The sequence below is a fragment of the Quercus robur genome, chromosome 10 (genome assembly GCF_932294415.1).
Source record: "Quercus robur chromosome 10, dhQueRobu3.1, whole genome shotgun sequence".
NCBI classification, from domain to species: domain Eukaryota; kingdom Viridiplantae; phylum Streptophyta; class Magnoliopsida; order Fagales; family Fagaceae; genus Quercus; species Quercus robur.
This window is the reverse complement of record NC_065543.1, coordinates 36,567,711-36,711,889: the sequence shown is the minus strand read 5'-3', so window position 1 is coordinate 36,711,889 and position 144,179 is coordinate 36,567,711. Positions and strand designations below refer to the sequence as shown.

At 34.1% G+C, this 144,179-nt stretch overlaps 5 protein-coding genes and 2 long non-coding RNA genes across 22 annotated transcripts; 3 read left to right on the top strand and 4 right to left on the bottom strand.

Annotated features, from left to right (window-relative positions):
- Positions 1–7,658: 7,658 nt before the first annotated feature.
- Positions 7,659–20,638, bottom strand: LOC126701648 (serine protease SPPA, chloroplastic). Its single transcript, XM_050399939.1, has 13 exons — positions 20,104–20,638; positions 19,230–19,413; positions 18,196–18,333; positions 17,065–17,235; positions 16,888–16,991; positions 16,326–16,393; positions 15,135–15,301; positions 14,500–14,569; positions 11,347–11,501; positions 10,058–10,163; positions 8,992–9,079; positions 8,717–8,860; positions 7,659–8,460 (listed from the first exon to the last, which is right to left on the bottom strand). The coding sequence occupies exons 1-13, from the start codon at positions 20,557–20,559 to the stop codon at positions 8,230–8,232; spliced, it is 2,082 nt and encodes a 693-aa protein (XP_050255896.1). The 5' UTR covers positions 20,560–20,638; the 3' UTR covers positions 7,659–8,229.
- LOC126701651 (uncharacterized) lies at positions 10,554–10,983 on the top strand. The gene is made up of 2 exons (XR_007647446.1): positions 10,554–10,690; positions 10,800–10,983. It is a non-coding gene; the product is annotated as an uncharacterized LOC126701651 (long non-coding RNA).
- A 3,829-nt stretch (positions 20,639–24,467) lies between the features above and the next one.
- LOC126703142 (uncharacterized) lies at positions 24,468–25,010 on the bottom strand. Its single transcript, XR_007647947.1, has 2 exons — positions 24,765–25,010; positions 24,468–24,665 (listed from the first exon to the last, which is right to left on the bottom strand). It is a non-coding gene; the product is annotated as an uncharacterized LOC126703142 (long non-coding RNA).
- A 650-nt stretch (positions 25,011–25,660) lies between these two features.
- On the bottom strand, positions 25,661–27,973 carry LOC126704103 (uncharacterized). The gene is made up of 4 exons (XM_050403136.1): positions 27,194–27,973; positions 26,540–27,040; positions 26,193–26,391; positions 25,661–26,079 (listed from the first exon to the last, which is right to left on the bottom strand). Exons 1-4 carry the CDS (start codon positions 27,971–27,973, stop codon positions 25,661–25,663), a joined length of 1,899 nt encoding a protein of 632 aa, XP_050259093.1.
- Positions 27,974–35,923: 7,950 nt separating this feature from the next.
- On the bottom strand, positions 35,924–37,107 carry LOC126703279 (protein SOB FIVE-LIKE 1-like). The gene is made up of 2 exons (XM_050402242.1): positions 36,657–37,107; positions 35,924–36,545 (listed from the first exon to the last, which is right to left on the bottom strand). The coding sequence occupies exons 1-2, from the start codon at positions 36,730–36,732 to the stop codon at positions 36,106–36,108; spliced, it is 516 nt and encodes a 171-aa protein (XP_050258199.1). The 5' UTR covers positions 36,733–37,107; the 3' UTR covers positions 35,924–36,105.
- Positions 37,108–83,455: 46,348 nt separating this feature from the next.
- On the top strand, positions 83,456–84,726 carry LOC126703403 (protein CYSTEINE-RICH TRANSMEMBRANE MODULE 4-like). Of its 3 annotated transcripts, none has more exons than XR_007648046.1 (3): positions 83,456–83,570; positions 84,219–84,385; positions 84,479–84,726. XR_007648046.1 is itself a non-coding variant. In XM_050402369.1 (3 exons), the coding sequence occupies exons 1-3, from the start codon at positions 83,540–83,542 to the stop codon at positions 84,525–84,527; spliced, it is 231 nt and encodes a 76-aa protein (XP_050258326.1). In that variant the 5' UTR covers positions 83,456–83,539; the 3' UTR covers positions 84,528–84,726. The 3 variants fall into 3 exon arrangements, 2 of the variants coding, with proteins under 2 accessions (XP_050258326.1, XP_050258325.1); XM_050402369.1 differs by having other exon boundaries at positions 84,235–84,385; XM_050402368.1 differs by having other exon boundaries at positions 84,232–84,385.
- Positions 84,727–91,702: 6,976 nt separating this feature from the next.
- Positions 91,703–143,920, top strand: LOC126703400 (ceramide synthase 1 LOH3-like). Of its 14 annotated transcripts, XR_007648045.1 has the most exons (7): positions 91,784–92,035; positions 93,300–93,529; positions 93,700–93,855; positions 94,123–94,308; positions 94,984–95,168; positions 96,121–96,451; positions 106,451–106,656. XR_007648045.1 is itself a non-coding variant. In XM_050402360.1 (6 exons), exons 1-6 carry the CDS (start codon positions 91,898–91,900, stop codon positions 143,718–143,720), a joined length of 927 nt encoding a protein of 308 aa, XP_050258317.1. In that variant the 5' UTR covers positions 91,711–91,897; the 3' UTR covers positions 143,721–143,920. The 14 variants fall into 14 exon arrangements, 13 of the variants coding, with proteins under 13 accessions (XP_050258322.1, XP_050258317.1, XP_050258321.1 ...); XM_050402360.1 differs by lacking the exons at positions 93,300–93,529; positions 93,700–93,855; positions 94,123–94,308; ... (1 more) ...; positions 96,121–96,451; positions 106,451–106,656 and adding exons at positions 140,823–141,052; positions 141,223–141,378; positions 141,639–141,824; positions 142,544–142,728; positions 143,689–143,920 and having other exon boundaries at positions 91,711–92,035; XM_050402359.1 differs by lacking the exons at positions 93,300–93,529; positions 93,700–93,855; positions 94,123–94,308; positions 94,984–95,168; positions 96,121–96,451 and adding exons at positions 103,373–103,602; positions 103,768–103,923; positions 104,192–104,377; positions 105,047–105,231 and having other exon boundaries at positions 91,737–92,035; positions 106,125–106,656.
- The last annotated feature ends 259 nt before the right edge of the window (positions 143,921–144,179 follow it).

Below are 144,179 nucleotides of genomic sequence, written 5' to 3'. Positions count from 1 at the left end.
TATTCACTTCAATTCCATTTATGCCCAAGAAGTGTGGTCTCTCAATCAGTTTATATGTTTGTGTTCAAGGGAGAATTAGAGTGTCCAACACTCACATACAAACCATTTTATTCACTTACAAAATTCTCTATATTTCTTTCCTTATAACTAGTTATCTAATTGTGTTAGCCTTTTGGGCCTTTCCAATTAGGCTTTAGTATGTGGCTTGGAGTGGGGCCAAAAGGGAACGAATAAGACACTAGCTCCAATGGGTCTTAGGCTTTTCTGTCAACTCTTGACAAGTTCAAAGTTACCATTAATTATATTTAATACCACTATATAAATATAATTGCACTCTAGATCTTATTAATAAATTATATCCCAAGACTTTATTCTACATACAACTCCTTCACAAAATATTCGTAGTAATACAAAGTCATGAATGTAGACTGCCACTTTGAAGATTACTACATCTTAATCCTTGAGTACCCGGTTTAATCCTTTAAGTTATTCATCATATATTTATGAAATCCAATTTCATAAATATATACTTTAGTAATTCTTTACTAAAATAGTTAGGCCTAACATTCTAAATAACCAAACTTATTAAACTTATCTCAAGGAAATATTTTATATCTTCATTAAGAGATTATGAATTCCATCTTAAGACTATATGTTCCATCAACACTAAATGTGGCTACCCAACATATTAAGGTTTTGATCGTGACTTTAAATCTCACTCCTGATATATCAAAGCAACCTACACTTCATGATCAGGTCCATTATTCTCTCAGGATTAAGACTTCATGTAAATAAAAGTCATGAGATTTATTATTCATTTGACAGTTGTTAGGAGAATAATAAATCTCACAGCGGTCCAGTTTAATATGTCTTAACTCTTAAAACATATTAACATATCAACTAGAAGTCTCCACTTCCATGATTAAGACAAATCATTTTAGTTGATATGTTATAGTCTTTACAGATGAAATGCCCAATTTCATCACCGACTACAAACTAAAATTCTGAGTTTACAAAGAACTTGTGACTTATATCTTCTGTGACTAAATCATATAAATCACATACTATGCATCTCATGGACTATATGATAATGTCAAAATATTTATGTTACCATCATTTTAGATAATAATAAAACAACTTTATTAATCACAACATTAAGTCATACATAATGTCATACATAATATCATACATAACATCATACAATAGGATTTAAGGGCACTAATCCTAACAATCTCCCACTTGCCCTAAAGACTATTGTGCACTAATCTAACTCCCATTCCCTCCAAATATGACTCAAAAGTCCTTTGAAACAATGCTTCGGTAAAGGGATCTGCTAGATTATTTGCACTATCAATCTTTGCTACTACTACATCTCCATGAGCAACAATGTCTCGAATGATGTGGTACTTTCTTTCAATGTGCTTTCCTTTCTTGTGATTCCTTGGATTTTTGGATTGTGAAACCGCTCCACTATTGTCGCAAAACAATGTGATAGGAACTTGCTCCATTCTCATAACACCAAGATCAAAAAGGAATTTCTTGAGCCAAACAGCTTCCTTTGCCGCTTCATAAGCAGCAACATATTCAACCTCTATGGTGGAGCCAGCAATACAAGATTGGTTAACACTCCTCCAACTTATGGCTCCACCTCCTAAGGTGAACACACAATCTAAAGTGGACTTTCTGAAATCAAGATCTGATTGAAAATCTGAATTTGTATAGCCAATAGGTATCAAATCCTCACACCGGTAAACAAGCATATAATTTCTCGTTCTCCGTAGATACTTGCGAATATGCTTTACAGCTTGCCAATGTTTTGGTCTTAGATTTGATTGATATCGGCTGACCATGCCAACTGAATAATAAATATCTGGTCTAGTACAAAGCATGACATACATGAGACTTCCCACTGCAGAAGTATAAGGAACTTGTCTCATCATATTTTCTTCCTCAAGAGTCTTAGGCTTTTGTTCATTAGATAGAGGAACTCCATGTCTAAAAGGAAATAATCATTTTTTAGAGTTTTGCATGCTAAACCGTTCTAGAACCTTATCTATATACCCAGCTTGTGACAAGCCTAACATCTTATTCTTGCGATCTTGCCAAAACTTAATCGTTAGAATAAAGTTAGCCGCACCCAAGTCCTTCATATCAAATTAGCTTGACAACCAAACCTTTACTGATGACATTACCCCTACATCATTTTCAATGAGTAGAATATCGTCAACATAAAACACTAGGAACATTACTACATTGTCTCGATGTCTTTTGTACACACATGGTTCATTAAGATTTTGTTCAAAACCAAATGACTTGATTGCTTGATCAAAGTTGATGTTCTATGACCTAGATGCTTACTTAAGTTCATAAATGGATCTTTTCAACTTGCATACCATATGCTCTTGGTTCTTTGCTATGAAACTTTTCGGTTGCATCATATAGATTTCTTCTTCAAGATTGCCATTAAGAAATGCAGTCTTGACATCCATTTGCCAAATCTCATAATCATAATGAGTAGTAATGGATAAGAGAATTCTGATAGATTTAAGCATTGCTACTAGTGAAAAGGTTTCTTCATAATGAATACCTTCTTTTTGTATATACCCTTGCTTTAAAGGTTTCAACCTTTCCATCTATCCCTCTCTTCCTCTTGTAAACCCATTTGCAACCAATATGTTTAATGTTGTTAGGCGCCTTTACAAGATCCCAAACTTGATTGGAATATATTGAATGTAATTCAGATTTCATAGCTTTGACCCAATGATGTGCATCTATATCATTCATTGTCTCTTCATAAGTGTAAGGATTAGTGTCGGCCTCTTCTGAGATAGCTTTATAAGTTTTTCCCAAACCTATAAATCTTATAAGTAACCTAACAATCCTCCCACTACGACGAGGCACCTGTGTACTAGTCATCTCATGAGTAATATCTTGTGGTGTATTCGATACAACCACATCATCCCTAGTTTCATCCATTGGTTGTTCAATTACAGGTTCATTCATTTCAACCAAAACAAGTCTACTTCTAGAAGTATAATCATTCATATAGTCATTTTCCAAAAATTTGGCATATGTACAAACAAATACTTTATTATTGTTATGACTATAGAACAAACCTCCAATAGTTCCTTTTGGATATCCTACAAAGAAAACCACTTCTGTTTTAGACTGTAACTTGTCAAACTTTCCTTTTAACACATGTGTTGGACAACCCCAAATACGAAGATGTCTCATACTAGGCTTACGCCCAATCCACAACTCTATAGGTGTTTTAGGAACAGACTTCAAAGGCACTAAATTTAGAAGATACATTGCAGTATTTAAGGCATATCCCCAAAAAGAAATTGGTAGAGTCGAATAACTCATCATGGATCTAACCATATCTAAAAGAGTCCTATTCTTTCTTTCTGCTACACCGTTTTGTTGTGGAATTCCAGGTGCAGTCAATTGGGATATAATCCCATTTTTAGTTAAGTAATCCTTAAAATCCCCAAGAAGGTATTCGCCACCTCGATCAAATCGAATGGCCTTTATGCGTTTACCTAATTGATTCTTAACTTCAACTTTAAACTCTTTGAACTTTTCAAAGGCTTTGGACTTCTGTTTCATTAGGTGCACATAACCAAATCTAGAGTAATCATCAGTGAAAGTAATGAAATACTCATAGCCACCTCTTGCTTGGGTTGACATAGGACCACATACATCTGAATGTACTAGTTCTAGCAAATCTTGGGCTCTCCTACCTATTGCATTAAAAGGTCATTTGGTCATTTTACCTTTCAAACAAGATTCATAAACTGGAAATCTATCAAAGTCCAATGGCTCTAAGAGACCATCTTTGATTAGTCTTTGAATCCTGTTTGAATTAATATGACCCAAACATAAATGCCAAAGATATGCATCACTAGTAGAAGGAACTTTCTCTTTAATGATTTCACATTTGAATTATTATTTAATTCAGAATTATATAATTCATGCTTATCAGGAGTTAAAATATAAAGACCATTAACAATATTGCTAGAACAAATAAACATTTTACCCTTCTTTATTACAACATTGTCTTTCAAGATAACATAATATCTATGTTTACCTAAATAAGTTGTAGAAATTAAATTCCTACGAACATTAGGTACATATAGATAGTCTTCCAATATTAAAACCCTTGAATCAAAGCATAAATTAAACACTCCAACAACTACAACTGGAATCCTGCTCCCATCAGCCAAAGTAAGAAACAATTCCCCTTCATTAAGCTTTCTAGTCTCTTTGAACCCTTGCAAAGAATTGCAGATATGATTAGTACAACCTGAATTCACACACCAGGAATCCGTGGGATTTTGTACTAAACATATTTCAAGGAGGAATGAACTTTTCATATCCTAATTATTGACAGCTCCAAATTTTGGACAATTCCTCTTCCAATGTCCTTTCTCACCACAATGGAGATGCTTTCCTTTGATTTTCTTTCATTTGTTGGCAACTCCTAAAGTAATTTGTTTACCATCTTGCTTGGTGAAGTCCTTCTTCTTCTTCTTCTTCTTCTTCTTACCCTTGCTTTTCGATTTAGGTTGAGAAGTAGAAGCTTCAACCATATTTGCATCAACACTGGATGTACCAAGAATGTCTTCCGCCGCTACCAATTCATTAATTAATTCAGACAATGAATAAATCTTTTTGTTCATATTATAATTAAGTCTGAATTCCTTGAAGAATTCTGGTAGTGACTGGAGTATCATATCCACTTGGGATTCTCTATCCATATCGGCACCTAAAACTTCCAGTGTATTTAGATTAGAGATCATCCGAAGACAATGCTCCCTCACTGAAGTGCCATCAGTCATTTTGGTATTATAAATTTACCTCATAGTTTTTTGCCTTGCAGAATGGCCTTGCTCACCAAACATCTCATTCAGACATAGCATTATGTTTGAAGCTAGTTCTACATCCTGCATTTGATGCTGTTAAATATTTGAGATAGATGCTAGGATATAGCACTTGGCCATCTCATTAGATTTCTGCCAACGATCATATCGCTATTTTTCCTTAGGAGGAGCATCTAATAATGGAAAGCTAGGACATGGTTGGATAAGCATATATTTGTGCTCTTCACCAGTAAGAATAATGTCCAAATTTCTTTTCCAGTCAACATAGTTGGATCCAATCAATTTATTTTGATTAAGAATAGTAACAAATGGGCTAAATGATGCCATGATCAAATCTGAAAACAATAAACATGAATATAATAAGTAAACTGGACACTATCAATTTAGCATATAAACATATAGTATGGAACCTTAATAAAACAATAATATAATATATGCAATGACAATCCAATCCCATATTTAATATTCTTCAGCATAGAGTGAACATTAAATACTATGATTGATTGAGAACTATTCTCATTATTAGTGCTATCATGATAACTCTTATCAAACACTAATAATATGCCATTATACATTTAGCCTCTAAATAATAATAGTTAGAACTCAACATAGAGGATACTATAATATTTAGTCTAGTGTATACCATTGTCTAGAATCATGTGTAGCCACATTTCATCTCCCTTAATAGATTTATCTTGTAGTACCATGATACAAAACACCCTCTGCATGGAATGCAAAGCTCAAGGCTAAGACAAGGTGTTTGATCAAACCACTATAAACCAGGAAATTCAATCTTGTAGGACCATGAAATAAATACTCACCGCATGGAATGCTAAGTTCAAAACAAAGACAAAGTATATATTTCATACTACTATGAACCGGCAATGGAGGCCGTGAGATGCAACCCTCGTATCTCTCTCCCACTAGATGTTTTAAAAGAAAGGTTTTTAGTTATAAAACATGCGTAATCTAATTACACACAGCCTTGCACTTTATCCATGTGAAAACACTTAGAAATATTCAAAATTCTCAGTTTTCGATCGATTGAATGTATGTCTCGATCGGTCGAAAAAATTAAAAAATTGTCACAAAACAATCTGCCTAGCTCGATTGGTACTCGATCGCTTCTCAATCAATCGAAAAAGAACATTCGATCGATCGACTAGCAATCAAATCTCAATTGAATCAAACAGATTGGTCACTGTTTCACTCGATCAATTGAAAGCAATTTTCGATCGATCGAATCTTGTGAAACTTGAATTTTCCAAAATTTTTCTTAAGTAGTTGTCAACGGTTTTTCATGATCAAACAACCATCATATGAATATGATAGACATAGATTGATATCAAAACTGAATTCCATTGATGTTATAGCCTTAAAGCTCAATTTAACATACTTAAACTTGAACTTAAACAACATCATAACATCAATATCAGTTTTCATCAAACAAAAAAACAACATCATAACATCAATATCAGTTTTCATCAAACAAAAATTTCAACAACCATGCAGAAAATTAAATATATAATCTTCTAACAACATGAAATTATTAGCTCTACTTCCAAAACTCACAAAGCATGTTATACAGATTCAAAATTGAAGATCGCTCTAATACCAATTGATGGAAAAACATATGTTTGTATCGCATACAAAACATACGCGGCGGAAAATTAACGAATCTACTTTATTTGCAATTGATAACATGTATTATGTAAATTTCAGAATATAAGAACAAGATAGTATACCTTGGTGCGGTGAAATTCAAAACAAAAGATTAAAAGTACTCAGGAACACTTTTAATCTTCACTCCAATTCCATTTATGCCCAAGAAGTGTGATTTCTCAATCAATTTATATGTTGTGTTCAAGGGAGAATTAGAGAGTGTCCAACACTCACATACATACCATTTCATTCACTTATAAAATTTTGTATGTTTCTCTCCTTATAACTGATTATCTAATTGGGCTAACCTTTTGGGCCTTTCCAATTGGGCTTTAGTATGTGGCTTGGAATGGGACCAAAAGGGAACGAATAAGACAATAGCTCCAATGGGCCTTAGGCTTTTTTGTCAACTCTTGACAAGTTCAAAGTTACCATTAATTATATTTTCAACTCTTGACAAATCTAAAGTTACCATTAATTATATTTAATAACACCATATAAATATAATTGCACTCTAGGCCTTATTAATAAATCATATCCCAAGACTTTATTCTACATGCAACCCCTTCATAAAATATTCATAGTAATACAAAATCATGAATGTAGACTGCCACTTTGAAAATCACTACATCTTAATTATTGAGTACCCGATTTAATCCTTTAAATTATTCATCATATATTTATGAAATTCAATTTCATAAATATATACTTTAGTAACTCTACTAAAATAGTTGGGCCTAACATTCTGAATAACCAAATCCAATAAATTTATATCAAGAGAATATTTTATATCTGCATTAAGAGATTATGATTTCCATTTTGAGAATATATGTTCCATCAATACTAAATGTGACCGCCCAACATATTGTGATTTTGATCTTGACTTTAGATCTCACTACCTCATAAATAAATATTTGAATTGCCTATTTTCAATTAGTAACATATCAATTTATAAGCTTAATGTAGTGAAATTTGTAATACCACTAGCACTACTAAAAAGAAAAGAGTCCGCCCCAAAGGATTTATTTTTTGCCATTTTAAATTAGCCGAAGTCTGAGACTGACACGTTATTAGGAGTTTGTAACTGCAAAACTCATTTAAAGCAATTGGAGATCAAAACAAAGCCAAACAATACATAAAATTGAATGTAGAGTGGCATTCATAGTTTGTTTACAACTTACAACTATTCTTTGTTAATTGTTAGATAAAAAAACTCCGTGCCTTTCTACTTCCTGGCATTAGGAAAATCCCCAAAACACTAATCAGCATTAGAAATTGACAATTTCGGGTGGGACAATGCATGTTATCCAAAAGATAAAGAGAAAAACAATGAATAATTACAACACAATATTTCTCTCTTCCTTTTTTGGTATTGCTCGAATAATTCTGTATATTTATATACAAAAGCACAGAGAAAACAGATGCAAACCAACAGGGAAATTGAAAAAAAAAAAAAAAAAAAAAACACCCTCAAGGTGGCTCTGTTTGCTTTCACCAGTTTTCCAAACGAAGCATATACCCCAAACTAACCGCTCCTCCATTGTACCAAATTTTAGAACACATATATGTCCAACCAAAACCAGATTTTGGAGAAGCAGTGAGACTCTGCATAACCAATACAGGTTAGAGGGATTAAGATGATTTTTTATCAAAATGATGTGATACACAGGATAACCAATAAAGGTTAGAGGGAACTCATGTAATCTTTTATCAAAGCGAAAATGGGATTGGCATAAGAATATCCCTCCAGTCTCTGGAACATGATTCCATCCATCCTGGCTTGAACTCCCTCAGAATTTGTCAACTCTTGCAGTAGTTCTTTCAGTGTGTTGTCAACTCCAACTAGAGTATTCCCTATGCCACTTAATACCTCTGGTAGTGTTGGGGATGGTCTTGAAAGCTCCACAAGAGTAACCTATATCCGTCCAACCAAATGCATTATAACACATTCTGTAAAGATAGTGAAAGACACAACCACACACTGTTTCTCACTTATAATATGTATGACGACGTGATTACAGATCCAAAACCAATGTATGTGCTATAATTATAAGCTGGAGTAGACTAATGAATTTTAGAGAATTAATAATCAGCAGTAGTATTCATCCAAAGCAAATTCAAGACACAAAAGATAAAGAGAGAAGAAAGAAGAAAAATAGTAAACAAAAAACCTGTGTATCTTGAGGTATATTAGCCTTCAGTTTTGCTATAGCAACAGCCCGAGAAAGTCCACCAATAGCATCAACCAAACCTCTTGAAGCTGCATCTTTACCAGTCCAAACCCTCCCTTGTGCAACCTCCTCCATCTTATCTACCTAGCAACAATATAATAGGGACATTGGAGACCGTTCAGATTTTAGGGGGGGGGGGGGGGGGGGGGGGAGGTAAAAAAAAAAAAAACGAAAGCGATTGAAATTATTATTGAAAATTAAAATGACCAACATACAGGCATTGATCTGGAAAAAGCTGCCTTGTCCCGAAATTGCATATATGCATTCTGTGCAGACTTAGCAAAAAGTTCTGCTTCATCTGGTCTGTATATAGAAATTGTAACTAGTCAATTGTAAAATCATAGAGGGGTAAACTAATTTTGCATTTAATGCACACCTTAAATTACAAAATTCTGCAATCAACACCCTTATTAGAGGTACATTGGCAATGTTCACTCCACCATCCAAATTGGCATTTAAATTAATAATTTAATGAGCAGATTAATCTCAGATTAGTGAGTTGATTGTGGAAATATTTTGGTTTGGGATGCACATTGCAAATGCTCTCATGATTAGGGTGGATATTTCCCATTCTACAATTCTCTTATATCTGGAAACAAGATAAACACTGTTAAGTGTATGGAATGGTAATTTCAGCACCCCAGAGTAAAAGATCACACTCAATTTCTTATTTCAAAGCCTTGTTCGCTATGAGAGAGAGAGAGAGAGAGAGAGCTACATATATAAAAATACAGTTCCTCTTTTGATATAGAAATAGACAAAAATTTTGGGATCTCACTATACCCTTCTTGAACTTTGTTATTGATTTGGCATCCTGGATAATGATATATTAAGAAAACCCAATTATTGAAGGACATCTAGTATTTGTGTCATTATAACTATGGGTCATCATAATACTTAGATATATATATATATTTTTTATAAGTAATATAACTTAATTGAAAAAAGAAACCAATGCAAAAAACCAAAGCACATAGGCAGTATGAATACTTGGAAATATGAATTCTATATATAGTTGATATATTAAGGATCATGGATTTGTTTGGGCATTTCTAATGTCCATTTCATCCATAACTTCTCACATTTAAACCAATATTAATGATTGGGCATAACTGCATAATCAAGGAAACAAAATGATCTACACAAAATAGGCTTACATGGTTGGTGGAAGACTCATTCAGGTTTCAATTTGAACATGAGATTTATATGGACAAAAGAATACTTTCCGTTCCTGTTTCACAAAGGAAATGTAAAGCTAGCAATTGAACAAGGCCTATTTACCTTAAAGGTCTTTGATCCGCTGCAAGGAGCTCAGCATATTTTCCCCTCGATAAGATTTCTTTGTTGAAACCAATCTTTTCATACAGCTTCCCCAGGTTAAACCTCCCTACAAGCAAAATCACTAACTCATTAACAACTTCTTGCACAAGCCAAATACATTGTATTTAAGAGCCCAGGGAAGGTTTAAATAGAGAGAAAGAGATTGTGTGTGGGTGTCGTTTCAAGGCAACCAAAAGAAGAGAGGGAGAGAGCAAATCAACTTCCAAATGAAAAGCACTTTCTAACCCAGGAGTGATGCACAAACATGAGAAACAGTGTATTGTTGAAAACTTACTCATATGACTTCTTTAGCTATCAGAAAGAAAACAAAACAAAACCAAAAAAAAAAAAAAAAACTCTAGTTACAGATCTTCAAGGCCATTTCTGATTAAGATGTTGATAAGGATCAAAACATTCAATCTTGATCAGCCAAAGTTCAATCATGACTGAGAAAAGGGTAGAAGTAGCCATTTGGAGTGTGACCTTGCAGCTTTTATGGCGCAAGGAGACAACAATATGAGCTTACTTTCAGTCACAATCTTTCATGAGCAAATATTATTTAATTAGAAAAATTATTTGAGATCATTACAAAAGGTAAACAAATATATTCTCTTTGTAGAATTCAATATTTTTTAAATATATGGTATGCTCAGTATTGTGTCTACTATTTAATTAGAAAAATTATTTGAGATCATTACAAAAGGTAAACAAATATATTCTCTTTGTAGAATTCAATATTTTTTAAATATATGGTATGCTCAGTATTGTGTCTACTAATAAGTTTTCATTATGATCGTATTCTTTAGAAAAGGATAGACTCACAACTCTCATATGTGATTTTCCTGTTTTCTTTTGGAATAAAATTTATTTACTTAAAAAAAAAAAAACTAAGGTTCTTCCTTTAGTAATATCTGGAGAATCTACATAAAGAAATTAATCAGAAGGTGTTTTTATTGTAAGAAAGGTTTGACAGAGAAGTCCATATATTTGACTAAACTAACTTAAGCTTCTTGCATATGTCCTCAGTTATATTTCATAAGATGTAATCAAGAATATAAAATAGGTAAAAAGAAAAAATGAATGAGAACCTTTTTCTTTTTAACCAATACCTTCTGCACACATATGTAGGTTTCTTACTGCTATTAGTCTATAACCAACAAAAATTTCTTCTATTTAATATTCTGACCAACATTATATCTCTGAAGTTCACTTTTTTTTTTCTCCTTTCCGTGAAGCATTCTTAGGTTCACCTGTTACAACTCCAATGGAACCAGTCAAGGTTAGATTTTCTGCAACAATGGTCCCTGCTGCCATTGCCATATAGTATCCTCCACTTGCTGCCACATCAGACATTGATGCAATGACAGGTTTTGATGCAGCCAAAAGTCGGATTTCCCTCCACATTCTGCACAACAAAAACACCAGGGGTTATTAAGCCATAGGATAATTTCTTTAAATAATTCAATAAAAGCAACCAATGCCCCTTTGCCAATCTTCATATCTTATTCCTCAACTCTCCTTTTGTCTTCTTGTTCAAATTTTTTTATCAGTTGGCATTGCTTGGAAGGTTGGTTCTTTGATTTAAAATACCAATTGCATACAAACTAGGTTTGAAACTTTTGACAGACTCCAGAAGTGTAATGGACTGGATAAGTTTTTAACAATGGCAGATGACTACATAAGTGCTGCTACCAGAAGCAACACAGAAACTAAATTTAAAGAGTAAGCGGGAAGGCCTGTAAACAGTCGCCATGGTCAGCACCACAAAAACAGCTTTTATTCAGAGAAATGTGTATTTTTTGTCCTATGCCTACCTCCACTTTGCCTTATTAAATCTAACAGTAGGGTTCCACAGTCCATACTTTTGATTGACATCAAACAAGTAGACACAGAATGTTTACCGCCACTGTGCCTCAATATTATACAATAGCCATAGTCCACACAGGGTATGTTTGGAACGGAGGGGGATGGAGGAAGAGAAGTTCCCTTCTCCTCTCCCTACATCTCCCTCCATCCATAGGGACAAGTTTCAGAGTCACAAAAGCTTAGTGGGAGGACAATAAATTCTCGACTGTTTTGGTGCCTAATGAGAAACTACTGCAGGTTTTGAGAGTAGGACATCTCTTGGTCTTAGTTTGCAAGCTAGATGTTGAAAAGGCAATCATGTTAATTGGGGTGTATTAGTTTTGGGGCAATGCATCAAAGATGAAACACTTTTGGATTTCCACTATCAAGATTTAATTTCTTGTGAACAGAACTACCACTCTTCAACCTTCTCATTAGCCACAGTCCACACTTGTTTCAGAGTCACAGAACACCTAGTGGGAGGACCATAAATTCTAGACTCTATTTTGGTGCCTAATGAGAGACTAATGCGAGTTTTGAGAGCAGGAGTCTTGGCCTTAGTTTGCAAGCTATGCAGAAAAAGAGATCATGTTAAATTGGAGTGAATTAAATTTGGGGAGATACAACAGAGATTAAACACTTTTGGATTTCCATGATCGAAAGATTTAGGATTAATTACAGTTTACCCACGTGGTTAGGCCCATTTTAATAGTGCCTACCCGTAGTTTGGATTTTGTCACTTTACTCACTTGAGGTGGCCTCGTTAGGTCTCTATAACCCACCTTTCACTTCACCAACCAGAAAAAAAAAATAATAATAAAATAAATAAAAAACAAATAAATGAAGATCTAAAAGTTAGGGTTTTGTAAAAAGAACTGACAGGCAACAACAACAACCCACAAACCGAAGAAGCAACAACAACCTCCATCCACACCAAACCCAAACCAAAAGAACCCCCAATCTCAATTACCAACCTACATCCACAACACCAGTCAAATACTACAACCTACAAATTCAGGGGGGATTTTGGCTAGGAAGCTTCAGAGAAGAGATCAAGATGAAAAAAAGGAACGAACTGCCACCCGTGGAGAACTGAACTTGAATTTGGCCATGGCAGATTGGTGGAGAGAGAACTGAACTTGTGGGTCTTTTGTTATGAAAAATAGAGAAAGTTGGAACCGGTTTAAGCAGCACCGCCAACACTTAAGATGGAGCACAGCCCAATTTCCCACTTTTTAAGCAAAACTCATATTGAAATTTCACATATTAAGCTTCTCTGATTTGGTGGAGAGAGATGCCTTTGTCAAGTATAGAGAGAACAGATTGACAGTGGTTTACTTTACACACGGAAGAAATAGTGGAAGAGACAGATTGTTAGGGCTCCGTTAGCAACCAAAAAAAGTGTTTTAGTTTGGAGTAGAAATAAATTTAAAACTTGAAACTACCGAATCCACCAATAAAAAAAGCCATACAGAGAAACCAAAACCCCAACTGCCACTTTTCTCCTTTCTCATATTAACACCAATATGATTCAATGAGGTCAAGGACTTACTCTCATTCTTGAAACTCAACACAGTTTGTGAGGAAGCCCAATGTCCTAACATTGAAGAGCGTTGGAATGGAGGTGGAGATGGAGATGGTATTGCAACTGCAACTATTATGCTTCTTGGGTACACTTGTACACATGGATGTTGATTCGGTGCTGTCAAAAATGGTAGAACCTGCTGCTCCTAATCCTATGAACCTCAGAACACTGCTGAGGCTTTACTGAATTAGGGATATTAATTTTTACCAAACCCTATATTTAGATCCTTTTAAAAGGTGAAGTGATGAGGTGGGTTATAGAAACCTAACGGAGGCCATTTCAAGGGGGTAAAGTGACACAGTCCAAACCATGGGTGGGCACTATTAAAATGGGCCTAACCATAGGTGGGTCAACTGTAATTAACCAGAAGATTTAATTTCTTGCAAACAGAACTACTGTCACTCTTCAACAGTTTGATAGGACTAAGGCAAGGTAATCCACATTCGCAGCTTTTCTCTATTCTTGTTAGGGAATTTTTCAGCATACGTTGGCTAGAGAAGCAGAGGACAGTTTATATCAAGCTTTACCTTTGGTAATAATAATACAAATCGAGTGCTGGTGACTTCAAATTCTACGTGCAGATGACACTACTATTATTTCGGGGCTGATATAAACTTTCTAAGATGTCTACTCATACATTTTTAAGTAGTTACAAATATGAGGATTATTTTTGAGAAAAAAGAATTAGTTTCAGCGGGTGCTCCAGAGGAGGAGGTCTTGCAGAGGTTTTAAGATTTGGGGCAGGCTTCCTTCTCACATATTGACTCCCATTGGGAGCGTTGTGGGATCTTTTATTACCCAATATGAGGTTTAGTGTGTAAAAAAATTGACAGAGAATAATGAATCACCAAAGAGTAGATTATAAAGAAAACAAAACATAATAGGCAACTTGTCTACAAAATAGCCACTATCTTAGTTCAGGTATCAATGGATTCATAACACATATAGAGAGGTAAAATATTCCAGAACTTACAAATCAGAAGCAAGAGCATCACCTCCAGGGCTGTCAATTCGGATTATTGCTGCCTTGTATCTTTTAGACTCTGAAGGTGAGGCAAAGGGGGGAAAAAACAGATGACTGGAAAAATAATTTATGACTATGCAAATATTGGGTAACTAAAAACAGAAAGCAAGAATACAGACATTAAATTCAAACTAAGCAACCCCAAGTAGATGAGACATGATCCTTGTAGACTTCATGCTTTGCTCTTAGACCTCCAAAAGCAAAAATTATAGATGAATGTTGTGGATGCATATGGACATTACCATTTATTCAAATGAATAGCACTAACTCACTTTGTTCTTTTCTTTTACATTAGCAGTTTTTTAGATACCTAACCAGAGGTCTTCTCAAAGTCAAGTTGCACATTATGTGTTTTTCTTTCATTGTATCTTCGAATGGTTCCCCATGTTTTCACAACGTATAGCATGGAATAAGTGTATACTGTCACATAGTTTCTATTTAACATGTGATGACTGTTAACATGAACATAATTGGTATGCCACCATCTCAAAAGGCAAGGTCACATCTTAAGATCAAGTTGATCATCCAAAGAAAGAAAAAGAGCATTAGATCAAGAAAAGTGGAATTATAAGATAATGTATTACCTCTCACTGTACGAATCTTCTCAATGAACTGCTCCCCAACAATACCTGAACCAGAGACACTTAATGGACTTCGTACACGACTAATGCTCCCTGAGGCTCTGATTACAGCTATTTGGTCTTTACCACCAGATAAACCGAGAGTCCATTTTCTAACTCTAGAGTATTTTCTGTAAGGTTAATATTCACATCTTTAAACATCCAAGTGATTGAACCAATGGAAGTCTTAGATTGGTCACAAGTCACACACAGAAAAATGAAGATGTTCATATATCACTAATACAAAATAGATAAGACAACAATGATTGCACACGTGTCAGTGTGTGTGAGGCAAAGAAAGTTAGCTCTTAGAGTGCTATGAATTTCTGTAAAAAAACCTTAATGCACCTTGCAGTGTAAATCTAAACCATTAATAATGCTTACATATCAAACAAAAACAAAAAAGTCGCATGGATATGTTAGGATAATGGTTAAGTGATTAATATACAATTTTCTAATAGTTTAAGTTTTTGGAACAATTAGTAATTTAACATGGTATTAGAGCAAAAGATCCTAAGTTTGATTCCTATCTCTACTCTATCTCCCATTTCAAATGTTAAAAATCTTACCTGTTGGCCCTGCTTATTAAGGAGGAGTTTAGGCCCACATGTGAGGGTAAGTATTAGGATAATGGTTAAGTGATTAAATTCACCATTACCTATAGTTTAAGATTTTGGGACAATTAGTAATGGAGTGTTAGGATAATGGTTAAGTGATTAAATTTATCATTTCCTAATAGTTTAATCTTTTGGGACAATCAATAATTTAACAATATATATGGAAATACAAAACATGAGAATTATTCCTCAGACAACTTGTTGAGAAATTTAAATCGTAAAAGAATTAAAAATTCAAATAAGAGGTAAGTGAAGCCCCATGACTAGTATTCACCCAAAATATTTAAAAGCTAAAACAGCAGGATGTTGAAATCATTTTTTATATGACAGATTATGATACAGCAATCAAATACAGTTGGATGAACAATCTAAAGATTAGATGTCTAAACAACAGAAAGTAACAGGCATTTTTTTTTTAATTAAAGAAAATGACAGCTTTAATTGGGAGGAAGGGGTTGTCAATTTGCCAAAAATGACTCCGGGAAACAATACACTCCATTAAAACACACTTGTAGGCCTCCAATAATAAGTTGACTACCTGTAATCAATCATAGGGACCTGTTTATCCTTAGGTAATCCTAGTTTCTCCCTCAACATTGAAATAACCTGCAAGGACTAAATGTTACTAAAAACCACCTGAAATCATCATATCAATCAAGTGGGAAAAAAAAGCATTACTGTTTTATGGACACAAACCATTCCCAATACCAATGGCTGTCACACTGATACTATTTAACAGAAACTATTGAACAGGTATTAATGGACAACATATGATCAAATTTAACAAAAATATGATATATACATGTCTGAAAATTTGTAGGTTCCATTTAGACTTGATAATTACTATGCATTAGAAGCTCTACCTATAACTTATCTGAAGGAGCATGGAGGGGCACCAAGTTTTAGAAAACCTTCTCAAGTGGCTGTTAGTATAATGTCATTAAAATCTTGTAGACCAAACACTAAATGAAAATGCTACCCGAGTAACTTCACTCTCCAGATATTTTTAAAAATTCTTAATAAGTGCAGTTGCAGATATTGATTCTTCCACATAAACTTCAAGCCCAGGCTTCTAAGCCAAAAGGAGTAGAATTCTATACCTCGTCATCATAATGTATGTTTGTTATCCAGCCCTCTTCTTTCAGCCTTTCTACTTGGTAAACACCATCATTAATGAAGTTCTCAAGATCTTCCCTTGTCTTTCCTGCAGAATTTGCTGAAGCCTGTGAGTTTATTTAATACTTGAAGATTGAGAAAAGCATCAGATGCAAAGCTACCTTTTGTTGAAGAAACTTTATCCAGCCAATTCCCATAGATATTTTCGAGCAATGCAGTCAGCATCTCACAATTTTCCTTAGACATTGTTTTGCGTATAAGTTGATCCCCTGCACTTTTGTATTTGCCAAACCTTTGCACTTCTGGCCCAATTCCTACATTGTCAAAGACACCTACAAAACAAAAATTTTGAAACCTCTATCAAATAATACAATTGGAGCCATAAGTTAGCTCAGACTACATTTTTTAATTAGTGGAAAATTAGGACTGGACTTTTGTATATGTTCCATTAAAAAAATTATGCAAGAGCATAAGACTCTAAATACTTATCTTACAAGCCTCCATAAGATGCACATGTGAGCACTTGGGATTAAACAACTACTATAAAATGAAATTTCTTTTCTATTTAAAATTGAGTGACAATAAAAGAGCCAAGGCCACGCTGTCCATATTTCAATGATCAATTTATGTAATTAACAAAACTTCACAACACTAATTACTGGAGAGGATTACATCCTAGTGCTCCTAAGTATTTTCCCATTTTATTTTGACATTCATGTGAAAACATAGAAAGTGGTAAATCTCAGCTGTAAAGAACCCAAATGATGTTACAGAATATGGAGATAAAATTAGAACCGATGAATACTGTCCAAATAATCTGACCATGTTATTTAAAAAATATTTATAACTAGTTCCATGACACCCAAGGCTACAATAAAGAGCAACATAGCTAACAAGGAAAACTGATTTGTGATGGCAGCAGAATCAGCCTGTTCTCCATTTTAGACATTAGTTGCAAGTTCAGGCAAGCGAAACAAAGATAGAATACCTGCAAGGATACATATTTGTACATGCAAGCTTTTGGAAATGATGAATTTAATTGTTTTAACCAGCATTCTAACACTCTCCTCATGTTTGGACCCAAACTGCCCTTGATAAATGGGGTCCGACATGTGGGTTTTTTAATTTTCAAATGAGTCATATTGTAGAGATGGGGTTCGAACTCAGAAGCACATATGATATCATGATAAATTACTACTTGTCCAAAATCTTAAGTTATTAAGAAATAATGAATATAATCATTAACCATTATTCTAACAAAAACTATACAAGAACTAGCAAAATCAACTTACCTCTAAGGAATGATGCTTGAACCGTTAAACCGAACAAAGAAAAATAAGCACTTGAAGGGGCATATATCTCTTCACATGCACAGGCAAGGTAATATTCTTTCTCACGACATGCAGGGACATATGCCACAATGAATTTGCCTGCATTTGAAGTATAAATAAAGATCAACGTTACTGGTTGTAGTAATAGATAATTTGCTGGCTGATCACGATAGAAACTTGAAGTTTCAAAGACATAACTCAGCTATCTAGTTAACGAGGTATCTAGTACTTTGGACATAACAAACAAAATCATGACCTTGTGATGAAAAGAAGATAGAAGAACTAAAAAGGTATAAAATGCTTCTTACTTTAAGATGATACAAACACAACTCCAATTAAAAAGAAGCGGTGCACCTGAACGACCAAAGAAGAGAAATGCCCGTCATTTAGGTGCATACATACCACAATAAGCTCTAACTCATATGGCACTTCTTTCTCCCATAAAAATAGGTGGATGATGAGGTTGTGGGTTCAAAACCCACTAGGTGCATGTGTAATTGACCATTTAAAAAAAAAAAAATATATATATATATATATATATGTGCACACAAACACTAAGTTAATCTCTTTTCTAATGAGTTCTAGCTCAAATGGCATCCCCGCTCCTTGTAAGAGTAAGGCTAAGGGTAAGGTTGAGGGTCAAGGTGAGGTCATGGATTCAAGACTGTGCACGTATAACTTACAAATTAAAAACAAATAGCGAAGCTCTTCAGGTGCATGCATACACATGAACCAAGCCTCTTCAAGCACATGCAAACCATGTCTAATCAAATAGTTCACTGCTGTCCCATAAAAAAAAAAAAAGTTCACTGCTGCTGTATGCTGCATGTGTGTGTGTTAGTGTACTCGGGAGCCAGCACTTCTTTTTTACAACTACAATAACCATACATACTCCATCAAAATTCCAAAGACAAAGAATTGATGGAGGGTTAGGTCATGCGTTCAGAAGGATTATCCAAGTATTATGAGAAAAATAAATAGCAAGATGGTACTACCTGATTTCTTGAAATCGAAAATATGCCTTCGGATTTCTTCAACTTTGCCCCAGCCACAACTCAAGGTTTCAATATGAAGATAGATACCAGAAATGCGTGGATCATATGCTGCTTTTACAATGTTCTCACAAATTTGAGGTAGAGATAGTCCTGAAGAGAAACGGCTCTTTAGCTGATCAGATATCTGAACATAAGAAAGAGCAACACAATTTCAACTTCTAAAATAAAACATATATTCGGCATCTATTAGCCTAAGATAGATTGTATCATAGTATCAGAGTCGACACTACACAGTCCAAACAAAAAATGGCGGTAGATTATCATATAGATGCCGCTTCATTTGTTTCCATGGAAAGCATTTTCTGATTTTTGGTATAGTGAAAACACAAGTCAATGGAAAATGTTTTCTATGATCGATAGAAAACAAGCTCAATAGAGTGGGATTTTTTTTTTCTTTCTAAAATGTCACATACTCAACAAAACACCACAAATGTTTTCTAGCTCATTTTCAAGGTCTCAACAAAATGAGTCATTTTCAATGTAATGTTCAACCATTGTTGAAATTGAACCTAGTGTAAATTATCACAAGTATAACCAGAGATAATCGAAGACCAAATACACCTAGCCTTCACTTAGAGCAGACTGAGCTGTAAATTTTCTTGTTTAAACTTTTCATAATAAATATATTAACACAACTGGCAAAAAAATCAAAACAAAACAAACAAAATTGTTGAGCAATTCAATCGTGACGAAATGATTATCATCTAATATGCTCAAATTACAGTAATCTAATCACAGCCTGTTTCGCTCTGCTCTTTTAAGCTAATTTTTTTTTTTTCAAATTATAAAAATGGAGAAAGAAAAGCAAAGCAACCTGGCCGCGAATGTTCATGGTCAAGACGGTGCCTTTGCGAACTCGCTCCCAAGGCAAAGCAGTGAGCATCTTGAGCTTGACAGTGAACTTCTTCCACCAGTTAAACTCTTCAAACTGAAATTCACCGCTTGGATACTCTGAATCTTTAACACTACTACTCTCGCTACTATTAATCTTCTTCGTCTTCCCTTCCTCATTTCCTGATTTCTCTGCTTCTTCTTCTTCTTCTTTGCTTTTGGTTTCGGAGGAGTCGAATGCGCGGGCGGAAAAGGTTCGGAGGGGAAGGGAAGGAGAAGGAGAGGGAGGAGAGACGAAGAGGGAAAGAGAGAAGCGGTGATGATGGAATTGGGGAGAAGAGAGAGAGGGGAGAGGCTTGGAGTTGGAGAGGAAAGAAGTGAGGGTTTGGCGATGGAAATAGGTGATATGGGGAGTGTGGAGAAGAAGGAGCCTCGACATTTTTGCGAAACAGATTTTCAAATTTGTGTGCGTGTCTCCTTGGAGGAAGGAAGAGCAAGAAGGAAGAGTGGAAGAGAGCAGAAGATGGAAAAGAAAGAATAAAAAAAAGGGTGAAATTTCGTCCACGTCGTCGGGGTTTTGGACTGTCACGTGTCACTTCCTTGTGCTTACACTCGTTTTAGCACGTACACTACTAAACTACTAGGATTTATCCTTTTTTTTTTTTTTTTTAATAAAAATATTTCTCCAATATAAAACTTTATTGAAGCCACAAGCTCAAAATATTTTTCTTACTTAAGTTTTCAACAGATACATTTAGACTTCAAATTATTTTGCTCTCTCAATTATCAAATTATAAAATAAATATTTATAATATATCACTTTTTGTAAGAATATATATAATCCGTTAAAAAAATGTATAAATTTATTAGTTGAGAAGAGAGAATTTGAGCTTTTGATGTCTCTCTTAAGAACACCAAAAGGTATTAAGTAAATTACAAAATATTTAGTGAAATAAAAGGTTTTTATTTAATAACTATGACAATTTTATATCAATATCGATGTAGGAGATAATCTACTATTTAATTTTTTTAATTTATTAATTTAGGCATTTTTTATGTAATTTTTGTTATTTTAGATCTAGGGCATTTATTTCCTTGATTTTAGGGACTTGTTTAGTCAAGTTTTGTAGGTTTTTCTAGCCGCTTTAGGTTTTTTAACCACTTAGGTTTTCTTTTTACTATTTAAACGCATTGTAGTCTCCAAAGGCAATTCAGTTTTCAAATTATATTTATTAAGACTTTTGTCTATTGTTTTTTCTAGTGGATTCCAGATTTATTATCTTGTGGATTCAAAGAACCTCCCATGGATGTAAGGTATATTACCAGAAATGAACAATTTAGTTTCTATTCCATCAAAGAAGATATTGTGTGTGTGTGTGTGTGTGTGTGCTTTTTTTTTTTTTTTTTTTTTTTTTTTTTCAGATTTTCACAACTTAAAATACGATATCCAATATTCAAATTGCATGTTCTAATCTAAGGGCTTTGCTTCTCCTTCTTCTTCTTCACACTCTTAACAGTTTCAGAAAGAGGGTTCAAATTGTGAATGGTTGGGTGGTTGCCCCTCTCTGAACCCAATGATTTCATCAACTTAGCCCTTCAAATCAACCACCCATGACCCTTCTCTTCTAAACCCTACACCCAAAGATCAATATCAAAAAAAAAAAAAAAAAAATATTGCATGTTCTAAATCAATGCAATCATTCTATAAAATATACCTTTTTGAGTAACCAATATATGATTGCAAATTTGATGTGATCATTAGTGTTGTCAAATATAATATTGCAACATAACATTTTTTACAATTTTTATTTTTATTTTTTTAATGTATGTTACAAATTTACAGTGATTGTTGTAATTAGAATATAATAAAAGTGGTATATATTAGTGATGGGCCAAGATAAATTTTATGTTGCTCTAATAACAATATATCATGTTAATAGTTGTAAAAAATATTATATTCCTACCATTTCTTAGTTGAAAATGAATAATGGTAGAGATAAGAGTTTATGAGTGTTGAGGTACATTTTTTTCACTCATGCCACATGCTCCAATCCTATTTAATCCTATTTATTTATTCACCAAAATATCACTCATAAATTATTTTGGGCCTCCATGAATATTTTTCATCTCATTGGCCTACAAATATTTTCTATCTCATTATTTAAATTGGGCCACGATATAAACCATCACAAAAAGCCTAAAAACTCATATATTATCCAATTTTATTATCATTATTTAACTAAGTCCAATTTACGTTGACATTATTAAAAGCTTAAGCTAGCTACTTGGCACTATTTAGTAAAAAGCCCAAGGATATCATATTTGGCAAAATACTATATCACAAGTATTTCACTTAAAGTCCAATGATGAACAATGCTTTAAGTTCTTAAACTCATTATTATAATATTACAAGCCCATTGAATCTATCTTACAAAACTCATGGTGACTATTTATATTACGTAACACTATTCATTTTTCCAAAACTCATGGTAAATATATATCAAACCCATGAAGAACTATGAATTTTTGTTACTAATATAAAAGCTCATGGAAAGTTATGATTATTTATCTTAAGCCCATGAGATTTATTTATGGGAAAATTACAATTTACCCACCTGTGGTTTGGCCTGTTTTAACAATGCCCACCCGTGGTTTAAAAGTTGTCACTTAACCCATCTGAGGTGGGCTCCGTTAGACCCCCGTTACTCATCTCTGCCCTTTCCGTTAGAAAATCTCATTTACTATATAAGCCAAAATTAGAACACAATTAGAACTCTAAAAAAGGACTGAGCTCTCTCCCTCTCTCTACCTTCGAACCCTCAAAAAATCCCCAAACCCATTTCCGCTATATCAAGATCCCTAAAAAACCCCAAACCCATTTCCCTCTGTACTCCGATTGCCTAAGCTTAATCCCCGAACATGTCTTCTTTAAGTTATTACTCGGGTTCCAGTTACCATTCATGCTCTGCTGATAATTGCCGGCTACAGACTGCTCTGACCTTGAACAATTTTGGGAGAAGGTTTTATGGGTGCAGCTACTATGATGTGGTGAGTAATAGTTGGTTTTCATATTTTTTTTCCTTTTTTAGTTTTTTTTTTTAATTTTTTTATTTTATTTTTATTTTTTTATTTTTTGGTTTTGTTGGCTTTATGAATAACCCTAATTTGATTTTGTTTGTAGGATGATGAACCTACTTGTAAATACTTTAGGTGGTTGGATGGCAAAACATGTAAGCATGGATCCAAAGTTGCACCCATTGTCCTTGCAAGATTCAGCATGTACAAGAATCAAGCAAGAGTTGCAGAGGAAAAGGAAAAGGAAAATGAGGCTATTGATAGGGAAACAGCAGCTATTGAGAGGGAAAACAAAGCCAAGTGAAGGGAAGAAAAAGCTAGGGTGAGAGAGAGGATAGCTAAAGAGAAGTTACAAAAGTACAAATTTGCACTTGTTGTGTCATGGGAGTTTTTGCTATTTTTTATGTATTTTCTGGTAGAATGGGAGAATTTGGAACAAAGGCATTGTGTCTGCCTTGAAGGCAAGTTGTTGTAGTTATTGTATAGTTTTAGATACCCCCACTTTTGACAAGTGTATTCCATGTATTTGGCACTATGTAATGTTGTTAATTTGAATAGAGTATGCAATTTGTTCTTTATGTGATGTGTTCTTTTTTATGTGATGTGTTCTTTATGTAATTTGTTCTTATTTATGTAATGCTACCTTATTTGTGTAATGTGTTCTTTATGTAATATGATCTTGTAATTTGAATAGAGCATGCTACCTTGTTCATGTAATGTATAATGTTGCCTTGTTTGTGTAATGTATTCTTTATGTAATGTAATCTCGTAATTTGAATAGAGCATGCTGCCTTGTAATGTGTTATTTATGTAATGTGTTCTTGTAATTTGAATAGGATATGCAACCTGTTCTTTATAAAGATTGTGTATGTTGTACATCAATTGGGTAGGAAAGGACATGCACCCCACAAGATTCTGCTTACATTAATTGAAAAAGCATAAAGAAGTATGTTTTCAAGTAAGACCATTCCATACATATATATTAATAAGCATTGTTCAAAAATTGCCAAATTTCATCTAACATTAATGGCTAAACACTATCAAATTTCATCTAACCAAGAGTACCATTTAATACTATATATAATAAGCATTGTTCAAAAACAAGTGGACTCCACCTAACATTAATGGCTAAACACTGGCAAATTACATCTACATAATAGGTGGTTCTGTCCCCACTAAGACAATAACAAAATAACTTTATAGTATAAAGTTCTACATAATAACAAAAAAAACAAAAAAATGTTGACATGCCACTATCAGACAAGCACAATAACAAAAAAAAGTAAAGTAAAGTAAAATTTCTGCTTCCACATTCTCCAATCTTCATTTCCCAAATACCTTGTCCTTGCCTTTGCCCCTGCCTGTTGAGAACATTGCACCAGATGCCTCAGCTCTTATTCCACCTCCTCTCCCATATGAGAACAGATGACTGCTCCCAACTACCCTTGGTGGTACCAACCCCCTTCGAGACTGCAAAATACATAGAAACTCCATATCAAGATCTAATCCAGTATTTTATGTAAGTATAAAGGGTGGTGTTTGTGTTTGTGTTTGTGTTTGTGTATATACCTGAGATAGAGGTTTTCTTGTGTCCCATGTTTCCTTAGGAGTACAAGAGATGGGCTGGAACCATTGAGTTGTGGGTGCTTTACTTGCTGGATCTGCTACAGATGATGGTGGTCTGCTTGAAGCTGAAGTAGATGTTTCAGTTGGCTACCTTAGTGGCTGCTTTTATGGCTGGTTGACTTGCTTGATGGGTGGTTGGCTTTCTTGTTGAATGGCTAGCTAACCCACTTGTTGGTTGACTGGTTGTCTGCTTGGCCTTCTTGTTTACTAGTCCAGGTGGGTGCCTTGCTTGCTGATTGGCTGTATTGTTTGCAGATCTGGGTGGCTGCCTTGCTTGAATGGTGGTTGCCTGGTTGGCCTTCTTGTTTGCTAATCTTGCTGACTGCCTTGCTTGCTCATTGGTTGTCTGGTTAGCTACTTAAGTGGTTGGCTACCTTGCAAACCTCATTGGTGGTTGCCTAGGTGGCTGGCTGGCTGCATGCCTGCCTACCTGCCTGGTTGGCAAACTAGGGTGGTTGCCTTGCAAACCTCCTTGGTGGTTGCCTAGGTGGTTGATTGGCTGGCTGGCTGCTTGTTCCTTGTCCCTACAAACAGAATTGCCTTGCATCAGAAATAGATTTGTAATATAATTGTCATAGTGAACACATTCTTACTTTACTTACAAATTTTTTTTGCCTCTCGAGTCTTTGCCTCCTTTGTCATAGTGTCTCACCAGTTATTCCAGTCTTACACCTCCTTGCATTATGCCTCTCCTGATGGCAAAACCCACATTTTATAGGTCTATATGACCTAGAAACTTTGTATGGGTTGTTTGGCTCATCTGCATCTTTCTTCATTTTCATTGGTGGTCTGCCTGCAGGCTTGTACACAATTGGAGCAACAGGGGTAGGAAGGTTGGTTTAAACCCATTCATCTTGGCCAGGCAATGGGGTAATCATCTCCTTATATGCACCCACATAGGCATCCTTTCTAAAGCATGCATGCACATAATCTTCAGGCCTCTCCAAGTTCTTATAGATTGCTGCAACACCATGCTTACATGAGATTCTTGTCAAATCCCAAACTCTACAAGTATAACACTTTCTTGTAAGGTTAACCACATGCCTCTCATACTCATTATCAACATCATATATATAGCATCCCGATGGAATAGCGAAAAATGACTTAGAATTAACTTTCAACTGCTCAAGCTTCTGCACTATGTTTGGACATATGTTACTAGTGAATTTTTCAATCCCAGACCTCTTACTGTACATTCTAGTCATCAACCTAACCCTAATCCACCCTAGCATGGAAATGATAGGCTTATCCCTAGCTTCTAGTATCATAGAATTAAATGACTTACTAAGATTATTCACATAACAATTAGAGATGACCCTTGGAGTGAAATGTGACTTGGTCCATTGGGTTGGTTAGATGTCTGCTAGATACTCCATGCTTCTTTGTCCAATTCCTTCATATCTTGCATTCTCTTCTCAAACTCTCTAACTGTTGTTGTTGCAGCACACCTCCATAATGCAGCCTTCAATTCTAAACCCTTGAAGTTTAACTTAAAGTTGTTGTAAATATGCTTCACACAAAATCTATGTTCAACTGTTGGAAACAACATCTCCATGGCAGGTATCAATCCCTGGTTATCATAAATACAATAAAAAAAAATCCAAAGAACAAAAATGAACACCATCTGCCTAAGAAAAAAAACAAAACTTTCAAAAAGCATAAATGTAATGATTAAGAACAAACAGCAGTATCAAAAAACAAGTGAATTGTTGTATTACCTTCTGCCTATCTGAAATGAACACCAGATTCAGCTCATCTGGCCTCCCAATATCATCTGCAAATGTCTGTAAAAACCACACCCAAGAATCCTTGTTTTCTTGCTCAACTACACCTAATGTAACAGGGAAAATATTGTCATTCCCATCCCTTGTAGTTGCTAATAATAAATGTCCATCAAACTTGCCCTTCAAGTGGTAACCATCTAATCCTACAAGTGGCCTGCACCCCCCCAAGAATCCAACTTTCTGTGCATTGTATCTCATATACATCCTCTTGAACTTGGGTTGTGTGTTAGGCTCAGTAATCTCAGTTTGCAAAATCACCTTACTCCCCACATCAGTTACTCTTATCATCTCTGCATAGTCCCTAAGCTTCCCATACTGCAACCTCTCATCACTTAGTATGAACTCTCTAACTTTCCTCTTAGCTCTGTACACTTGATTTATGCTCAAGTCCACATACACATCCTGCATAACTCGATACTTCACACCAGAAACTGCCTAATCAGGGTTTTTGTTGAAATCATCCAAGTATTTCCTAGCCACATATGTAGAAGTGACCTGGCTATGCTTGAATGTCCTCCCACATGTACAAGTTGGAACCATGGTCTTTATCTAGAAGGTTAACTCCCCTGCAATCTGTGATGCATATACCCTCCAACTACATTCATACTTGTAATGGACAGAAACTTTGGTCTTCTCATTAAGCTTGAACTTAATGTCCACAGGCTTCCTCACTGCATATTCCCTCAGGGCAGCCCTAAACACCTTCCCATTTGGGAACTTCATACCCTTGCATAACTCTGGGTTATTCATGCTAGTCTTCTCATTAAACTCTGGACATCTCGCCCTTTCATCCTCATCCTTTGAACTATTTATGCTCCTAGTGTCATCATCATCAAGAGCTTTTTTAGCCCAATCATTATTATCACCGGCTTGATCACTGGCAGCAGCTTCTGGTCTCTCCCCATTATCTGTAACTGTCTCTCTCACACCATCTCCATCATTTACATTTTCAGTATCATTTTCATGCTCTCTCATATTGGGCACAGGAGCACCAAATATGTCATCAGGATAATCTGGTCCTTCATACCCTTCATCTAGCCAATCAGGTTCATCCACATGAACAGCTTGATCACTACCAACAGTTTGTCCATGGGTAGCATGGTCATCCACATGCACAGCTCCATCACAACTGCCATCCCTTAAACCCTCTACAAGTTCTGCACTAACATCATTTTGGTCAACCACAGATGATCTAACAGTATTGGTCACCTCCTCACAATCAGTATCATCATCTTCATCATTCATTTCCCATGACTGGTCTACTGCAACTGGTTCAACCATAGGTTCTTCAATAGCAATTGGTTCAACTTCAGGTTCTACATAAAGTGTGATTTCATTTTTTGGCCATTCAGTATGTAGTTCACACATGTAGGTCACATCTTCATCTGAATTAATTAACCTTAATCTTACTCTAAGTCACCACCAAGTATAAAATAATAAATCCTACTGTTAATGGGTCCCTTAGCCTCAGCACAAATGTCTTATATCTCAAAATGACTTAGTAGATCTGGATCAACATTGGCCATTGTAGATACCTCACCACCTACATACTCTAAACTAGGGTTCCACTCAAAATTCCCACTATGGTGAATGATAAAATTAAAATGAATTTCAGCAGCCATATGCAGGAGTTAAAACACATGCACAAACAAAAGTAATTAAATACATAACCAACACACGCATAGAGAACAACAATGACAAAAGCAAAATAATTTCAGTTGCACAACAAACACCAAGTAACGTGGGGTCAGAGATAAGAAACACAACCAACTAAACAATTTGTCTCCATGGGACCATAGACAACCTAAAGATGCATCTAACCGGGACCACAGACAACCTAAAGATGCATCTAACCAAAATATTCCTAGGGACCACAGTCATTAATGTCAACTATAAAAGAACAAAACCCAACAATGGTAAACCACTAATTTTATGACAGAAAAACTTTAATTTGAATCACCTTCATCAATCGTTACACATTGAAAAAGAATAAACACAACAATGGAAACTCATTTCATACCTGATATAGAGGAAAACCCAAGCTTCTACTTCAGCACACCTCCTTCTTGTATGCAAGTGTTCGAGGATTAAGCTTTGGCAATCAAAGTAAAGAGAGAAAAGGATTATGGGATTGGGGATTATGGGATTGGGGATTTTTGAGGGTTCGAAGGTAGAGAGAGGGAAAGGGCAGAGGGTTCTTTTTTAGGGTTCTAATTGTGTTCTAATTTTGGCTTATATAGTAAATGAGATTTTCTAACGGAAAGGGAAGAGGTGGGTAACGGGGGTCTAATGGAGCCCACCTCAGGTGGGTTAAGTGACAACTTTTAAACTACGGGTGGACATTGTTAAAATGGGACAAACCACAGGTTGGTAAATTGCAATTTCTCCTTTATTTATTATATACTCATGGTAACTATTTATGTTACTTACCACTTTTCATTTTTCCAAAACCCATGGCAAATATATATCAAGCCCATGAAGAATTATGAATTTGTGTTACTAATATAAAAGCCCATAGAAAGTTATGATTATTTATTTTAGACTTTTGACATTTATTTATTTCATACTATATTATAAACCCATGGAATTTACATAATTAGAACCCATGGTCACTATTTATATCACAACATTCATAATATTTATTTCTAAAACTCATGGTAATTATTCACCTTACAAGCCCATTATGATTATCTATAGAAAAACTGATGAGAATATCACATTATTCCATTATAGTGGTTGTTACCAAATTTTATTTGAAACCTATGGATATTGTCTCTATTAAAACTCATGGAAAATATTATTCACAAGAAACATTGGAGATTATTTTTAAAAGCCCCAAAGAAAATATCATTTACAAAATAATCCATGGCAAAAATTATGAGAAACCATACATATTGTTATTTAAAACCCATGGAAATTAATATCCAAAACCTATCATAAATATTTATTAAAGCTCATGAATACATTTAATTTTTACTAACAACTAAACCCATGTGGAATAAAAAATCATGTCAATATATGATAGCTTTGTCCATTTTTTAGGACTCACAATTAGAAGGCAAAAGGATATGCCTAAGTGGAGAGAACCACCAAATCAGAGGCCCATCAAAATACTCAGCTCTCATGGCCAAGCCCAACATGAAATTCAGTTAAATCAACTCGTGTGCAAACTGACCTAGCTGGGGAGCTCTCTTTAGTTCTACCTTCTGCTGGAGAGCACCTTAAGAAGCAACCAAGCTCTCAAACCAAATTAGGAGCTGACCACCTATCCTATCAATCTCTCTGCCATTGTAATTTTTGACGTGAACAGTACTAAGAGGCTGGGCTGACACCAAAAAGTTGAAATGCAATAAATGTCATTCTTCCTCCCTAACTTTCAGTTACTGCTGGAGGAAGTCATGACCAAATCATCCAAATTTTAGCAAATTAGCTTCGAAGTACTAAAAATATCTAAAAACTAATGCATGAACCAAGCCCATGAATTCCTAAAGGGGAAATTTAGGGAAATGTGGTTTGGAGGGCATAAAAAGATCTCTAGCGGAGCTCCCTGAAGTAGGCTAAAAGCTTGACACCTAACTTGGGGTGATAGCTCCTACTCTTTGAAGCTCAAATCTTAATTGCAACAACCAAGTTCTAGCCCTATGTTTGTCTTGATCTTATTGGTTGAGATCAATCTCTAAATCTCAACACTTAAGAACATTACCCAAAGAAGATAAACTACCCATAAGCAAATCACACCATTTTTGGCCAAACCCTAGGTTAGATGCTTTGAATTTCAGCTTCATCTGACATTGCCCAAATGAGACAAACATTCAAAAATGAGCTCACACCATTTTTGGCCAAATTGGATATTTTGGAAATTCTCTTGCTGATCAGACCCAATGTTTTTGGTTTTTACCAATTGCTCCCTAAGCTTCACTATAAAAGGAAAGAACCATTTACCCATCAGGAGGGATGAAATCCTCTCAAAATCTCCATCAATCTTACTATTTTCACCCCTTGATTCAGAAATAAGTTCCTTTTTTAGTTCATAAATGCCCATACCCATCAAATCACAAATATTCATTCCCTTTTCTTACAAAACCCAGCACCATAAAAGTCCCATTATTAGCTACAATTAGTCTCTCTCCACCATGGCCAAAAATAGCCAAGTACCTTTACCATTTTATTCCCACATCACCGCATATTTGTTCACCCACTCATATAAGAGTAGTTTCCATCATTTACCATACATCTTTCCATATATTCCATCATGGGCATAAGAACCTAACCTTGGTTAATATTTGCTGCACTAAGCTGGGGTCTTTCTCTCCCTTCATTTCATCCTAATTTTCCCTCTTTTACTTGTAATTATAAAGCCTTTAATCCTTTTTTATTGCTATTATAATGAAGTTCATAATGTCTTGGATACTATGGAAGTGTTCTTTCATGTTGACTTAATAATAATGAGGAAAATATATGATGTGCATGAAATATATACAATAAAGTACTCACATATCTACATATTTAGCCTTACTTTTATGTTATGTTGTGACTGATTATATAATATCTTTGTGTTGTAGGTAACAAGGGCTTTACATGCAAAGTGGGGCTAGGCCAATTGAATCAAGCCAACTTACATCCAGCCAGGCATGAATTCAAGAAAAGACCAACAAAATTAAATTTAAGTCCAATTGGAGTAACGAATCAAAGGAAATTTGCACCAAATCCAAGTCCAATTCGGATTAGGATTCCAGACTGCACATCAATTAGTATTTTTGGCATAACTTTCGACTCAGATGTCCAATCGAGATGATTCAAGTTGGGCTGGAACGTTAACTTAAAGGGCTACAACTTTATAGTTTACCAAAAGTCCAAATTCTGACGTTAAATGGGCCAAAACCGTCAGTTAAGCGAAACCTAAAAATCTGTGATTTTCTCCCAACGGGAATTCAACTTGTAATAGGATTCCTTGACCTATTTAAAAACTCTTTAGGGCAAAATTCAGGGGGGCTGAGAGGCTAGTGCTAGGGCTGGGGGCTGTACATAGAGAGTGCGGCTACTTCTTTGGTTTTCTTCTATGACAGTTAGTTTTATTTTATTTGTCTAATTTAATGTTTGGTATTTTATTTTTGTATTTTCTTTCAATTACTATGAGTAGCTAAATTTATAATTAGAATTGAGGATGAAATCTTGTTAACGATTATCAATAATATTTATGTGATTTGATTTTTCCCACAATAGTTGTTCTTTAATGATTTAAATTGTTCTTGCTTCATATCAATTGACTAAGATGGAATTCTAGATATGAGTTCAATCATGTTTTTCTCATGATATAGGATTTGTCTTAATTAATTGAATGCTTGGTTTATTAATTTTTGATTATAAAATTGGATATCACTTGCGATTTGTCTGTCAATGGATACAATTATGATTTGATTTTTAGAATTGGATATATCTTGTGATTTGTTTGGCTATGGATACAATTGATGATTTGATTTTATACTTAAGAAGCAAAGAAGAACATGCTTTTGATTTTTAAAATAAGGATTTTAATGATGATATTTTCCATGATAGCAAGATTGATTTCTAAATTATCATGCAGTGGTTGGGAAAAATTAATGATCATAAATATATGCTGATATGATTTACAAGGCGGATTCCAAAACCTTAATTCCTTTCTCTTGATTGTTTACATTTTTTTATTGCTTTATATCTTTTGCTTAGTTTAACTATTTGCTTAATTTTATTATTTGTTTAGTATATTTAATTGCAAAAAAAACCAGTTTTTATTAAACTAGATTAGGATTAGTTTGGTTAAGGTTTAATCAATTTTCCTACGTTTATTCAAGTCCCTATGGGTTCGACCTCGTTCTTGTCTAACTATACTTCGGTATAGTTCGTACACTTGCGAGTACTTTAAAATTTCACAACAATCATATAAACACATTTATTGACTAATCAAACGTTACTATTGGAGGTCTGTCATACTCACTATAACGGGCCCACTTTTATATTAATCGACTACGGAGACAATGCATAATTTTTACTATACAAATACATTTATTAATTTTCCAGACATCTACCTCTGAACGTTTCTCTTGTTTACCGCTGGACTATTATTTAAACACTTATTATGGTGGGCCATCCTTTGTGCTAACTTATTTTTGCAGGAGTGCAGGAGTTATTTTTGGAGCCTTATTATGATTTTTGTTAAATACAACCCAGACCTTGAGCAAAAATTGGTCTTTCACACTTCACCAATAGCCTTTGGGCTATATTCCAAGCCCAAAGTATAGTCTCAATCTTGGCTTCCTAAATACCATATTGTCAAAGAAAAAACTGCCACCCACAATGAGAAAATACTTCTAAAAATAGATAAGATTTCATTAATTTCTAGAATCTACGCATCAATATGCATGGATGAATCCTACAACATGCAATTTAGGGTTGTTCAAATTCACCAACCACCCAAATTGAGAAGACCCAATTGCCCACCACATAAAAACTCATGTAAAATGTTTTATTTATTTATTTTTTCAAAATTTTTTCCAAGAGATTACTGACCAACCAAGCTGACGGAAAAAGTGTCACACCACCAACCTCAGCTTTCCATACATAGGTAAGTATTCTTTATTTTCATGATTATAAAACGTGATGGCGTGGGTTAGTTGACGACGTTGCATTAGATTATAATGTCACCTCACCTCACCTCCCCTCACTTTGTATTTTATAGACTATTTACCTGCTACTCCGAATAAACTTTCATTACCTATTGACCTCTTGCATAATTTATTTCATTTTAAAATCTTGCATAATTTATTTCATTTTACTTTTTTCTCTATTTTTCTTCCCTCCAGCATTCACTGTAGCGTTCTCCAAAATTTTAAACTGATCATTGTGTACTCTTCTCTTTTTTAATTTTTTATTGGATTGATAACGAGAAGGTGACTCAAAACAGCAGTTTAGGGTGGCAGAAGATCCTAAAACTTAGAGAAAGTCTAGCTAGAGACAAAAAAAAAAAAAAATTGACAACAAATTTGAACAAATTTGACACTAGTTGATGTAGCAAATTGTTAGTTGTACTGGTAGGTAAAAAAATGATCTCAATAATGAATTCAGATGAGAAACAATAAAAGGTTACAAACTTTGGTGAAAAATGTTAATTTTTTTGTGTGCCGTATAGCTTTACTCTAAAGGTTTTATAATTTTCAAGACCTTTTGTACGATACGAAGTGTCGGATGGAAAGAGTATATTCTATGAAATGATTGTTGGCATCGATGGGAATAATGAATAATCTACAGCAGCTTTGGCTATAGATATGGAGTTGTGTATGATGCTGCCGACAATATGCTTATATGGATGTATGCTCCAGGGAAAGAGTTAAGAGTTGTATTCGAAACCTACAAGGGTACAAATGGAAAAATGATAATAAATAATAAATTTTACTGGTGCACTACTAAACGAAGGAATTTGCCCAAAAAACAGCGTTTGTCATGGCTGAGAGAGGTGAGTTTTGATCTCACTGTGATTTGCTTCAGGTTACAAATTAAATATCGTGTGATTCCTTCACTAGCTTGATGGTTTTTTACAGTTCTCTGTTCAAGAAAAGTGTGTGGGGTCATTCAACTGTCATATGATTTGGTTACTTTTGAAGTGATGATCAATACGCCAAAATAAAATTTTCATTGTGGTGATGTTATCATATACACCACGTTGTATGCGACTCTAACTGCTGCTAGCAGTTTTGGAGTTGGTTTGTTGTTGTATGTTTGTGTGTTACAAAAAAAGAAAAAAAAAAAAAAAATACACCACCTTGTATATTTAAAACTTTAGTCAAATTTCAATTACAAGTGAAGAACTAAAATGTGGCATGAGAAAATAGTCATAATAAATAAATCAATGGCTTTGGTACAGGAAACTTTAAACTATTTTGTGTATTTTATTTAGCATAGCATAAAAAATTTAGTCTAAAGTACACCTTTTCCTTTTAAAAGTTTAAGATTGTTTTTATTCTAGTTATTTATGTTTCAAAATTTCATTTTGGCTCCTGCTATCAATTTCTGTTCTTACCATCAATTTCATCTAGTAACCTGATCACTAATATTTCATGAAATAGTTAAACATGAAAACGCTTAACGATGATTACTAACGAAGGCGAATAATAAAGCCAATATATGAAAACGTAATCAAATGCAGCTAAAATAAAAAATTTGAAACTAAATGTGCCAAAATGAAAACGACCTTAAAGTTTAATAAATACCATAACTAAAAACAACATATCTATGAAACGGTATATGATGAGACGTTTTGTAGGACCTTTCTCTCATAATATGTTTGATCCTACATGTATAAATCTCATGTGATGTGAGAAGCTAGTCTCATAAGATACGCATTATTGTGAGTACGAACCCGCAAAATTGTCCATGCCCCGTGGGTCGTGGCACGGACCTGCATGTGATAGTGGTACACTGTTTATGGAGGCATAAGAAACCTTCCCCATTGAGTGGCCCCGGCAGTGAGGAATTGTCAAAATCCAGGCCAGATTAGTGAAATTCTCTTTTTCCCATAAGGAGGGCAATGTGTCCCACAGATTCAGTGAGTATCTGTGTGTCGCTTTGTATGTTAGAAATCTAGGTGTTATATATTTATATGGTCCATTCGTTCACGGATGAACTTGTAGTACATAGATTTTGTTCAAATATATGGAGCTCACAGTCACAGTTATCTGCCCAGCTATTTTTTTCAAATATAGCATATAGGTACTAACAATGGCATGTCTTTTAATCATGAACTCCGTGATCCTAAAAATATTTGCTTAAATGAATTTTTTTTGGTCTTTTGATTTTAAGTACATGAATTTCCAGTTGATTACTTTTATAGATTGTCAACAAAGAATTTTAAGTTCAACAAAAGTACAGTATCAATATTTCTCATTGTTCGGAGGATTTGACATATATCCTTCTCTCTTTTCCATAGAACAATATAGCCACTATATTTTTCTCTCCTTTCACTTCATATGGTACATTTGGTCAGTTCAGACAGAAAGAACTAGCCTTACTTAGGCTCATGTACTTGGAATTGAACTTCCTGTGAACCCATATATACTTCAAGATCTTCACAGTTGGGACTTGTGAGAATTATGAATAGGCATGTGGACAGATTGAAGCTCTTGTATAATAATTAAGAACGAGTGCATGGTGTTTTCGCATATAAATATACAAGCAGAATGTATGAAAGCATTCACTCTCATATGGTGTTACTGTTATCAGTTATATTTAACCATATTTGGTTCTGTGAGTGTATGTGCGCGTGATATTAAACAAAACATGAAGGCATATCCACAAACTACAAGCATTATGCTTCTCCATTAATATTAGTTCTTGATTCAAACTCTCACATAAAGAAGTTCTAAAACATAATACATGGTCATTACTTGTAGCCTATTCTTCTTATATGAGAATTTTCAGCTACATAGCTACTAACCTAAAAAAACAACTTGGAGAACTCTAAAAAACATTTATTTCCTTTTGCCCATCCAGATGTTTTTTCTGACCTTGGCACTACTCTGAGATGGAGCCTCAGCTTTTTTTGCCCTGAACATCTTCTGGTCTTTTTCTTCCTTCATCTTTTGAGCTTTCTGCTTTTCCTGTTGTTGTTTGTTGTCAAAGCAATTCTTCTCTTCCTTCTTGTTTGCACTCCCATATGCATGACTTGGGCGAGAAGAAGCATCGGAAGCCATGGAATCATCACTATCATCATCTTGATCAGCATCAGTTTTTCCATCATCATCATCACCATCATCATCATCACTTCTATCATCACTATGTCCTTCATCACCACCATCATCATCATCATCATCATCACCACCATAGATAGGAGAGCCAATATACATAGTCCACCCAGATTCACTGCTTTGGCATTCTTCAGTGCCTCCAAACATTTGGGAAGAGTCCATTGCTAGAAGAAGCAAGAAGAACAAGGGAGTAGAGAATAATACCCAGGTGTCAAGTATAAGAGAATTTATAATTGACTAAATGGCAAACTAAGGAGTGAGCTGTGTTCAGATACCTGAGAAAACCACTAATGCACGTTTCTCTCTCTCTGACCAGAACAGCTTTCCACACAAAGGAACAGATATACCCATCTCACACACTATGAAAGCTACACAAAATCACAATCTATTTAAATTAATTACTCTCACCACACCACCTGGAAGTCTAAACAACCATAAATTCTCATATTTCACTGAGTAGAAGACAGCTAGAAGCTGTCAATGAAAGTGAAATCCACCTTACAAAAGGCATAAATACCAAAGTTCCTTGAATTTGAAAGGACATGAGGTTGTTCACTTGGTCATTGGGTTTTATAAGAGAAGATGCAATCATCTTTACTACTCTGCATCGTTCATTTAATAAAAAGGCAGCTTTAAATGCAAGGACAGAGATTGGCCCAGTCTACAAAACTAGAGAGAATATAAGACACACACACATACAATATTTTTAATAAAGATAGAAATAGACCTTAGTTCCTGATTTAGCTTTCACACCTTTAATTCTTAATGCTGTCACTAAAAAAACAGAGCAGGCTTTTTTAACCAGTTAAAAATTACATATATAGAACCCAACTGGAGTTTAGGTGTATGAGAGGAACTTGTCAAATATCTGTCTGCATCTGCTTTTCTGTCGTCCAAGTTGCTGGTTTCTGTCTCCTAAGAAAGCAGGATTATGTCTTTTGTGTTGTTGGGGTAAGAACAAGGATATTCTTATCACTTTTATCTTATTTACTCTAAATTTGCACTTGTAACGCTTTCTTAAACTATATATTTAAGCCTATAATTAATTAGAAGTTGTATAGTACAATATTAGAGTTCGATGTTAAATATGGATAAATATTGTAGCAACTAAAGGAAGCATGCGTGTTGTGTTGGCTAAAGTAGTAATGAAATAATTTTTGGCCTATATCCTTTATGTTTTTCCAAGGAGAAGTTCTGATATGTGAAATAATAGCTGATCGGACATATACCTTCCAGAATTTACTTCTCTATTAACTTGTGAAATGACTTTTTTTTTTTTTAAATATTAAAATATTAAACCAAAATGGAGATGAGTTCCATCAAATCTTCTGATACTTATATTGTTTTTGGCATTTCTCAAGACTTAAATGCTTTTCTCATGATGGTGAATTTACAAACCCTTCCACCCGTGTTTAGGGACTGTGTCCCCCTCAAGTATTAGTTCTAGGGTGTAATTGAGATAACTTATTGATTTTATTTTGTTTAAAACATTATTAGGTCGGTAAAGTATAATTTTATTTTTAAAAATTGTACATAAACTGACAATGAACATAAACTGGATTTAAAAAATTTCAAACACTACTTCTAGTCATTGATATGTTCACACATTCACACTGACTTTAATTTGAGCATGTGCTTTGCGGAGAAATACGAGCTGACTGAGTCATGAGGTGAATGGATAAAGGACAAAGTTTGGCTTAATCTAGTTTGAAGTTATTTTTTCCAAATTAGTGGCAGTTTATAAGACTATCATTGTGTATTATTTAAGCAAGTCATATAACTCGTTATTATGTGACTACAAATACACATAAATAATCTCTTCAATCAACGCATCACGGATGAAATGAAAAATACACATAAATAATCTCTTCAAATCAACGCATCACGGATGAAATGAAATTGAGGTATTACTAGATCTAGGCTAGAACATCAAGAACAAAGAGGGCCCAAAAAAAGTGCACTATGTTATTCACTTTCACGGTGAGAATTGACAATTCTTCTAAGGGGACCCTTCTTCATTTAAGAACAAAAATGAACGTAATTGTTAATGCTTGGAAGCATTTGGCATGCCCTGTCCCAATAGTATAAGGCATGTTTTGGGCTGTTCCCCACATATGTAATTCCTCACACAGCTTATAATATGGTATTCACTAGACAGGGTTAGGCCCATGCATTATCCTTGCTGCTTGTCTTTTTTGTGGGGATCACATCCTTCTCCTTTCCTAAAAGGCATATATGGTTTTGCAACAGGACAATTTTTCAAAGCTGTAGGTCTGAATCTGATTTCCATTTTCACCATGTATACTTTACGCATTAAAAATGTGATTGCATAATTCACGTGGTAACAATGAGATTAATTAAATGTTCATAAATACATATTTGTGAATATATATATATATTATATAAGGTCAAATTATCTATTTTATATTTTTGATTTCTTCTTTTAGATGAAGTTTTCATACAAATTCTTTTAACAAAACTTGCCAGAAGTTTTGTAACTCAACTGATATCTCCTAGTGTTTTAAAAAAAGATACATATAAAGTTCAAATCTCATACTCTTAATTATCGATGTATAAAAAAACTAAATGAAGTTTTTTGCCCTAATTAAGCAGGTCTGGGATAATGAGAGTTTTGACTAATCAAGTTAAAAAAAAACTTTAAATAAAAGAATTTACCGTGTTCTAAAAAACTGATTGTGCCTTTTTCAATATTTATAATGGCCAAATTTCTTATAACTTTATATTTGAAAAATATAATAAACATTAATAAAATTCATTGTGGTATCAGAAGTGATCATTACATATATAAATAGATCAACTAACTATCTTATTTGGTAGAGTGAGTAAGTTGTTTAAACAATTTACTCACTCTACCAAATAATATCCTTACACAATCTTCTAAATAATTGTTAAAAATTAAAAAAAAAAAGAACATTTATGATAATAAACTAAGTATAAAGATTTTTTTATATATACAAATATGATTGTTGTTATTTTTATATACACTCTTGTTTATATATAGGGAGTTACAAACTAGTTAATTTTTTTTTTTTTTTGAGGAAACAATAATACTTATTAGAACACATGAATACGAAAGTAATATATAAAGTTTTTTAAACAGACTCATAATATAATATAACCAGAGTATCACTATAAAATGACCTAACTTTTGTAATAGTAGTTTGGGGTTATAAAGACTGAAACTTTAACACACACAAACTAGATAAACAACTAGTTAAAAATAAACCTAAAACATTTGCATAAAAATAGATAAATTATTTTCTAATATAATAATTATTAATTAAAGTGCTGCCGCATAATCTATAGTAAAGTTGAAAGTTGAAACTGCAGGCCACTTCACCTACTCTTAATTTTTAAATTCACTTTCTATGTACAACATCAATATCATTCACACACGCCTGTATGTATATCGCACATCAAAGCTTTTTTTTTTCTTCTTAATTTGGCAATAGAGATTACTCTTTTATTTTCTTCTGCCTAGCTTTGAAAATAAGGCTTGACCTATTTGCTCAAGCCTTTCACAGTTTCACTTCATCAAGGCATACAGCTAGCAATCCGTGTTGAGTGAATTTTGTTAGAATAATAAGGCCGAGAGAAAAAAACAATCAAATGTAACTCTTGGCATTATTTGAGAGCTCCTCCAAGCTCATGAATTGTCACCAGCCAGTCCAAACGTTACACCTTCTGTACCACGTTTGCTTAGAAAAGGACGTTCTATCTATAGGATAATAAGTGAAAAGGGGATATTGCACATCGTACAATTTGATCTAATCCCTTCACCAAAATTTTCAAACTTTTTCACCCTTTTCATCTGTTCTCAGTCATCGTAAGAGATTGTATCGGATCTCAATTCATCGGTTTTAGGTAGAGTTTAGCTAGCGTCTACGTTGTGCGTTTGCGCGTTTATGTTGCTTTTCTGTGGGTCCTGTGCACTGTTCACAGGATTCGCAAATACTTTTTTCACTAAAAACAACTTTAAAATTGGGTCCTACGGTACTATTCATACATTTAAAAATTATTTTGCTATAGTATTTTCAATTTTTAATTTTCAACAATAATTCATCTGTTCTCAGTCATCGTAAGAGATTGTATCGGATCTCAATTCATCGGTTTTAGGTAGAGTTTAGCTAGCGTCTACGTTGTGCGTTTGCGCGTTTATGTTGCTTTTCTGTGGGTCCTGTGCACTGTTCACAGGATTCGCAAATACTTTTTTCACTAAAAACAACTTTAAAATTGGGTCCTACGGTACTATTCATACATTTAAAAATTATTTTGCTATAGTATTTTCAATTTTTAATTTTCAACAATAATTCATCTGTTCTCAGTCATCGTAAGAGATTGTATCGGATCTCAATTCATCGGTTTTAGGTAGAGTTTAGATAGCGCTTGCGTTGTGCGTTTGCGCGTTTATGTTGCTTTTCTGTGGGTCCTATGCACTGTTCACAGGACTCGCAAATACTTTTTTCACTAAAAACAACTTTAAAATTGGGTCCCACGGTACTATTCATACATTTAAAAATTATTTTGCTACAGTATTTTCAATTTTTCATTTTCAATAATAAGCGGTATCCAAACAAACCCGTTATGTCGGTTTCTCCCACCTCTCCCTCTCACCAAATTAAGAGGGTTTTTGTTATTATCCCTCCACTTACTTTTATTAATTTCTACAATAATCATTCAAAATAGATTCTTTACCTTTTTTTTTTTCTTTCTTTTTTGAAAAGTTCGATGAACGAGTTTGACTTGGAGAGAGAGAGAGATTCACTACTTAATATATGTGACATGAAAATAAATCTCACAAAGAAAATTTAATTGAAAATATTTGAAAATCTTAGTCACAGTTTATTGTTTTTGTCTTATTGATATATGTAGACAAAGTGGTAAGGGGGGGGGGGGGGAGTGGAATTCAAATTATAGAAATGAAATATTATAAAAGATGTTATTAATATTGAATTATCACTTGAACCCATGAAGTTGGTCCCCCCAAAAATATCCAATGATACTCGTTAAAAAAAATTGGGCAATTAGGTTAGTGGTTATAGAGGCAAGTTACTTTTTTCTCAAATTTTTAAATTTTATTTTAAAAGCTGCTCTTGTACTTACTAAAGTTTTGGGTCATGAAGTCATTCATGGTTTATAAGATTTCATTAATTTCATAGTAATACTGAAATTAATATTCTTATTCACTTTGGTAGTCAATAGGTGATTCATATTGTAAATGAAATTTCTAAGAATTTAACTATGGAGATAAATGATAATAGATGAATTTTATTCTAAGAAGGATTGTCTTCATAACTTTGATAAGAGATAATAAGGGTTTTTATTTATTTATACATTTTAAATACAAACATATCTAATATCAAATTAGACAACTTTTATATACTTATTTGCTTCCTCCTATTTGTGGAATGCATGAAATGTATTGTCTTTCTTCATTACTTGTCATTGTGTTATGAAGTTATTTTTATCTAAAGAATAAGGAGGATACAAGGTTATAGCTGCCAAAGTCAAATAACGTCATCTACAACTCCTCTCAAGCAGTGGTGGAGTCAATTGTTTTTGTTTTTATTTACATCAAAACTAAAGAAAAGCCTTATTTTTCATAAATAACAACTACATAAGGGAATGTTTGGTTCACCGTGATGTTACATTACACCATAATATTACGTTATTGTAATCTTATATTAATATAATCTCAATACAATAATACAATATCACATTATTTAGAAAGGTGATGAAATTAAAGTGATGTGATATATTTTGTAATTTAAAATTATGATAACGTTAGAAAAAATAAAATAAACCAAAAACTTTAATGTCACATCATCGTAATGTACATTACATTAAAGATACATTACAACAAACCAAACGCGACATAAGGGTTTCCCATTTCTTTTGATAAACTTTCAAAGTAGGAGAACAAATATAGATTTGTAACTTTATGCCAATTGATCATCGCTATTTGCATTTTTCACACAGTCAGACTACTTCAAGCTACACCAACTAAGCAAGATGCATGTTTGCTGATTCAATTTGAAAGAGCTGGTACAAAATCAATTTATTTGCCTCTCTTTTGGACTTTCATTAAAAGAACCAAATTCTAATAGAATTGTTGCTAGAATGACAGCACAGTTATAGTTTGAGAGCGAAAGCTCTAGGGTCGTACTAAACTCCTAGTTCTCTTTCTAAGTGATTTGTGTTTAGGGATAATGGATTGAATTGATCCTATTCATTTCTTCAACGTTGTAATGTTTGGTACTCAAATATTGGCTTGAGGCATTTTCGATCTCTAATTTCTAAAAATATTTTCTCTCTATTCTCAAAAAAAAATTATATATATATGTATATATTTGAAGAAAATATTAAAAAAAAAAAAAAAAATCTTCTAAAAAGATTTACTTAACTATTTTTAAGAGCATATATCTTGAATGTTGAATATGAACTACGTATGATGTAAGAGTAATGAGATTGGGTTTAGAATCCGCTTCGGTAGAGTCCACTGCCTTTGTGTAGCCATAATCAGCACGCATAATTTTTTTTTAAAAAAGTTATAACTTTTGAAAGGCCTAATCAGGCACAAATGCATCATGGTCACATAGTTTCTGTCAACGCACCACAATCCCATAGTCTCTCTTACTCTCTCATATTATGAAGCATGAGAGGAGTAAATGAAAGCTTTACAGGAGTAAGTTCCAAACACATCCCAAAACTCCCAAGGTAGCTTAAGCATTCACAAAACCAATAACCAACACCCTCCTTAGTAATGTAGGATAGAGCCCAATGGACTCTTTAAAATTATTTATTTTTTTGGCAAAGTAATTACAAAAAATGAGACCAAGAGATGAAGGCCTTTCAAGTATAATTCCCAAACATTACGCGTACTTTGGACATCATCTCCCTCTCAAACATATCCTGTTCAGTTGTCTGATCTATGTCTCTCATTAACTTTGTGAGAGCTTGATTGATATAGACCAAAATATATTGTTGGTCTTTAAAGTTTACAAATATATTGAGTGCCTTTAGTCCCTAATATTTCAATTGATATTAATCCCCAAGTTAAAAAATGAGTGTCAATGGTACCTTGATCTATCTAATTTTGATAATTTTCTTGTGTATGTGACTAACATAGTAAGTGCCATTTTTTAATGACATGCATATTAGCTGAATTTTTATTGGAAAAAAATTGCACATTGCCAAATCACTCACCCATTCCGGTGTGTGGTACTTTCCCAATTCAAACCCAACCCTATCTCAAACCACTTTTCTGCTCCTTCAATGGTAGGCATAGGAAGAAATCTTTCTCTTTGATTCCTTGAGCTTTTATGATTCTTTTGAATTTTTGTCCGGGCTTGAAAAAATTATGTTGGGTTTCGCTTTAAGCCTGCATTTCTCTCCACCATTGCATGAGACTTTTCAAGTGAGGAATGAGAGGAAAATCAAATTAGGAAAATTTTCAAAGTTTAATTTATCATCTTCTTGGGTTTTCCAAAAAGCAAACACGAATTCATTTAGAATTTGAATTATCACTAACTTTTGAGCAAGTGGTCTGAGTTCAGTAGATACGGAATAGTTAGTTTATTCTTTGAATCGCTTTTGTTCAGCCAATACCAATTTGATTAGAAAGTTCAAATTGGCATTGGCTTTACTTGACTTTTTACAAATTTTTGTTTTGTGTTAAAAACGTGTTAGTTAAAGTATATTTATTCTTTAAAAAAGTTGTAAGGTTGAATTTATTCAACCATCTAATTGGCTTTATTCCGTGCCAAATTTGCTTGTAATTCAGCATTTAGTAACCCTGTATTTAGGTGGGTTTGTTGTAAGGGTAGTGAGTGAGATAGAGTGAAGATTGCTCAAGAGTGTACAAGAAAATAGAGACTCGCGACTGGGACTCGCGGGTGACTCGCTGCTGCAAGCCGCCAGAAGCAGCACACGTGTCAAGCATGCTGGAAGATGAACAGTCATGCTAGCTGGAGCACTACAGGACAAAACAGGACAACTGGCCATATGGTTAACTCGCGACTGGATCTTGCGACTTAGTCAAGCCGTGAGGTCAAGCCGCGAGCCACCCCTGTTTTGTAAAACCTGACGTTTCACATTCCTCTCCCACTCCAATATAAATACCCCTTTTACCCACGATTGAAAAAGAGCTTTCAAAGAGAATTTTGAGAGAGAAACCCTAAAGAAAAACAAGATTGTTTCACCCACAATCTATACCTTAAAGTCTCTTCAAATTCCTCTACTCTCTTCCTCTCCATTGTCAAATCCTTGAGAGGCATTATACCAAACCTGGTTCTCACCATCATCATCACTGTGAGACAGTTGTTTGGATTTCTGGGAAGCAGTTAGGAAGGAACCAATCTTCATTGGTTGATGCTACGGTCTAGTAGCGGAATCCGGGAAGCTAGAAAAGAAAAAGGTTCGGCGCAACCTCGTTGGAGCAAGAAACTTGGAGGGTTTAGGTGCACTGGGTAGATTAGGCTTGGAGGGTCTATTGCTGTCCTTGTATCCCAACTGTATTTTCTAGTGGATTGTTTACCGCTTGGAGGGCGGCGGAGAGGTTTTTCGCCGAGGACTTCGGTTTCCTTTTCGATAACACATCGCGTGTTGTCTTTGTGTTTGCATCTTCCTTCCTCTCTATCTTTGCCTTTTTATTATCTGCTGTGGTTTTATTTTGTTATGGCTTAGATAGTCTTTAACCAATTTCGTATTATAGCATGTGTTAAGTTTCCGCACACTAGTTGTTTGACATATTGCTTGTATTGGTTAAGTTGTAATTTGGGGGTCTAAACGTTCAAAGGTGTTTTGTACACGTTTTTGAACTTTCAAAAGTGAAAAAAGAAAAAGAAAAAAGTGAGGTTAAAAAAACTATACATAAATAAAATAATCTAAAAAGTTAAAAGAAAAAGTTGGTTTAAAAATTGGTTAAGGTCAAGTGAAAATCAGAGCAACTTGGAGGGTCTGTACATTTGGTTGGATGAGAAAATCAGAGCTGATCAGATAGAAATTTTTTCTGAATTATTATCATGAAAATCGTTTTATGACTACAAGGCTGTTATGATAAGATCTCAACCAAATTCACTAGTAGAGTGCGGAGCACATCTCCTTAATTTGGATTTGAATTTAGGTTTAAATTGGGAAAAATATATACCAAACATGTGTATTGGTGAATGATTTGACTGTGTAATTTTTTAATTAAAATTTAGCAGCCATATTATTAGAAGGGTTTTATTAACATATGTCCACCAACGTATGCCTTTAAAACCATTTTAGAAAATTTTTTATCGGGAATTGAAAAGGTTGTGAATTTTTTTTTTTTTGATAATTTTTTTATATTTTATTTATATAAATGGATTGTGTAGGGATAAGGGCCCAAAGTTATGTGTTGAGTCTTAGGCCTTGGCCGAGAACATTGGTTGGTCTAAGAACGAATAAACAGTAGAAAAAGTGTCAAGCTTAGAGTCCCATGAGTAGATTGCAAATGGAAAGGTAGGGGAAGGTGGTCCGAGAAGGAGCATCTCCTCAGGTATACAAAGCACAAATCAAATGTATATCTCATCGTTCAAGGTGACCCTCTAGGAAATTCCACCGATGGGGACGAGCGTTTTGAATGTACAGGAAGGATGGAAGCTTAGAAATATCTAAGGAAACGTTGTTGCCACCGCATTGAATGCTCTGCAGCTAACTTTTTGGCCGCATTTATGTGGAGAAGACCCTTGAACATTGCTGCCTTAGTTATCCCAACTCATAGAGGGTTAGAGGGGGTGTTCGATAGGATAAGCACTCAAGTAATGCCCTGGATGGTCAACAACTGGAGGGCCAAGATCATAGAAAAGGAGATATATAATGTAAGAGACCCCTGAGAACAGGAGAGATCGAAAAATTAAGAGAAAAACACTGTAGTCATCAAAAACTGACGTTGTAATCACACTTGAAAGAAATGTATAAGAACAAATCTCCTCGGACTGTGCCGAGGACGATTTTCTTTAGTTTGAATCAATTTATCTTCCTTTTTTTTTGTCTTCTGAACCTGTTATATTTGTCGCCCAACTCGTTAAATCCCAGTTTTCCAACTCACTTTTTACAAATTCATTGTATTGGACTTTTTGAGCCTAAGTTCATCCACCCTCCTGGGCTTGGGATCCAAATTTGGTGCTTACAGATTGTTAATGTAAGCCATATTACAAGGAATACAAGATATTGTAATGTAATACTTATTATTGTTCATTTGTTTGGTGACAACAAAACAATAGAACCTTGAACACAATGAAATGAAAACATTTTAAATCAAAGTTAAGATATATTTTAGGAAATATCTTACCTATATAATTATATATCCTAAAAAGTAATATTTTTTAAATTTCAAAGAGAGATTAGTTATTTTTTTATGATTTTTTATTTTCATAATTAGTTATTTTGTTTGATAATATATATTTATTTTAGAAATTATTACACTTACTAAGGAATAGCTATTATAACTCTTTTAGAGATGAATAACTATTTCTCATTTTAAAGAATAGCTATTTATAAGGAATGACTATTTCTTTTAATAAAAACATAACCAAACTACTTAATAATTAAACCATAAGAATAACTATTACATTACAGTATCTATTACAGTCTACCAAACGTACTCTAAAGGAACAAATCAGAAGGATCATTATAATTTTTTTAAAAACTTTCGAGACTAAAATCACTCATTTTAAACATTATGGACTACAAAACGCTCAACATGTAAACTTAGAGACAAACAAATTAAGTATCCCAGTCATTAATTTAAATATGAGTCACCACTTCTATTTTCATTTTCTTTTATTGGAGTCAAATTTATATGGATAAGGTGAGTATTTGGTGCATCCCAATATAGACACTTTCGGTAGCCTCACTATGGTACTTTTATTGAGAACGACACTTTAACGATAGAGGTTGAACTTTCTTTCCTACTTCGAAAGCAGAGACGGGGGAAAAAACAAACACTAAGGGTAGGAATAAGTAATGGGGTAAAGAATATAGATACATAGCTAATTTGGCTTTCCCTAGAGTGTACCATGCAATTAATACATGAAAAATGACTTTAGAGTGAAAGTCCCTATCAAAATTTTAGGTCACATAAATGCCTTTCATTTTTTAGCTTTTGTTTTTTATATAAGAAATTATTATGACTAGGCAAAATGATTACGTTGGAGTGGTTTAATTTGGAATTTGCAGGACGTATCATATTCTTTGCCCACAACCTTCAACAAAGATATAAAAAAGAACGTATTAAAAAAAGAGTCGTAATAGTTACACACGGCATGTACAAAACACTTCAGTTAAAATCGTACTTGCTAGTTACTATTGTTGGCTCACAATAATTATCTCCTGTGCCTACAGTGTCCACAGATATGAATATGTGCTTCTGCGGACATAACTTGACTATTGCCATTGCACACATTCTTTGGATTCTACATATGCATGCATGCGTGCTTTAAATTATTATCATGTGAAAAGCCTAAAGCGACTCCATGACATTGACTCTATATTTTTGTTGTATTATTTTGATATTGTTACCAATGTAGTGATTGATTCGTAAACTAAAGTCTTTCATCTTGACTATTCTATTCTTAATTCATTAATTGTTTGAAAATAGACAGCGACTGTACATTTTCTTGCATACTTTGATATGGTGATAATTAAAAAGAGTACCTGATTTGTAAATTGAAAATTTGACTCATTTATTTTTGATTATTTTTTATTATGAGTCTGTTTGACGAATCTTGTCATAAGAAAAACAGTTCTCTAGTGCCCTCCTTTCATTCTAGAAGGTATATGTCAAAGAAGAATGATTTATATTACCAACCAATTCTATGTGAATGTCGTTACATATGTAACAATAACATCAAATCGTATGACAGTACCAACTACGAGCATAAACTATATAAAGTATTCCTCAATTAAGGGTCTGTTTGACAAATCTGGTAAAAAAAAATACAATTCTCTCATACATATCACGTGCTCTACTTTCATTTTAGAAGTTGTATGTCGAGAAAGAAGGATATATTTTATATTATTGGCCTTTTTTTCATGTGAGTGTTGTTATTACATGTGTAACAACAGTAACACCAAATCTTATGACAAGTGAAAATCATGAGTAAAAACAATAAAGTATAGTTTCAATTGGAATATTTTCCTTCCAAAAGAAAATAATAATACTTTTCTTACCAAAAAGAGTGATTTTATATCACTTGGCCAATTCCATCATTCCGTGTGAGTGTCGTAACATATGTAACAATTGATCTCAGAGATTAAGGTTACCCCCATTTCCTTCTATGCTCGAAATACTAATCACATCACTTGGTCTTCTTCCCCGAGTGGGAATTTTGAATTGAAAGAAGCTTATAAATTAGCAATTATGGAAGAGGAAGGGAACTACACAGGCTACTTTGATGGGGACTGGATTTGGAAGGCTTTCACTATCCCGAAAATCAAGTGCTTTGTGTGGCAATGCTACCACAAGAGTGTCCCGGTCGTACTGTTCTTGTTGCAAGGGGAATGGATGTTTCACCGGTGTGCTAGCTGTGTAGGGAAGGTTTGGAGTCCATTTTGCATGTTCTTAGAGATTGCCAAATTGCTTGTAACCTCTGGAACTCGTTATCTCCTCCAATGCCTACTTCTCTTTTCTTTGGTTTAAACATTACTAAATGGATTAGACAGAATTGCTGCAACTCTAAAACCTCTCCTAATTCGGAAATCAGAGGGGATATCATCTTTTCTTTTGGGATCTGGACATTATGGCTGAATAGGAATGGTGTGGTGTTTCAAAATGAGAGTGGGGAGCGAAATCTAAAGTTAGAAGTCCTTGCAAAAGCAACAAAATTTGCTTACATTGGTATCAATGCAAAACAGACCCCCCACTACATAAAGATTGCAGTTAGATGGCTCTTTCCTCCTCCGATCTGGTTCAAACTTAATTCGGATGGCTCTTCACTTGGCAATTTGAGGAGGGCGGGTGGTGGAGGACTAATTTGAAATGATAAGGGGGAATGGCTTAAAGGTTATGCTAGAAATGTGGGTTTTTTGACTAGCGTGGCTGCGAAACTATGGGCTTTACATGATGGACTCAAATTATGCATAGCCCTCAAGCTTCCTACAGTGATCATTGAATTGGACAAAAAGCTTATTGTTGATCTCTTGTAGAAATTAGATGGTCATCAGAATTGTATTGATGCTTTAGTGAGTGATTGTAAGACTGAACTAGGAAATATCCCTAGGGTCCAAATTAAACATTGTTATCGTGAGGCAAACAAGTGCGCTGATGCGCTTGCTAGAAGGGGAGCTTTGCTTTCCCAAGACTTTGTAATTTTCTTAGACCCCTCGGCGGAAGTTTCCTTGTTATTGAGTCTTGATTCTGCTGGGGTGGCCTATGACCATGTTGTTCCTGTTTGTTAGTGTTTTATGATATTATCCCCTTTCTACCAAAAAAAAAAAAAAAATCAAATCGTATGATAAGTGCCAACCACGAGCATATATAAATTGTAAAATATTCCTTAATTATGAGTCTGTTTGACAAATCTCGTCACAAGAAAAATAGTTCTCCCATACATATCATGTGCTTTACTTTCGTTTTAAAAGTTGTATGCCAAGAAAGAAGTATTTTATATCACTGGTCATTTTTCATGTGAGTTTCATTACATATGTAACAATATCACCAAATTGTATGATAATTGCCAATCATGAGTAAAAACAATAAAGAATAGTTTCAATTTATCTTCCTTTGAAAAAGAAAATTGATTTTCTTACCTTGAACAGCATATACATATACCTGTATTGTCAAAAACTTGCTCATTATAGAGTGGAGTGAAGTTCCATGAATCTTGACCTGTTGCAGTCCCATCATACATCAACTATTGTGGTGTATACTAAATTGACCTTGGTTTAAGGACATCACCATAAACAAAACATATCTATCAATTTTGGTCAGCAAATGAGCCTTACTCATTCTCTTAATGTGCTTGATCCGAAATAAAGGGAGGCTGTCACTAGGGGTGTTCACCAAACCGCAAAAACCATACAAACTGCAAAAACCGCACCAAAACCCCACCAAAACCGCTCGCAAAATGGCATAACCACACTGCACCGTAAGTAATAATGCACCGCACCGCATGGTGTAGTGCGGTTTGCGGTTTTATAATAAGAAAACCGCACCACTCTGCACCCTCTCTATATATTAATATATTTATTTATTTTTAATATTAAATATATTATTAATAGTTTAATAACCCTAGTTTTTTTTTAAAAAAAAAAAAGGTTTAATAGCCCTAGCAAGTGTTGACTAGAAAAGCCAACCCAAAATAAAGAAAAACTAACTCAATAATTTAAAACTTGGCCCAAAAAAAAGGGAAAAATTAGTTTTGGGCGGAGTAGGAAAAGCCCAAAATTAGAAAAATATACCGACTTCAAATCGCATCTTATACATAGTATTGCATATGTGACCGCAAAAATGAGGTGCGGTGCAGTTATGGTTTTGATTAAACTCTAAACCGCACCACACCGTACATGTGACCGCAAAAACATGGTGTGGTACAATTATGGTTTTAACTAAACTGCATCGCAAAGTGCGGTGCTAAAAATGGCCCAAAACCGCATTGCACCGCACTGCAAACACCCCTAGCTATCACTAAACTAAGATTACAAAATACTTTGCACTGAATGAAGATTACATTAAGAATTAATATTAATCTTTATTATTAAGAATAGAAGATTTTGTAATAAAATAACTATTACTATCTATAAGTTTGGTCGTTACGTATGGAAAGCTTGTAAAAGATGATGTATAAAGAAAATTTTATATTTTTTTGAAATATATTAATTTTAAGACCTATTATATGCACTAAGGAATAACTGTTACATTCATTTTAAAGAAGAATAGCTATTTTTCAATTTAAAAAATAATTATTTCTTTGTAATAATTAATCTATGTAATAAAGATGCAACTAAATAACCAAATTACTATTACACATAAATAGCTATTCTATTATAAGAGCTATTACACCATACCAAACATACCCTAAGATCACGTTTGGCATGTTGTAATAGATAATGCAATAGGATAGTTATTAAATAATTATTCAATTGTTTAGTTGCATTTTTATTACAAGGAATAATTATTCCTTAAATTGAGAATTAACCATTTCTTTCTAAAATGACTATCATAACTATTCTTTAATACATTTAAAAACTTTTAAAATTACCAGTATCTATTAGCGAGTTTGTACCATGGAGAAGTAGGGGGGGGTGTGGGTTTGGCAACATATATATTATGTAACTATTTCTAACCATTCAAAAAAGAAAAAAAAACTTTTCAATTAAATAGTGGAAAGATGATATGCTTGACCGGCTCTTCTATGACTTTTCAATCAAAATGTCACAAGCTTAGGACAAGGAGACAGAGCAAGAGGTACCCCTTCTTTCATGGTTGCCTAAATTGTTCTCTTTTCGATTTTTCTGCCTTATTAGGTTGATTTATTACTTTTTGTTTAATCGAAAGCTGCTTTCTCTATTGAGCATATGCTCATTCATTTTCCTTTCACAATCTCCATCTGGTACCTCTCAGTTAATTTTGCCCATAAATCTCTCAAATTTTGGATTTCTTAATCCAAGTGATATTGTGAAATATATCATTTTCCACTCTTAAGTTTCTGAATGTACTTGAAGATGATAGAAACAAATTTATTTTGTTTCTCTCCATTCCATTTGAAAATATTTGGAGGATTCAATATCAAACTTCTCTTGAATGCCTTATCCCTATATATAGCAAAAAAGCTACTGATGATAGCTGAATTGTTTTCAAGAGCATCTTGTTGCTTGGTTCGCCTTGAAATCCCCAAATGGCTACTACATGGTCTTCTCCTCCTCCTAGTTAGGTTAAAATAAATTTCAATGTGGCTATTAGGCCCCACCCAATATGTAGAAATGGTATTGGGGGAGAGAATTTTTTACCATTCCTCTTTGATGCCACCCTTTGACCCACTTGATGATGAAGTTCTTGCTACTGTTCAGGCTTTGAAGTTGGTTGTCCACTATAACATTACCTATGTCCAATTTGAAGGAGATAAGAAAATCAATGATTGAGGCTCTTCAACACTCTCCCCTCTCACCCAATGGAATTCCTTAGCCTCTTCTTCTTGCCTTCTATCTCTTTGAATTTAAGGCTGCGTTTGTTTCGGTTGAAAATGAATTTGAGAAAATATTTTACACCTTGATGTGTGTTTGGTTGCACACGTAAAATTGGGTCAAACTAAAAACCATTTCATTGACTGTAAAATTCAGTCCCCAGAATCGTAAAATCAATTACACACTTCATTTACTTTCAAACTCATTTTTACGGACTGAAAATCTAAAGAGAGACTGAGCAAGAGAGAGAGCTCAAAGAGAAAACCCAAAGAAGACCAGAAATCACTCACGCCAAGCCCAAGCTGAGCAAGGAGAGGGTACTGCCGGTGATGCCTAGAACCACCTCTCGACACACGGCCGTCACATGTAAGCCACTCTGCTAACCCATCCCTTGTCCTCGTCCTCCGCCCTATCCCTCATCCTCATTGACTCATCCCCTGACCTCGTCCTCATCGACCCACCTCCATCAACCCATCCCTTATCCGAACCAACCCATACCTTCATCTCGTTCTTGTCGTCGTTGAAGCTCGTCGCCAATGCCAAACATAGATCGGAGCCTTGTATCTTGTTCTCGTCACCGCCGCTCTGTAGCTCGTCTCTTCCACCTCTCTCGATCTTGTCGCCGCTGCCCTCTAGATCGACCCATGCATGACTGAACTCGTCATCATTGCCTCTAGATCAACCCCCTTGACCCAATTTCAACAAAGTTTCTTGATCTACCTCTCTCTTTCCCTCAATCTCTCACTCTTTTTCCTCCCCCTCTCTGTTTGACTGAGTTTGAAAGTTAATGGTTTTATTTTGATTTTTGTTTCTTTAAAAAGTTTATGTCTTGTAATTTTCTATTATAAAAATTGTATGGAAACTGAGAAAATGGCTACGAAAATGTGAGAAATTAGTAGAAAATTTGCATTTTTTAGAATGTTACCAAACACTTGAAAATATTTTCTAATACAATTTTCAAAATGCAACCAAACACTAGAAAATATTTTTATTTTTCAAAAATATTTTACATTCGGAAAATAATTTACATGTTGCGAAACACAGCCTAAGCTCTTAAACTTCTAAGTTCTTTGTCTGGTGGCCAGATCTTGTAAATTTTTTGCTCATAACTTGGCCTGCTGGGCTTCTCATTACAATTGAAATGGGCCAGAGATGGGTCTAGGCCCTCTGTCTACTCTTTTGTCTAATATATAATCTTTTAATTTTAAAAATTAAATTCTAAGGCTTCTTTATGGTCTACGTAAATGCCAATGTACGTGTAATTTTCAATTTGATGTTTACTTATGACTTATGAGTGAGGACTGTTACTAGCTTTCTAGTTCTCATAAAGATTTGTTCTTATTTTAAGACTAAAGACAAATCTACAAAACTATAATGCATGAAATGGCTTCACTTTCTAAAAAATTTCTCTACTTTTACCTCCTTAACTAATCTAATCATGATTCTTCTCAAAAAAAAAAAAAAAAAAAAAAAAAAAAAAAAAAAAAAAAAATTCAATCATGATATTTTCTTGAGTTTCTTTTCAAACTTTAAAAAATTGGTAACAGGCTTGAATTCGACTACCCTTCCCTATGACATATATAAATTATAATATACCGTTTAAATTTTGATTTCAAAAGCCCTTCCTTAATCTTAAAGTTTTAAAAAACACTGTGAGATTGCTTTTTCTCTAGCACTCAGGCTCAAGGATCCTGGGTCAAATAGTTGTAGTTTGGTGGACTGAGTTTTGATTCACCGCAGTTAAAGAGCTATTTAAGAATCAAGTGGTGCACAGGGTATATTTCCTACAATATACATAAACTAACAAACAAGGATATTTGTATTGAACAACAATCAAAACAGCAAAGTAATGCAAAAGCAAACAGTAAAAGCACAAAGTAATGGTTAGGGATCCTCAAATCAGTAGGGAATATTTCATTGAATTTTTTTTATTATGATTACAGTGTGCTCACTAAGACGTGATACAAGGTTCAAGCAAGTTCAAAAATTACAGTCTTAGATGGTTATTCAAATCTCTAAGACTTGCAAAGTTTGATTCTTTTTGAATCCGAGTATGTGCTATAGTGGCTTTTTCTAGGATATCGGGAAGTAATTTTACTATTTTCTTTGAGCTTTCTTCTTGACAGAACTTTCTCAATGATTCTGTTACAAAATTTTCTCCCCCCTTTCTTCGCAATCCTTCCCCCCTTTTTATAGTGTTATTCTGGAGTCCTAGGGGAACTATTGATTCCCCTATTTTGCCCCCTGGGTACCAGAGCTTGTGTTGTGCCCATCGCTCAGAAGATTCAGTTTCCTTGTTCTTCATTCTTTCCTTCCTTTTAGCGTTGTTTCTTTGAAAGTCCATGGCTAACTACCTATTTCGGAGGATGCTGAGGTCACATTCTTCACGGTCTAGCTTTTGGCCGTCCTTCTTCTTTATCTTTTTTCTCAAATAGACGGAATCTCACTCTGCCGGTTTGAAAGTCTTTCACTGTTACTCCCCTTTTTATACTTCTTCATTCTGGTTCCCTGAGGTGCCACCTACTTGTGTTATGAGAAGTCGCTCCAAGTTTTTTTCTTCTTTTTCTTGCTGGGCCATTTGATACTTGAGAAGGACGTGCCCATCCTCTGTTTCTTGTGTTCCTTTTTGGCTTTTTCTTTTAAGCTGTCTTAATCATTTCTTGACTGTATTTACACGCCTCAAGGATCCCGAACCTTTTGGCAGTCTCTGAGGATCCCGGCTTAGCTTTCTTCTTCAATCTTCTGACCTGGGCTTCTTTTCTTTTTCTTTCTTCTTTTCTCATAAACTTCCGGGCTTGCTTTTTTTTTTCTTCTTGATGTTTTTTGGGCTTCAAGCCTTTTGGGCTTACCGTTTCTTCTCTTTTTCCGTGGCCCCTTGTGCTTATTTCTTTGGGCTTAAGTGCTGTGACCTTTTGGACCTCAACAAACACTTAACTAAAGAATTGGCTTGGATTCAGTGCTCTGTGCACCGAAACCAACAGCCTTGCCCCTTAACTAAACCTTGCACTATTCATTTTATTTCACTAAATATTTCATAATTATTAAGTTAGCGAGTTGTGAATAATAGATGATAAAGTGATGTTAACAGTAGACCCAAGTCAACTGTTTTGAAAAAAATATTATGTTTATAGCATTATTTTTTATAATGAAATGCCTTCACTTTCAAGAACTATTCTTTGTATTTACTTTACCTCCTTCAGTAATCTAATCAAGACATTTTCTTGGGTTTTTTTTTTTTTTCAAACTTTGAAAAACTGGTGTCAAGCTTGAATTTGACTACCCTTTCCTATGATTTATATATATATATATATATATATATTGATTTCAAAGGCCCTTCCTTAACTAAACCTTGCACTTTTTATTTTATTTCACTAAAGTTTCTTTATAAAATATTTTACAACCATCAAGTTGGTGAGTTATAAATAATAGATTATAAAGTGATGTTAGTAATGAATCCAACTCAACTATTATAAAAAATGTTATGTTTATAGCATCACTTTTTATAAAATTTCATTTTTATTAATTTGAAAGGACATTCCAAACTGCTATCAAAAATTTATGAAGTTTTGAATTAAATATGGGTTCATCGCATGTAATTTATTTGCAAGATTTTTTTATATTTTATTTTTAAAACCCACCTTGTGTGTTTGGACCTTTGTAGCAGTGTAATGTCTCTTACTTGAGAGTGGATCTCACACTTATGGTAACTGGTAATTAATTAAAAATTCAACTTAGCCTAAAATAATAAAATAAATAAAAAATAAGAGAAACTTTCTACCTAAATAATAATAATAAGAGAAACCCAAATATTGATTTTTTCCTCTCTCTCTCAGCTCTTAACCTTTCATATTTATCTAGCTTGAACAACCGGGTTAGCAAAAATCAAGCAAAGTCGCTACTTCTTTCATAATTATTGAATCAGATCAGCATTCAATGTAGAAGCTGATAACCATGTTTAAATATCCCAAAAAAATAAATAAGAAACCCATTTCAAGACTACAATATCGATCCCAATTATTGGCTAAAATAAGACTATATTAATCCCATTAAGTATAGTAGGAGAACAGATATAGATTCGTAACTTTATGCCAACTAATCATCGCTATTTGCATGTTTCACACAGTCAGACTTCAAGCTACACCAACTGAGCAAGATGCGTGTTTGCTAATTCAATTTGAAAGAGTTGATACAAAATCAGTTTATCTGCCTCTCTTTTGGGCTTTCATTCAAAGAACCAAATTCTAATAGAATTGTTGCGAAAATGATAGTACAGTTACAGCTTGAAAGCAAAAGCTCAAGGGTCGTACTAAACTCCTAGTTCTCTTTCTAAGTGATTTGTGTTTATGGATAATGGATTGGATTGATCCTATTCATTTCTTTAGCATTGTAATGCTTGGTACCCAAATATTAGCTCGGACGCATTTTCGATCTCCAATTTCTAAAAATATTAATGTCTCTCTATTCTCAAAATTCAATATATATATATATATATATGAAGAAAATTAATAAAAAAAAACCTTCATTTACTTAACTATTTTTAAGAGCATATATCTTGAATGTTGAATATAAATTACATATGATGTAAGAGTAATGAGATTGGGTTTGGAATCCACTTCGGTAGAGTCCACTGCCTTTGTGTAGCCATAGTTAACACGCATAATTTTTTTTTTTTTTTTTAAGTTATAACTTTTGAGAGGCCCAATCAGAATCAGGCACACATACATCACGGTCACATAGTTTCTTTCAACTTACCACAATCCCATAGTAATGTGGGATAGAGCCTAATGGACCCTTTAAAATTATTTATTTTTGTGGCAAAGTAATTACAAAAAATGAGCCGAATAGATGAAGGCCTTCCGAGTATAATTCCCAAACATTACACGTACTTGTGACACCAGCTCCTTCCTCTCTAACATATCTTGTTTAGTTGTCCGATCTATGTCTCTCATTAACTTTATGAGAACTTAATTGATATAGGCCAAAATATATTGTTGATCCTTAAAGTTTATAAGTTGTGTGCTTTTAGTCCCTAATATTTCAAATGATTTTAATCTTTAAGTTTAAAAATGAGTGTTAATGGTATCTTGATCTGTCTAATTTTGATAATTTTATTGTGCATGTGACTAACATAGTGAGTGCCATTTTTTAATGACATGCATGCTAGCTGAATTTTAATTTATTTAAAAAAAATTGCACATTGCCAAATCACTCACCCATTCCGGTGTTTGGTACTTTCCCATTTCAAACCCAATCCTATCTCAAACCACTTTTCTGCTCCTTCAAAGGTAGGCATAGGAAGAAAATTTTCTCTTTGATTCCTTGAGCCTTTATGATTCTTTGAATTTTTGTTCGGGCTTGAAAAATTATGATGGGTTTCGCTTTAAGCCTGCATTTCTCTCCACCATTATTTTGAATGAGACTTTCCAAGTGAGGAATGAGAGGAAAATCAAATTAAGAAAAAATTTCTTGCGTTTTTCAAAAAGCAAACACGAATTCATTTATTATTTTTGAATTATCACAAACTTTTGAGCTAGATGTTTGAGGTCAGTAAATACGAAATAGTAGTTCATTCTTTGAATTGCTTTTGTTTTTTTTAAGGACAAAGTTTAGTTATAAAATTTGTTATAACCTTAAGTTACAACTTTATTTAATAAAATAAACATTATTTCATATTTTGAAAATCTAATCGTTAAATTACATATTCTTTACACTCTTAATACATATGCCAAATTTTGTGTTAATCGAATATTATTTACTATATGATCTATAAGCTTATATTTTATGTCTAATTTTAAACTACAAAAACTTACAATTTAAACAATTTATTGGTATATCTATTGATCTTTAATTTTCTAGAAATTTTGCAAGCATGGACGATATAAGAAGAATATGTAATCCAATGGTGAATTTGTCAAAATTTACCATCAATAAAAAGATATTGAGTAAGGTTGTAGTTTTAGGTTACAACCAATTTTGTTGCTAAACTTTATCATTTTCTTAAACTCTCCATTTTGATTAAAAAGTTAAAATTGGTATTGGCTTACTTGATTTTTTACGAATTTTTCTTTTTGTGTTAAAAATGAGTTAAATTATATTTATATTTTGAAAAAGTGAAAAAAAAAAAAAGTGGAGTTCAAAAAAAAAAAAAAACTGTACATTAATAAAATAATTTAAAAAGTTAAATGAAAAAGTTGATAGTAAAAAAGTTCAATGAAAAATTTGGTAGTAAAAATGCCACCTCATTTTTCTATTAGTTATATACACGAAATAATTAAGGGAACAAAGCAGAAGGATCATTTTAAATTTTTTAAAACTTTTGAGACTAAAATCACTCATTTTAAACATTATTGACTACAAAACGATCAACATGTAAACTTAGAGACATACAAAGTATCCCAGTCATTAGTTTAAACATGAGTCACCACTTCTATTTTCATTTTCTTCTATTGGAGTCAAACTTGCATGGATAAGGTCAATGTGTGAGGATTTGGTGCATCCCAATATGGACACTTTAATGATAGAGGTTGAACTTTTTTTTTTTTTTTTTTTTTTTACTTCAAAAGCCGAAAGAGAGAGACAGAGGGAAAAAAAAAAAGAAAAAAAGAAAGAAAGAAAAAAAAAACTAAGGACAGGAATAAGTAATGGGGGTAAAGATACATAGCTAATTTGGCTTTCCCTAGAGTGTACCATGCAATTAATACATGAAACATGACTTTAGAGTGAAGGCCCCACCCAAAATTTTAGGTCACATAAATGCCTTTCATTTTTTTAGCTTTTGTTTTTTATATAATAAATTATTATGACTAGGCAAAATGATTACGTTGGAGTGGTTTGGAATTTGCAGTACGTAGCATATTCTTCGCCCACAACCTTCAACAAAGATATCAAAAAGAATATTAAAAAAAGAGCCCGTGATACACACTGTGTATGCGAAACACTTCGGTTATTGGAATCATGCTTGCTAGTTACTATTGTTGTCTCACAATAATTATCTCCTGTGTGTATAGTGTCCACAGGTATATGTGCTTTTGCGAACGTAACTTGACTATTGCCATTGCGCATATTCTTTAAATTATTATCATGTGAAAAGCCTAAAGCGACTGCATGACATTGACTTGTATTATTTTGATATTGTTACCAATGTAGTGATTGATTCGTAAACTAAAGTCATTCATCATGACTATTCTATTCTTAATTCATTAACTTGTTTGAAAATAGACAGCTACTGTACAATTGTTGCATACTTTGATATGGTGATAATTAGAAAGAGTGCTTGATTTGTAAATTGAAAATTTGACTCATTTATTTTTGATTATGAGTCTGTTTGACGAGTCTTGCCATAAGAAAAACAGTTCTCTCATACATATCGCGTGCTCTCCTTTCATTCTAGAAGGTATATGTCAAAGAAGAATGATTTATATTACCAATCAATTCAATGTGAGTGTCATTACATATGTAACAATAACATCAAATCGTATGACAGTACCAACCACGAGCATAAATTATATAAAGTATTCCCCAATTAAGAGTCTGTTTGATAAATCTGGTCAAAAAAGTACCATTCTCTCATACATATCACATGCTCTACTTTCATTTTAGAAGTTGAATGTCGAGAAAGAAGGATATATTTTATATTATTGGCCGTTTTTCATGTGAGTGTTGTTATTACATGTGTAACAACAGTAACACCAAATCTTATGATAAGAGAAAATCATGAGTAAAAACAATAAAGTATTGTTTCAATTGGAATATTTTCCTGTCAAAAGAAAATAACAATACTTTTCTTACCAAAAAGAATGATTTTATATCACTTGGCCAATTCCATCATTCTATGTGAGTGTCGTAACATATGTAACAATAACATCAAATTGTATGATAAGTGCCAACCACGAGCACATATAAATTGTAAAATATTCCTTAATTATGAGTCTGTTTAACAAATCTCGTCACAAGAAAAACAATTCTCCCATACATATCGCGTGCTTTACTTTTGTTTTAAAAGTTGTATGCCAAGAAAGAAGGATTTTATATCACTGGTAATTTTTTATGTGAGTTTCATTACATATGTAACAATAACACCAAATCGTATGATAATTGCCAATCACAAGTACAAACAATAAAGAATAGTTTCAAATCTACCTTTAAAAAAGAAAAAAATACTTTTCTTACGTTGAACAGCATATACATAGACGTGTATTGTCAAAAACTTGCTCATTATAGAGTGAAGTTCCATGAATCTTGACCTGTTGTAGTCCCATCATACATCAACTATTGTGGTGTATACTAAATTGACCTTGGTTTAAGGACATCACCATAAACAAAACATAATCTATCAATTTTGGTCAGCAAATGAGCCCTATTAATTCTCTTAATGTGCTTGATCCGAAATAAAGGGAGGCTGTCACTAGACCAAGATTACAAAACCTATTGTAGTCCCATCATACATCAACTATTGTGGTGTATACTAAATTGACCTTGGTTTAAGGACATCACCATAAACAAAACATAATCTATCAATTTTGGTTAGCAAATGAGCCCTATTCATTCTCTTAATGTGCTTGATCCGAAATATAGGGAGGCTGTCACTAAACCAAGATTACAAAATACTAAGGGCACGTTGGTACATTGAATGGAGATTACATTAAGAACAGTAATCTTTATTATTGAGAATAGAAGATATTGTTATGAAATAACTATTATTATCCATAAGTTTGGTCGTTACATATGGAAAGCTTGTAAAAGATGATATATAAGGAAATTTATATATTTTTTGAAATTTATTAATTTTAAGACCTATTATATGCACTAAGGGCACGTTTGGTATATTGTAATGATTATTATATGGGAATAGGAATAAGTATTACAAGGAATACATTAAGTTGGAATGTAATAAGTATTACTATTCATTAGTTTGATGACCATTTAGGAATAAAATTCTAAATATGCATCCACAATTTAGTAGAGTATAAAAAAAAAGTGTAATTAAATCATTTTTAAGTCAAATTTCCTAAAATACACTTATTTTAGGGTGTTCAAAATAGAGCTAATAATTAACAAGAAGGAAAATTCATTTTCTTTCCTTTTGAAGATGTGGCAACTAATGACTTTTTAGGAAATTTAAAAAAAAAAAGTTATTACATAAGATGAAGGAATAAATATTCAGTACTTTTGATAAGGAATAATTATTCCTTATTTTGAAAAATAGTTATTCATAAGGAATAACTATTCATTGTAATAAAAATATAACTAAACAACCGAATAGTTATGCCATAAGAATATCTATTACATTACAATGTCTATTACAGTTTACAAAACATGCCCTAAGGAATAGCTATTACATTCATTTTAAAGAGGAATAGCTATTCTTTAATTTAAAAAATAATTATTCCTTTGTAATAACTAATCTATATAATAAAGATGCAACCAAATGACCAAATTGCTATTATACATAAATAGCTATTCTATTATAGAAGCTATTAAGGGTTTCAGTTAACTTAACTAGTAAAATTTCTTATGGTTGTATAAGAGATTTGGAGTTCAATCCTCACCTACGCTAAAAACTGATTGGTGTCTTGGTCTGATGATAAAAAAAATTATTCAAGCTATAGGTTGAAACTCTCTCTTAAAAAAAAAAATTATAAAAGCTATTACACTATACTAAACATACCCTAAGATCATGTTTGGCATGTTGTAATAGATACTGTAATAGGATAGTTATTAAATAATTATTCAATTGTTTAGTTGTGTTTCTATTACAAGGAATAATTATGAGAGATGCTACGTCTACAACATTTTTACAACAAATCATAGGTGGTTAGTTGTTACTGGTTCAAATTTCAAACTAACGCTAAGATTATTTTTTTACCCCAACAATAACAACTAGTAACAACTTGTCACTTAGAATTTGTTATAAAAATGTTGTAGATATATCATTTCTCAATAATTATTCCTTAAATTGAAAATTAACAATTTCTTTTTAAAATGGCTATAATAGCTATTCTTTAATACATTTAAAAACTTTTAAAATTACCAGTATCTATTAGTGAGTTGGTACCATGGGGAAGTATGGGGGTGTGGTCTTGGCAACATATATATATATATATATTATGTAACTATTTCTAACCATTCAAAAAAAAAAAACTTTTAAAATAATATATTTTCAAAAATACAAATTTTCTATATATACATAACAATCAAACTTATGAATAGGAATATTTATTCTACTACAACACCTGTTATTCTTAGTAATTAAAAAAATAATACTATTCCTAACATAATCTCCATTTAATGTATCAAATGTGCCCCAAGTCTAAAGCTGCAAGAAATTACTCATTTTATTTCTTTACTTATTTTTATATAAGATTTTCATTAGTAATATATATTACTCTAAAACATTATTATGTAAATTCATAATATATATATATATATATATATAAAGAAATGACAAGTTTCTTTATAAAAAAATTGTGTAATATGTTTTTAGTGTTAATCTAATTCCTATGAGATATTATTGTATTTTTTTAAACACTTTAAACTTCTTTAAATTATTTGGACTAAAGAAACAATATTTATGGTGGCCGATGTGTAATCCAACCATGATTATATCTTTTGAGGTAAAATTTAAAATGCTGGTTATTATTTTGTTAATTTTATTTCACATTATACTACAACAAGTACACCAAATTAATATTTAATTTATAAAATCTTAAGAATTTATGTATTGTTTAACATTTATTTTTGGATCTTTTCATTTATTTGTTCTCATATTTGTATTATTGAAAGGAAGACTAAAAGAACATACTTAAGTTTCTTTTTTTTTGTTTTGTTTTGTTTTGTATGTGAAAAAAAATGGGTCATACTAGGCTGGCCCGACCTATCAAAGACCAAAAATAACAACTATAGGTTTAAGAACCCATTTTAGTTCAACTCATTTTTGTCTCAAAGCCGATTTGACTCATATTTAATGGGTCAAACTTGAATTTGCTCAACTACTCATTTTCCTCTTCTACAAATTATTGTTTTATAAAACCTTGCATCTCCTTAAATGTTTTTTTTTTTTTTTTTTTAATTTTTTTTTTTATAATGCTTCCACAAAGCTCTTTACAAAAAGGAGCAAATGTTTATTTGTAAGGTGAATAATTGCCTTTATACCAACTGAACGCTCTTTTAGAAGTTATTACCTTGCTGGAAAGGATCCCTTCTCATTTAAATTTTCTAATTCCCTCCACTTTTAGTTAGATGAGAGACATGAATCATTTTAAAAAAATCAATGGTCATAAATTTTTTTTTTTTTTAAAAAAACCCCATTAAACAACACAAAATCAAGTAATTGTCAAGTGTCATAAATCTGGCTAAAAACTAGAGAGAATTGAAATGTTTAAATGTGATGAGATACATTTTGTTTGCATCAATGTCTCAATAAGTGTATAAATAAAATTAAACCTTAAAATGACATTACTTGTTTTTTGTTTTTAAAAAACTTACAAGAAGTTGGGAGTGGGGGAGACTAAAGTTCTCCACCTCAAGAGAATGGGTAATGCCACTACCCCCACAAAAGTCTTGGCAATATAACTTTATATATGTTTGGTTTTTTATTTTTGGTGAAATTTTATTTAAATCTCAAGTAATTTTCAACGTTTATATAATAAAAAAATTAGAAAAGATAATTAAAATGCCACCATGTTAACTAGCATTAACGATAACATCTTGGGATGGTCCTAATGAATGGTCTAAGTATAAACCATGGCACCTGTAGGGGGAGCAACCATGATGCCTTGATTCACTTTTTTTTTTTCAATGGTTATATAACTGGTTTATAAAATTCAATATGCAAACTTTAAAATGTGAGTAATTTAGAAACCATTCATCGTTTGACCCAAATCCTAAAACTTTAGATGTTGAACCCCTTACAAAAGATCTAAGATGTAAAACAAAGCAAATAGATATTACTTCCTTAAATGTGATTTTGAATTACAACGAATGATATAAGGGTATCCAACTAATCAACGCACTGAAATGCATTGAGCATATCTCAAAAACTTGGTCATATCAATATAAAAATCAAGATTATCAAATTAATTTTTAACTTATTGTTTAAATGTGTACATAGAAAAAATCAAAAAACAAATTATTAGAAAGGTCAATTCAAAATTAAGTACAAATAATTTTAGTACAATAAAAGAAATAGGCACAACTTTACTGAGTTAAAGTTAGTTTATGAAATAAAGTATTTTATTTGGGTCATGAATGGGACCAAATTAGCTTGGGTCTTTTGCATTTTCATTTAATGTTGGCATAACCCACCAACACAATGTAGGCATAACTAGCTTGGCCCATGGAAAATATTTTTGGCTCTACCACTGTCCACGTCCTATTTTTTTGTTTGTTTTCAATCACATTAACTTATCCAGATCTAATTTTAAGAACGAAAAAAGAAACCCAAACCAATAAAAGATCTACCCCTTGCGCTCTATTGCATTTAATGCTCTGTTTGTTTTGCTGTAAAACATATTAAGTGAAGATATTTTCAAGTGTTTGGTGTGACCTAAACACTTGAAAATGCAAACACAAACTAGCCACCATCAAATGCAAGAACAAATGAATAGAGGAAACTCCTTGTATTATTGAGCGTGTTGTAGTGCATGATGTACTATTTTTATCTTTGTCTGAATGAAATTCATAGTTTTCCATAAAAAAAATATGCAAGCAGAAATCATCACCAACCACCCAAAAATCAGATGATTGGGAAGAAGAAGAAAAAAAAGCCACCACCATAACGCATATCAGAACCTACCAACAACCACTTAGAAATCTGAGCATTAAATCACAAATCTGAGTGTTAAACCATAAACAACCCACAAATTTGAGCATTAAACCACCAAATCAACATAAACCCAACCAAATCCACTCCAACATCCACCCAAAAATCCATATCAAAAAGCCAAAAAAAAAAAAAAACTGATGAACCCATATTGAAAAACTAAACACCCACAAATCTAAAAACTTAGATCGAAACTTGAGAACCTTATCGAATTAAGTCCCCATGTGTCTCTAGTTTCCCCTTAGGCTCTAATCTGAGGAGAGAAGGTGTGGGTAGGGTGAGAAATTGGAGAGTAAGAATTAGGGTTTGATTTGGTGAGAGAAAATGAGAAAGTGAGATTGAAAAGGGTAAAATGAGAAGACCCCACCACCTCTGGTGGCACTGGCAGGTGGCGCTGTTTAGGGTTTGGAAGAGCTCGACCAAGGATGCTTTGTTGAGAGAGAGAGAGAGAGAGAGAGAGAGAGAGTGTAGGTGAAGGCAACCACCACTGTGACGGTGGTGATGAGAGGCTGTAAGAGACTATGCAAGGGCTTTGGCTAGTGGTTGTGGCTGATGAGAGGGTGGGGTGGAGGGTGGTTTGTGCATGAGAGAAATATAAAATGTTTTATACTTATTTTAAGCGTAAAACATTTTACATAATCTTGCCTCAATTTTACGGTTGGCCATTTTTTTACAACAAAGCAAGCATTTTAAATTTGATGGATGATTCAATGAAATGGGGAGCTTTAATTTACATATAAAATAAGAATTCATTACAATGTCGTTCTGAAAAATTGGACTGCATTTTGATACTATATGAAACATGATTCCAATGTGAATACGGCAAATAAAATTTAACCTTAAACTCAATCTCACACCCATGTCCAACTCTAACATGCTTTGGTTGCTCTCTTCTGCTAAACATGGCCCAAATTGCTGTTGCAGAGAGTGTTGCCGAATTGTCTCCATGATTGTGCACCGGACTAATAAATTCCCTATATATGTCCCTCATACACCAAAGCCGAGTTCACTTGTGCCTTCAGTGGTACCATGATAATTGAGAAATAACAAAATCCCAGCAAGGCTGAAAAAGATAGGGCTTGATTTATGTCTGGTATTTTTGTGCACTGGATGCTACAGACATGTGACATGTAATTAATAAGCAACTTCACTGGAAGCAAGCTTAACTCCAAACCAAAAAAAGAGATAGCATGCATCCAAAGGAAACAAAAAGAAAAGAGTTTTTATCATTTTATGCATTTAAAGATTCCTCTTATATGTAAGTGAGTCCCACGATTGTGAGATCCAATGTCTACATTCTAAAATGACACGAGGTTGCCAAAATAACAATCAGAGCTACAGAAGATGAGGTTGCCACCAAAAAAAAAAAAAAAAAAATCACTTGAATATTAACCTATATATGAAGAAGTGGTTTTGGTACTTTCAAATGTTGACAAATACAACAAAACCATACTCATAATTTGACAAGGTTTGTTTCCAGATTATTTGCAAATGGTTTTCTTTTGCTTAAAATTAGTTTAAATATGGAAATCACTTAAGGAAATTTTGAAGTTTTAAAAAATTATACATAATAAATTAATTAAATTATCTAAAACCACGGATTTGGAAGTGATGTAATAATTGTTGTAGCGTATAATTATTATTTGATGTGAAGGGAAAAGTTAATAAGGTAAAAATAAAAAAATAAAAAGGTTAAAAATTTTTTGATACAAGGGATAATAAGAATTTTTTTTTTTTTTTTTTTGAGAGAGAAAGGATAATAAGAATATAAGATTGAATTGAGATTAAATTTTTAATTTTCCATCTCAATCATTATTGAAAGTAATATTTCATATTAAAAAAACCCAGCTAATGCATTTTCACCTCCAAAAAAAGAAAAGAAAAAACCCAGCAAATGTACCAATCTCAATCCCAGACGCACACGATTTGCAATTAATTAATGTTGGCAGTTTGCACAAAAGTAGCAACCTGCAGGTGAAACCCCAAAATTGTTTCCACAGTGACCGTGTCACATAGAATTTGATCGTGTATATATCAATTAATGTTGCATTAGAATTGGGCCCAAATCAAATTCTATGTTCTTTAAATGTGGTTCAGATGAATCCTGTACAGTAATGATAGTAGGCGGTTGTGGGACAAGTTTTTTATTCCTTGCCCCGACCTCTTTCCTAGCGGGCACTTGTGGGTACTCATTTTGTCTTGTCCTACTACATTTTTTGTTTTATAATTTATCAAAATTTGATTTATCAAATATATCATACCTTAAACTAAAACTCATAAAAAAAAAAAAAAAAAAAAAAATTCAAGTTCTAGTATTTTAAAACCTTATAAAATCAGGATTTTATTTCTGCCGTTTCGAACGATGGTGAGAAGGCTTTCTCAAGCTGAACTGGAAAAGTGGGCTACGTTTGCTTGGGCAATATGGAATGCTCGAAACAAATTAATTTTATTTCGAGCACATCCAACTTCACCCAAGAACAATCCTCGATGGCGCCTTTGGTTTCCTAGCAGAGTATCAGCACTTTATGGCAGCACAGACAGAGTAATGTTTAGTCTTTAGTGGAGCTTAATCTGGTTGTATGTGTTCTTTACCACTGCTGCATATTTGTAGTATTTTGTTTTATGTGATGACCACTGGGCACTGGGCAGTTGGGTCCAGGGGTGTTTTACTTTGTATACCACTTTATATCAATAAAGTTCTATCTGTTATCTCAAAAAAAAAAAAAAAAAAAAAAAAAAAAAAAAAAAAAAAAAAAACCTTATAAAATCATAACAATACAATAATTCAAGTATTAAAAAACATAAAAACAATTCAAATATAACATTACGACAATCAGTCTATATATATAATAATAGGTGATGTTGAGAGAAACTCAAATTATAATTTAAAATTAGAGTTTCAATTTGCGCCATGTGTCCTAAATATTTATTTTTAAAGTGTTTTATTTCTTAATTTTAGAATCAAATGTGGGATCACATCATAAATATTCATCCAAATAAATTATTAAGTACAAAAACTAAAGAGTTTAGAATATAATATGAATCGTGAAAAAAAAAGTGTTTTACAATAATAAATAAATAAATAGGGAGAATTTACATTTTATACCTAATAATATCCTTACAAATTTTTTTAAAGAGTTAACAAAATGTAAAAATGACTATCAATAGTATTTAAATTTTATATATATATATATATATATTTATATATAGGAATTATATTATGCATTTTATTATATATCTTTAAGTTTATCCATAAATATGCATGAGGTTACAAGTTAGGATATATAAAAAGCAGAGATCTTATGTGGAAGTGCATAAGGTTCTGTTATGTGGCATTCTAATTTTGCATTTAACATTTTTTTATCTTTTTTCATTAAGTTGTTTTTACTGTTACCAAAATTTTATGTTAACTTATTTTTAATGTTATCTCATTAATCTATCATTAATTATTTGAGCTTACACCATACATTTTCTCTCTTTTTCTATCTTTTAGCATACCCACCGTTTTAGTGTTAAAAACAGAAGCAAAAAAATAAAAAATTTAAGGACTAATATTAATAACTAACCAAATAAGGCCCTAGAGAGAGATAGATTGACACAAAAATGTTATGAATTCTCAAATGAAACGCATTGTTTTACTAGTACTAAAATAAAAGATCTAAGATTGATAAAGCATTTGTAAGAGATAGAAAGAGGAATCTAAGAGGCTGCCACCTCCATCATACTAGCCTCCTACCACCATCAAGCCAACAAAACCCCTACGGGTAATTTTTTTTTTTTTTTTTCATTTTTAATTAGGGGCTTAAATATGATTTAGGTTTGGGTAATTTGGTTGAATAATTTTTTTTTGGGTATATAAGAAGAGAAAATATTTGGTGCGCAATGTAAAACCATATTCTATCATGGTTTTAAATCATCTATAAGACACATGCATATGCACTTGCCCACACCATGTCTTAATATTGCACTATCAGTGAGTGGAAGATGTTGAGAAATTTGGACATATTTTCATTTCATAGTATGCAATCTGCAAACACAACACAAATTAGTTTATTTTTATGGTCTTGTTACCCTTTTGCATTTATTTTTGGTTTCATGATTTTTTTTTTTTTAAAAAAAAAAAATCTTAACTTAAGAAGGCTATAAATGTGCAGTGAAGTTACTAAACTAATTTTTAATATCTCAAAATGTATATGTTTATTTATTCTAATTTAGTTTTCTTTTCTTTATAATATATGTACAAAATTCTCTGAAATCATCTTATATAAAATTATATAAAATATCATTAAATTATCCGTGCATCGGCTTCATTAGGCTAAAATATCTTTAAATTTTTAAATTGCCATCCCTAAATTCTTGATTGACTATATATATCACCTATATTAGGCTTCTTTTAAAAAAGAGAAGAAATAGGAAAAATTCACTTTGCTCCCTCCCAACACCACACCACCCCCCCCCCCCCCCCCCCCCTCCTCTTCTCTCATCTTATATTGCACAATTCATTGGATTTTCACTCATGTATAGATGTTATGTGTTCAGTTCGATAATTATTATATTTTCCTTACTTGATGAGTCTTGGAATTTCATGCATATCAAAATGTCACAAACTTAGGACTAGGAGACACACAGCAAGAGGTACCCCTTCTTTCATGGTTGCCTAGATTGTTCTCTTTTCGATTTCTCACCCTTATTAGGTAGGTAAATTACTTTTTGTTTAATCGAAAGCTGCTTTGTCTATTGGGCATATGCTCATTCATTATCCTTTCACAATCTCCATCTGGTACCTCTCAGTTTTGCTCATAAATCTCTCAAAATTTGGTTCTCTTAATCCAAGTGATATTGTGAAATATATCATTTTTCCACTCTTAAGTTTCTGAATGTACTTGAAGATGATAGAAACAAATTTATTTTTTTTCTCTCCATTCCATTTGACAATATTTGGAGGATTCAATATCAACCTTCTCTTGCATGCCTTATCCCTATATATAGCAAAAAAGCTACTGATGATAGCAGAATTGTTTTCAAGAGCATCCTGTTGCTTGGTCAGCCTTGAAATCCCCAATGGCTACTATATGGTCTACTCCTCCTCCTGGTTGGGTTAAAATAAATTTCAATATGGCTATTAGGCCCCGCTCAATATGTAGAAATGTTATTAGGGGAGAGAATTTTTTACCATTCCTCTTTGATGCCACCCTTTGACCCACTTGATGTTCAAGTTCTTGCTGCTGTTCAAGCTTTGAAGTTGGTTGTCCGCTATAACATTACCTATGTCCAATTTGAAGGAGATAATAAAATCAATGATTGAGGCTCTTCAACACTCTCCCCTCTCACCCAATGGAATTCCACAGCATCTTCTTTCTTGCCTTCTATTTCTTTAAATTTAAGCTCTTTAACTTCTAAGATATTTGACTTGTGGGCAGATCTTGTAAATTTTTTGCTCATAACTTGGCCCGCTGGGCTTCTTATTATAATTGAAATGGGCCAGAGATGGGTCTAGGCCCTCTATCTACTCTTTTGTCTAATATATAATCTTTTAATTTTAAAAATTAAATTCTAAGGCTTCTTTATGGTCTATGTAAATGCTAATGTACATGTAATTTTCAATTTGTTGTTTATTTATGAGTGAGGACTGTTACTAGCTGTCTAGCTGTCATAAAGATTTGTTCTTATTTTAGGACTAAAGACAAAAGAGGGGAATAATGGGGACGGGTTTGAATTGAAAACACAAATCTACAAAACTATAATGCATGAAATGGCTTCACTTTCTAAAAAAATTTCTCTACTTTACCTCCTTAACAATTCTAATCATGATTCTTCTCCCCAAAAAAAAAAAAAAAAAAATCTAATCATGATATTTTCTTGAATTTCTTTTCAAACTATAAAAAATTGGTACCAGGCTTGAATTCGACTACGTACCCTTCCCTATGATATATATTAATTATAATATACAGTTTTTTGATTTCAAAAGCCCTTCCTTAACCTTAAAGTATTAGAAAACACTTAACTAAAGAACCAGCTTGGGTTTCTCAAAAAAAAAAATAAATAAATAAATAAACCAGCTTGGATTCAGTGCTCTGTGCACCGAACCCAATGGCCTTGCCCCTTAACTAAACTTTGCACTATTCATTTTATTTCACTAAATATTTCATAACCATTAAATTGCTCTAAATATTTCATAACCATTAAGTTAGTGAGTTGTGAATAATAGATGATAAAATGATGTTAACAGTGGACCCAACTCAACTGTTTTGAAAAAAAAAATATTATGCTTATAGCATTACTTATTATAATGAAATGACTTCACTTTCAAGAACTATTCTTTGTATTTACTTTACCTCCTTCAGTAATCTAATCAAGACCTTTTTTTTTTTTTTTTTTACATTGAAAAACGGGTGTCAAGCTTGAATTTGACTACCCTTTCCTATGATTTATATAAAAAAAATATATATATTTTGATTTCAAAAGCCCTTCCTTAACTAAACCTTGCACTTTTTATTTTATTTCACTTAAGTTTTTTTATAAAATATTTTACAACTATCAAGTTGGCGAGTTATAAATAATAGATGATAAAATGATGCTAGTAATGAATCCAACTCAACTATTATAAAAAATGTTATGTCTGTAGCATCACTTATTATAAAATTTCATTTTTATTAACTTAAAAGGACATTTCAAACTACTCACAAAAATTTATAAAGTTTTGAATTAAATATGGGTTCATCGCACGTAATTTATTTGCAAGATTTTTTATATTTTATTTTTAAAACCCATCTTGTGTGTTTGGACCTTTGTAACAGTTTAATGTCTATCACTTGAGAGTGGATCCCACCCTTGTGGTAACTAGTAATTAATTAAAAATTCAACCTAGCCTAAATTTTTTATAAAAAAAAAGTAAGTAAGAGAAACTTTCTACCAAAATAAATAAATAATAATACGAGAAATCCAAATATTGATTTTTTTCCCCTCTCTCTCTCTTGCTTTCTTAGTTCTTAACCTTTCATATTTATCTAGCTTGAACAACCGGGTTAGCAAAAATCCAGCGTCGCTACTACTTCATAATTATTGAATCAGATCAGCATTCAATGTAGAAGCTGATAATCATGTTTAAATATCCCAAAAAAATAAATAAGAAACCCATTTTAGGAATACAATATCGATCCCAATTATTGGCTAAAATAAGACTATATTAATCCCATTAAATAGTAGGAGAACAGATATAGATTCGTAACTTTATGCCAACTGATCATCACTATTTTCATGTTTCACACAGTCAGACTTCAAGCTACACCTACTGATCAAGATGCATGTTTGCTGATTCGATTTGAAAGAGTTGATACAAAATTAGTTTATCTGCCTCTCTTTTGGACTTTCATTCAAAGAACCAAATTCTAATAGAATTGTTGCCAGAATGACAGTACATGAGTTACAGTTTGAAAGCGAAAGCTCAAGGCCCGTACTAAACTCCTAGTTCTCTTTGGACTTTCATTCAAAGAACCAAATTCTTTAGCGTTGTAATGCTTGGTACCCAAATATTGGCTTGAGGCATTTTCGATCTCTAATTTCTAAAAATATTGTCTCTCTATTCTCAAAATTCAAAATTCTATATATGTATAAGAAGAAAAAAAAAATCTTCTAAAAAGATTTACTTAACTATTTTTAAGAGCATGTATCTTGAATGTTGAATATGAACTACGCATGATGTTAGAGTAATGAGATTGGGTTTGGAATCCGCTTCAGTAGAGTCCACTGCCTTTGTGTAGCCATAATCAACATGCATGAAATTTTTTTAAAAAGCTACAACTTTTGAAAGGCCCAATCAGGCACAAACACACCACAGTCACATAGTTTTTCTCAACGCACCACAATCCCATGGTCTCTCTCTCATATTATGGAGCATGAGAGGAGTAGATGAAAGCTTTACAGGAGTAAGTTCCAAACACATCCCAAAACTCCTACAGTAACTTAAGCATTTACAAATACAATATCCAACACCCTAGCTCCTTAGTAATGTGGGATAGAGCCTAATGGACCCTTTAAAATTATTATTTTTTTTTTGGCAAAGTAATTACAAAAAATGAGTCGAATAGATGAAGGCTTTCCGGGTATAATTCCCAATCATTACACGTACTTGTAACATATCTTGTTTAGTTGTCCAATCTATGTCTCTCATTAACTTTATGAGAGCTTGATTGATATAGGCCAAAATATATTGTTGGTCCTTAAAGTTTATAAATTAAGTGTTTTTAGTCCCTAATATTTCAAATGATTTTAATCTCTTAAGTTTAAAAATGACTGTCAATGGTACCTTGATCTGTCTAATTTTGATAATTTTCTTGTGCATGTGACTAACATAGTAAGTGCCATTTTTTAATGACATGCACGTTAGCTGAATTTTTATTAGAAAAAAATCGCACATTGCGAAATCGCTCACCCATTCCGGTGTTTGGTACTTTCCCAATTCAAACCCAATCCTATCTCAAACTACTTTTCTGCTCCTTCAATGGTAGGCCGTAGGCATAGGAAGACATATTTCTCTTTGATTCCTTGCTTTTATGATTCTTTTGAATTTTTGTTCGGGCTTGAAAAAATTATGATGGGTTTCACTTTAAGCCTGCATTTCTCTCCACCATTATATTGAATGAGACTTTTCAAGTGAGGAATGAGAGGAAAATCAAATTAAGAAAATTTTCAAAGTTTATTTTATCAACTTCTTGTGTTTTTCAAAAAGCAAACACGAATTCATTTAGAATTTTTGAATTATCACTAACTTTTGAGCAAGTGGTCTGAGTTCAGTATATATGGAATAGTTAGTTCATTCTTTGAATTGCTTTTGTTTTTCTTAAAGATAAAGTTTAGCTATAAAATTAGTTTTTTACACTCTTAATACACATGTCAAATTTTGTGTCAATCGGATATTATTTACTATATGATCTATAAGTTTATATTTTATGCATAATTTTGTCGAGAGCGAAAAAGTTTCCTTCTCGACAAATAAGATTTATGTTGGGTCGGGGGGTCTAAACCTAAACTCGATGATGGGCTAGATGCATGGCCCAAAGGCTATCGGTGAAAATCCAAGAAATCCACTATATTTTATACCTTGGGCTTAGATTGGAACTGACAAGAGTGGCCCATGAACAATCCCTACAGCGAACATGTCATCATGATTGAAAAACATACTGTAAGAAATAACCCAGTAGTAAAGCGTTTCTGCAAAAAATAGCCCAACGGTAAAGTGTTTCGGCAGAAAATAGCCCAGCAATGAAATGTTTCTGCAGAAAACGGCCCAGCGGTAAGGTGTTCCTGCAGAAAATAACCCAGCAACAAAGTAAAATAAAACAAGATAGGTCTCCAGCCGTTAGTTACTTTATAGACTAAGGGAAATATCTATGTTTTTGGACTCATCATCCATTAGCTCTGGAGAGGAGTCTTCTAATACAACAATATGAGGGAAAAACTCTATACTAATAGTTACATCATAACCATTGATAGTAAATGAATAAGTAAATATCATGGGTTCCATAATGACAAATAATGGAGAAGACTTAGTGTGAGATGAAGGGAGAGAGAGAGATCCCAGCTAGCACAGCAAGATCATTATGGTGCCATGGCATGCTCGTGAATATAATATATGTAGTGAATAGAGAGAATCATTTGTAAGTAGTATGAGTAATTAATGAGTGAGAGTGTATAGTAGTACTGCTGGAATGTTCTGCTGGGGCAAGTAAGTGCTTATGAGTAGAGCTATGAGAAAATAATTGTGAGCTAGGAGTTGGGGAACTTAGTTTCTAGGCTTGAAACTAAGAACTCAGAGACTTTTTCAGGGCTGAGAGAAAGCTTAAGCAGAGATGAAGAATCTTTTCTGGTGTATGTCTTAGTGTGTTGTTGGTTGGTTGAAGCATTAATGGAGAGTTCCATTTATATCAGGGTTTTCAGGGGGTGATTAGCAAATAATCTTTGTTAAATCTTTCTCAATCTCCAAAAAATCCTTAGAGAATCGTTCTTAAGATTTGTTGCTAAGAGCAGTGAGCTCAACTTTAGAAGGTCTTGCTGTTTTGGGTAATAACAGCTGGGTTTCTAGCTTTAGCATTGAATGCTGATTAGCCTTGGCTGATGGGATTAGAGCATGCTTTAGGTTAATGATCTTGGTTATGTTGCAACTAGAATCAAAGTACCCTAGGGCAGATTGGACCACCCCAAGCCAGGTGTCAACCTTGGAGCTCTTGCTGGGATCCCCTTGGTGCCCTCCAAATCACATTTCCCTAAATTTCCCCATTTGGGGTTCATGTGCTTGGTTCATGAACTAGAGAATACATATTTTTAGTATGAAAATGAGCTGATTTTGTGTCGTTTTAGGAGTTTTACTGGTCTGGCCATGGCAGTTTTGAGTTCTTGACTGAATGAGTTGAAGAAGAAAGAAGTAACAGTTGGCTGAAGCTTTCCCAGCTTTCTGTCACATCACCTTCAGCTTTATGTCACTTGAGAGATTTCAGCTTGTGGAGAAAGGATTCATCTCCTGGTGGACACGTATCTGTTTTCTGATCTGATTAGACAAGTTGGGACCTAATGGGAAGGGGCTCCAGCTGTTCAATTGTTACTGAAATTTGGTTGACCAGTTCACGTGATTTCCAATTACTGAGATTTGTGTGTGGGCTGGCCTAACCCAGTTGGGCTTTGTCGATAAGGTTACTTGGGCTTGGTTAACCCTACAAGATGAGTAGTTTTGCCATGGGCGATATTCATGGGCTTTATAATTAGTTGATTATGGAAATAATAGACATAGTTGATGGAGATCAAGGCACTGGTTCGAAGGATCTCGTTCAAGTACCAATTGTGCCGGTTACAAGAGCACGAGCAAAGAAGTTCAAGGATATACTCAACGGACTCATCCAAGAGTTATGGGCTCAAGCAAACTCGTGGAGGCCCATTGAGCATGATCCACGTGGGCAATAAAAAATCGTCACCTTAATTCAAGTTCTAGAAGGATCCGGTCAAGGCTAAGAATTGGCATGAAATATTTTGGGTCTATGTAAAAAACGTTATTCTAGGTTTAGGTGATTTATTTCCTTGTTTTTAGGTGCATTTAATGCTTTTTAAGTCAAACTTTATTCCTAATATGGTTAGGTATCAATTAGGAGTTATTTTAGAATATATTTTCTTGTCTGTCAAGTTTTAAGGAGCCCTTAAATAGTCATCTAAGTCTGTAAACGTTTTTCAGACATCATTGATAAAATTGGTAAGGTTTATTCTCTTTGTTTCTTTGAAGAACTACTCGAACTTATCGGGAATTCCTGTGGCGTTCATCTTGACTTATCAAATGGAGTTTCCACTACCGTTTGTGGCGTCTTCCTTATACCGAGGTTCTTGTTTGTCATAAACAACGGGTCAAGGTCTCCCATTTGAATCTGTCCATAGAACGATCTTGGGTTCCCTTTCGTTGTTGGGTCTCGTTATTCCTGACGGGGTTCACATCAATAGTTCCCATAAAATTTTGTGAAAGAGATATTTTTTTGAGTAATTTGTATTTCCCATGAGTTAAGGATTTAACAAATGTTAAAATAATATTTGAATTTAGTAAATATGTGCCAAAGTAGCATTTGGGCTTCATGAAATAGTTGCCAAAAGATTATTCGGGCTTTGCAAAATAAGTGCCAAATTAACATTTGAGTTTTGAGTATAAAGTAATTGTTTTTGCCAAATTAGTATTTGGGCTTTGTAAAAATAGTGTCAAATTAGTATTTGGGTTTTGTAAAATAGTGTCAAATTAGCATTTGGGTTTTGTAAAAATAGATGTCAAATTAGTATTTGGGCTTTGTGAAAATGATTTTGAGATTTTGTAAAGTATTGCCGTGTAGCAATGGGCTTTAGAGGTGCCATGTAGCAACGGGTTTAAGGTGTCGTGTAACAACGGGCTTTTAGAGGTGCTGTGTAGCAACGGGCTTTAGAGGTACCATTTAGCAATGAGCTTTGTAAATAGTGCCGCATCGTAGTAGGCTTTGTAAATAGTGCCGCATCGTAGCAGGCTTTGAATTTGCCACATCGTAGTGGGACATTGAATTAGCCACATCGTAGTAGGACTTTTGAATTAGCCACATCGTAGTGGGACTTTAAATTAGCCACATCGTAGTGAGACTTTTGAATTAGCCACATCGTAGTGGGACTTTTGAATTAGCCACATCGTAGTGGGACTTTTTGAATTAGCCACATCGTAGTGGGACTTTAGGGAGTTTGGGTTTGGCCCACAAGCCAAATGATGTTGGGCTTTGTGTGGGGATAATGTAATTTTGCAGCCCAATTTTGGTAGTGATATGATGAGAATTATTTGTAGAGAATTTAAGTTGGATGATATGTGGGATATAATGGGTAATATTTGTGAGAGGGCCTATGACAATTTATGGGCTTGTGTTCGGAGTATTTGTGAAGGCCCAATAACATGGAGAATATTTGGGTAATATATATGGGAAATATTTATGTGGGTTTTAAATAATGTGTGGGCTCATGTGGATATTTTGTGAATGGGCTAATAAAATCAAGGCCCGAAAATTTGTACCTCAACAAATTTTAAATTGCAAAAACTTGTAATTTAAACATTTATTGATGACGTAACTATTGATCTTTAATTTTCTAGAAATTTTGCAAGCATGGAGGATATAAGAAGATGTAATCCAATTATGAATTTGTCAAAACTTACTATCAATAAAAAGATATTAAGTAAAGTTATAGCCTTAGGTTATAACAAATTTTGTAGCTAAACTTTATCCTTTTCTTAAACTCTCCATTTTGATTAAAAAGTTCAAATTGGTATAGGCTTACTGATAGGGATAAAATCCCTAAGCAGATGGACACAAATAACGGGGGTAGACATTAGTGTCGGAGTCGTTAAAAGAGACGGCCTAAAGCACTCTACCAACCAAAGAAATAGTAGACGGGCTCATAACATGGACTGGGAGGACGGCTGACGATTGGATTCCTTAAAGGTAGACAGACCCAAGGGAGACGGTTTGCTGAAGCCACGTGGCACCTTCGTGGTGTGAGTGGTCTCCAAGAATCTTAGTATGGAAATGTCTTATGTTCTGCGTCCAACCACAATCAGAGAAATACTTACAAAGAAAGGATCCCATAAAATATGGGTATTAATGAGAATCTTCTCTACATGGAAACACCTTCTCCACCAAAAAAAAGGTCAGTACTACACTACTATAAAAACCCCAAAGCCCTCTTAAATCAAGGTATGCATAATTTCACAACTCTAGTACTCTAGAGTTGTAAAAATTCTCTCTCTTACTTAACCTTCAGAGGGTATTTGACCGGTACTATACCGGTACTCTCTATAAGGTCTTTTGTGTTTTCATTTCGCAGGTTTTATCAAGAACACATGAGGACCATACGGCTCACTGACAATTTTTGGCATCATCGGCAACAAAACAGAAGGATCATTATAAATTTTTTAAAACTTTTGAGACTAATATCACTCATTTGAAACATTATAGACTACAAAACGATCAACATGTAAACTTAGAGACAATCAAAGTATCCCAGTCACTAATTTAAACATGAGTCACCACTTCTATTTTCATTTTCTTTTATTGGAGTCAAATTTGCATGGATAAGGTCAATGAGTGAGTATTTGGTGCATCCCAATATGGACACTTTCGGTAGCCTTATTATGGTACTTTTATTAAGAACGACACTTTAATGATAGAGGTTGGGGAAATTATTAGGTGATTCGGGACTACAAGGTCAGCTTGCTGACCTTGTAGTCCCAGCCAATAGAAAAGAAATACATCATTAAAAACAGTTGATATCAGCTTACCTGCCACATCACTGAAAAACAATACACACTTTAACTTCTGTTAATCCAACAATGTTAACCCTCCGTTGAAATTCAAATTTTGATTTGGAAATTGGGCAGGTTCAGTGAAAAAAAAAAAAAAAAAAATCATTTTCAATCTTCATTTTTGGAGCTCTCTCTCTTCTTTCATCATCAACCACCGTTTGGCTGCCACTTCCTTCCATCTCAAGGTTGGCAATATTTCTCCACTTGTAAGGTACCAATTTTGTTCCTTTTTTTGTGGTACAAAAAGTGCTTGCTGAAATGCTTCATAGAGATTCATTTTTCCGAACTTCTTGTTATTGTTGTGGCCTTGTGTTCTTATTATTAGGGGCTGTGGGTTCATGAAGTTTTGAATTAAATAAATAAAAACTGAGGATAAGAATAAGTAATGGGGTAAAGATACATAGCTAATTTGGTTTTCCCTGGACCCTAGAGTGTTCCATGCAATTAATATACGAAAAATGAAAGCCTCACTCAAAATTTTAGGTCACATAAATGCCTTTCATTTTTTAGCTTTTGTTTTTTATATAAGAAATTATTATGACTAGGCAAAATGATTACGTTGGAGTGGTTTGGAATTTGTAGTTTGTATCCAACCTTCAACAGAGATATCAAAAATAAGGGAGTCAATCTCGTACCAGAAGCTGTATCGGTTTAACCAGTGGAACGATATATTTCGGTACCAGTCAATACCGGTATATTGTTTCGGTTTAGCACTATTTTATATATTATAATAAATATAAAATTTTACCATAAAACATTATCTAAATTCAAAATAAATTATTCATAGTTTTAGACTTTAGCATAAAAAAAAAAAAAAACAATATAAAAAAACAAAAAGCTTAATTGTTCATTGAAAATTAAGAAAACAAATAATACTAATAAGTTAATGCAAGTAAGTTGTCTTTATGCCCTTACAAAAATTAAAAAATACAAAACTAATCTTCATTATTGAGAATAGAAGATATTGTAATGGAATAATTATTACTATTCATAAGTTTAGTCGTTACATATGAAAAGCTTGTAAAAGATGATGTATAAGAAAAATTTATGTTTTTTGAAAATATATTAATTTTAAGACCTATTATAGGCACTAAGTAATAACTATTACATTCACTTTAAAGATGAATAATTATTCTTCAATTTAACCACCGCGCACCCTTAGTACGGTGGTTACTTCATAAGTATAAATGCTTGTAGGGTAGGGGGGTAAGGGCTGGAGTTCAAGTCTTTAAGAGGGAGCTTCACATACATATACACTTAGATTAGGATAGAGTAGAAAGTCTATCTTGTAAAAAAAATAAAAAAAATAAAAACTATTTTTCAATTTAAAGAATAATTATTCTTTTGTAATAACTAATCCTTGTAATAAAGAGGCAACCTAATGACCAAATTATTATTACATATGAATAGCTATTCCATTACATGAGTTATTACACCATACCAAACATACCCAAAGATGACAATTGGCTTGTTGTAATAGATATTGTAATAGAATAGTTATTAAATAATTATTCAATTGTTTAGCTGCATTTTTATTACAAGGAATAAATATTCCTTATATTGAGAATTAACAAGTTCTTTCTAAAATGGCTATAATAACTATTCTTTAATACATTTAACAACTTTTAAAATTACCACTATCTATTAGCGAGTTGGTGCCTCATGGAAGGGGGGGGGGGGGGGACTATTTCTAACCATTAAAAAAAAAAAAACTTTTAAAATAATATATTTCCAAAAATACAAACTTTCTATATATACATAACAACTAAACTTATGAATAGAAATAATTATTCTATTACAAGTTGCTGCAACAAATTACTGATTTTATTTATTTATTTATTTTTATATAATATTTTCATTAATAATATATATTACTCTAAAAAATTATTATGTAAATTCATGATTTATATATAAAAAAGAAATGACAAAGGTTTCTTTATAAAAAAAAATGCGTGTAATATGTTTTTAGTGTTAATTATATTTCCTATGAGATATTATTGTCTTTTTCAAAACTCTTTAAACTTCTTTAAATTATTTGGGCTAAAGAAAAAAAATATTTTACCTGGCTGATGCGTAATCCAACCATGATTATATCTTTGAGGTAAAATTTAAAATGTTGGTAATTATTTTGTTAATTTTATTTCACATTATACTACAACAAGTGCCTCAAATTGATATTTAATTTATAAAATCTTAAGAATTTATTTATTGTTTAACATTTATTTTTGGATATTTTCATATATTTGTTCTCATATTTGTATTATTGAAAGGAAGACAAAGAGAACATACTAGAGTGTTTTTTTTTTTTTTTTTTTTGGGTTTGTTTTGTATGTGAAAAAAATGGGTCATACTAGGTTGACCCGACCTATCAAAGAGCGGGTAATAGCCATAGGTTTAGGAACCCATTTTAGTTCAACCTATTTTTGTCTCAAACCTAATTTGACTCGTACTTAATGGGTCGAACTTGAACTTGCTCAACTCAACTCATTTTCCTCTTCTACAAATTATTGCCTTATAAAACTTTGCATCTCCTTAAATGATTTTGTATAATGATTTTTTTTTTTTTTTAATAATGCCTCAACAAAGATCTCCACAAAAAGGAACAAATGTTTACTTGTAAGGTGAATAATTTCCTTTATATCAATTGAACGCCCTTTTAGAAGTTATTACCTTACCAAAAAGGATCTATTCTCATTTAAAATTTTCAATTCCTTCCATTTTTAGTTAGACGAGAGACATGTATCATTTTCAAAAAAATCATTGGTCATAAAAAAAACCCTTTGAAACAACACAAAATCAAGTAAATGCCATGTGTTACAAATCTAGCTAAAAACTAAGGAGAATTGAATTGTTTAAATGAGATGAGATATATTTTGTTTGCGTCAATGTCTCAATAAGTGTATAAATAAAATTAAACCTTAATATGACATTACTTGTTTTTTGTTTTTAAAAAACTTACAACAAGTTAGGAGTGGGGGATTCAAACTAAAGTTCTCCACCTCAAGAGAATGGATAATGCCATTACCCGCACAAAAGCCTTGGCAATATAACTTTATGTTTGGTATTTTGTTTTTGGAGAAATTTTATTTAAATCTCATGTAATTTTCAAGGTTTATATAATAAAAATTTATAAAAGCTAAAATGTCACAAAGTTAACCATTTCATAACTATCAAGTTAGCGAGTTGTAAATAATAAATGATAAAGTGATATTAACAGTAGACCTAACTCAACTTTTTTGAAAAAAATATTATGTTTATAGCATCACTTATTAAAATGAAATGCCTTCACTTTCAAAATCCCTTCCTTAACTAAACCTTGTATTTTTTATTTTATTTCACTAAAGTTTTCTTATAAAATATTTTACAACTATCAAATTGGCAAGTAATAAATAATAGATGATAAAGTGATGTTAGCAAGTAATATTGATTTTTTTTCTCTCTCTCACTTGCTTTCTTATTTCTTAACCTTATTTATCTAGCTTGAACAACCGGGTTAGCAAAAAAAATCAAGCAAATTCGCTACTTCTTCATAATTATTGAATCAGATCAGCATTCAATGTAGAAGTTGATAATCATGTCTAAATATCCCAAAAAAATAAATAAGAAACCCATTTCAAGACTACAATATCGATCCCAATTATTGGGTAAAATAAGATTATATTAATCCCATTAAATAGTTTCCAAAAGAAAATGACTTTTGTTATTTGGGCAGGCAAACCAAGACCCAGAAATCATTCATTCTCTGTATTCTGCCATGGTAGATGGTGCTTATCATATAATCTAAGAGCTGAATATGGAATGTGGTGTAGTTGACATGAATAATTAATGCCACTAGCAAGCCAGAAAATCTCAAACTACAGCAAATCTAGTAACACTTTAATCGTTATATTGTTACTTTAAAGAAAAACTATATAAAGTGAGTTCAAACTTCAATTCTAATTGTTTGTCAAAATTAAGATGAATAATCTAAACGATCAAAATAGAATTTATATGAAGTCCAGGTTCAAATCTAACTCTTAGTCAAAACCAATAAATAAAAGAGAGAAAAAAAGAAAAAAAGAAGGCACTCGTTCAATCATCATCAGCAATTTTCATTTTTTGTATTTGAGGACTTTTTATAATTACTATTTTGTCTCACGCGCATGGCGGTAGGCAGCCCTAGCATAAGGTACAACAACTCCACTATCCCCCACCTCTTTTTATACATCACACCATTTCACATTTTGAGACTTAACTTGCCTAATTCATCTTTTCTCTCTCTCTCTCTCTCTCTCTCTCTCTCTCTCTCTCTCTCTCTCTCTCTCTCTCTCTCTCAAGTGCTTTGTTTAAATATGAGTTGCTTTGAGCAAAACCAGTTTGAAGGTAATTAAAATTCCTCTCTCTCTCTCTCTTTTCAAAAGAGAATTCAGGTTTTACGTGATGTTTGGATGTTCCACATATTTTTTGTTTTTATTTGGTCAAAATTGGAAAATTATATTAAAAAGTATAGTAATACATTAACTATAGGTTCCGTTATATGTAATATAAAGGTCTGCTACATGCATATTTTCACCATCTTATGCATGGGATTGGTTTCCAGTAGTGTAATACACAGTCTGTTGGTTTGCCATCACCTCAGGAATTTATGATATTGAACTCCTGGCTAGTGTAAAGAGAAAAGAGTCTTGCATAAGCTAACAAATGCATACCTCGAGGATTGATTAGATGCTCAAAGTTGAACTCCTCTCTTATGACCAAAAAAAAAAAAAAGTGAGGTAGCCAGACAAACAAGAATTTTATACTTTTTAATAAAAATCTCTAGGGAATTTGAGTGGACTATAATATTCAAGATTAAATGATTAATTAACATGCAAAACTTGAAGTACAGCCACCACTGTAAGAACAAACAGATTCAAGTACTATTCAAGTTCCATGAAAATACTGCTTATGGTTTTCTTTTATTTTTATTAAAAAAAAAAAAAAAATTCTTTTTCCATTATTGTTGTTATTGTGTTTTTGATTTTGCATTAGCATGTCCTTTCAGCAGCTACGGCGATACGACCATACGCAGCAGCACCACCACTGATTGTCATTCCTATGAAAGATATTCACGCTTATCCTCAAAATTCTCCTCTTCCTCCTCCTTCTCCTCCTCCTGTGGAGATTAAGACTAGGGGTGAAGAGTTTTGGAAAGGATGGTAACTATTTCTCTCTCTGTCTCCGTCTCTGTCTCTGTCTCTGTCTCTCTCTCTCTCAATATATGGACTAATGAAAGATTGGATATAATGCAGTTGGACTGACCTGTGCTGCTGCCACTGTTGCTTGGATTTTTGGTTCTGAGCACTGGAAGAACCGTTGTGCTTATGTTTTATTCTGTTCTACTTTATAAGTACTTTTGGTTTTGGATTGTTATTGGGAAAACAGAGGATGCTGTAATTGTATACTCATCGCAACATTCTTATTATGATATGGTTACGTAGTACTTGTTCGTACTACATACAATTAAATCCATTTGAGATATTGCAGCGATATTATGTTATTTGATGTATCTCTAATTTTTTTTTTTTTTTTTAAGAAATAAAAAAGTGAAATGTATTTCTAATTTAGTACTAAAAATTATTTAATATCAGTCCAGAAATAATGGTCTCTTCCCATATGAACGGTCTCTTTCCATATGAATGGTAAATCCGAACATGTAATGAATAATTGCTATTGTACATATAAAAATATGTACTCAACCGTACTCTCATACAAGTCTCTCCTCTTGTAAAAAAACTTATCTATTATTTATGTATAAGATGTCCCTTTTATATGACATTATTATTATATCTGGCTCAGTATAGCTTCATCAAAACACACACACACATATATATCAATAGCAAAATAAAGGAAAAACAAGTTACGTACATACAAAGATTGTTAAATTTCTTCAATCTTTTAACGATTAAGTTTTTTTGAGGGAAAGATAAGCGAAATTTTATTAAAGAAATTAAGGTAAATCCGATTGGAATACAACATCCAACTCAAAGGGTAATTCTTCCACCCAAACATTAGTATCTGCAGATAAAACTGTTCTTTTAGTTAAGGCTATGAGCTAACTTATTCTCATCCCGAAGAACATGTTGAAACTTGTAAAACCGCATATTACGCCCCAACCTCTTAGTTTCCTCAATGTTGTGGCCAAACAAAATTTTACATCGACCCGAGCATTGAAGAGCCTGAATAACTCGAAGGCAGTCACCTTCAAAAATGGCATTAAAAAGACTTTGTTCTCCAGCCAGAACCACCACAGCCCGTCTTGTTGCCAGTGCCTCTGATGATTAAGTTTTAATTGAATTACTATTTTAAATTTCTTGAAACTTTTGTAATTGAGTCTGACTTAAAGCAAATTATGCAAATAAGTTTAATGAATGTACTTCAAGGTACTTTTCAAAAAAAAAAAAAAAAAAGTACTTCGAAGTACTTTTTTTACATTGAATTCAAGTGTTTCACTGGGCAAAACCATGTCATACAATGTATATTTCTTACATTGATTCACATAACACAAACCCAACACGTAAGACTTAAACTTTCATTATTAAATAATATATTATGATAGATCATTAAAATGATTTTAATTCAATAATGAAACTTCTTTTGAATTTTTAGAAACCTTTGTTGGTAATATAATTTTAATCAAATTAATTTTAAAAGTCCTAAAAGTATTTATTTTTATTTAGAAATTAGTATGCTAATATTTTTAATGCATTATAATCCGTTACATGGAAAATAGAAGGATAATAATAATAAAAAAAATAAAAAAATAAAAAAAAATAAAAAAAATAAAAAAAAGAAGAAGAAGAGATCGAGGTCATTCGCGTCTTAATAGCCTGAATTTATTTTAGAGAACAACTGCGGTATTTAATTATCAAAAAAGGAAAAATAAAAATAATACTACACAACTGGAGCATTTCTTTGAAAGGGACAATTTTACATGTAGGGTAACATGTTTTGAAGAATGGAGAGGACATTGAGACATTGAGACACTGATGTGAGCCATGTTGTATAGTGTATACTGCGCGCCTACGTGAGGCATGACGTTGGTAAGGTTGTGCCCTCATGGTTGCATATATATAAATATATATATAAATATATATATATATATATTATATACACAACATTCCAGCTCTACATGAAGCCATATACACATGTAATCGTTACTTTAATTAGGTCTCATTAGCATTATATATGTTGTGCACTGATTGCCCAATATTATGGTGAGTTCCAATTTTGAACAAACAATACCTAGATATGATATGTGACATCGTTCTTCTTTTGGCAAAGATATCTAGAGCCTCACTCTTACATTCACATATTTTTTAATAATTCAATAGTTAAAATAATGGAGAACATAGATATCTGAATCATAAATGTTTTTGTTAGAAATATTAAAAAGTATTAATCGAGCTATTATAAAGCTCTAGGCCTCTCACATTCACATACAATAATAGAGTACAGTATACATATACAGTTGAGGTATGAATTTCATTGTAGGCGATTAAAAATCCACAGATCCTCTTGAATCCATCGCTGTCCTAGGCAGTTAATTGGTGTTAGTTCCATTAATTTATCATTAATTCGTTAGGTATTTGGTTTATGTTGTTTGTTTGTGGTTGTGAATGTTATCCTTTTGACTCCTTATCCAAAAATATGAAAAAGACAGACACCGTCTTTATTTTTACAAGATTAGTTGTTCCTTTATTTTGTGGTTATGTTTTCTTTTTGTTTATAAAATAAAAATTAATAAAACAAAAGTTAAACAAAGTAACCCAAAACAAAGCCACCTCCTGTATCAAAATCTCCTCTCACTGTCTCTCTCATATAAAATAAGCCTAGATCTCTTTTCAATAAGCGGCAAGAATATCCCTAGCTATTGCATGGGAGATAAAAGTTAGATACGACACATCTCTGTTTCGAGGACCATGCATATGCTGCTGACTGCTCAATCACCAACTACACTTTTTTTTTTTGGTTTGAATCACACCAACTACACTTACAGAAATACTGAAATAGAAACGTGGAGCTGCTTTGAAAATTTATTAAAATAAAGCTAGCTAATAAGAACTCAAGTTTGGAGAGACAATGATTAATTCCTTTCCTCTTTGTACCAATTGGAGATACAGTGATAGAAGAAGGAGAACCAATAGAAATGAAGTAAATTAGAGTTACTTGCTAATTATTGTTAGAAGAAAACCTTAGGAAGAAGAGAAGGAAAGATTATCTGGCATATATATCTTCTTCTTTTTTCACAATATGGGGATAAGTAGATCACCACATAGTAGTGAAAAGAGATATTTTGCTTATGACAAAAGGAAAAAGAGAGAGATTATATATTAAATAGCAAATGCATAAGATAATTATTAAAATCAATGAGAGGAGATAGTAATAAATTGCTTGAGAGACCGGTAAAATTTTCAACTAAACTCATTTATTTATTTGAAAAGGGAAACAATATTTCTTGAAAATGTTAAAATATCTTTTTTTTTTTTTTTTTTTTTAAGTTCTGGTTAATGAATATTCTTTAAGCATTTATTAACGAAACATTTTTTAAAAAAAAATTAATGGCTTTTTCAATTTTTCATAAAAAAATTCTAAAAATAATTTATTAAGAAATCTTTTTTTATTTTATTTTTTTTATAGGAGGAATAACTGAAATTTTCATTAAGAAATTAGCCGAAATCTTTTAAAGGCATTTGTAGAATTTAACGCTTAGCTTTGTCAGGTTAGTTTTGACTCCCCGAACACAAGCTTTTAATAAAGATTTTGGACCGTTTGGTAGATTCCGATTCTTACCAAAAGTTCAGAGGATAAGGTTAAAGGATTTCAGCTTTATAGGATATATGGTTTAGTATTAAAGATTTCACTTGGTGCGATGGTCATTCCATAAACATAAGTGCTTGTGGGGTGTAGGGGACAAAAGTCGGAGTTCAAATCTTTAAGAGGGAGCTTCACACATATATGAACTTAGATTAGGCTAAAGTAGAATTTTTATTTTGTATTAAAAATAAATAAAAATAGTACTAAAGGTTTTAGGGTTTTTAATTTTTTATTAATGTATGACCTTAAAATTATTGTAAAAGTCACAAAAATAAAATAAAAAAAGCCTAAGACTAAATGATTTTATTTAAGTGCATATTAAGCACTAGGCATGAACCCAAGTCTACCTTAACATAATTTAGTTTGCTTAGATACCCAAAAGGAACTTGTTTGAAATGGGAAAACATTTTGGATTCATTTGAAATGGTTTCTAAAGATACAGCTTAAAATAAATATGTGTATAAAGTGTGGGCAAAAAATATTTTCTGTCAGTCTATAAATATATATGCTCTTTTTGGTCCTTTATTATTGGTCCATAAAATAACATTGAAATCATTGATTTTTTTAGATAGTTACAGTACACTGCTAATTAATTCCTACTCTAGGCTTCTAAACATATATATATTTTTAAATGCTACTAATAACCCCTATAATATGAGCGAGAACATTGAAATTTAAATAGTCTTAGGGAAAATATTCTCTTACAGTACAGACATTTACCTTTATCATTTTACATTAATATTAATAATTGATTCCGAAATGTCCACAGCTTAAAAATATCTCCATTTTAAAACATAAAAGTTGATGAAAAAAAGAAGAAGCAGAGTGTAAGAATATCATTTGTCTTACTATTTTATTAATAACTCAACTAGATTTCATCAAGTGAAATTATCCCATACATGCATCAAAATCTCTTGGAATATATATAGTTGCTGCCCCATTCATTTCTTTTATTTCTTTTTTATTTTTTATTTTTTATTTTTTATTTTCTAGAAAGGAAGTATGTTACAATCTAATCCTTACAATCTTCATGAAGGACCACCAATATCCTTGCAGAGAACGAGCCTTCTGGAAGATGGCCTTCAAAAGTACACTAACTAATGCCCCAGCTCACGGGGCTGCAAAATTAGATTCCCTGTAACATCTACTAAAGATACAATAAATGAAGTAGTCAACCTCTTTGTTAAAATATATATATATATATATATATATTTTGGTAAAACAAAGTAGTCCTAAAGAAGATTAAATCTCTTTTATAACTCTAATAGAAGTTTGTTTTATCTAATAGTATATGTTAGTGTGTGCACGTAGTCATAATACTCTTTGTAGTTCAAATATTACAACCCTAATTTATTTATTGTTAGTCTAATAAAGACTCTAAAGCCTTCAATGGGTTTATTGTAATACACAAATCTCAATAATAAAGATATAATACAAGTCATTTAGGGTTTTTTACCGTGAGTGAGTGTATAAGCCTCTAAAGCTACACAGTAACTCCATGTGTTATGTATCTACTCTTTAGTTCTTTCTCAATTTTCCTCTCCCAAAAAAAAAAAAAAAAAAGTTCTTTCTCTCTTTTCTCTCTCTCTCTTAATGCTGTCATTCAAAAAGTAAGAGAAAGAAAAGGAGTACAACAGGGATTAACCTCCATCTTTATCCTGGGGGCAAAAAAACAAAATTTTGGAATGAATGAAATGGGGACTACTCCAGTGATTTTATTAAAAAGAGCCAATCCGGCAACTTTATGAAGCCCATGTGGTTATCATCATATCATAGCCCTTTTTTTTTTTTTTTTTTTTTTTTTTTTTTTTTTTTTCATTTAACTAACTCACTATGCTAAGCCCATCTCGTTCCTAAGCAAAATATAGGGATGGTTCCGGAGGAGATGGGAATATTTCCATAGCAGTTACACAAAAGGGGGTATTTAGCAAAATATTATGGATAACAAAATTAGTTTTCCAGAAAATATGATTTATCAATCAAATAAAAAAAAGTTTTAGAATCAATTTAGTTCTAACAATATTACTTTCAATCTTTCAAACTATCCTAAACACATGGTATCCAACCTATGACATATATATATATATATTATTGCAGTAAAAAGGGGGGAAAAAAGAAAAGAAAAGCAGAGTAAAATGTGATTTTCTGTTATTTTGTTAGGAAGAAAAGGGAAATGAAAGAAAATGGAGTGTGGGTTAGGTTAATTGAAAATTTTTCTTTTAATCTAACAAGAGATCTGAGGTTGATCCTATTCGATTTAATAATGAATGAAAGTCTAGTTTTCTCTTCAAAAAAAAAAAAAAGAAAAAGAAAAAAGAAAAGAAAAGAGATTTGGGGTTCAAAACCCTGTTAACACAAAAAATCAATTAGTGTTTTAGTTTGATGATGAAAGCAATTATCATGAAGTGAACATCATAAGTTGAAATTTAAATCTATCTATCACAAATAAAGAGGAGGGGGTAGTTGGAGTTTTCCACCTAGGCCCACCATTTTTTTTTAGGGCAAGGTTTTTCTCCCAACTAGTTTGGAGAAAATTTTTTCAAACTCATCTTATATCTTTTTATTAGATGTGAAATTTGAAAATTTAACTGTTGAATTGCATGTTTTTTATATTCTTAAGACGCATGTCAAATTTCATTAAAATTAAATATTATTTATTATTTGATCAATAAACTTTTTTTTTTGTATAATTTTAGATCCTAAAAACATGAAATTTAAACATTTGATAACTATTGATTTTTGATCTTTTTAAAATTTTGCATGCGTGGAGAATATAATAAGAAAATGCAATTCAATTGTTAGATTTTCAAAATTCACATAAAATAAAATAATATATGAAGAGTTTGAAGGGTTTTTCTCCAAATTAGTTCGGAGAGAAACATTTTCATTTTAATGTACTAGATTAGACATAATACAGACACATGCCCAATTTTAAACATCGTCTCTTAATATGTCCATTCCAGTGAGCAAATTGACCCAAGCAAAACCCAAAAATATATTTGCTTTTCTTTTTAACAGAAAGAGCAATGCTACATCTATAATAATTTTAACAAGTTTCACATCTATTAAATTGACAGATTATTATTGATTCTCAATTTCTCATTTAGATTTACTTCTAGCACTACTTTATTATTTACCATTAACAATTTACCACTTAAGATAGTTGTGAAATTCTTTCTTAAAAAAAAGGTGTGAAATTTATTGTAAATTTTGGTTTTCCAAAAAAAAATAGGAAGAGAGAGAGATGTCCCTAAAATGGGTCAATAAAGTCAATGTCCAAGCGAAAAGTCTAGAGGCACCCACGTACCTCTTTATGGCACCAGTGAGCTAAAAGTGGATTGAGATAAGTCTTGTACTTGCACCGTATGCTATAGCCTTTGTATTATTGTATGTGACTGACTGAGATTGAGAGCTTAAAAATTAAAAATAAAAATAAAAATAAATAAAAATAAAAAATTCAATCTTAATCCTAAAATAAGAAAAAGGTAAAAATGTTAAAGTAAAAAAAAAAAACATGAAAGAAGAAAAAATTTGTGTGAGAAAAATATGAGGAATTGTGCCTCATCTCAATCCGATAAACGTGGCAACTCATTCTGAAATTTACGATGTAATTTTGCCCAAAATTACATGACCCCAATGCCCATCCATTACGGCAAGAGTCATAAAGTTGGAGTCAACATCAACTTTCAACTTTCTGTTTCCCAAGTCAATCTTGCTATAAATGCTCTCTGTATTTTATGTGCGCACAAACTCAGTTGGGTTACAGCAACATTTGCCATCTCTAGTCTTCGATCTCTGCCACCAAAACTCTTCAATTCTCTTCCCAAAAAAAAAAAAAAAAAAAAAACACTCAAATGGGTGTGTTGAATTCCACAAGTTCGATCAATTGGGAACAGGAATCATACCCAATGCCCAAAGACTTGGTTCTCGTTCCTCTCTTTGCTCTCTTCTTCCTTTCACTTCGACTTTTTCTTGACAGATACGTTTTTGAGGTAAAATTCTTTACCAGTTTTTGTCTCTATGCTTAATCCTCTTTTTTAGTACTATCCCATCCTAAGATTTTGTTTGTTTTTTTTTACTTATAATAGTAAAGTGTTGTTGTTGTTTTGTTACTGTCATGTAAGTACTGTCAAGGTTCAGTTCGATACTAATTGTTCAGATTTGATCATTTCTACTAGCTGGACATTATTCTCACCGCCCAATCAGCTCACCCCACGTATCAAATAGTATACACACGCGCTCACCCACCCTCCTACATGTAGATACTGTAAATTATACAAACAAAGTGCATTGGTCAATATGTGAAGGAATAAGATTCTCTCTAATTTAAACTTCGGTTTGATTTAGTCAATTTTACGGTTCAGATTTTATGTTCTGGATCTAATAAGCGTTTAGATTTGTAAAATTTAATCTGAAGCATGAAATGGATGAAATGAAAAATCTTGAAAATGGAGAGGATCACATATTGTACTTGCTTTTATGTTAAGAAGAATGAAGATGTAACATCTTTTATGAATATGTTGGGGAATTGGCTCTAGTATGAGCTCCATTTTGAACTGATTTGTAGTATTTAGCAGTCATTTTTTAGATAATGATTGTGGTCAAACTCACTAGAAGAATTACTTTTCAATGTTTTCATGTGATCTACCTTACCTTTTATTTTATATGGTATCAATTGTCTGCTATCTTCAATGAGTGAAATAAAAAATCTTCGTTACTGTAGAAATTGTAGTGCTACATTTATGTTTAAAGATATGTCGAAAAGTTTTGTATCAAGAATTCATCCAGTACAGCGTAAACGTGCAAGTGCAATTAGATTCTTTATTAGAAAGTAAGAAAAAGAAAAAATGATATTTTTAAATTATGCACACATATGGTTGTAAATACAGCCAACCAAGCTGCAAAAAACTCCTTTTGTTAGAACCACTGTCAGCTCTGACTTGGTTGAACAATTGAAATTTATGGAATGCAAATCTGACCATCTGAGCTTTTCCTGATGGAATGATGATGTTTATATGCATGCTTTGCTGGTGACTATCATTTATTTGGCAAGAATACTGTGGTCTTTATTATTTTCAGTTGTAGTCAATGGTTCCTTCTAATGTGTGACATCTAAAGTCTGAAGTTCATTTCCCCTTCAAAAATATTATTGAGTTTCCTTTCTGCACTTTTTTTTTTCTTTCAAATAGTCACTTTACAGGCTCTCGTTTATCGGAATTGTTAGCTTAGTTTGAACCAGATGTTTGCTTGTTGCAGAATTTAGCTAGACAATTGATATTTGGAAAGAGGCACGCTGTATTGGACAACTCAACACATGATAAGAGGAAGAAAGTCAATAAATTCAAAGAGTCAGCATGGAAATGTGTTTATTTTCTTTCTGCAGAGCTTATAGCCCTTTCTGTCACCTATGATGAGCCCTGGTTCACTAATACCAAATACTTTTGGGTAGGACCTGGAGATCAGGTCTGGCCAGATCAGAAAATTAAGTAACTTCCCACACTCATCATATAGGGCATTTATCAATGTCAAAGTCAAGTTGTAGAATTGGCTTAATTTAATGTTTGATCTTTCATGTAATTTTGCTTGATGATAATTATTTGCATCTCATATGTCTAGGCATAACTATATAATTAATCCCTCTTGCTCTGATTGACAGATTAAAATTGAAGGGATTGTACATGTATTCCGCCGGATTTTATTTGTACTCCACCATTGCTTTGGTCTTTTGGGAAACAAGACGTTCAGACTTTTTGGTATCCATGGCTCATCATGTAGCAACTGTTATATTAATCACATTGTCATACATATTTAAGTACGTTTAGAGGGCTTCAGCTTTTAGCTTGATTTTTCATTTTGTTATTTTAAGATGAATTGTGTGCAAATCCTGATTGCATATGAAAAGGAATGATTGATGGCCGTCTGCAAAGCCTCATCTTTGTCTTTTCATGCTAAAAAGTATCATCAAATGTTGGTCATGCTCTTCAGCTAATGATTTTGCATGTGAACATTTCCTAAATTTAGATTAACAAGACGCACTGTGTCTTCTGTAGCTCATCTACCCTGCTTTTGCCACCTGCAGGTTTGCTCGCGTTGGTTCAGTTATTATAGCTGTCCATGAAGGAAGTGATGTGATTCTGGAAGTTGCAAAGATGTCAAAATATAGTGGCTTTGAGGGGATAGCAAGCATTTGTTTCGTTATTTTCGTTTTATCTTGGACTATACTCCGCCTTATCTACTACCCATTCTGGATAATTCAGAGCACTAGGTGACTTTTACATTTAGCATGAACCTATATACCAATTCTTATTGAGAGCCTCCTTACAAGTGATCTTTTGTGGCATGAACAACAAGTTTATATATTGATAAGAAATCATAAATTTGTGTGTGTGTGTGTGTGGGCACACTACATATACAGATGCATGGTCAAGAGTAAAACCAATTATCATCTTGAGTAACTTAGCGCCTTTTTTCTGTAAGGAATTTGAGGATCACTCCTTTATTTTTTTCAGTACAAGATGACTTAAGTGCATTTTTCTTTTAGTAGTAGTTTTTTTTTTTTTTTTTTTTTTTTTTTTTTTTTTTTTTATAAATTTTATTTTAAGAGAGTCCCCATGTGTTTTTTCTTATCGGTTCCAACTCTACTTGCTCTTTCAGTTTTCTGCAATGTAAATCTTTCTCCTATGAACTTCAGAGTTGTGCTTCTCTCATCAAAGAATTTATCCATTCTGCATTAAGTTTGATTATAGTATTAGATGTGGCCTTTTCCTAATAGAATTTCTTAGTGTCACATTTATGAAAAATGCAGTTCATCATCTGTTTGACTGCAGTAAACAGTGTTTCCTTCTATATGTTTTTCTATTCTGAACATATGAACAACTGTACTTTCCCTCCTTTTGATTATTCTCCCTAAAGAGGTTAACTGTTTCATTTCTCTCTGCAGCTATGAAGTTCTTTTGACCTTGGACATGGAGAAGCACAAGATTGATGGAACTATATATTATTATTTGTTTAATACTCTTCTGCTCTGCTTGCTCATTCTTCATATCTATTGGTGGAAGTTGATGGTTGTAATGCTGGTGAATCAAATTCATGCAAGAGGGCAGATCAGTGATGATGTTAGATCTGGTAAGGGACATAATTTAGTGGATTTGTTACTTGCACATAGACACCTGCACAAGCATCTACTATGGGAAAAGAGAGAGGGGGGGGGGGGGGGGGGGGGGGGGTGGGGGGGGGGGAACTTAAATGTGCATAAGAATTATGGGGCAGAATCATTGTCATAATACTTGCATACAGTGTGCTATGTGCATTACACTATATATTATTGTTACCCATATCAATTAAAGAGAGTAATAAAATAACAATTGAAATAAAAGGAGATAGTAATCTACGTAGTTTCATTGTATCCATAGCAATAGGTTGATTAGCAATGAGAAAGATTTTTTACAATAAGTTGGTTTTTTTTCAAAATCTTTTGTAGGCCCAAGGGATTTAGATTTTTGTTTGGTTTTAATCACGTTTTACTTAAAAACCTAGACATACCAAGGTTATAATGGCCATTTTATTTTAGGCCTAATATGTAATTTGCCATACTTTCATGGTTAGTGATTTTCTTTAAAAATCTTATTTTGCTCAGAAATTTCATTGAATTAAATTTGAAATTGTCCAAAGTCTTGGAAAAGCTATAATTAAGAATATGCATAACCCTGTTTGCTGCTAGTGAATAAGACAGTATCATTCTGACCATTGCAGTCCTACGACAGACCAGTATGGTAATTTTGATTTCAATATATTGGCTGGTATTATTTTTCAATCTAATACACAATTCCATGAGAGATGTTAGTCATGTCTTCACCATAATATTAGTTAGAGCCAGTATCATATTTCAAAATTGTTTAGTTGTCCCAAGAGAAATTGTGCAAGTATTCATTGCATTGAAGTTGCAGTTGTTTTCATATGTTTTCAAAATGGCCATCACAAAGCTAGTTGGAATAAGGATGTGATATGGGATAGGAAGAAATATGCTTTATAGCTGTCACCTAAGTTATGCAATCTTGGATTGCTTTGTTTTCTGCAGATTCTGAAAGTGATACTGAACACAATGATTGACAATCAAGAAATATTGAAGAACACCAAGGGCTTTTTGCAATGATAATTTCCTTGCTTCAGCATGATTTATGCTGCTATTCTTCATGCAGATATTTACAAATAAGGTGGAAGCTGGTGATTTTGAGGATATATACGTTTCTATACTACTTTCTCCCATCAGAACACTAAGATACACTGGGTTTTACTGGACTGTTATTTCTAAAATTTGTGTATGAGGAAGACAAGTCCCTCCCCCCCCCCCCCCCCCCCCCCTTCTTCCTTTTCTTTTTTGGTTACTTTCAAGGAAATTCTTTTTCTAGGTTAGGCAGTAACTAAACTGTAAAATTCAACCATCTTATATTCAAAATATTCTTGACAAGCTAAATTACATGGGTTTCAGCCGGCTTACTGTTGATAGGAAACTATATAGTATTTTAGACAACATTGATGATGGAAGGAGATTTGAAGCCTGTATATAATAACTGATTATCATTTTTAATGTTATCAGGCTGAGAATGTTTTTGTATGTGTGACCAGACCTCCTGATGCTGCTATGCGACATGTGATGAGAGTTCTTCAAATGGCCTCATCATGAGCAAGTAGTTTGGTCCCTAGCTTTCGTGGATGATACTAATTCTAAGGACTATAGGTAAATTCTAGTGTGAATACTAAACATATCAAAGGAGAATGTTAAAAATATTATCAATTTGATTACAAAATGCTTACGAATTGAATGAGACACAAGATATGTTTAATGAGACACAAGTTTTGCTGCATTCAGCATCATAGTTCTACTTTTCAGGCTATTTATGCACATTTTGGACTTGCATCTCAAGAGTTCTTTTAGGAGCACAACTTTTGTGAGACAACTCTGAAATGGAAGATTGTGTGAGTGGTTTTCTATCACTTTCACATTGACCAATCATTTTTTTTTTCATCACTTACAGTCACCCACATCAAGGTTGTGGTATAAAAGTTGCGTTCTCAAATTTTGTTGCTCTAAAAATAAAGTATGGAGAGGCATTGACACAATTTAGCTCAATTGAGGGTCACCACATATACAAGAGCAAATGAATTGTGAAATTTTCCATGAATATTTTCTACACTTTGAGACTTTCTCTTAAAATGATAGATAGAGCTTTCATATATTTCTATAATGCACTGGATGGGACGCGATACAAACACATGCCCATTTTTAAATATCGTGTCTTAATATGTCCATCCCAATGAGCAATGACCTAAGCCAAACCCAAAAATATGTTGCCCTTTCCTTTTAAAAGAAAGAGCAATGCTACAAACACAACAGTTTTGAGTTTTAATAACAAATTTCACATATGCTGAGTTGACATGTTATTACTAATTCTCATATGGACCTACCAATAACACACTTTATTATTTACTATTAACAACTTCTCACCACGTGTGAAATTTAGTGCAATTTTGGTTTTCCTCTAGACTTTTAATGTAACACTAGTTAGGGCAGCACGTGCTCTCCGACGGTTGTCGCAGCTACTTCTTTAAGTTTCTTTGGTGGATGGTCGCCCTTATTCGTTAACTTCCACTATGAACGGCTTAGCTTATGCTGTCTCTCCAGTAAGGGGCACGACCCTTTCCAATTGTTTCTTTGCACGTTTGACGGCTTGTTTATGGATGAAGGTTGTCCTCTTACCGTTGTCCATTTCTGCGCCAAAGGGAATGGGAGGAGAGAGTTAGACAAGAATTATTTTAAAAAATAAAGAAAAAAAATAATAAAAATAAACGACGGACTCACGTTTGCGTGTGATCTCATCGTAGTGACGGGCTATGTCTGTAGGCTCGGGACCCTTACAATACCAGTGAAGAGTGTCTAAGGTAATGAGTTGTTTCCATGTCCTCTCTTTCAATGGAATATGGAAGACTCTCTCCAAAAAGTTCCACTACTCGAGGGTAACCTCTAGATGATCTTGGGCTGCAACCAAAATGGGCCACAAGTTAAACGGCAATAAATATGTGTAAGTGACGGACAAACTAAGTAAATGGATACCTACTAGACGGGGGCAATATACCCCAAGTTCTATCTAAAATGGACATGTCCTGCTGTTCATCAGGGTGGCACACCCAATTGTCTCCCTAGATGAAAAAATACCGATTCTTCTAGTTCCAGTTGGAGTCAGGGGTCTCGTACACCAACATTAGCGACAGTTTCCTTGTCAGGAAACTATAGATGCCCCAAGACTTAGTTATCTAAGAGGTTGATAACAGTGGAAGAACTCCTCCATAGTTAAGTAACGACTCCCCTTACTTAAGACCCCATACAATACCTCGGCACCAAAAAAGATTCTCTAAGCATTCGGAGCAATCTAAGTAACAGCTGGCCCTAGATATTGAGCCAAACGACGGTGAAGTGCACTCAAAGGCAGCCTAAACCTAGCCTTGAACATTTGTTCATACATCCCGACATTAGGGGCATCGTGGTAGTAGCACTTCTCAAATTTGTGTGGCAAACGGTTGGGGACATCAACAGGAATTTGGTACTTATCCCGTAAGGTGTTGAAATGACTTCTTTGTATGGTCAAACTAAAATTGTTGACCGTCCATATTAGGGGGAGGACGAAGTTCCTAAGGCCTTCGGGGCTAACAACGATTCTAAGCGGAGACTCGTTGCTCTCCTCATCGCTTAGAACTTCATCCACATCACTCCTTGACCCTTCTTCGTCCAAATCCTCATCTTCCTCCTCAGAAGGTGAGTTAGTAGACGAATCCCTTTCAAGGTATGAGGAGTCGGGGTTGCCTTGACCTGATGGATACACTTCATCATAGCCCGCTCCTTCGCAGACACATGACTGTTCACTCAATGCTTCATTAAACATCTATCCCACCTACAAACGATAGAGAAATTCCTAAGACTCTATAGGTCTATATACACGACGGACCGCATAAGACTTAAGTAAAAGAATGAATAAGGAAAGATATATAAAGGACGAGAACACTTACAAGTGTACGGTGCAAATAGAAGATAGGAGTGGTATGGTGAACGGATGCGCTAAGATGACGGATTGATGGATTCTTGTAGGCGACGGTCGAGCTATGACAATGGGAATTAGCAATAAAAGGTAGAGATGAAGGAGGAAGGCCACCTATATATAGAGAAATCGCACGTAAAACAAAGTGACACTTCAATTCGAGTAACCAACTACTAAAATTGTGCCACTTGTCACCTCAGCATTTATGACTCTTAACTACCTTGTCAATCGAAACACAACTCCCTAGAACTAGGTGAAGCAATCACCCCACGTGTTCATCTAGAATACTAAGCAACAGACCTGTGGAGTGAGGATGCAGCTGATATGGATAAATCCTAAAGCAGACGGATCCAATTAACAGATGTAGTCATAAGTGACAGAGTCACCAAAAGAGATGGCTTAGTTATTCTACCAACCAAAGAATTAGTAGATGGGCTCATAACCTGGACGGGGAGGCAGGGCGATGGATGGACTCCTTATAGTAGACGGATCCAAGGGAGATGGTTTTTTGAAGCCACATGGCAATTACGTGGCATGAGTGATCTCTAAGAATCCTAGTATTGAAATATCTTACATTCTATGCCTAACCATAATCAGTGGAATCCCTACCAGGAAAGGATCTTATAAAATACAATTATTAATGAGAATTTTCTCTACAAGGAAATATCTTCTCCACCAAGAAATGGAGGTTAGCTCTACACTACTATAAAAACCTTAAAACCCTCATAAATCAAGATACGCATAATTCCCTAATTCTGGCACTCTAAAGTTATAGAAACTCTCTTTTTAACTTAACCTTCAGAGGGTATCTGGCCGGTACCACACTGGTACTCTCTGTAAGGTCTTCTCTGTGTTTTCATTTCGCAGGTTTCGCCAAGAGCACGTGAGGACCGTTTAACTCACTGACGATTTTTTGCATCATCAGGGTTTAACTGAGAGAGTAAAGTGTGAGGTATTTACTTGTTTCCAAAATATTAAGGGGGAAATTGCTTGATTTTAAAGTGTTGGGAGAGAATTGTGAACCATCCAAAATGCAAAAGATGGAAAATGTTTTTTGTCCCAAGTTGTTTTTTGTGTGTGTAAAACTATGTGTTTTTTTTATTTATTTTTATTTTATATATATACTTAAAACGGTGTTTAAAAAAAGAACCAAAAATACAAAAAGTAAACCCAAGAAATTGCATGTAAAATAGTGAATTCTAGCTTAATAAAATTGACAAAAAAAAAAAAATTCTAGAAATACAACAAAATGCTACAACATTTTCACAATACTTTATGATATTTTATTATTTTATTTTAACCTATAATGAACTGACACCTCAAAAACAGAGAAAATATTGTGACAATTTTTTTGTGTCAATAGTTTATTATTTTAAAATTTAAAAAAAAAAAAAAAAATGTCGTGCCTGCTTATATCTATACTATTAATAACATGATTCCTTGCTTAGGTTTCAACATTTTGCATACTAAAATATTCTCACACAAATTCTTAAACTCTCTAAAATACTCCTATTTTTTAGTTAAATAACTATAAATTAAAAAAAATACAAATATGTTAAAAGAGTAATTTACTGATCCTAAGTTTTAGGTTTTTTTCTTTATTTTTTCTATTTGGCCTAAAACTTAGGACATTATTTTTTTCTCATTTTTAAACATTATTTCATGTTACCTTACCTTTTTTTTAACACACGGTTATTTATATATCACTTTTATACATTATAACACTAAACCAAAAAAACAAATAATAAAAAAGAACATTATTGCAGGTGCAAGACGCATGTGATGAATCTAGTATATATATAAAGCAAAGTCCAAACTTCAAACTAAATTTGATGTTTAAAAAAAATATCAAATAAAATAAACTAGAACAAAAGCGTCAAACAGTGAATTTTGCTTTAGCAACTTGAATAAACCAAAAAGGTACTGTGGATAAGCCATTGGCCTTTTCTATATATAGATATATAGATACATAGAGAAAAAAGAAAAAGTAAACAAAAAAAAAAAAAAAAATCACTAAAATGGGTTAATATCCAAGCGAAAAGTCTAGAGAGAAAGAGATCACTAATGGCTACAATCCAAGTCTAGAGACTTTTTTTTTGGGTAAAAAAAGGGGTAAAAGGGGGCTATTAGTGTGGCTTCCTTGCTTAAGCATGACCATAGTAGCACTCTATCCGGTTTCGGACAAGACCCCATACTCCCGATCTGTGAGAAACTCACTTACTATTTTTTGGACTGTTTCAGATGGAGATGAGATATAAGGAATAACACAACACATAGCTAGTTGTTGAGCCTTGAATTCAAGTCTTGAGAGTTGTTGGCCTGATATTTTACCAATTAGACCACCCGAATGTTGGTAAAAAGTCTAGAGACACCCACATACTATTCTTACTTTCAATTGTGATGGCCCTAGGGAGCTAAATGTTGATTAAGATAAGTATTGCACTGGCACTATATGCAATAGCTCTTCATAATTGAGATTGAGAGTAAAAAAAAGCTACATTCAGGCCGTGTTTGGATACCGCTTATTTGTTGAAAATTGAAAACTTATTGTTGAAAATATTGTAGAAAAATTATTTTGAAACCATAAAACACTGTTGCTGGTTTTGTTGGAGATTGGCTAGTCCATGAACAGTGCCATGAGATCAGCCAATAAAACACAAAACATGCATTCATCCCTGGACTGCCGCAATCCAAACACACACTCAATCTCAATTTTTGAATTAAAAAAAAAAAAAGAGTAAAAAATGCTTAAAAGGCTAAAAGTAAAACAAAATATATATATATATATATATATATATGAAAGAAGTAAAAAAAAATTGTGTGAAAAAAAAAAAAAGAAAAAAGAAAGAAAAGAAAAGGAATGGTGCCTGATCTCAATCCGACGTCGTAGCAACTCACTCTGAAATTTCATGAACCAATGCCCATCCAACACGGCGAGAGTCAAAAAAGTTGGGAGTCAGCATCAACTTTGAACTTTCTATTAAAAAAAGTCAATCATTCAATCTTGACTGTGTGCACACAAACTCAGTTAGCCATCTCTGCCTCTAAAACTCTTCAATTCCCTTACCAAAAAAAAAAAAAAAAACTGAAATGGATGTGTTGAAGGCCACTAGTTGGGAGCAGGAATCATACCCAATACCCAAAGACTTGGTGTTCATTCCCCTCTTAGCTCTCATCTTCCCTACAGTTCGCCTTTTTCTTGACAGATACGTTTTTGAGGTAAATTCTTTACCAGTATTGTCTCCTATGCTTAATCCTTTTTTTTAGAGTACTATCCTATGATTTTGTTTGTTTGTTTTTTTTTGTTTTTTTCTTATAATAGAAAAAGTCAACTGTTGTTGTTTTGTTACTGTTATGTAAGTACAGCAAGGTTCAGTCCGATACTAATTGTTCAGATTTGATCATTTCTAGTTGGACTTTTTTGTATTATTCCTTCAAATGTACTTGTTTGTATTACTCGAGTGTGAGCTCCATTTTGAACTGTTTTGTATTTAGTATGCTTTTTTTAGATTATGATTATGGTCAATCTCACTAGAAGAATTATTTATCATGTGATCTACCTTACCTTTTATTTTATATGGCATCAATTGCCTGTTATCTTCAGGGAGTGAAATAAAATTTTTGTTACTGTAGGACTTGTAGTGATACATTTATGTTTAAAGATATGTTGAAAAGTTCTGTATCAAGAATTCATCAAATAAAGCAAAAAAGTGCAAGTGCAATTAGATTCTTTATTAGAAAGTAAGAAAAAATAATATTTTTGAAGTATGCACACAATGCAAATGTTAGAATGAACAAACCATTGCACTCCATGCTTCCCCTAAAACTGGTGCAAATTTACTATCATGCCCACATAGTTGTAAATACAGCCAACCAAGCTGCAAACACTCCTTTTGTTAGAACCACTGTCAGCTCTGACTTGGTGAACAATTGAAATTTATGGAGTGCAAATCTGACCATCTGAGCTTATCCTGATGGAGTGATGATGTTTATATGCGTGCTTTGCTGGTGACTATCATTCATTTGGCAAGAATGCTGTGGTCTTTATTATTTTCAGTTGTAGTAAATGGTTCCTTTTTATGTGTGACATCTAAAGTCTGAAGTTCATTAACCCTTCAAAAACATTATTGAGTTTCCTTTCTGCATTTTTTTTAAAATTTTATTTAAAAAAGTCACTTTACAAGATCTTGTTTATCGGGATTGTTAGCTTAGTTTGAACCAGATGTTTGCTTGTTGCAGAATTTAGCTAGACGATTGATTTTTGGAAAGAATCATGCCGTATTGGACGTCTCAACAGATGTTAAGAGGAAGAAAATCAATAAATTCAAAGAGTCAGCATGGAAATTTATCTATTATCTTTCTCTAGAGCTTCTGGCTCTTTCTGTCACCTATGATGAGCCATGGTTCACTAATACCAAATACTTTTGGGTAGGACCTGGAGATCAGGTCTGGCCAGATCTGAAAATTAAGTAACTTTCCACACTCATTATACAGGGCATTTATCAATGTCAAAGTCAAGTTGTAGAATTGGCTTAATTTAATGTTTGATCTTTCATGTAATTTTTCTTGATGAAAATGATTTGCATCTCATATGGCATAACCACATAATTAACCCCTCTTGCTCTGATTGGCAGATTAAAATTGAAGGGATTGTACATGTATTCTGCCGGATTTTATTTGTACTCCATCTTTGCTTTGGTCTTTTGGGAAACAAGACGTTCAGACTTTTCGGTATCAATGGCTCATCATGTAGCAACTTTTATATTAATCACGTTGTCATACATATTTAAGTACGTTTAGAGGGCTTCAGCTTTTAGCTTGATTTTTCATTTTGTTACTTTAAGACGAATTGTGTGCAAATCCTGATTGCATATGAAAAGGAATGATTGATGGCCGTCTGCAAAGCCTCATCTTTGTCTTTTCATGCTAAAAAGAATCATTAAATGTTGGTCATGCTCTTCAGCTGATGATTTTACATATAAACATTTCCTAAATTTTGGATTAGCAAGATGCACTGTGTCTTCTTTATCTCTTCTAATCTGCTTTTGCCACCTGCAGGTTTGCTCGTGTTGGTTCAGTTATTTTAGCTCTCCATGAAGGAAATGACGTGATTATGGAAGTTGCAAAGATGTCAAAATATAGTGGCTTTGAGGGGATGTCAAGCATTTGTTTCTTCACGTTTGTTTTGTGTTGGACTGTACTCCGCCTTATCTACTACCCATTCTGGATAATTTGGAGCACTAGGTGACTTTTACATGTAGCATGAACCTATATACCAATACTTACTGAGAGCCTCCTTACCAGTGTTCTATTGTGGCATGAGCAACAAGTTTATATATTGATAAGAAATCATGAATTTATGTGTGTGTGTAGGTGCACTACATATACAGATGCATGGTCATGAGTAAAACCAATTATTATCATTTTGCATAACTTAACACATTTTTTTCCATAAGGAATTTGAGGATCACTCCTTTAATTTTTTCAGGACAAGAAGACAATAAGTGCATTTTTCATTTAATTTTCAATGGCCGTTCTTCTTTTTCTTTATTTATTTTATTTTTTATTTTAAATGTAAAGAGTGTCCCCTTGTGTTTTTTTCCAACTCTAATTGCTCCTTCAGGTTTCTGCAATATAAATCTTTCTCCTATGAATTTCAGAACTGTGCTTTTCTCATCAAAGAATTTATCAGTTGTGCATTAAGTTTGAGTATAGTTTAAGATGTGGCCCTTTCCTACTAGAATTTCTTAGTGTCACATGTATGAAAGGCACAGTTAATCATCTGCTTGGATGTAGTAAACAAATGTTTCCTTCTATATGTTTATCTACTCTGAACATATGAACAATTGTACTTTCCCTGCTTTTGATTATTCTCCCTAAAGAGGTCAACTATGTTTTGTTTCTCTCTGGCAGCTATGAAGTTCTTTTGACCTTGGACATGGAGAAGCACATGATAGATGGATCTATATATTATTATTTGTTCAATACTCTTCTGTTCTGCTTGCTAATTATTCATATCTATTGGTGGAAGTTGATGGTTATAATGGTGGTGAATCAAATTCATGCAGGAGGCCAGATCAGTGATGATGTTAGATCTGGTAAGTAGCATAATTTTGTGGTTTTGGTACTTGCACATAGACACCTGCACAAGCATCTACTGTGAGAAAAGATGGGGGTGGGGGTGGGGGAGGATGTATAAATGCACATAAGAATTATTTAATTGAAGACGGGCTAAGGGGCAGAATCATTGCCATAATACTATATATTATTGTTACCTGTATCAATTAAAGAGAATAATAAAATAAAAATAAGAGATAGTAATGTACATAGTTTCATTGTATCCATAGCAATTGGTTGATTAGCAATGAGAAATTTCAGTAATGTTTGTAAGCCCAAGTGATTTAGATTTTTGCTTGGTTTTAATCATGTTTTACTTAGAAACCTAGACAAACCGAGGCCATTAATGGCCATTTTATTTTAGGGCTACTATTTAAATTTCAGTACATTCATGGTTAGTGATTTAAAAATATATATATTTTGCTCGGAAATTTTATTGAATTAAATTTGAAATTGTCCAAAGTCTTGGAAAAGCTATAATTGAGAATATGCATCACCCTGTTTGCTACTAGTGAATAATACAGTATCATTCTGACCATTGCAGCCCTATGACAGACCATTTTGTGTGTGGTCATTTTGATTTCAATATATTGGCTGGTATTATTTTTCAATCTAACACACAATTCCTGAGAGATGTTAGTCATGACTTCACCATTGTATTAGTTAGAGCCAGTATCATAGTTCAAAATTGTTTGATTGTCCCAAGAGAAATTGTGCAATTATTCATTGCATTGAAGTTGCAGTTGTTTTCAAAGGTTTTCAAAATGGCCATCACAAAGCTAGTTGTAATAAGTATGTGATATGGGATAGGAAGAAATATGCTTTATAGCTGTCACCTAAGTTATGCAATCTTGGATTGCTTTGTTTTCTGCAGATTCTGAAAGTGATACTGAACACAATGATTGACAATCAAGAAATATTGAAGAACACCAAGGGCTTTTTGCAATGATAGTTTCCTTGCTTCAGCATGATTTATGCTGCTATTCTTCATGCAGATATTTACAAATAAGGTGGAAGCTGGTGATTTTGAGGATATATACGTTTCTATACTACTTTCTTCCATCAGAACACTAAGATACACTGGGTTTTACTGGTCTGTTATTTCTATAATTTGTGTATGAGGAAGACAAGTCCCTCCCTACCCCCCCCCCCCTTCTTCCTTTTCTTTTTTGTTTACTTTCAAGGAAATTCTATTTCTAGGTTAGGCAGTAACTAAACTGTAAAATTCAACCATCCTATTTTCAAAATATTCTTGACAAGCTAAATTACATGGGTTTCAGCCGGCTTACTGTTGATAGGAAACTATATAGTATTTTAGACAACATTGATGATGGAAGGAGATTTGAAGCCTGTGTATAAGAACTGATTATCATTTTTAATTTTATCAGGCTGAGAATGTTTTTGTATATGTGTGACCAGACCTCCTGATGCTGCTATGCGACATGTGATGAGAGTTCTTCAAATGGCCTCATCATGAGCAAGTAGTTTGGTCCTCAGCATTCGTGGATGATTCTAATTCTAAGGACTATAGGTAAATTCTAGTGTGAATCCTAAACATATCAAAGGAGAATGTTAAAAATATTATCAATTTGATTACAAAATGCTTACGAATTGAATGAGACACAAGATATGTTTAATGAGATACAAGTTTTGCTGCATTCAGCATCATAGTTCTACTTTTCAGGCTATTTAATGCACATTTTGGAATTGCAACTCAAGAGTTCTTTTAGGAGCACAACTTTTGTAGGACAACTCTGAAATGGAAGATTGTGTGAGTGGTTTTCTATCATGTTAGGTTCTAAAGTTTAGGACTTTGTGTATTTAGAACTCTAATTTGTATTGTTGGCAAACCATGATCAAAACAATGTGTTTAGAAGTGTTTAAAGCTAGCTCAAAGTTATATGTCAATGTAAAGTTGGAATCGAGTTTAAAGCAGGAAGCACTGTGGCTTTCGGCCTGGCTCGATCGATCGAAACTTAGGCTCGACCGATCGAAGCTCGGGCAGATCGCTTTTTTGCAGAATTTTCCAACTCAGCCCTAGTTGTTTTAAAACGTTTTTAGGGTTTCTTATTTGTCCTAAGTATAAAAGGCAAACCCTATCCACGTTTTAGTGTTGCTCATATTGTGGTTTGTGTAAATCTCTTGTGAGATCTAGAGGAGCTTTCCTTTACACAAACTTAGGGTTTTTAAGGAGTTTGGTCCTCAGCATTTGTGGATGATTCTAATTCTAAGGACTATAGGTAAATTCTAGTGTGAATCCTAAACATATCAAAGGAGAATGTTAAAAATATTATCAATTTGATTACAAAATGCTTACGAATTGAATGAGACACAAGATATGTTTAATGAGATACAAGTTTTGCTGCATTCAGCATCATAGTTCTACTTTTCAGGCTATTTAATGCACATTTTGGAATTGCAACTCAAGAGTTCTTTTAGGAGCACAACTTTTGTAGGACAACTCTGAAATGGAAGATTGTGTGAGTGGTTTTCTATCATGTTAGGTTCTAAAGTTTAGGACTTTGTGTATTTAGAACTCTAATTTGTATTGTTGGCAAACCATGATCAAAACAATGTGTTTAGAAGTGTTTAAAGCTAGCTCAAAGTTATATGTCAATGTAAAGTTGGAATCGAGTTTAAAGCAGGAAGCACTGTGGCTTTCGGCCTGGCTCGATCGATCGAAACTTAGGCTCGACCGATCGAAGCTCGGGCAGATCGCTTTTTTGCAGAATTTTCCAACTCAGCCCTAGTTGTTTTAAAACGTTTTTAGGGTTTCTTATTTGTCCTAAGTATAAAAGGCAAACCCTATCCACGTTTTAGTGTTGCTCATATTGTGGTTTGTGTAAATCTCTTGTGAGATCTAGAGGAGCTTTCCTTTACACAAACTTAGGGTTTTTAAGGAGTTTGGTCCTCAGCATTTGTGGATGATTCTAATTCTAAGGACTATAGTTAAATTCTAGTGTGAATCCTAAACATATCAAAGGAGAATGTTAAAAATATTATCAATTTGATTACAAAATGCTTACAAATTGAATGAGACACAAGATATGTTTAATGAGACACAAGTTTTGCTGCATTCAGCATCATAGTTCTACTTTTCAGGCTATTTAATGCACATTTTGGAATTGCAACTCAAGAGTTCTTTTAGGAGCACAACTTTTGTAGGACAACTCTGAAATGGAAGATTGTGTGAGTGGTTTTCTATCATGTTAGGTTCTAAAGTTTAGGACTTTGTGTATTTAGAACTCTAATTTGTATTGTTGGCAAACCATGATCAAAACAATGTGTTTAGAAGTGTTTAAAGCTAGTTCAAAGTTATATGTCAATGTAAAGTTGGAATCGAGTTTAAAGCAGGAAGCACTGTGGCTTTCGGCCTGGCTCGATCGATCGAAACTTAGGCTCGACCGATCGAAGCTCGGGCAGATCGCTTTTTTGCAGAATTTTCCAACTCAGCCCTAGTTGTTTTAAAACGTTTTTAGGGTTTCTTATTTGTCCTAAGTATAAAAGGCAAACCCTATCCACGTTTTAGTGTTGCTCATATTGTGGTTTGTGTAAATCTCTTGTGAGATCTAGAGGAGCTTTCCTTTACACAAACTTAGGGTTTTTAAGGAGTTTGGTCCTCAGCATTCGTGGATGATTCTAATTCTAAGGACTATAGGTAAATTCTAGTGTGAATCCTAAACATATCAAAGGAGAATGTTAAAAATATTATCAATTTGATTACAAAATGCTTACAAATTGAATGAGACACAAGATATGTTTAATGAGATACAAGTTTTGCTGCATTCAGCATCATAGTTCTACTTTTCAGGCTATTTAATGCACATTTTGGAATTGCAACTCAAGAGTTCTTTTAGGAGCATAACTTTTGTAGGACAACTCTGAAATGGAAGATTGTGTGAGTGGTTTTCTATCATGTTAGGTTCTAAAGTTTAGGACTTTGTATATTTAGAACTCTGATTTGTATTGTTGGCAAACCATAATCAAAACAATGTGTTTAGAAGTGTTTAAAGCTAGCTCAAAGTTATATGTCAATGTAAAGTTGGAATCGAGTTTAAAGCAGGAAGCACTGTGGCTTTCGGCCTGGCTCGATCGATCGAAGCTTAGGCTCAACCGATCGAAGCTTAGGCAGATCGCTTTTTTGCAGAATTTTCCAACTCAGCCCTAGTTGTTTTAAAACGTTTTTAGGGTTTCTTATTTGTCCTAAGTATAAAAGGCAAACCCTATCCACGTTTTAGTGTTGCTCATATTGTGGTTTGTGTAAATCTCTTGTGAGATCTAGAGGAGCTTTCCTTTACACAAACTTAGGGTTTTCAAGGAGGAGATAATTTCTACACCTTGATGATCAAAACAGTTGCTGCTATTAAAACTTAAAGAATACACAAGCGGGGGTGCTTGTAGTTAGTGGGAATCCAAGAAAGAAGGAGTCCGTGGATTCGGAGCTTGCACGTGGTCGTGTTAGTAAGTTCTACTGGTTTGTAGCATTAGGAAGTCAAGCGGGGGTGCTTGTAAGTCCTTTTGTATGAACTTCGATTCTTTCAAGATAGTGGATTCAAGTTTACCTTGAGGATAGTTATGTCAAATCCTCCCCAGGTTTTTACCGGTTTGGTTTCCTGGGTGATCATATCGTGTGTTATTTATTTTCCGCTGCTTTGCATGATTTGATCTTCATTATTGTGATAACCTAGACTTGTTTAATTGGACTAAGTAATAACTTGGCTAATTCTCTAGGTTTAAACAATTGTTTAAGGGGTCTAAAAACTGTCAAGTGGTATCAGAGCGGGTAGCTCTTTTGTTATTGATCCTTTGATCACTGAGCTGATCCTTGACCCCTGTTGTCATGGAACATGGACACTCTCTAGTTATTCCTCCTTACTTTGATGGGAATAATTATGCTTACTGGAAAATAAGGATGAAAACTTTCCTGAAATCCATTGATGAGAGGGTGTGGAACTCCGTTGAATACGGATGGGAGAAGCCCACTACTCCTGTTAGTGAGTGGCAAACTTCTCAGAAAGAAGCAGTTTCGTTTAATAGTAAGGCTATGAATGCGATTTTTAATACTATTTTTATGGAGGAATTTAAGAGAATCTCGAATGTTGAGATCGCTCATACTGCTTGGAATATCTTCTAGACTGTGCATGAAGGCACAAAGGCTGTCAAAATAAATAAATTGCAGCAATTGACTTCTAAATTTGAAAGTATTAGGATGTCTGATGATGAATCTTTTGATGAATTCTATGTTAAACTGAATAATATTATTAATTCTGCGTTTAACTTGGGTGAAATTTATGATCAGCCTAAAATTGTTAGGAAGATTCTTAGATCTTTGACTAAAGACTTTAGACCCAAGGTGACTGCCATTACTGAAAGTAAGGATGTGGACTCCATCCCTGTTGATGAGCTTGTAGGATCTCTTCAATCCTATGAGTTGGATCTACCCAAAATTACCAAATCCAAATCAATGGCTCTTAAGTCAGTTGATGATTGTTGAGGTCTAAAAAGGATCATAGTGAAGGAAGCCCAAAAAAATGAGTCAAGCCCAAAAGGAAAAATCAAGCTAAGCCCAAAGTAGCAGATACAAGAGACCCATGAGGGAATAAAAGAAAGGCCCAGAGGATCCTGAAGCCCAGACAAAGAAGCATCCAAAAAAAAAGAGAACCACGGCAAGGAATAAGAAGCAAGGATCCTCAGAAACCATCAAGAGGCGCGGATCCACAAAGGAAGACTAGGACAGCTCGAAAGAAAAAGACAAAAGAAGAAAAGAAGAAACAAAAACAAAAAGAACGCGAGCGACCTCTCATGGCACAGACAGAAAAAGCCTCGGGGAACCAGAACAAGGAAGCACAAAAAAAAGAATGATAACAAGCGGCTTTCAAAATGGCAAAACAGGACTCCGCCCAGATGGGAAAGAAAAGGGAAAAGTGGAAAACGCCAGAAACGGGGATGCTGAGAAGGGCATACCTCAGCACATCCCAAAGAAGATGGCCAACCAGGAATTTTCAAAAGAATCAGAGCTGAAAGAAGGAAAGAATGAGAAAAAACGGAAATGGGACTTACCAAGATGATGGGAACAGGACGTGTTCTGTTTGCAAAAGGGTAAAACAGGGGAACCAACGGTTCCCCGGGAAGACCAAAAACTCCATTATAAAAGGAAGGGGTTGGTTGTGAAGAAAGAGCAGCGAAAAAAGTGGGAAACACAAGAAAGAAGAGATTTTCTAGAAAAACTATCAGAAAAATCTGTGGTGAAGAGAAAATACTAAGGGAAAAACAAACATTGCTTCCCAGTATCCTGTAAAAGCCACTATTACACATACTCGGATTCAACGAGAATCAAACTTTGCAAGTTTTGAAGGTTGAAATAGCCATTCAAGATTGTAATTTTTGAGCTTGATTGAACCTTGTATCACGTCCTAGTGAGCTTTCTGTAATCAAACAGATAATGTATTAATGAAACATGCTTCATATTTCCCAGGATCCTCTCAGCATTAATTTTTATCGCTTTGCTAATCCTATTTCTTTCTGAATTTACCTTGTTAATTTTTGGCACTCTTTGATATCCTTGCTTGTCATTTTTTTATATTGTCAGGAGCATCCCCTGTATACCACTTGATTCTTAAACAGCTCATTAGCTGCGGTGAGTCAAGGCCCGGTTCACCAAACCCCTTTTGTTTAGGCCCAGGATCCTTAGGCCTAAGTGTCACAAAAAAGGCACTCTCACAATGATGTTGATAGTGGTGGATTTGATGATGAGCTCTCTGCTACAGAGATTGCCTATCTTGCCAAGAACTTTAGAAACTTTCTCAGGAATAACAATAGAAAGGCAAGAGGCACAAACACTGCTGAACCTAGAAATTTTAGGAAGCATGATCCCACTAAGGTTAATAACAATGATAAACCTAGAGAAAGAGTAGGTCAATCTTTCAATAATTCTTTGGGCTCTCAATGTTTTGGATGTCAAGGGTATGGACACATGAAATCTGAATGTCCAACCTATTTGAAGTCTATGGGTAAGGCTATGGCTGTAACCCTTAGTGATGGTGAAGTTTTTGATCATGAGTCTGATTGTGATGAGGATGGAAACTTCATTACTTTCACTGCTACTGCTGTAGTTGATGAGAGCATATCTGTTGAAGAGAACCCTTCTGATGGGGAACTCTCTGAAGATGCAGATCTTCAAGAGGCCTATAACAAACTTTGCAAAGTTACTGCAAAGGATGCTATGAATGTTGAACTTGGCCTAAAGAAAATTGAATCTCTTGAGCTTGAAAAGAAAAATTTGCTTGTTAAATTGTTTGATGCTAATGATCTTTTGAACAATGTGAAAACTAAAAACATGCTATTGCTTGATAAAGTTAAATCTTTGGAACTTGATTTATCTGTTGCTAGATCTGCTAGTTCTAAATTTGATCAAATGCTGAGTGTTCAAAAGTCGTCTTCTGACAAAATTGGTTTAGGTTATGTTGATAGCATCTGTGTGTCCGCTCCCCATTCCACTAAGTTTATTCCTTCATCTTCTTCTTCTGAACCTTCAGTGAGTGAGATAGTGAGTGAGACTGTCAAACCCTCTGTGAGTGAGGTTGCTAAACCCTTAGAAGGTTCATCATCTAGGAAGATTAGGGTTGATCTGAAAGAATCTAAGCCTAAGAAGCCTACCCTATCTAAGGACAAGACACATGATAAATCTGCATGGGTTTGTCACTTTTGTGGAAAGACTAGACACATCCGTCCAAATTGCTACAAGCTGCAAGCTGCAAAGAGAGCAAACAAACCAAAAGTAGCTGTGCCTCAAGCACTTGATCCTATGGTACTTATTGGTGATTTGGTAAAGGCTTTAAACCTTTATTCCAATCCTGGAGTTGGTAATCATTCTCAAGTGAATAAGAACTCCAATGCTCGTGGTGCATCTAAAAAGTTTTGGATGCAAAAGACTCGACCTAACTGAGTCTTTCTGACATGGTCCTTGTGCTTCATTGCTCTACCCTTTGTGACCATTGTTCTTTGGTTTTTATTTTTTTATTTTTTTTGTCTCTAGGATTTGCATAGCATAACATTCATGCATTTCATTCTAGGTGTTTTTATTTTTTTATTTTTATTAAAATAATAAAAAATTAAAAAATTATAAAAAAAGGGAAAATGAAGCACATTTTGTTTTTGCACTATTCTTCTTGGTTTTTAACAACAAGGTTGGTCAATTTATTTTCACATAACATGTTTTTGTACCTTGTTTAGTTTTGATGAGCTTACTTATTGCACTTTACTAGTTGAAGATTTGTAGTGCATGTTGTGTGGGAAAGATGTGTATGGTTTTTGATTACTATGTCTTAATCTTGAAGTCACACGTTTTTAAATGTTGGACTTGAACTTTTAGAGAAAGGCATAAATAACCATCTCATCACTGTTCACTAGCCAATCATGAACACCTTAGTGCATATCATAAGATTTTGTGCTCGAGAAAATGTAGCACATGCACAAAAAGAACATAAGGTGAAGCCTCGGTAAAAGTGCTTAATTCTTAAAATCTAATTGGTGTGTACTATTAGGCTTGATGCCAAACTCACATAAACTTAAAATTGGAATGTATATTATGAGGCATAAATACAAGAAACTTACATGATTGCAAGCTTATGATATAAGAGATGTGAGAGTTATATGATGTAACTCTTTAGGTGATAGTCTCTTTTAAATTCTTTGTGATGAATTTTGTAGACTTTGTGATTGATTGCTATTCACATATCACCTCACATGTATCTCAAGTCTTTGCTAGTCGCACACACTACACGAGTTACCCTTTGCTAAACATTGTACATATTATTGTGTGTGATTATGGTCTGACCAACCAAGTTTTAGCAATCACTTTGAATTATGTGCAAACTAAATTTGTTGCTTGAAAATTTGTGAAGAATGCAAAATTTTGTTTTTGGGAATATTGGGCTTAAAATTCTTGTTGGAAAATCATAGCATCTCATACTCATGCATTTTTGTTCTTAAATTTTAATGCTTTGAGTTAAATCAACTTGTTTTTCAAAAATTGTGTTTTTCCTGAAAAATATGATGAGCCTCTGCCTGATTCGATCGGTCCATTCTGTTTTTCGACCGATCGAAATTTTTAAAATTTTAAATTTTTGAGAGAGGGAGTCTCTATCTGTTTCGACCGGTTAAGGGTGATTTTCGACCGATCGAAACTCGTGAATCAAGTTTTTCAAAAAGGCAGAATTGGACTTTTTCAAACATCTTTTTCAAATAGTTCTTTTCCTTTCTCTCTCTCCGCGTTGGCTCTTGGCTCCACCAGTCAATTTTTGTTGTTTTCCTTCAAGATTTTTGCAAGGTTTTTGTCCTTTGAAGCCGGTAAGACCCTTTTGCCCTTCTTTTTCAAGTTTATTTCTTGTTTTCATGCATTTTTCATGCATTCTCATGGGTATTTTCGGCATCTTCAAAATTATTGGGGTTTTTGATGATTCAACCCAATTCTTGTATAATTGATCAATGGGTTTTTGTGCCATGATGTTATATTGATGTTCCGTATAGTTTAATTTGATCAATTTTGTGGTTTTTGAAAAATTGGAAATTCTAGGGTTTTGAATTTGATCCGAATTGGGGATTTTGTCAAATTGGCTTAAATTGATGAAATTGGCTTCTCCAATTGATGTATTTGGTCATTATTTTAGTTATTATATTATGTGTAATGATCAATTCATCAATTTTTTTTAAAAAAATTGATCAAGTGGTTTCTATATTTTGGGGTTTTTGTGTTAAAAAACCTTAATGTGCAAGCCAATTTTGTAATTTGAACCTTTTTGACTTAATTCACTACATTAGCACATGCATCATGACATTTAAACTTGTTCATGCATCATATAGATTTTGATTCTATTTTTTGTTTTTGTGCTAACTTGCAATCTGCCCTTGGTTTTGGTTTGTGGTTTTGTTCTTTCGCTCTGTGTTTTGATCCTTATCTTAACACCATGCCTAGGAAAACTAGAGCTCATAGGACCACTTCCACTTCCTCTGAGTCTCCACCTAGAGTAGAGCTGTTTAAGAATGATAAGTGTAGTGAAGCCTATGACACCTTGAACTGTAGGCGTAAGATCTGGTCTGAGTGAGTTGTTGTGTTAGATGCGCTTGATCTGGCCATTAGGGCCAATTTTGAGTCTAGGGGTTGGTTGCCTTTCGTAGAGATAGATCATCCACCTCCGACTGCCCTGATTAGAGAGTTCTACTCGAACCTCTCTTGCCACATCTATGATTCCAACACCCTAGTTAGGAGTTGGATACGAGGTGTAGAGTTCACCATTACCCCTCGGGTGGTGGCTAAGGCTTTTGGGGTGCCGGTTGTTCGGGATGCTGACTATCCCTATGATGAGTCACCCTCTTTAGATGTTGTCATGTCTTACATCACTGGGTCATCTATCCAGCGGGGTTCTGATCCTCGGATCACGTCCGCTGAGCTTACCGAGACTGCCTATCTCTTCTTTCGGATTGTGTGTCATTCCTTGTGGCCTATCTCTCACTTCCACACCATCCCTTTAGAGCGATGTGTGTTTTTGTACGCCTTTGCTTCTGGAGCGTCCATCAGTTTTCCTCACTTGTTCCTTCGTTCTTTGAACGAGGTTCATAGGAGTTCTGCTGCAGAGCATGTGCTGATTCATTCTATTTTCATTCATAGGATTCTGCTCTATTTAGGTCTAGATGGTTTTCCGTTAGGTGAGCCTGTTCATATGATAGCTCCTATAGGTGCCACCTTTCTTCGTCAGAGGGCTGCTTAGTTAAGAGTTCCTCTTTCTCGTCCTAGAGGTGCGTCATCTAGTAGTGTTCCCCCTCCTCCCTTTTTTATAGGTACAACTGCTGCTGAGACTTCAGGTGCTGCTGCTGATGCTGATTCTGCTGTTCCTCCACCAACTGCTTCGGATGATTCAGACATTTGTCGCATGTTGGATCATGTCTTGACCGTTCAGGCGGCTCAAGGACAGATTTTGGTGGACGTACTTGATGAGATCCGTGCCTTGCGTGCGGAGTTGCAATTTAGACCACCTCCCTTTGGATGATGGATATCTTGTTTGCCCTTTGGCATTCCGTCACAAAAAGGGGGAGTACTTGTAGGTTTTTTTTTTTTTTTTTTTTTTTTTTTTTTTTTTTTTTTTTTTTTTTTTTTTTTTTTTTTTTTTTTTTTTTTTTTTTTTCAGGGGGAGACTTTTTGTTTTTGGTTGGAGCTTGTGGAGTTTTAGATTGTATCTAGGTGCTTCACTGTGTACTTAACATTTTCAGCTCTTACCTAGTTTTTGTTGGGATATTCATGTTAGGGGGAGTTTTATGTTTTTGTTGGTACTTTATTTTTTTCTTGTTTCAAACTGTTTATTGATTTATATTTATGAATTATTCATTGATATATGTCTTTATTTGTGTGTTGTTTGAAATCAAGAAGTTATTTTGTTTACTTGTATTATTTCCACACATGCGGTTATGCATTTTGTTTAGTGTTTCAGGAAATATACAGGTTGATTTAATTGAGTTGCTGTCTACACTTGCAACTGATGGATAGTAGTTAGGATTGAATTTGGTTTATGTGCATTATTTTGTAAAGGGCTTTTCATTTTGTAAACTTTGAACTTCTAAGTTGTGTTTTGTCACGGATTGCCAAAGGGGGAGTTTGTTAGGTTCTAAAGTTTAGGACTTTGTGTATTTAGAACTCTAATTTGTATTGTTGGCAAACCATGATCAAAATAATGTGTTTAGAAGTGTTTAAAACTAGCTCAAAGTTGTATGTCAATGTAAAGTTGGAATCGAGTGTAAAGCAGGAAGCACTGTGGTTTTCGGCCTGGCTCGATCGATCGAAGTTTAGGCTCAACCGATCGAAACTCGGGCAGATTGCTTTTCTGCAGAATTTTCCAACTTAGCCCTAGTTGTTTTAAAACGTTTTTAGGGTTTCTTATTTGTCCTAAGTATAAAAGGCAAACCCTAGCCACGTTTTAGTGTTGCTCATATTACGGTTTGTGTAAATCTCTTGTGAGATTTAAAGGAGTTTTCCTTTATACAAACTTAGGGTTTTCAAGGAGGAGATAATTTCTACACCTTGATGATTAAAACAGTTGCTGCCATTAAAGCTTAAAGAATACACAAGCGGGGGTGCTTGTAGTTGGTGGGAATCCAAGAAAGAAGGAGTCTGTGGATTCGGAGCTTGCACGTGGTCGTGTCAGTAAGTTCTACTGGTTGGTAGCATTAGGAAGTCAAGCGGGGGTGCTTGTAAGTCCTTTTGTATGAACTTCGATTCTTTCAAGATAGTGGATTCAAGTTTACCTTGAGGATAGCTAGGTCAAATCCTCCCCAGGTTTTTACCGGTTTGGTTTCCTGGGTGATCATATTGTGTGTTATTTATTTTCCGCTGCTTTGCATGATTTGATCTTCATTATTGTGATAACCTAGACTTGTTTAATTGGACTAAGTAACAACTTGGCTAATTACCTAAGTTTAAACAATTGTTTAAGGGGTCTAAAAACTGTCATATCACTTTCACATTGACCAATCATTTTTTTTTTCATCACTTACAGTCACCCACATCAGGGTTGTGGTATAAAAGTTGTGTTCTCAAATTTTCTCACTCTAAAAATAAAGTATGGAGAGGCATTGACACAATTTAGCTCAATTGAGGTTCACCACATATACAAGAGCAAATGAATTGTGAAATTTTCCATGAATGTTTTCTACACTTTGAGACTCTCTTAAATTATAGACAGAGCTTTCATCTATTTCTCTAATGCACTGGATGGGACACGATACAAACACATGCCCATTTTTAAATATCGTGTCTTAATATGTCCATCCCAATGAGCAATGACCCAAGCCAAACCCAAAAATATGTTGCCCTTTCCTTTTAAAAGAAAGAGCAATGCTGCAAACACAGCAGTTTTGAGTTTTAACAACAAATTTCACACATGCTGAGTTGACATGTTATTACTAATTCTCATATGGACCTACCAATAACACTACTTTATTATTTACTATTAACAACTTGTCACCATGTGTGAAATTTAGAGCAATTTTGGTTTTCCTCTAGACTTTTAATGTAACACTAGTTAGGGCAGCACGTGCTTGTCGTAGTGATTAAGGTTAATTCTAAATTTTATTTATATCATAAAACAAAGTGTAGGGACTAGGGCCCAAAATAATGTATTGGGCCTTGGGTCTTGTCCGAGGACACTAACAAGTCTGAGAAGGAGAAGATAACTATTAAATGACTCCCATTAAAAGTCTCATCAATGGGGGATGAAGGGAAGGAGGTCCAAGGAGGAACTCCTCCTTGGACACGACAAATGCAGACCAAGTGTGTACTCTAGCAATTGACATGCGCCCTATGAACATGTGAGAGGGAAGGAAACTCGAAATATCTAAGGAAAAGCTGCTATCACCGTATTAAGTGCACTGCAGCTACTTTTCTGGCCACATTAATTTGGAGAGGACCTTTGAACAGTGCTGTCTTACCTATCACAACTCACAAAAGGCTGAAAGAGGTGTCTGATAGGATGGGTACTCAAGTGGGGGTCTAGATGATCAACAAGTGTAAGGTCTAGATGATCAGAAAAGAGTTATATAATGTGAAAGAACCCCCATGAGAGAGAGAGAGAGAGAGAGAGAGAGAGAGAGAGAGAGAGAGAGAGAGAATACTGGAGCATACTAAACTATCTTAATATTCAATTGTGATCAGTATACGTAAAACTTTGGCCTCCTCGGACTAAAAATCCATTGACACCAATGTCTTGTATTTGTGCTTGATTGTCTCTTAACTCAACATTAGCCGTTGCCCAACTCATTAAGATCTAGTTCTTTAACCCATACTCTACAAATTCATTGTATTGAGCTCATTAGACCAGGATTCCATACATTTGGGCTTGGGCTCCAAATCGTGCCCCTACACAAAGATATAAATCATTTTATTTTTAAAATATATAGAGATTTATATTAATCAAGAGAAACATTAATTTTAAGAATTTTGATAATTATGTCATAAAAATTTAATCTAATTTGTATAAGAATTTTGATCACACACAAAGTTATGGTAGCTATTTAACATATAATATATGTTTTTTACTATAATAGTTTTTTAGTACCTATTTGCTAAAGGCAATATATCCATTCACTAAAAACTTTTAAGAATGATAATGAGTATCATTATCTTTCAATAATAAGTAACTAAGTTTGCTAAGATAAATTATAAGTTTCGAAAATTTAAACATAGAAAATTAATGTTCTTTTGATAACAAATAAAATATTTTATATCATCACTCTAACTTTTCAAGCATTACTACCATCTAAAACTCAAAATACATGAAGAAAATTTTAGGGATGTGAAATATAGTGGGAGTATTTTAGACATTACACAATAAAATATTTTAAGAATTATAAGTTTTCGTTAGGGTTTAACTGAGAGAATAATAATATGATATATTTGCTCTTATCCAAAATATTAAGAGAAAAATTGCTTGATTTTAAAGTTTAAGAAGGAATTGTAAACTACACAAAACATAAAGGATGAAAAATGTTTTTATCCTAAGTTTTTGTTTTTGTTATTTTATTTTATTTGCTTTTGTGTGTAAAACTATGTGTTTTTACTTAAAACGGTGCGTAAAAAATAAAAATATATAAAAAGTCAACCTAAGAAAATTATATATGAAACAGTAAATTTTGACTTAACAAAGTTGGCTAAACTAGTAAAAAATTTCTAGAAACACAATATAATGACACAACATTTTCATAATACTTTTACAATTTTGTTATATTTTATTTTGACTTGTAAAGAATTAACAGCTTAATGGTTTTGAAAATATTGTGATGATTACAAGATGTCTTAACATTTTCATAAAAGAAATGCAAAGTCCACGACATTTTCACAACCAATTATAAGTAGTAGGTTGTTACAGATTGTTATTGGTGGGCAAAAAAGTAATTTCATTGGCAAGTTTAAATTAGAACCAATAACAATTTATCATCTATGATTTATTATGAAAGTGTTGTGAAAAATGTTGTGGATGTGACATTTCTTTTTTCACAATACCTTTATTTTTAATTGTGGTTGGTTCCAGTATGATATTTTATTATTTTTACTTAACCTATAATAAATTAACACCACAACAATTGTGAAAATATTATGCCAATTTGTTGTGTTAATATTTTATTATTTTGTGAAACATTGTGAATTGAATAAACCAAAGATAACATAGCAAAACTACTGTAGCTTTACGCATTTTTTTAATAATAAAAAAAAAAGCTAGTTAAATAGTGTAAATTGAACAAACCAAAAATACTGTAGCGAAGCTACTGTTGCTTTAAAGCATTCGCTCTTTTAATATATACTAGCTTGGAAGGCACGTGCTACCTCTTGAGTGAGAAAATTAGATAAAACTTCTATGTGAAAATTTATGAAGAAGTATGAAGCCATGTCATATAATGTTAATCTCATTTGTATAAGAATTTTGATTACATAAAGTTAGGGTAGCTATTTCACATATGAATATCTACTATAATAATTTCTTAGTACTTAATTACTAAAGACAATATTCACTGACTAAAAACTTCTAAAAATGACAATGAATATAGAATTCATCCCTCTACCTAAAGCTAAAGCTTCAACCTTACGAGTGAGATTGTCCAACCTAGCTTTTATGTCTAAATCTTCACTGACTTCATACAATCCTCCTTTCTTAATTGCAGGGGCACATCTCTCTTTACGATTGGGAAAATCCCATTGTTGTGAACTTTCAGAAAAATTCTCAAGAAATTTGTATGCCTCATCATCTACAAGACTCAAAAATCCACCACCATTCATGGACTCAATCATGTTACGATTTGTCTAAGTCAAACCATTATAAAAATATTGTACTAGTCTCCATGTTTCAAAACCATGATGGGGACACTTTAAGATCAAGTCCTTAAATCTAGAAGTCACTACATGATAATCTAGAAGTCAATCTTGCTATCATGGAAAATATTATCATTAAAACTTATGTTAAAAAATCTAAAGCATGTTCTTCTTCGCTTCCTAAGTATAAAACCAAATCATCAATTGTATCTGTAGTCAAACAAATCACAAGATATATCCAATTCTAAAAATCAAATCATAAATTGTATCTATTGACAGACAAATCACAAGCGATATCCAATTTTATAAGCAAGAATTAATAAACCAAGCATTCAATTAATTAAGACAAATCCTAAATCATGAGAAAAACATGATTGAACTCATATCTAGAATTCCATCTTAGTCAATTGATATGAAACAAGAACAATTTAAATCATTAAAGAACAACTATTGTGGAAAAAATCAAATTACATAAATATTATTAATAATTGTTAACAAGGTTTCATCCTCAACCCTAATTATAAATTTAGCTACTCATAGTAATTGAAAGAAAACACAAAAATAAAGTACTAAACATTAAATTAGACAAATAAAATAAAACTAACTGTCATAGAAGAAAACCAAAGAAGTAGCCGCACTCTCTATACATTCAGCCCTCAGCCCTAGCACTAGCCTTTTTGAATTTTGCCCTAAAGAGTCTTTAAATAGATCAAGGAATCCTATTACAAGTTGAATTCCCGTTTAGAGAAAATCCCAGATTTTTAGGCTTCATTTAACCGACAGTTTTGGCCCATTTAACGTCAGAATTTGAACTTTTGGTAAACTACAAAGTTGTAGCCCTTTAAGTTACAGCCTAACTTGAATCATCTCAATTGGACATCTAAGCCGAAAGTTATGCCAAAAATACTAACTGATATGCAGTCTGGAATCCTAATCCGAATTGGACTTGGATTTGGTGTAAATTTCCTTTGATTCCTTGCTCTAATTGGACTTAAATTTAATTGGGTTGGTCTTTTCTTGAATTCATGCCTGGCTGGATGTAAGTTGGCTTGATTCAATTGGCCTAGCCCCACTTTGCATGTAAAGCCCTTGTTACCTACAACACAAAAATATTATATAATCAGTCACAAAATAACATAAAAGTAAGGCTAAATATGTAGATATGTGAGTACTTTATTGTATATATTTCATGCACATCAAATATCATTATCTTCCAACAGTAAACAACTGAGTTTTGCTAAAATATTGTCATAATATTTAATTTTTTGCAATGAATGATATCATATGCTACAAGTGAAGCTCTTCATCCAATACTTGCAATCATCCATAATGAAAATTTTGTTATATATTCATACTTCCTTGTTTATCTTTATATTTTATGAGTCTAGTTGTGATGTTTAACTTAGTTTATAATGAACACACGTTTTAAGCAAGAAAAGAAATTTAAAAAAAAGATAAAAGAAAAAAAAGATAACAAAAGGTAGTGTCATCGAATTTTCCATTAGAGAAAATCATATGTCTAGAAGATTTAAATCTAACAAATCAATATTCTTAGGTAACAAATAAAACACCCTATGTCACAATTCCAACTTTCTAATTCCAAGCACTATTACCACCTAAAACTTAAAATACGCGAAGAAAATTTTTGAGATATTAAAATTTATTGGGTGTATATATTTTAGACATTATACAACGAAATATTTTATGAGTTATAAGATTTCAATAGGTCACACTACAAGAAAAAAAACTTAATACAACGAAAAAAGTCGTTGCAATAACAACTAATGTCGTTGTAATAGGTATTGTGGGAGGAACGAATCTTTCCCCAATCAGGTATTGTTCGCTTTGGGACAGGTAGGGTCGACCCTTGCTTCCACCCACACGAATTTGCTCAATCCCCCATCGGGAAGAGACGCCTTCCACCCTTATCTTATAAGCCCTTGATCTAAGGAAGGGTGTACCATAGTGTGTGTGATCACATGAGTAAGTCTCAAAAACTGCATGTGCACTCATGCACACTATGCACTCTTTCGGGTCCATCAGTCGATGAAGGGGGAAGGTGGGAGTTTCCCTTTAAACCCCAAAAGGCGCCTTTTTGTGGGAGGAACAAATCTTTTCCCAATCAGGTATTGTTCGCTTTGGGATGGGCAGCGTCGAGCCTTACTCCCACCAGCATGAATCCCATATCGAGAAGAGATGCCTCCCACCCTTGCCTTATAAACACTTGGCCTAAGGAAGGGTGTACCATAGTGAGAGATAAGTTTTGCAGTTAGTAGATAAATTTGTATTTTGAGATATGCTTAAGAGAAAGAGGGAAAGTGAATTGAGAAAAAAAGGAAAAAAAGAGGTATGGAGAGAGAGAGAGAGAGAGAGAGAGAGAACTTGAGATGATAAAAACATGGAGATAAATGTGGGTGAGAGAAAGAGGGAAACTAATATGAAAAAGGAAAAAAAAGAAAAAAGAAAAATAGGTAGGAGAAAGGGAGAGAGAATTTGAGATTTAAAAAAAAAAAAAAAGCAAAAAAAAGGAGATAGAGGTGGGTGAGATAAAGAGGGAAACTAAGATTAAAAAAAAAAAAAAAAAAGATAGGCATGTGTGATGGGTGTGAGTTAAATTTGAGATGAGAAAAATTAGGAAGATAGATGTGGTGAGAGAAAGTAGATAATTGAGATGAGAAAAAAAAAAGGAAGACATGAGTGGGTGAGAGAGAAATATTGAGATGAGAAAAAAAAAAAAGGATAGACATGGGTGAGAGAGAGGAAATTAATGAAAACAAAAAATAGCGCAAATTTCCCAAATTTTCTTGCTACTCAATTACTTACCTCTAATACATCAATAAAATTTGATGTGAAATAAAGATTTGACCTATTACAACAATATAGTTCGATGTGAAATAAAAGATTACTTATTGCAACAACATATCTCAATGTAAAATAAGGGTTACCTATTACAACAATACATTTCAATGTAACATAGTAATTATTGCTACAATCTCATATTGATGTAATAAATTTAAATTACTATTACAACAAAAAACAACCTAGAGATACAATAGTATATATATTACCTCCATTATTTTTTTGTTGTTGTAATAATACTTGTTGTATTATGTCATTTTTCTTGTAGTGAGGGTTTGATAGGGATAAATCCCAAAGCAAACAGATCCAATTAACAGAGGTAGTCATAAGTAACGGAGTCACCAAAAGAGACGGCCTAGTTATTCTACCAACCAAAGAACTAGTAGACGAGCTCATAACCTGGATGGGGAGGTAGGGCGATAGATGGACTTCTTAAAGTAGATGAATTTAAGGGAGACGATTTGTTGAAGCCACGTGGCACCTATTTGGCATGAGTGGTCTCCAAGAATCCTACTATGAAAATATCTTGCATTCTACGCCTAACCATAATCAGAGGAGTCCCTATAAGGAAAAGATCCTATAAAATATGAGTATTAATGAGAATCTTCTCTACAAGGAAATATCTTCTCCGCCAAGAAACGGAGATTAGCTCTACACTACTATAAAAACCTCAAAACCCTCAGAAATCAAGGTTCGCGAAATTCCCCTGCTCTGGTACTCTAGAGTTGTAGAAATTCTCTTTCTAACTTTACGTTCGGAGGGTATCTGGCCGATACCACACTAGTATTCTCTGTAAGGTCTTCTCTGTGTTTTTGTTTTGCAGGTTCTGTTAAGAGCACGTAAGGACCGTTCGACTCACTGACGATTTTTTGCATCATCAATTGGCACCGTTTATGGGAAAGACAATAGTAGTCATATTACCACCTCCTAGATAAAGAGTTGTATGGTACTCACACGCTCAATGGCAACCAACAACAATCAAGAAGGTGAACCATGCACTACTACCCACAAAAGGTAGGTATAGACTCTAGCTGCAGCTGTGGAATGCCTTACTAAGCAAAACCATGACCTGGAAGAATAGCTGCATCAAAGGAACGCTGGGCCTAATAATCAAAGAGAGGAGCAAGAAGGTACCAGCCCCTAACACATCGCCAAAAGGAGGGATCGAGAAGGATTGGAGGGTAGCAATGCCCTGAGCATACAAGAGCGATAGGACACCAGCCGTTTATCTATCACAGACACGGCACCATCGCACATGGTTGCAGAGATGCAGATGATGAAGGAGAGGATGGACTTCATGATGAACGTCCTCAAGGGACGGGTGTCAAACGACCTCGATGAGCTAGTCCATTGGACGGATTTGCCCTTTACAGCACCCGTCACTTCATTCCCCCTTCCAACAAAGTTTTGTATGTTGCAGATAGAAGCCTATGACGAATCTAAGGGTCCCTTGGATCACTTAGAGTCATTCAAAACCCTTATGCACTTATAAGGTGTTCTGGACGAGATCATATGCCGAGCTTTCCTAACTACATTAAAAGGTCCCGCTAGGGTATGGTTCAATAGATTGACACCTAACTCCATCAGTACCTTCAGAGAGCTAAGTGCGTAGTTTGCATCGCACTTTATAGGGAGGCACAAGTACAAGAAATCCACCGTATGCCTGATGAGCATCAAGCAACGGGAGGACGAGACATTGAGGTCCTACAAAGCATACTTTAACAAAGAAGCCCTTTCGATAGATAAAGCTGATAACAAGATACTTGTTGCTACTTTTATCAATGGCTTGTGGTAGGGAAAATTTTTGTTCTCCTTATACAAAAACGACCCAAAAACCATGTCAAATGTACTTTATCGAGCCACTAAGTACATAAACACAGAAAACGTACTACTAGCCTGGGAGGAAAAACTTAAGAAGAAGGATACATCAGGAAAGAGGGCGAAAGATGACTAGGACCAGAGACTGACGGGGGATAGGTGCTCCAAACCGCCCACAGAAAGGTTTACTAATTTCACCCCGCTGACCACCCTGATTGATTAGGTCTTGATGCAAATCAAGGATGATGTGACCTTGATGTGGCTTGGAAAGTTAAAAGGAGATCCTAACAAGGGGTCCAAAGACAAGTACTACCATTTTCATCGTGACTACGGTCACAACACATCTGAATGCTATGACTTGAAGCAACAGATCAAGGTCCTCATAAGACAGGGAATGCTACAACGATTCATTAGCAAAGAAAGAATAGATAACAACTCATCGCAAGAACAGGCTGGTAGGAGGAGTGATAAGCACCCAAGGTTGCCCTTAGGGGATATAAGGATGATAGTAGGGGGCACCATAGCATCTGGCTCGACCAGGATGGCATGAAAAACCTACCTTAGGATGGTTCAGAACGTCCGATTGACAGAGTTTGTCCCAAAGATGGTGTGGGTGGATAAAACCATGGTTGGATTTTCAGAGGAAGATGCCCGACGTCTCCACCACCCCCATGATGATGCACTCGCTATTGGCATACGGGTGGGAGAGTACAACACCTATCAGGTCTTAGTCAATATTGGAAGCTTAGCTAATATCCTATATTACCCAGCATTATAGCAAATGAGAATTGAGAAAGAACGACTTGTATCGACCAATGCACCACTCATTGGGTTCGAAGGCACGAAAGTATACCTCATCAGGGCAATTACACTACCTGTAATGGCCAGAGATTACCCTCAACAGATCACTAAGGATGTCACTTTCCTTGTCGTCGATTGCTCATTTGCTTACAATGCCATACTGGGCCAACCTACACTCAATTTGTAGAAGGCCGTGATTTCAACCTACCACCTGATGATCAAGTTCCCTACTAAATATGGGGTAGGAGAGGTACATGGAGACCAAGTGGCAATGTGCAAATGCTACATAGCGATGTTGGAGATGGACGACTATTTACAGGTGTTGAGTATAGAAGAGTAACAGACGATTGCAGAACCCGTTGAGGAGTTGGAGGAGATACTTCTCGATGACTCCAGACCTGAGCGGACAATCAGGATCGGCACCTTCGTTAGTCTGCCCATTCGTTAAGCGCTCATGACCTTCCTAAAAGAGAACTAGGATGTCTTTGCCTAGAGCCATGAAGACATGCCTGGAATCGACCCTTCAGTCATGGTTCACAGGTTAAACGTATCACCCTCTTTTCCCTCGATTCGCTAGAAGAAGAGAGTGTTTGCCTAAGAGCGAGACAAAGTTATAGTAGAAGAAGTCTGCAAGTTGCAAGATGTAGAGTTCAAAAGGGAGGTATACTATCCCAACTGGCTAGCCAATGTGGTAATGGTCAAGAAGGCCAACAAAAAGTGGAGGATGTGTGCAGATTTCACAGACTTAAATAAGGCCTGCCCCAAAGATAGCTATCCACTCCCACATATCGACGTCCTGGTGGACTCAATAACGAGGCACTAGTTATTAAGCTTCATGGATGCTTTCTCTACTTACAACCAGATCAAGCTGGATGAGGTTGACCAGGAGAAAACTTCATTCATCACCAACCAAGGCCTTTTTTGTTATAAAGTGATGCCATTCAATCTCAAGAATGCAAGAGCGACATATCAAAGGCTCATGAATAAGATGTTTGCTTATTAAATTGGAAGGAATGTTCAAGTCTACGTGGACGATATGCTAATGAAAATTCGAAGGGAAGATCCTCATTTGGAAGACCTTAAGGAGACCTTCGATACACTCCATTTTTATAATGTGAAGCTCAATCCAAGCAAATGCGCATTCGGGGTAACGACTGAAAAATTCTTAGGATTCATGGTGTCTCAAAGGGGCATTGAAGCCAACTTAGACAATATCTGGGCCATAATAGAGATGACACCACCTAAGAATGTAAAGGAAGTGCAAAATCTTAATGGCAAGGTAGCGGCACTGAACAATTTTGTATCGAGAGCAACGGGTAAATGCCTGCCTTTCTTTCGCACATTGAAGAAGTCCTTCGAATGGATGGTCTAATGTCAACAAGCGTTCGAGGAATTAAAAGTGTACCTCTCTTCCCTACCATTGCTAAGTCCTTCCAAATCTAAAGAGGAGTTATTTCTCTATTTGACCGTCTCCCTAGCTGCAATCAGTGCAGTCCTAGTTAGAGAAGAGGAAAGGGTGCAGAAACCTGTGTACTACACTAGCTGAGTGCTTCGGGGTGCAGAGGAAAGATACCCCTTGATGGAGAAGTTATCCTTCACCCTAGCTACCACAACTTGCAAACTTAAACCCTATTTCCAGGCCCATATAGTGGTTGTCCTGATAGACAAACCCCTACGGAGAGCAATGAGTAATTCGGAAGTCGTCGGACGAATGGCACTATGGGCGATCGAGTTGAGTGAATTCGACATACAATATTGCACGCACACTTCGTGGAATTAACCAATATGGAAGTCTAGGGGGGCAGAGGAGTGTTCTCAATGGAGTATCTATACAGACAGATCATCCAACAGGCAGGCTGGTAGTGTAGGAATAGTGATCCACTCTCCAGAAAGGGACGAGATTGAGTGCATGGTTCGTCTCAACTTCCTACAACCAACAATGAGGCAAATTTTAAAGCCTTAGTGGCAGGACTGGACCTCGCTAAAGTAGCAGAAGCCACAAGCATCATTATTTATTGCGACTCTCAGGTAATCACGAGTTAGGTGAATGGTGACTACGAGTGCAAAGGTGAACGGATGAAGAAGTACCTAAAGCAAGTAAGGAAGCGGGTAGAGAATGACCTTCAGGCCAAGTTTGTTCAAATCCTAAGGGAAGAGAATGAGCAAGCAGACCACCTTGCCAAGGCCGTATCAGCTAAACACATGCTCACCTCCAGTAAGGTACTTTCTTTTGTTCAACTTTCACCTATAATAGATGGCATGGTTGTGTAGGAAATAGGTTTGGAAAGCAACTGGACCACACTAATAGTTTCGTATATGAGAGACGGCACACTACCCGACGGTAAAGAGGCCGTAAGGAATTTAAAGGTTCAGGTGGCATGATTCGTCCTAATAAAAGACATCATGTATAAAAGAGGATTCTCCCAACCGAACCTAAGATGCCTAACCACTGAGGAAGCAGATTATGTCATGAGGGAAGTCACGAAGGAATTTGCGGGAACTAGGGGTGTGCAAACCTGTACCGGAGCTGACAAGACCGACCGGCACTGACCTTCTCGCACAGCCACTACCATTGACCAACGGAGCCGATGCCGACGATCAGAACTTGAAGGGAAATTCGACACAAGTGCGGTGCAGTCGTTGGAGCTGCAAATCCCTCATCGATGGGTGCCGAACTGAACCGAGATAGGTAAATAGTTTAATAGTTTTTCAAACTTTTAGGTACGACATTGTTTACTGAGTATGGATTTTAATTTTTTTTACTAAAACATCGTCGTATTGGGTTTTATTAAAAAAAAAAAAAAAAAAAGCACACACACAAAACGGCACCGTTTGGTTCTAGGTTTTCAAATTTTCCTCCCTATAAATACACTCTATTCTCTCTCATAAGACTTAACTCTTTCTCTCACTCTTACCTCTCGCTGGACTGATGGTTCGTGTCTAAGCTCACACCGGCTCACTGCGGACAAGCGCCCATACCGGTAAGCCATCTTTGTGTCTTGGGTATCTTGTTTTTTTTTGGTTATTTGTAGTACGAACTTTACATGCTGGCTGCTGGGTTTGTGCTTCTTTGTGAATGTTTGCCTTACATGGTAACATGGGTTTGTGTTTCTTGTTATTCTTTGTGTCCTGGGTTTGTGTTTCTTGTTATTTTACATGCTACAAACATTGTACTCTGTTTTATGAGAAAACAATCAAAACACATTGTTCTTGATTTGTTGATAAGGTGAATAGTAAAGGTGATAAGGTATTAGACATTTAGTTAGCATTCCCATTTAACTTATTTAAGTGCGGTGAGGGTGAGTGGGTGACCCCAGACCCACCGACTCTATTTTCTCCACTTTAATGAGTTTCGCTGTTTTTAACTTTGTAGTTTATATGTGAGGTAAAAACTAAAATGTAAAAAATTAAACAAAAGGTTAAGATAAATTGATCTGAAGATTTTAGAATCCCAACAGGACAAGAGTCCATGAAAATACAAACCTCAAAACCTCATATAAATAAAAGAATAAACTCAATCTAACCGGTCCAATTAATAACAGAATCCCTCTTTTTTTTTTAATGTATTTTTTTTTTTTAATGGTAAAGTAGGTGAATACTGATTCAGTATTACTGAGTAGTAAGTGTCTAAAGAAATGTTAAAACTGACCAAACCGATTAAACCAAGCCGACCAAACTGCACTGCTATAGGTCGGAAAACTGACCCTAATCGTTATGCATTGGTTTTAATTATGAGAAAACCAATCCCTATCAGTTCGGTAACAAATTTGAGAAAATACCGAGTCGACCGAACTGCGCACACCCTTAACGGGAACCATTCAGGATCATGGTCATCAGTACACAAGCTAATTTAAGTAGGATACTATTGGCCTACCATGTAGAAGGATGCCCAAAATTATGTTAAAACCTACGACAAGTGTCAAAGGTTCAGCAACATCATTAAACAGCCAATAGAAGAGCTCATTTCGATGACAACCTCGTGGCCTTTTGCTTAGTGGGGGTTGGACATCATGAGCTCATTTGCGACTGCAATAAGACAACTTAAGTTCCTAGTAGTTGGTATAGATTACTTTACAAAAGGGGTGGAAGCTGTAGAACTAGCCACCATCACGGAGAAAAACGTACGAAACTTCGTCTGGAGAAAAATTATCTGCAAGTACAGAATCCCTAGTGTCTTGGTCTCGGACAATGGAAAGCAGTTTGACAACGAGTCATTCAGGGATTTTTGCTCACAATTGGGAATTAGGAATCATTACTCCTCGCCTGCCCACCCTCAGGCCAATAGGCAAGTTGAGGTCACGAACCGATCCTTGCACAAAATCATCAAGACTCAGCTCGAGGGGGCAAAGGGTATATGGCTAGACGAGCTGCCAAGTGTACTATAGGCATACAAGATGACAACAAGAACACCTACAGGGGAAACACACTTCCAACTAGCATACGGGAGCGAAGCTGTTATCCTTGCTGAGATCGAAGTCACAAGTTTCAGAGTGGAGAATCATGATGAGAGTAGGAATGATGAGGCCATACACCTACAGGTGGACCTAGTAGATGAGGTTAGAGCAACAACCGAACAAAGATTAGCACGATACCAGGACCTCATGGCCAAGCACTATAATTCCAAAGTTAGGTACAGGGACTTTCAAGTTGGAGATCTTGTCCTAAGGAAAGTGACGAGCACCATAAGAGATCCCTCCCAAGGAACGCTAGGGCCCAATTAGGAAGGACTCTACAGAATCACTTCGTGGCAAAGGAAAGACACCTATCACTTGAAACACTCGACGGTCAAAAATTGCATCACCCATGGAACACCGAGCACCTAAAAAAATATTACTAGTAGACTATAGCATACAAACCACCACTCCTCATTTCTAGTCTATTTCTTCTTAGTCATTTTTATTGTTTACAACACTTTTAGCCCAAAGGGTAATTTTTTTAATTTTTTTTCAAAACAATTATGGCTTATGCACTTGTTTACCATAATAAGAGGAGTTATTTAGATATATCATGCGTATATATATATATATATATATCTATAAAACCACATCTACGATTAAGTCCTTAAGTGGACAGATACAAGGAAATCCCAAGGGATAACTTGAAATTTATATAAGTCCTTAAATGGACGGATTCAAAAATTCCAAGGGATAACTTGAAATTTATACAAGTCCTTAAGTGGACGGATACAAAGAAACCCCAAGGGATAACTTGAAATTTATATAAATCCTTAAGTGGACGAATTCAAAAATCCCAAGAGATAACTTGAAATCTATATGTCCTTAAGTGGATGAACACAAAAAAAGATCCCAATGGATAACTTGAAATTTATACAAGTCCTTAAGTGGACGGATTCAAAGAAACCCCAAGGGGTAACCCAAGATTTATAAGTCCTTATTTAAACCCCCAAGAGTGAGCTTGAAAATTACGTAATTCCTTAAGTAAATGGATTTAGGCATACCCAAGAGTACCTTGAGAAACCTATTAAGTCCAATTTATGAAATGAACAGATCATCGCAACACTAGAAGGTTTATTAAAGCCTGTACATAAGGTAGACGGACGATAAGCTAGAAAGTTATTTATTAAAATCCAAAGGTGGACGGACGATGTTACTTATAAAGTAAAACAAGTCCTGAAGCATTGACGGATGCCTTAGAGACTGATAGGCTAAAAAACTAAAATTTTTGAAGATAGATGGAAACTCTAAGATAAATAAACTTATAAAGTAAAAAGCTCGAAACTAGTAGGCAATGTTAAAAAATCACATGAACATTGTTTTCAACAAGGATTTCCTTATACAAAGATAGAAAACAAAGAGACTAGTTAACAAAACTACTAAGGTTGGTCGATGGGGGCCTTTCCATTCACTACTTGTTCATGCTCGAATGGCTCATCGTCCTCTCCAATAACATGAGTCTCATCCCCAACGAACTTGACTTGCCCATCTTCAGGAGCCGCCTCACCTTCGCCCTGAATGTTAAGCATGGGGCTGGCCTCGAACATCTCATCTGTACCTTCATGGTCGACGGTTCCAGCTGAAGTCTAGGCCACATTGTCTAGAGACACTTGCAACACGTCTAGATCGGGGTAAAGTGTTTTAACTTGATGGAGGCACTCCTGAAAACCATTGTCATAGTACTCACTGAGCTCGGTAAGAAAGCCGTCAGAGTTACGAAACTCTGTCTTTCTGTCTTCCTTAACCTAACGGACTTGCTCCCTTAATGTGGAAATCTCCCCCTCCTTGTCCCACTTTCCTCAGTTCGTCAGCAAGACTCTTTAACTCTTCTTGAGCTTTCTTGGTCATTGCTACCTTTTTCACTTGTGTTTCTTTCGAAGCCCTAGGCTCATTCAACTCCGTCTCGGCAGTCTGAACTTTCTCCTTCAAGTGGTCGACTCATTACTCTCGGGCCAGACAAGAGTCCATCAGACCTTTCATCATCAGCAGCCCCTGCAAGAGTTATAAGAAGGTTACAAATAAGAATAGTTAAAGAATAGAAAGGAAGGAGGAAGGTTGTGCTCTTGAGCCAAGCCAAAGAGACCTGACTCCCCCATGGCCTCAGTGGCATGGTTACCCAAGTCTTCATAGTCATCGTCCTTAATGATGGACGACAAAAGCCCCATAGCATATCGCGAATCCTTGTGAAGAAGAAGGGCGTGCTAGTCAAGGACGCGTCCTTTAGCCATCATCAAGCCCTTGCTGGCGCCATGACAGAGAGGAGGAGGCACCTCGGTAGCTGTAGGCGTCTCTCCAATGGTTGTTGCAGCTACTTCTGTAAGTTTCTTTGGTGGATGGTTGCCCTTATCTGTCAACTTCCACTTTATGAATGGCTTAGCTTATGTTGTCTCTCCAGTAAGTGGCATGACCCCTTTCAACTGTTTCTTTGCACATTCGATGGCTTGTTTACGGATGAAGGCTCTCTTCTTACCGTCGTCCATTTCTGCACCAAAGGGAATGGGAGGAGAGAGTTAGACAAGAATTATTTAAAAAAATAAAGAACAAAAAATAATAAAAATAAATGACGGACTCACATTTGCGTGCAATCTCGTCATAGCGACGGGCTATGTCTGTAGGCTAGGGACCCTCACAATACTAGTGGAGAATGTCTAAGGTAATGAGTTGTTTCCACATCCTCTCCTTCAATGGAATATGGAAGACTTTGTCCAAAAAGTTCCATTGCTCGAGGGTAACCTCTGGACGATCCTGGGCTGCAACCAAAATGGGCCACAAGTTAAACGGTAATAAATATGTGTAAGTGACGGAAAAACTAAGTAAACGGACACCTACTAGACGGGGGCAATATACCCCAAGTTCTATCTAAAATGGACATGCCCTGTCGTTCATCAGGGTGGCACACCTAATTGTCTCCCTAGACGAAAAAATACCGGTTCTTCTAGTTCCAGTTGGAGTTAGGGGTCTCGTACACCAACCTTAGTGACAGTTTCCTTGCCAGGAAACTATAGATGCCCCAAGACTTAGTTATCTCAAAGGTTGATAACAGTGGAAGAACTCCTCCATGGTTAAGCGACGACTTCCCTTACTTAAGACCCCATACAATACCTTGGCACCAAGAAAGATTCTTCAAGCATTCGAAGCAATCTGGCTAATGGCTAGCCCTAGATAGTGGGCCAGACGACGGTGAAGTGCACTCAAAGATAGCCTAAACCCAGCCTTGAAAATTTGTTCATACATCCTGACATCTAGGGCATCGCGATAGTAGCACTTCTCAAATTTGTGTGGCAGATGGATGGGGACATCAATAGGAATTTGCTACCTATCCCGTAAGGTGTTGAAGTGACTTCTTTGTATAGTCGAACTAAAATTGTTGACCATCCATATTAGGGTGAGGATGAAGTTCCTAAGGCTATTGATGCTAATAACGATTCTAAGCGAAGACTTGTCGCTTTCCTTGTTGCCTGGAACTTCATCCACATCACTCCTTGACCCTTCTTCGTCCAAATCCTCATCTTCCTCCTCGAAAGGTGAATTAGCAGACGGATCCCTTTCAAGGTATGAGGAGTCGAGGTCGCCTTGACCTGATGGGTACACTTCATCGTAGCCTGCTCCTTCATGGACACATGACTATTCACTCAATGCTTCACTAAACATCTATCCCACCTACAAACGATAGAGAAATTCCTAAGACTCTACAAGTCTATATACATGACGGAGTGCATAAGACTTAAGGGAAAGAAGGAAGAAGGAAAGATATATATAGAACGAGAACACTTATAGGTGTACGATGCGAATAGAAGATGGGAGTGGTATGGTGAATGGATGCGCTGAGATGACGGATCGACGGATTCTTGTAGGCGATAGTCGAGCTATGACACTGGGAATTAGCAATAAAAGGTAGAAATGAAGGAGGAAGGCCACATATATATAGAGAAATCGCGCGCAAGACGAAGCGACGCTTCAATTTGAGTAACCAACCACTAAAATTGTGCCATTTGTTCCCTTAGCATTTATGACTCTCAACTATCCTGTCAATCGAAACATAACTCCCTAGAACTAGGTGAAGCATTCACCCCATGTGTCTGTGTAGAATACCAGGCAGTGGACCTATGGAGTGAAGGGGTAGCTGATAGGGATAAATCCCAAAGCAGACAGATCCAATTAACGGATGCAGTCATAAATGATGGAGTCACCAAAAGAGACGGCTTAGTTATTCTACCAACCAAAGAATTAGTAGACGGGGTCATAACCTGGACGGGGAGGTAGGGCAATGGATGGACTCCTTATAGTAGACGGATCCAAGGGAGACAGTTTTTTGAAGCCACATGGCAACTATGTGGCATGAGTGGTCTCCAAGAATCCTAGTATTGAAATATCTTACATTCTATGCCCAACCATAATCAGAGGAATCCCTACAAGGAAAGGATCTTATAAAATACGATTATTAATGAGAATCTTCTCTACAAGGAAATATCTTTTCCACCAAGAAACAGAGGTTAGCTCTACATTACTATAAAAACTTCAAAGCACCCATAAATTAAGGTACGCATAATTCCCCAGCTTTAGCACTCTAGAGTTGTAGAAATTTTCTTTCTAACTTAACCTTTGGAGGGTATTTGGCCAATACCACATCGGTACTCTTTGTACAGTCTTCTCTGTGTTTTCGATTCACAGGTTTCGCCAAGAAGACGTGAGGACTGTTCGACTTAATGGCGATTTTTTACATCATCAGGGTTTAACTGAGAGAGTAAAGTATGAGATATTTACTCGTTTTCAAAATATTAAGGGGGAAATTGCTTGATTTTAAAGTGTTGGGAGAGAATTGTCAACTATCCGAAACGCAAAAAATGGAAACTGTTTTTTTTCCCAAGTTGTTTTTTTATGTAAAACTATGTGTGTGTGTGTGTTTTTTTTTTTTAATTTTTTAATTTTTTTTATATATACTTAAAACGGTGTTTAAAAAAGAACCAAAAATACAAAAAGTAAAACCAAGAAATTGCATGTAAAATAGTGAATTCTGGCTTAATAAAATTGACAAAAAAAAAAAAAAAAATTTCTAGAAATACAACAAAATGCTATAACATTTTCACTATACTTTATGATATTTTATTATTTTATTTTGACCTATAAGGAACTGACACCTCAAAAATAGAGAAAATATTGTGACAATTTTTTGTGTCAATAGTTTATTATTTTAATTTTTTTTTTTTTTAAAAAGCCATGCCTGCTTATATCTATACTATTAATAACACAATTTCTTGTTTAGGTTTCAACATTTTGCATACTAAAATATCCTCCCACAAATTATTAAACTCATTAAAATACCTATATCTTTTAGTTAAATAATTATAAATTAAAAAAATACAAACAGATTAAAAGAGTAATTTATTGATCCTAAGTTTTAGGTTTTTTTCTTTATTTTTTCTGTGGGGGATAAAATCTGTCAGTTGATGTTGGGTCGTAGTTCATGTACCAAGCCCAGCCACGATAAGAAGAAAAGGCATGGGCGTAAGATATCCCATCCCAACCATGATGGGCCGGGCCTGTTTAGGGGCGTCCGAGGAGGAGTACCTCCTCAGACTCGCCAATTAAGTGTCCAATTCGCACTCCATACCTGGCGAGAGGTCACCCAATACGAAGGAACAGTGCGTGACGTTCAGGAAGGGGGGCAACCACAACTGCCGCATTAAATGCCAAGGAACTACTTTTCCAGCCGCATTAATGTGGAAGGGACAGGAACGCAGAATCATCTTGGCCAGTGCAACTCACAGAAAAAAGGAAGGATGACCTATGGGACAGGCACTCAAGTGGAGGGTCAGGTGGTTGACAAGTGTAGGGACATGATCTTAGGAAGGATGCTATATAAGAGAAGGAGATCCCCATGGAAAGGGGATCGCAAGCAGAAGAAAGAAAAAGATAGAGAAAGAGAAAGGAGATAGAAGTATAAGAAACAACCCCAGGGACCATTACTCCAATAGTTTGAAGGAATATCCTTACGTCCAACTGGTTGCATGGCTTGGTCGTAACTGCGTTTCCTCTGTCAAAGACCTAGTTCTTTAACCTACTCTCTACAAATTCATTGTTGAGGGACTTTTGGGCCAGAATCACCCGCCTGTTGGGCCTGAGCCCCAAAATCGTGCCCTTACATTTTCCATTCGGCCTAAAACTTAGGACATTATTTCTTTCTTATTTTTAAACATTATTCTACGTTACCTTACCTTTTTTTTAACACATGGTTATTTATATATCACTTTTATATGTTATAACACTAAACCAAAAAAATAAAAAATAAAAAAGAACATTATTGTAGGCGTAAGATGCGTGTGATGAATCTAGTATATATATATAAAGCAAAGTCCAAACTTCAAACTAAACTTGGTGTTTAAAAAATAAAAATAAATAAATAAACCAGAACAAAAGCATCAAATAGTGAGTTTTGCTCTAGCAAATTGAATAAACCAAAAAGGTATTGTGGATAAGCCATTGGCCCTTTCTATATATAAATATATAGATACATATAGAAAAAAGAAAACATAAACAAAAAAAAAAAATCACTAAAATGGGTTAATATCCAAGCAAAAATTCTAGAGAGAAAGAGATCACTAATGGTTACAAATCCAAGTCTAGAGACTTTTTTTTTTTTTTTTTTTTTTTGGGTAAAAAAAAAGGGATAAAAAGGGGTGACCAATGTGGCTTCCTTACCTGGGCATGACTATAATGACACTCTATTCGCTTCCGGACAAGACCCCATACTCCCAATCTGTGAAAAACTCACTTATTATTTTTTGGACCGTTTGAGATGAATATGAGATATAAGAAGCAACAACACATAGTTAGTTGTTGAGGCTTGAATTCAAGTCTTGAGAGTTGTTGGCCCAATATTTTACCAATTTTACCTCTCAAATGTTGGTGAAAATCTAGAGACACCCACATACTCTTCTTACTTTCAATTGTGATGGCCCTAAGGAGCTAAATTAAGATAAGTATTGCATTGGCACTATATGCAATAGCTTTTCATAATTGAGATTGAGAGTAAAAAAAAAGAGTTACATTTAAGGCGTGTTTGGATACCGCCTATTTGCTGAAAACTGAAAACTTATTACTGAAAATATTGTAAAAAAATAATTTTTAAACCATAAAACACTGTTGTTGGTTTTGTTGGGGATTGGCTAGTCCATGGACAGTGCCATGAGATCAGTCAAAAAAACGCAAAACATGCATTCATTCATGGACTGTCGCAATCCAAACACACACTCAATCTCAATTTTTGAATTTTAAAAAAAAAAGAGTAAAAAATGCTAAAAAGGTTAAAAGTAAAATATATATATATATATATATATGAAAGAAGTAAAAAAAATTGTACGAAAAAAAAAGAAAAGAAAAGGAATTGTGCCTGATCTCAATCCGACGTCGTAGCAACTCACTCTGAAATTACATGAAGCAATGCCCATCCAACACGGCGAGAGTCAAAAAAGTTGGGAGTCAGCATCAACTCTGAACTTTCTGTTAAAAAAGTCAATCATTCAGTCTTGACTGTCTGCACACAAACTCAGTTAGCCATATCTGGTCTTGAGGTAATGTGCAAAACAGCAATGCAAAAGAATTGTATATAGTTAGTTAAGCAACGTTTGAAACAATAAAGGAAAGTAGCATCTCGAGTTTTAGAAACTCGAGATCCATATTACAAAAAGGCTCCATAGATCTCGAGTCTTTAAGACTCGAGTTTCATGCGAAAAAAATTTCACCTATAGTGGCGTTTTTAAGCCTTTTAGTGACGTTTTAAAGCCCTATAGCGGCGTTTTCTTGGAAAAATTTTAAGTACAGATTTATGGAGCCCTATAGTGGCGTTTTTAAGCCCTATAGTGACGTTTTATAGACCTATAGCGGCGTTTTTATTCAATTTATGGAAATCGAGACTTAAAAACTCGATTTTTATCTTGGAACTCGAGTTTTAGACACTCAAGATGCTAGTTTTCAATATTGTTTTGAAACGTGACAATTAACTAAATTTTTTAATATTTATTGTTATTTAGAAAAAAAATTCTCTGGCCTTCCATCTCTGGAATTTTTTTTTAAAATAACAATAAATATTAAACTATTTAGTTAATTGTCATATTTCAAAACAATTTTGAAAAATAACATCTCGAGTATCTAAAACTCGAGTTCCAGATGGAACTCGAGTTTTTAAGTCTCGATTTGGAGAAAAAAAATTGCGCTGAAAATCGAGTTTTAGAGACTCGATTTTCATAAATTGCAAAAAACGCCGCTATAGGTCTATAAAACGTCACTATAGGGCTTAAAAACGCCACTATAGGACTCCTTAAACCTGTACTTATAAAAAATTTTTTTTTGCAGGAAAACGTCGCTATAGGGTTTTAAAACGTCACTGTAAGTCTTAAAAACGCCACTATAGGTTAAATTTTTTTTGCATAAAACTCGAGTTTTAAAGACTCGAGATCTAAAGCGGGTCTTTAAGACTCGAGTTCTAATATGGATCTCGAGTTTCAAAAACTCGAGATGTTAATTTTCTAAATTGTTTGAAAACGTGCCTAACTAACTAATTTGAATGGTTGAAGGAAGCTGATTTGCACAATACCTCTCCATCTCTGCCTCTAAAACTCTTCAATTCCCTTCCAAAAAAAAAAAAAAACTGAAATGGATGTGTTGGAGGCCACTAGTTGGGAGCAGGAATCATACCCAATACCCAAAGACTTGGTGTTCGTTCCCCTCTTAGCTCTCATCTTCCCTACAGTTCGCCTTTTTCTTGACAGATATGTTTTTGAGGTAAATTCCTTACCAGTTTTGTCTCCTATGCTTAATCCTTTTTTTAGAGTACTATCCTATGATTTTGTTTGTTTGTTTGTTTTTTTTCTTATAATAGGAATAGTCAAGTGTTGTTGTTTTGTTACTGTTATGTAAGTACGGCAAGGTTCAGTCCGATACTAATTGTTCAGATTTGATCATTTCTAGTTGGACTTGTTTGTATTATTCCTTCAAATGTACTTGTTTGTATTACTCTAGTGTGAGCTCCATTTTGAACTGTTTTGTATTTAGTATGCTTTTTTTAGATTATGATTATGGTCAATCTCACTAGAAGAATTATTTATCATGTGATCTACCTTACCTTTTATTTTATATGGCATCAGTTGCCTGTTATCTAGGGAGTGAAATAAAATTTTTGTTACTGTAGGACTTGTAGTGATACATTTATGTTTAAAGATATGTTGAAAAGTTCTGTATCAAGAATTCATCAAATAGAGCAAAAAAGTGCAAGTGCAATTAGATTCTTTATTAGAAAGTAAGAAAAAATAATATTTTTGAAGCATGCACACAATGCAAATGTTAGAATGAACAAACCATTGCACTCCATGCTTTCCCTAAAACTGGTGCAAATTTACTATCATGCCCACATAGTTGTAAATACAGCCAACCAAGCTGCAAACAGTACTTTTGTTAGAACCACTGTCAGCTCTGACTTGGTGAACAATTGAAATTTATGGAGTGCAAATCTGACCATCTGAGCTTATCCTGATGGAGTGATGATGTTTATATGCGTGCTTTGCTGGTGACCATCATTCATTTGGCAAGAATGCTGTGGTATTTATTGTTTTCAGTTGCAGTAAATGGTTCCTTCTTATGTGTGACATCTAAAGTCTGAAGTTCATTAACCCTTCAAAAACATTATTGAGTTTCCTTTCTGCATTTTAAAAAAAATTTTATTTAAAAAAGTCACTTTACAAGATCTTGTTTATCATTGTTAGCTTAGTTTGAACCAGATGTTTGCTTGTTGCAGAATTTAGCTAGACGATTGATTTTTGGAAAGAATCATGCTGTATTGGACGTCTCAACAGATGTTAAGAGGAAGAAAATCAATAAATTCAAAGAGTCAGCATGGAAATTTATCTATTATCTTTCTGAAGAGCTTCTGGCTCTTTCTGTCACCTATGATGAGCCATGGTTCACTAATACCAAATACTTTTGGGTAGGACCTGGAGATCAGGTCTGGCCAGATCTGAAAATTAAGTAACTTCCCACACTCATCATACAGGGCATTTATCAATGTCAAAGTCAAGTTGTAGAATTGGCTTAATTTAATGTTTGATCTTTCATGTAATTTTTCTTGATGAAAATGATTTGCATCTCATATGTTTAGGCATAACCACATAATTAACCCCTCTTGCTCTGATTGACAGATTAAAATTGAAGGGATTGTACATGTATTCTGCCGGATTTTATTTGTACTCCATCGTTGCTTTGGTCTTTTGGGAAACAAGACGTTCAGACTTTTTGGTATCAATGGCTCATCATGTAGCAACTGTTATATTAATCACGTTGTCATACATATTTAAGTACGTTTAGAGGGCTTCAGCTTTTAGCTTGATTTTTCATTTTGTTACTTTAAGATGAATTGTGTGCAAATCCTGATTGCATATGAAAAGGAATGATTAATGGCTGTCTGCAAAGCCTCATCTTTTCATGCTAAAAAGAATCATTAAATGTTGGGCGTGCTCTTCAGCTGATGATTTTACATATAAACATTTCCTAACTTTTAGATTAACAAGATGCACTGTCTTCTTTAGCTCATCTAATCTGCTTTTGCCACCTGCAGGTTTGCTCGTGTTGGTTCAGTTATTTTAGCTGTCCATGAAGGAACTGATGTGATTCTGGAAGTTGCAAAGATGTCAAAATATAGTGGCTTTGAGGGGATGGCAAGCATTTGTTTCATCACGTTCGTTTTATGTTGGACTGTACTCCGCCTTATCTACTACCCATTCTGGATAATTTGGAGCACTAGGTGACTTTTACATGTAGCATGAACCTATATACCAATACTTATTGAGAGCCTCCTTACCAGTGTTCTATTGTGGCATGAGCAACAAGTTTATATATTGATAAGAAATCATGAATTTGTGTGTGTGTGTAGGCGCACTACATATACAGATGCCTGGTCATGAGTAAAACCAATTATTATCATTTTGCATAACTTAACTCATTTTTTTCCATAAGGAATTTGAGGATCGCTCCTTTAATTTTTTCAGGACAAGATGACAATATGTGCTTTTTTCATTTAATTTTCAATGGCAGTTCTTCTGTTTCTTTTTTCTTTTTATTTATTTTTTAAATGTAAAGAGAGTACCCTTGTGTGTTTTTCCAACTCTAATTGCTGCTTCAGGTTTCTGCAATATAAATCTTTCTCCCATATCGTGTGTGTGTGTTGGGGTGTGTGAGTTTATATATTGCTCCACGGAACTAAGTGTTGCATGCACTTGTGGTTTTGGCATGTTGTATTAAGCAAAAAAATAAATCTTTCTCCTATGAATTTCAGAACTGTGCTTTTCTCATCAAAGAATTTATCCATTGTGCATTAAGTTTGAGTATAGTTTTAGATGTGGCCTTTTCCTACTAGAATTTCTTAGTGTCACATGTATGAAAAACACAGTTATCCATTGTACTTTCCCTGCTTTTGATTATTCTCCCTAAAGAGGTCAGCTATGTTTCATTTCTCTCTGGCAGCTATGAAGTTCTTTTGACCTTGGACATGGAGAAGCACATGATAGATGGATCTATATATTATTATTTGTTCAATACTCTTCTGTTCTGCTTGCTCATTATTCATATCTATTGGTGGAAGTTGATGGTTATAATGGTGGTGAATCAAATTCATGCACGAGGCCAGATCAGTGATGATGTTAGATCCGGTAAGTAGCATAATTTTGTGGTTTTGGTACTTGCACATAGACACCTGCACAAGCATCTACTGTGAGAAAAGATGGGGGGTGGGGGTGCGGGAGGAAGTATAAATGCACATAAGAATTATTTAATTGAAGACGGGCTAAGGGGCAGAATCATTGTCATAATACTTGCATTCACTGTGCTATGTGCGTTACACTATATATTATTGTTACCCGTATCAATTAAAGAGAATAATAAAATAAAAATAAAAATAAAAGGAGATAGCAATGTACATAGTTTCATTGTATCCATAGCAATTGGTTGATTAGCAATGAGAATTTTCAGTAACTTTTGTAGGCCCAAGGGATTTAGATTTGTGGTTGGTTTTAATCATGTTTTACTTAGAAACCTAGACAAACCAAGGCCATTAATGGCCGTTTTATTTTAGGGCTAATATTTAAATTTCAGTACATTCATGGTTAGTGATTTAAAAATATATATATATATATATATATTTATATATATGTATATATATATATTTTGCTCGGAAATTTTATTGAATTAAATTTGAAATTGTCCAAAGTCTTGGAAAAGCTATAATTGAGAATATGCATCACCCTGTTTGCTACTAGTGAATTATACAGTACCATTCTGACCATTGCAGCCCTCTGACAGACCATTTTGTGTATGGTCATTTTGATTTCAATATATTGGCTGGTATTATTTTTCAATCTAATACACAATTCCTGAGAGATGTTAGTCATGTCTTCACCATAATGTTAGTTAGAGCCGGTATCATAGTTCAAAATAGTTTGATTGGAGAATTGTGCGAATATTCATTGCATTGAAGTTGCAGTTGTTTTCATATGTTTTCAAAATGGCCATCACAAAGCTAGTTGTAATAAGGACGTGATATGGGATAGGAAGAAATATGCTTTATACTGTCACCTAAGTTCAGCAATCTTGGATGGCTTTGTTTTCTGCAGATTCTGAAAGTGATACTGAACACAATGATTGACAATCAAGAAATATTGAAGAACACCAAGGGCGTTTTGCAATGATAGTTTCCTTGCTTCAGCATGAATTATGCTGCTATTTTTCAGGCAGATAGACGTCTCTATGCTACTTTTTCTCATCAGAACACTAAGATACATTGGGCTGTACTGGTCTGTTATTTATATAACTAACGGATGTCCTGCGCAATACGTGTGTTCATTAGTAGTTATTTTAATATATATATATATATTAGATAGAATTTCTACTTTATTTTAATATATATATATATATATATATATTAGATAGAATTTCTACTTTAGCCTAATCTAAGTGTATGTGTATGAAATTCCTTTCTAGAGACTTGAATCTCGGTTCTTACCCCTGCACCCCACAAACACTTGTGAAGTGACTATCGCACCGATTGTGTGTGTTAGTTATTTTATAATACTCATGTGTTATAATGTTTGCCAAATTAATTTCG

Coding starts and splice junctions, on each gene's coding strand:
- LOC126703279 (XM_050402242.1), bottom strand. CDS start 36,732: ATGGGTATATCTGTTCCTTTGTGTGGAAAGCTGTTCTGGTCAGAGAGA. Junction 36,546..36,656: donor TGCATTAGTGGTTTTCTCAG/GTATCTGAACAC, acceptor TGCTTCTTCTAG/CAATGGACTCTTCCCAAATG.
- LOC126703403 (XM_050402368.1), top strand. CDS start 83,540: ATGAGTTGCTTTGAGCAAAACCAGTTTGAAG. Junction 83,571..84,231: donor TGAGCAAAACCAGTTTGAAG/GTAATTAAAATT, acceptor ATGTCCTTTCAG/CAGCTACGGCGATACGACCA. Junction 84,386..84,478: donor GAAGAGTTTTGGAAAGGATG/GTAACTATTTCT, acceptor GATATAATGCAG/TTGGACTGACCTGTGCTGCT.
- LOC126704103 (XM_050403136.1), bottom strand. CDS start 27,973: ATGTGTGAACTACATACTGAATGGCCAAAAAATGAAATCACACTTTAT. Junction 27,041..27,193: donor AGTATGAATGTAGTTGGAGG/GTATATGCATCA, acceptor AACCCTGATTAG/GCAGTTTCTGGTGTGAAGTA. Junction 26,080..26,192: donor ATTGGACAAAGAAGCATGGA/GTATCTAGCAGA, acceptor CTATGATACTAG/AAGCTAGGGATAAGCCTATC.
- LOC126701648 (XM_050399939.1), bottom strand. CDS start 20,559: ATGTCGAGGCTCCTTCTTCTCCACACTCCCCATATCACCTATTTCCAT. Junction 15,302..16,325: donor GTCCCTATGATTGATTACAG/GTAGTCAACTTA, acceptor TTAACCTTACAG/AAAATACTCTAGAGTTAGAA. Junction 9,080..10,057: donor GCGGATCAAAGACCTTTAAG/GTAAATAGGCCT, acceptor TTCTATATACAG/ACCAGATGAAGCAGAACTTT.
- LOC126703400 (XM_050402360.1), top strand. CDS start 91,898: ATGGGTGTGTTGAATTCCACAAGTTCGATCAATTGGGAACAGGAATCA. Junction 92,036..140,822: donor TTGACAGATACGTTTTTGAG/GTAAAATTCTTT, acceptor TGCTTGTTGCAG/AATTTAGCTAGACGATTGAT. Junction 141,379..141,638: donor ACGTTGTCATACATATTTAA/GTACGTTTAGAG, acceptor TGCCACCTGCAG/GTTTGCTCGTGTTGGTTCAG.